General features: G+C 44.5%; 1 protein-coding gene across 1 annotated transcript; it reads left to right on the top strand.

Moving 5' to 3' along the window:
- Window positions 1-41,709: 41,709 nt before the first annotated feature.
- On the top strand, window positions 41,710-124,000 carry SLC4A8 (solute carrier family 4 member 8). The gene is made up of 25 exons (XM_068971422.1): window positions 41,710-41,735; window positions 51,353-51,432; window positions 63,145-63,291; window positions 64,126-64,261; window positions 65,664-65,824; window positions 68,332-68,520; window positions 70,028-70,119; window positions 71,095-71,252; window positions 72,314-72,401; window positions 73,321-73,467; window positions 74,291-74,391; window positions 80,783-80,957; window positions 81,557-81,690; window positions 82,781-83,026; window positions 88,889-88,994; window positions 89,602-89,763; window positions 96,684-96,797; window positions 99,533-99,694; window positions 100,594-100,845; window positions 103,529-103,597; window positions 104,836-105,009; window positions 107,292-107,429; window positions 108,913-109,004; window positions 110,872-110,967; window positions 123,823-124,000. The coding sequence occupies exons 3-25, from the start codon at window positions 63,174-63,176 to the stop codon at window positions 123,998-124,000; spliced, it is 3,288 nt and encodes a 1,095-aa protein (XP_068827523.1). The 5' UTR covers window positions 41,710-41,735; window positions 51,353-51,432; window positions 63,145-63,173.
- The last annotated feature ends 1,364 nt before the right edge of the window (window positions 124,001-125,364 follow it).

Below are 125,364 nucleotides of genomic sequence, written 5' to 3'. Positions count from 1 at the left end.
AACTAAGCTGTGGTAAACACATGAGCTGCTGCCTGTGGAGAAGCCCAGTGTTTGGAGTCACTTGGGTCCACTTGGGGCACATGTGGCCGTCATGATGTCAAGTGGGAACAGGGGTCACTCTGGGAAAGGGGGGAGATGTTCTCTTTTAAAACCTCAGATTCATGCACATAGCAAACAGACACTAAGTATCTGCTGTGCACAGGAAGCTGAAATTGTGCACCTACTGTAAACAGCAAGCATGAAGCAAGCACCTTTGTGTGTAGCAAGCACATTGAATTTCTGCCTGTATAGAGACACATACTGAATGCCTACCATATACATAGCAAGCATGTGCTGAGTGCCTACTGTATACAGCAAATATACCTAAGAACCTACTTCTCACAAATATGTTGAGTATCTACTGTATAGAGAAACATTTTAAGTGCCTGCTGTATATAAATATGTTGAGTGCTTTTTGCAAAAAAAAAAAAAGATTCAGCAGCAGCATCAAAAATCGAATAAGATTAAATCTTTTCGAGCATCTATTTTATATTAGGTATTGTCTGGGAGACAGAGGAGATTCGTTGATCCTGCCAGTATTGAGTCAATTCCTGCTTTATGCCAGGTACTCTGCCAGATCGTGGCCAGTCAGAAGGTGAGCAAGGTACACTGCAGGGAGGACCATGTGAAGCCCTGCTCTTGACAAAGGACTGTGTGCAATAGGGGCTGTTTCTCCCCCAAGTCTGGTGACCTCCCCGACCTTGCCAGCCACACTTCTGGTAATCATCTCCTATGCAGAAAGCCCAGCATTCAAGGAGAGTACAGTCAATTGGGGGAGTCAAATTTTAAGCCGAGAGGCACCCAGCCTGAGAGAGGCATCCTCAGGGTCAGAGGGAGAGAGGATGCAGTCAACTCACTGAGTTGGGGAGGGTGATGTTCGTTAAGTCCCTCTGGAGAGAAACTTGGGCTGAGCCCTAACCCACAAGTATGGAGTTGGCTGGTGACGTGAGCACATTTCAGGCAGAGGGAACAATACATAGAAAGCCCTAGATGCAGGAGACAGCATGATCCATCAGAGAACTCCAAAGAATTTGGTTTGGTGGGAGTATGAAGCCTGATGGGCATAGCAGGTGGTCTGGAGAGGTGGCTTGAAACCAAGTCATGAAAGCAAAGAGTTTGCCCTTGACCCGAGGCATGGGAAGCAGTAAAGATTAGTGGGAGCCCAACATTACAAGAAGAGTAGTGTGACAGCTGGTGGAGGGTGTCTAGGAGATGCACCTGACTGGCAGCTGGATGACCAGTTAAGAGGAACTAGGGGCGTCTGACCCAAAATAGCAGCAGTGCGGATGAGCAGGGAGGGTGTGGTGCTAGGGGAACTTCCTTGGGTGATGAGGCGGGACAGTTCATCCTAGCTGGGACACAGAGGGACACAGAGAGGTGTGAGACCACCTCTTTCCCTGCCAGATTTTAAAATCTAGTTGGAGTGCTACCAAGAACTGGTGGCACTGGGTTCAGGGAGCACCGGTCCCAGGAGGGAATAGGAGCAGGAAAAAAATCTATTTCTAAATACCCTTCTGCACTTTGAACCCTGACAACATTATTCAAAAAGTAATACAATTTGAACTGTGTAAGAGCACAGACAAGGAGAGTACCCCGCTGGCTTGAAGAAGGCTTCAAGGAAGAAATGGAGATTCAATGTAGAGGTGGTGTCCTGTCTAGGGGTTGCTAGGCTGGTTGATGCCTGAACTTGACATCTCATCAATTCTGCAACTGCCCCAGCTAAGCAAAGACTGAGCACCGTAGGATGGGGAAGTGTTTGCTACAACAGGGTTGAACCATCTGAATGTGGCATCTCCTCTGACACTTTGTCTGTCTACCTTCCACTCCAACAAGAAAGAGGGAGCACAATTAGAAACAAAGGCATGGTACAGGCGTAACCTGGGAGTTACTGTGCAGTCAGTTCCAGACCATGGCAAGAAAGGGGGTCACACAATATTTTGGTTTCCTAGAACATATAAAAGTTATGTTTATACCATACTGTAGTCTACTAAGTGTGCAATAGCATTATGTAAAAAAAAAAAAAAAAAGTACACACTTTAATGAAAAAATAACACTTCCAGGAACATTTCAGAGATAGATTTGCTGGATATAGGGTTGCCATAAACCTTCAATTTGTAAAAAATGCTGTATCTGTGAAACAAGACGAAGTAAAGCACAATAAAACGACATATGCCTACAAAATTTAGTTATCAGATGCTGCCAAGTGCTTAAGACTCACCTCCTCCAGGAAGGCCTCCCTGACTGACTCACTCAGAATCACCCAGGTCACTCCAACTCCCTCGTCTTGGCATCACAGTGTGATTCACCTTTGTTCCTTTGTTCCCTCCTAGAGAGAGACTTGGGGTTAACCTGAGCTCTTCCCAGGCATCTGCTCTCTCAATCCAGCCTGGCTGTCTAAGGCTTTCTCGCTGGTGCTTGCAGTTCCTCAAGGTACTAACCACATCCTGAAATGAAACAAGACACCTGTGATTAGGCTTGGCAGTAAGGGACTCTGGTTTGTTTGCTTGGCATGCAGGTGATGGGAAGGAGTCTCTTTGAAGGGACACAAAATCCAGTGTAAGTCAGAAGACTTTGGCTTTAAGGATTCCTGCTCTCTACGTAGGAGACGATTACCAGAAGTGTGTGGCTGGCAAGGTCGGGGAGGTCACCAGACTTGGGGGAGAAAGAGGCCCTGTTGCACACAGTCCTTTGTCAAGAGCAGGGCTTCACATGGTCCAGCTTCTGACTGGCCAAGAGGTCCACCGGCGAGTATGCCCAAGGCCCTCAACCACTCATGCCCTCCTGCTGCTGCTAAACTTTCATTCCCAGCTCTTTTTCCTCCAGCCACCCTTGGGATTGCAAAACATCAGACCATCTTGATTTTAGTACTGAGATGATACCAGAAATCCTCTTATTCTGGGAACATTTTCTAGACTGAACAAACTGGACCTGTTTTCCTGGCCTCACCAATCAGAATACAAATTGGTATACACTGGTATAAGGGAACTGAGGCTTCACCCAGTCCAATGTCTATCAAACTGTTGATTGCAACTCATTACAGGACTGTGAAATACATTTAAAGTGTTGCAAATCAGCATGGAAAAAAATTATTTAAAAGATCAGACTAGACTAGAGCAAAAAAAAAAAAAACAATTACATCACAGGTAATATGGGTAAGTATTGTTTTGTTAAAATTTCCTTTTGGTTATTACACATACATATATAGAGTGAGTGTACCAAAAGTCCTAGTACAAACTTATGCTTTAATAACTTTGGAAGTATAAATGCCACAGGCTTACAAAGAACATCATTTGAAAGTTTAAATTTCTTTCACCTCGTTTCTATGAATTTTGAATAAAAAGTTATTATTTTAATGTCTGTCTCCATCCATTGAAGATGATAAACATTTCCCGATACAAAATTAAAATGAAAAGTTGTTATTCAAAATTCACATAGGTGAAAGGAATCATATTTTCAAATGATGTTTTTTGTTAGTTTGTAGAATTCATACCTCTTAGGTGATTAAACTGTAAAATTTCCCTAAAGGTTAGGACTCAGCGCTTTCACTGCTGTGGCCAGGGTTCAGTCCCTGGTTGGAGAACTAAGATCCCACACAACAAAGCTTTCCTGAGACTTTTGAGATACCCTGTCACATATAAGAGGATACTAAGTTTTCTTGTAAAATGCCCCCCTTCCAACCTCTACCCATCCCCCCATCCCCTCCCCTCTCCTTCCACCACCTTCCCCAGGTCCAGTCAAAAAGCCAGTGATACAGTCTAATTCCTCCATTTTACATTCTAGTTTCCTCCAAGAAACCTTCCTAGGTCTCTTGCGGAATTTATATCTGTAGTTTCACCCCCTTGTGTGCGTGCTAAGTTGCTCCACAGGTCTGACTCTGTGCGACCCCATGGACTGCAGGCTCCTTTGCCCATGGAATTCTCCAGGCAAGAATACTGGAGTGAGGTGCCCGCGCCCTCCTCCAGGGGATCTTCCCGACCCAGGGATCGAACCGATTCTCTTGTGTCTCACATCTTATGAACCCATGTCTCTCAGGTCTCCTGCATTGGCAGGTGGGCTCTTTACCACTAGTGCCACCGGGGAAGCCCCTCACCCCCTTAGCAAACTGTTTATACTTCTACTTTGATCTTCTCAGTCTCTCCTCTCTCACACCTTTGTGAACTGGACCAGAGAGAGCAAGTTGTCTTCAGCTTTTTGTCTCTTGCAAAGTTCTAGCACAAAGTTTGCATGCAGCAGGTACTCCAAAAACTCTTGTTAAATGAGATGAGACCAATAGGGCTAACATGACCCATTCAAAGACACAAAGGTGAGCCCTGGCTTCACTGAATGATGTTTTGAATGCGTTTGTGCACGTGGGTTACACGACAGTCTGTTGCTACCCACAGGTGAGCCCCTTAGACTAGGTCCGTCTGAGCCCAGTACTCTTATTTGACAGCGAGGCCCGTTTGATTAGGTGACTTCTCTTGTGTCACAAGCTCATGGCTCCTGGGAGCAGGTGCCCATCTCTCAGCTCCCAGGCACTGGGGAGTTTGGGGGCTAGGTTTGGGTCTCCTGAACCTGGAGCAGCACTATTTTCCAGAAACTCCCTATTTCACTCATAGACACCGCGCTTCCAACCTCTACCCATCCCCCCATCTCCTCCCCTCTCCTCCCACCACCTTCCCCAGGCTTGCCCGCCTCCAGTTCTCACCTAGGACCACAAATGCTTTAAAGATGCCACGAAAGTAGCTTCCAGGTCAAGGTTTGGCTTTAACGAGAACCAGGGTCAGCTACCCGGAACAGGCCCTTGCTGGCCAGGTAGCCTATTTATAACAAAGTTTCTTTCTGTTTGTCTAGGGAGCTGCTCACCTCCTAGAGACGTGGCAGCCAGGAAGTTAGCAATGGCAACACCACCAACAGGGATGTTTGCTCAAGCTAGTCAGGCTGTCGCTCAATTACAGGTTTCTTGAAAAGTGATGACTGTCGCCACTCTCACCAGGAGCAGGCGAGAGACAGAGCTAACACCACGGTGGGGAGCGCACAGGTCCATTTCAAGCTACTGGTTGTGGGGAGGGGGCCAAGAGGCTGTTTGGGGCAAATGATTCTCCCTTTTTTCCTCCCGGGCAGCACTTTCTCAGTTATCAAAACCAACCCACTGCACTTCACTTCCTGTGTTCTCATGCTGTGAACAAAGTAGCAAATTATCTCCTCCAAACCCCTCCTTCCACTGCTGACCTTTTTGATTACAGATTGCTGATAGGTTTTCACTTTTCCCCATAATTACACCTTCAGAACACCTCAGCTTTCCCTTTCAACACTAGAGCTGCAGTATGTGGCTTTATTTTCCCAGAAAGACTCACTGAAAATTATTTCAGTAGCAAGTCTATCGAGTTTTCTCCTGGGCTGATCTAGGTTCATCTTTTGTTTGCATAACATTTTAAGCTTTAGTTGCCCAAACAGATTTTTCCGTTGAAAAAAACCCAATTGAACTTGACTCACGCTATGTACCTAGAATAGACTTGGCTCATAGCAGGTGCTCAGCAAATGTTTCTTGATCTAGTCCAAGTCTGTTAAGTTACTGAAAAATCAAAATAATGTGTGACCAAGCAGGAAGTTCACCAGCTCACAGGTTTTTGTCACTAAAGGATCTCCAGGTCCTGCCAGGTCGGGCAGGGATATGTAACCGTTTCAAATTGAGCCTTGAGAGTCTTCAGAACCTAGGGATGAAGAAGAACCTTAGGTGGGCATGGGCTGGGATTCCCTAATCATTTAGGAAACCTGGTGACAATTAGGTTGGGTTTGAGAGAAAGCCAGGGTCAGGGGCGGGAGAGAAAAAAAAAAACTTGAACTGAGTCTTATCATCCATCACCTGGCAGGGGGAGAGGGATGGATGGGGGTATTTACAGAAGGGGTATTCCTGAAGGTTTGCGCTCATCTTCAGATTGAAGGGCAGGTGATGGGTGAGGACAGAACTTTCCCTTCTCTCTTCAGTGTACAGCGGGCTCCCGGCTGTAGGACTTCTACCCAGGGCCACTGGATACTCGATATGCCACACCCTGAACTCAAGAGTCTGTGGCCTGCCCCCTAAGCTGGTCAGCCTTCCCAATTTCCCCATTGCGACCAGTAGCGTTGAAACCCTGGAAACTACTCTTGCCCCTACTCTACTCCCAGGCATGGAGTTTCTAAATGGGTTTCAACGTCAGGTTCACTCCATGCATGCTCCCGAGTCCTGCTGATTCATTCTCTGCCTCCTGGATCCTCCTCTTCCTCTGCCCTTTTAACACCATTCTCCGAGACTGTGCTCTTATGACCCAGCATCTGGAGGATCAGCAGAAGCTGCTTGCCCGCTTCCTCTGCCTCAGGCCTCTCTCTCCCTTTCACAATCTAGAAGGGCCATATTCATATTCCTTTCGCGCCATTTGACTGTAGCAGAAACATGGCCTTGGCAGTCTGCTTCCTGTTTGCTCCTCACGCTCATTGGCTACCTCTTCCTCTTCAAAGCATTTTCCTTATGCTCTTGCTAAGCAGATCAAATAGCCGACATCCACTGGATCATCGAAAAAGCAAGAGTTCCAGAAAAACACCTACTTCTGCTTTATTGACTACGCTGAAGCCTTTGACTGTGTGGATCACAACAAACTGTGGAAAATTCTTCAAGAGATGGGAATACCAGATCACCTGACCTGGCTCCTGAGAAATCTGTATGCAGGTCAAGAAGCAACAGTTAGAACCAAACATGGAACAGCAGACTGCTTCCAAATTGGGAAAGGAGTACATCAAGGTTGTATATTGTCACCCTGTTTATTTAACTTATATGCAGAGTACATCATGCAAAATGTATGGTTGGATGAAGCACAAGCTGGAATCAAGATTGCTGGTAGAAATAACCTCGATATGCAGATGACACCACCCTCATGGCAGAAATTGAAGAAGAACTAAAGAGCTTTTAGATGAAAATGAAAGAGGAGAGTGAAAAAGTTGGCTTAAAGCTCAACATTCAGAAAACTAAGATCATAGCACCTGGTCTCATCACTTCATGGCAAATAGATGGGGAAACAATGGAAACAGTGAGAAACTATTTCCTTGGGCTCCAAAATCACTGCAGATGGTGACTGCCGCCATGAAATCCAAAGACACTTGCTTCTTGGAAGAAAAGCCATTTTCAACCTAGACCGCATATTTAAAAGCAGAGACTACTTTGCCAACAAAGATCTGTCTAGTCAAAGCTATGGTTTTTTTCCCAGTAGTCATGTATGGATGTGAGAGTTGGACCATAAAGAAAGCTGAGCACCAAAGAATTGATGCTTTTGAACTGTGGTGTTGGAGAAGACTCTTGAGAGTCTCTTGGACAGCAAGGAGATCCAACCAGTCAATCCTAAAGGAAATCAGTCCTGAATACTCATTGGAAGGACTGATGCTATAGCTGAAATTCCAGTACTTTGGCCACCTGATGTGAAGAATTGACTCACTGGAAAAGACCCTGATGCTGGGAAAGATTGAAGGCAAGAGGAGAAGGGGACAACAGAGGATGAGATGGTTGGATGGCATCACCAACATGAGTTGAGTAAGCTCAACTCATGAGTTGAGTTTGAGTAAGCTCGGGAAGTTGGTGTTGGACAGGGAAGCCTGGTGTGCTGCAGTCCATGGGGTCGCAAAGAGTCGGACATGACTGAGTGACTGAACTGAACTGAAAGCAAATTATGTTTCTTTTCTCGAATTCTTACCTGAAACTCCCCTCCTCCAAGAAGCCTTCTCAGACTAAAGTGCATCTTACTGCCATGAGTATCAGGCATATTTTTTTCCAAGTTTCACGGCCCATGTTTCTTCACGCAGGACCCCCACTAGATTTTATAGAGGAGGGAGAACCAACAGGTCTAGACATTGGGCTGCCTAGGTTCCCTTTTCTTTCATCTTCTCAAATCTTTAAATCCTGGTCCCTAATCTTCTGCCTCGGAGAAGGCAATGGCACCCCACTCCAGTACTCTTGCCTGGAAAATTCCATGGGCAGAGGAGCCTGGTAGGCTGCAGTCGCGAAGAGTCGGACACGACTGAGCGACTTCACTTTCACTTTTCACTTTCATGCACTGGAGAAGGAAATGGCAACCCACTCCAGTGTTCTTGCCTGGAGAATCCCAGGGACGGGGGAGCCTGGTAGGCTGCCGTCTATGGGGTCACACAGAGTCGGACACGACTGAAGTGACTCAGCAGCAATCTTCTGCCTCTAGTGTGCTTTTCCCAACTAGTTCCCCTAACCTTCCTATCGCTGCAGTGTCCCTCCATCCTGAGGTATCTGGTTGTTAATTCCACGCCCTGATCTGTCTGTTCTTTGTTTTCTTCTATCCGCAGAGCTGAGGTTGAGGATAGAGTTTCTTCCTTTCTTCAAATCTCTACCCAGGGCTGAGGACCACGCTGCACAGAGAATAACCTGACCTCCCAGGGCTCTCAGGTGCCACAAAAGAGTCTTGTAACAGTCCTTCTTCTCCCCACACTGAGGCCATCCTTGTTCACTGGGCAAGCCTTATACACAGCACAATTACAGCTTTGAGCTTGACACAGAGACAGGCACTGCCCTGCACTTGACCTCTCATTTATTCAAACCCTCACTCTCATTCCCATCAAATGAGTAAGGGTATGTTGGGCTTTCCCAGAGAGGGGCAGAGGGCTGTACGATGAGCTGAGTTCGCCCAAATCTTTGGCACAGCCACTGGGTCCGCCCAGGACAGAGAAACCCACTTTGGACCTCAGCTTCACTTCTAAGGTTGGAGATGTCAGAACATGTCCATGAAGCCAGAGGAGGTTTAGGACAATACCAGAGCCTTTTTTAAATATCACTGCTTACCATACCAAAGCAAGACACACTTGTCTTTTTCCATTTTACATATAAGGAAACTGAAGCCCACGGAGGTTTAGTAACCTGACCAAGGACACACAGCTATGAAATGGCAGAGGCAGAATTTTCTCCTAAGCCCACATCTCTCCCAAGCCCACTGTCTTAACCATAGCACCATGCTGCCTTGCACTTGGCTGGTGCTTGGAGCTTTGACAAAGCATTTACATATACACCTTCTCATTTGTTCCCCACCCAGGGAGTGTTTATGTGATTTGGCCAAGGTCAGACAGCTAATTTAGTGACAGAGCTGAGCCAGCTCTCCGCCTCCATTATACCCACTGCCTTGGCCCTAGGGCTAGTTGTCCCTTTGATTCCTGATTTCTGTTCTAGGCAATGGCTATATGGGCTAAGCCCAAGGTCGTATCTCCTGTTCAGGTTTCTCCCAGCTGAATTTGGGGCTGAGATGTTTCAGATCTCAGACAGTTTTTGACATGCCTCAGGGCTTCCCTTTTCAGGCCTGAGTTCTTCCATGTGGGTAGGAGTCAGCGGTTCTGCTAACTATAGGCAGTGATTACCAAGGATGAGGGCTTTCCAGGCAGCCTGGTATTCTTCGTGGTTCCACCAGCTCTAGACTACCTGCCCATTGCCTGCTCTGCTAACTGCTCTGGTGCCCCTGAAAGTTGTTTTGTTACCTCTGGGTGCCTAAAGTGAATGGCGCTGTTAAGGAACAGGAGGTCAGGAAGTACCTGCAATGATACTGGCTTCTGCTGGATAACCTGAACTAAAGTAAATTTCAAACCCCTCACCTTAGCTTGCACTATTGATCACATGCATTTGCCTGTCTCATCCTTTTCACTCTTCCTGTAATGGGCAGAGACACAACTCATTCACCTAGAGAATGGGGCGTGGGCAGTGTACACATATCTCTGGCAAAATGAGCACAAGCCCCAGGTTCTTTGGTGTGTCCAGAGTTGTTAACCTCCTGCAGTGTCTGCAAACTGCATTTGCAGGTCTGGCAGTGCACTGAGAGTGCAGTGTTAGAACGCTCCTGTGAATGTTGCAATGGGGTGATTGACTAATAGAGGGGTCTGTTTTATGCTGTGCTGGCAAACTGACACCTCACCATCCCCATACATACAGACGAGCCCTATCCTAACCTCTGCAGAGGTCAGTGTCTGGGATGACAGGCTCTGGGGGCAAGTAACAAACTATTTCTCCTTTCAGTTGGCTTAGGGTTTGGAACAAGTGACAGGAAATCAGGAAGTCAGTGACAGTCACAGTCATGAACACCCATCAGACTCCCTCCCAACACTGCCGAGCACACAGTTCCTGCCCCTTAAAGGCCCAAGTCTCCACAGGGAGGATGTCTGAGACCCTGCCCTCACCAGGGAGGCTTCCCTCGCCGGCTCACCGCTTCTGCTTGGGAGCCGCGCCGCCCGGGCAGGAGGGAACCTCTCTGCAAGGTTTTCTGCAGCTGAGCACAGGGGCTGGCCCAGCGCGGGGCGATGGGGGCACAGAAGGGGTGCCAAGGCATGCGTGACGGGCAGAGGTTGCAGAGCCCCGGAGGCAGTGCAGCTCGCACCTCTCCCACCCCGCCCCTCCAGGACCGAGACCCCAGCTTTTCTTTCAACCTTTAAGGAAGGCGCGAAGGTGTAGGGAGTGCTACCGAGGGAGGGGCTAGAGGCCACCACGACACACGGCCCAGCGCGGCCCTGCCCCTTCGTGTCACTGTCGGGGGTGGCGAGGAAGAGGAGGAGGAGGAGGAAGAGATCGGCGGAGGGGGTAGGTGGATGGGGGACAAGGGCTTGGGAGAAGCGAGCTCGACCGGCAGGAAGTCCCAGGAAGCGGGAGGGCTCTGGGTTCTAAGTCCAGAGAAGGGTGGCGGGCTGCTTCTGCCGCTTACCTGTGGTGCCCGCGCGGAGCCGCAGCCGCGCGGCCGTGCAGCTCACCGGTTTCCCGACGGGACGTCCTGGAGGGCGGGGCCGAAGCGGGCCCTGCCCGGCCGCTGGGGCGCGTCCTCCCCGCCCCTCCGGGTCAGGTGCTGGGGGCTGAGCTCCCCAGCATTGCTCGGCGCCCCGGAACGCCGGCTTGCTGCGGGGACGCCCCGCGCCCATGCACCCCGCCCCCGCCGCCGCGGCTGGGAGCCCGGCTGCTCCGGCTTCTCCAGATCTCAGCAAGTTCCGGGGGCCAGTCTCCGCGGCCAGGCTCTCGGCGTCGATAAAGATTGGAGGGTCCTGGCCACCACAAAGACGACAGGCGGGAGTCGCCGGCGTGTGCTTGGAACCGCCGCGTGCGGCGCGCGGGATCAGTGGCCATGTGGCCGCAGCGCTCAGAGTCTGGAGGAAGAGGCTCGGGAGCAGAGAAACGCCTCCGGACAGAGAGGCACCCAGGGGCTCCGTCCCAGGTTTGCTTCTCATCGGGAGGAGTGGTCTTGACCAAATGATTGCTCCCCTTCATCCAACAATAAGAGCAGGGAATTTGCTGTGTGCCACGAACAATGCTAAGGTCTTCATGTGCCGGGTCTCAGGTAAACACTAGCCCCAGCAAATAACTACGATTATTGTCCGGAATATACACGGAAGGCTGCTGACCACGCTGCTGGAGAGTGCGGCTCAAAGTAGACCAGCGGCTTCAGCATCATCTGATAAACTGTTAGAAATGTAGATTGTCAGGTCCCACCTCCGACCTAAATAATACGAAACTTGGGGGATGGGGCCCAGTAATTTGTATCTTTATAAGCCCTCCAGGTAATTCTGGTGCATTCTCAACTTTGAGAATCACTGAGCGAGTAGTGTCAGAGCTGGAATTAAAATCCAAATAAGTAAATTCAGTCCCTAAACCCACGCTCTGACTCACTACCACCCCCACCCTCAGGCTGCTCACCAGGGTTCTGTGAGGTAATCTTTTGGGTCCTTGTCTCAGTAATAGAGAAGGACCACTCCAAATAGCCGATAATTTGGAAATGTTCTATGGCAGAAAATTCAACCACCAATTCTGTTTTTCTTTTGTCTTGATGTTTAAATGAATTTGTATTTCTAAGTTCCTAAGACCCGGGGCCGGGGGCAGGGGTGTGGGTGGGCAGATCTGAGCAAGAAGGCAGTTGTGACATGAACCTGGAAGAGCAGGGGAAGCCACTGGGGATTAACAGCTGGATGAGAGAAGTAACCTTGTTTTTTAATCTGGAACCCCACAGTAGAACCGAGCTATTCAGAAGGAGCTCACAGCTTCTCCAGTGACGGATTCTGAAGAGAGGAGGCCAGCGGAGCAGGAAGAAGACCTTGCCCCCCTGCCCTAGATCGGGAAGTGGGTGAAGGATGGATGTTCCTAAAGGAGTAGAAAAGGGAGGTATCCACTCAGTCTTGGCCTGCTCACCTGTCTCCTCCCCTAATACCAACCAAGTGGCTGAGTGATTCCCCTGCCCTCAATTCCCTTCTTTTCACATTAGAGACTCTGGGGTTTAAAGGGACTTCCCAGGTGTCTCAGTGGTGAAGAATCCATCATCTCAATGCAAGAGACGTGGGTTCGATCCCTGGGTCAGGAAGATCCCCTGGAGGAGGAAATGACAACCCACTCCAGTATTCTTGCTGGGATAATAACCCCATGGACAGAGGAGCCTGGCAGGCTACACTTCATGGGGTCACGAAGAGTCGGACATGACTGAGTATGCACACCCGCTGGGGTTTAAATTTCTAAAGAGACTTTATATAGCGTTTGCCTTGATCATCTGTTTCGTTTCCTTTACGGACCCTCAGGGTTCATTCTAACCTCACTGCTTCAGCTGCCACCACTGTCACTTGCCTGGTTCTGCAGCTACCTTTCTCAGAATAAGGACATTTCCTGTTGAAGACTGTGGGATGCTGCCCCTCATTTCTCTCTTTCTGGATGCTCGACACTCCTGTGCGGATCTGACCCTGTGGTCTTTGCTCCACTCTTCCTCTGACTCTGCTCTGTAACCCTCGGAGGTTGAGGCTTTTCCAGGACCCACCCTGACCTGAGGGTGATGGGCTGGACTGGACTCACCGCCCCAGTTCTTCCCCAGGACAGTCATGACCGCTAAACCCATCCCAGAGTCCCTGAGAGGGTGCTGCCCAGGGAAACCGCGTCGGTCTGTGCTGTGTGCTCCACATTCCAGAAGCAAATTTCTCTTCCAGTTTTACTTTAGCTGACTCTGATTTTAAACGTGACTCTGAGTCCTCAGAACAACGAGTTGCATAATTTGGAGGCATATGTAGTAGACCGGATGTGTGCCCCCACCCCTAATGTGTCATGCCCTGACTGAGCTGTTCTCTTCTCACAGGAAGGGGAGCCGCACAGGATGGTGATGCATGGCAGGCCACTTTAAAATAGTCTTCTGTAATTGCAAATGTTATAGAGCCACCTGGTTAAAAAAAAAATTCAAGCACTAGAGAAAAGTAGACAGTGAAAGAGTCATTTCCGTCACTCCTCTCCAGAAATCATCTCTGCCTGCTCATGACGGAAACGTCCCATCATTGAGCTCTTCTGCAAGACAGGCCTGGATTTCCCACGCCTCAACAAGCCCTGTGAATATCTTCTCTGTCTCTCTTTTTTCCCCCTCATATTCTTATTCTTTGGCCAATTTAGATTCTGTTTTGGGGTATTCTGAAGTTTCACTTTTCACAACAGTGTGCTTCAGGGGGTTCCCCCCAGCAAGGCAGGAAGCATGGTGTGGTGCACATTGACGGGAAGCCGGCAGACAGGAACAGCTCTGGAGGCTATTGACTTCAGCCTTGGCCCCTAGCTAGTCTCTTGCACACGTGGTCCCTGGCGAGGGAACGCCCACTTCTGGGTGGGGCAGAATGAGGGAGACTTGCTCACAAGGAGGATGTGCTGCCGCCATCTGGGAGGGAAAGACTGTGGAGAAGCTGTCAGGAAACTGCTCGGGAGGTCGGGAGGGAGGGCAGCCTGTACCCCTCCCCCACCCTCTGCAGGTGCCCCCATGGAAGGAACCCAAGAGTCCCTTGAACTTCTGTCTCCGTTTCTTATCTGTAAAGATTAATGGTGCCTTAGAGGTGGTTGTGCAGGTGGAGTAGATAACTGACATGAAAATGGGATAGTTTGATTCTTCTGTTTACATCCATTTATCTCTTTTCTCTTTCTATTTCACCTTCCTCTTTTTCATCTCATTCCCCTGGATCTCTTTCCCCTGGATCTGAAGAGAAACCATCAGCAATGGAGAAACAGACATAGAGAACAGACCTATGGGCATGGAAGGAAGAGAGGAGGGAGAAGGGGAGACGTATGGAGAGAGTAACAGAAGTTTACAATACTGTGTGTAAAATAGATGCTGCTGCTGCTGCTAAGTTGCTTCAGTCATGTCCTAAGGAAAGAGAGGGAAGGGGAGAGAGGTCAATAAAGTCTCTTGTTCCTTACTGGTCGGGGCACTCTGGCCAGTTGTCTGCATCAGGAGGAGACCAGGGACAAAAGGATCCCAGTTGCAGCCGCTAGGTCTGGTCCATTGGCAGGCAAGCTGGCCCCTGAGTACCCTGAGTGGTCAGGATGTCAGTCTCAGCGAAGAAGAATCCCACCAGAATCGCCATTTGTTGCAGGAAGGCGGACCCCTTTCCTCTTTCCTCTCCTTAACCCTTCCTATCCTTCCCTTTTTTTCTAGTCCCCTGGTCCTGGACGCAGGAATCTGGTCGAAGGGCCCTCAGCCTGAGCTGAGGATTGGAGACTGATCACCTCCTTTTGGCAGAGAACTCGAATTCTGGTTCTGGTCTGGTCTGATTTCTGATAGGGCCGAGTTCCAGTCCTCCCTTCTCTGCAGGCCCAGGGAAAAGTCCCATAATGCTTGGGCATCTGTAGGTGGCAGGAGACGTCTGTAAGGCCACCCCTTTTGCCCCCCTCTCCCGCCTCCTCCCCCTTCTTCTTTCAACCTGGCTTCCTTTCCTCCTTTGAAATCTTTGATGTTAGTACTTGGATCTGAAGTTCTGTATCTCTATAGGAGGTTTTCTGAGAGACTGTATTCTTGTATTTAAGGGCTTCCCTGGTGGTGCAGAGGTTAAAACTTCTGCCTTCAATGTGGGAGACCTGGGTTTGATCCCTGGGTTGGGAAGATCCCCTGGAGAAGGAAATGGCAACCCACTCCAGTATTCTTGCCTGGAGAATCCCGTGGACGGAGGAGCTTTGTGGGCTACAGTCCACGGGTCACAAAGAGTCGGACACGACTGAGTGACTTCACTTTCACTATTGTGTCCATCTTTGTCGGAAATGTTCCCTTGATGTCTCTAATTTTCTTGACGAGATCTCTAGTCTTTCCCATTCCTGTTTTCCTCTGTTTCTTTGCATTGTTCACTTAAGAAGCCTGTCTTATCTCTCCTTCCTGTTCTTTGGAACTCTGCATTCAAATAGGTTTATCATTTCCTTTCTTCTTTACCCTTTGCTTCTCTTGTTTTCTCAGCTATTTGTAAGCCCTCTTCAGACAACCATTTTGACTTCTTGCATTTCTTTTTCTTTGGCATGGTTTTGGTCACTGTCTCCTGTACAATGTTATGAACCTCCATCCATAGTTCCTCAGGCGCTCTGTCTATCAGATCTAATTCCTTAAATCTATTTGTCACTCCCACTGTATAATCTCAAGGGATTTGACTTAGGTCATATCTGAATGGTCTAGAGGTTTCCCCTACTTTCTTCAATTTCAGTCTGAATTTTGCAATAAGGAGCTCATCATTTGAACCACAGTCGGATCCCAGACTTGCTTTTGCTGACTGTATGGAGCTTCTCCATCTTCGGCTGCAAAGAATAGAATCAGTCTGATTTTCGTGTTGACCATCTGGTGATGTCCATGTGTAGAGTCATCTCTTGTGTTGTTGGAAGAGGGTTTTGCTATGACCAGTGCATTCTCTTGGTATATATAATGTAGTATTTAAAAAATCAAGGGACTTACCTGGTGGTGAAATGGCTAAGACTCAGTCCTCCCAATGCATGGGGCCTGGGTTTGATCCCAGGTCAGGGAACTAGATCCCACATGCTGCAGCTAAAGACTTCTTATTCCTCAACAGAGATGGAAGATCCCACGTGCTGCACCTGAGACCCAGTGCAGTCAAAATAAATAAATAAATAAAATTTTTTAAGTAAAAAAAGAATCAAGATTAATCAGAAAATATCTATGGTGAACAAAATAGGAACAATTTAAAATAAAGAGTAGTGCTTGGAGCCTGAGCCTGAGCGATGTTGGAGCCTGAGGTAAAAGAAAAAAAAAGTGCACACTCTATATCCATGGGGTTGTTTTTTCTTTCTATTAATTTTATTGGTTTTTCATTAGGCTTGTGAGATCTTAGTTCCCTGACCAGGGATCAAACCTGGGTCCTCAACAGTGAGAGCGCCGAGTCCTGACCACTGGGCTGCTACATAATTCCCTATCCACACTTGTGTGTATTTTAAAAGTGCTTATTAATGAAAAAATATTAAAAAGAATGAAAAGTATATTAAAACTCACAATATTATTTTATTTATACATTGTTATGATTTTACTTCAGTTCAGTTCAGTCGCTCAGTTGTGTCTGACTCTTTGCGACCCCATGGACTGCAGCACGCCAGGCTTCCCTGTCCATCACCAACTCCTGTGGCTTACTCAAACACGTGTCTGTTGAGTTGGGATGCTAATTTTACTTCAGCTTAAGCTAATTAAGATGTATTTAAGATCATCACTTGACCAAGAGAAATTATTAAACATGGCAGTCTCGACTGAAAATGAAACAAATGAAAAACTAGATTTGAAAAGTATATCTGAAGAGTGTGCTTGCATTAAAGCCAATTTCCTTTCTCCTCAGGCTCCAGTATGGCTCAGCATGGTGCTGCTCTGGGGTTTGGACAAAGAACCTGAAGAGAATAGAAGAGGGAACAAGAAAAAGGAGGAGGGTTAGAAGAGTGAGAGGGTGAGTAATGTTTATTTATTGTTTTTATAATTGCCAAATATCCTATTTATAAAAAGCACAGAAAATCACAAGAAAATAAACTACCCATAATTTGACACCTAGAGATAACCACTGTTATTCACTTGGTATAATATGTTCTATTTTTTTCTACGTAAATATAATCACACACATCAGTTCAGTTCAGTTCAGTCGCTCAGTCGTGTCTGACTCTTTGCTACCCCATGAACCACAGCACGCCAGGTCTCCCTGTCCATCACCAACTCCCAGAGTCCACCCAAACCCATGTCCATCGAGTCGGTGATGCCATCCAACCATCTCATCCTCTATCGTCCCTTTCTCCTCCTGCCTTCAATCTTTCCCAGCATCACAGTCTTTTCAAATGAGTCAGCTCTTTGCATCAGGTGGCCAAAGTATTGGAGTTTCAGCTTCAGCATCAGTCCTTCCAATGAGCACCCAGGACTGATCTCCTTTAGGATGGACTGGTTGGATCTCCTTGTAGTCCAAGGGACTCTCAAGAGTCTTCTCCAACACCACAGTTCAAAAACATCAGTTTTTTGGTGCTCAGCTTTCTTTATAGTCCAACTCTCACATCCATATATGACCACTGGAAAAACCATAGCTTTGACTAGATGGACCTTTGTTGGCAAAGTAATGTCTCTGCTTTTTAATATGCTGTCAGAACATGTTAAAGCTATGACTGGCCATAGCTTTTCTTCCAAGGAGCAAGCATCTTTTAATTTCATGGCTGCAGTCACCATCTGCAGTGATTTTGGAGCCCAAGAAAATAAAGTCTCTCACTGTTTCCATTGTTTCTTCATCTATTATTTACCCCTAAAGAAATAGAGGAGGTTCCTATCTTCTAAGACATTTGAAGAAACAGTAGATGTCATTAGAAAGGGTTGAAATCTATCAGATAGCGCTGGAATATTGTTTAATATTGTTTCATATAGAAAGTAAAGGAGAAGTGATAGAATAACTCAATGTATTTCTTAATGTTCTGATTTTTTTAATGTCCTCTTAGTGTCCTGAAGTTTTTGCCTCACTGCTTCTTAATTCACATGGAAACTTATTTATTTTCTGTAGGTAACATGCATATTACCTATTGGCACAACGATCAAAAGTTCACAAGTATAGTAAACTACTCCTATTCCTGGTTACCTAGTTTTCCTCCCAGGAGCAGACACTCTTACTGGTTTCTTTTGATTCTTTTTAGAAACGTAGCGTAGAGAAGGAGTCATCCTGATTTTAGCAAGTACCATAAATAGTAACTTTTTCATTATATTATCTGAAGAGGTTAAAGTTATTTTAAAAGCAATCAACTTATTGACCTATCTCTGTGGTTCTGATAGATTTCCAGTGGACTCTCTTGGGTTTTCTAAGTAGATAGAATATCAACAGCATAGGATTTTTGCAAAGTGAAAACAGTTTTGGAGTGAGACCTGGGATTGAATCTTGACTCTGTCTGATTGAATAAAAAAATTCAGTCGCTCAGTCATGTCCGACTCTTTGAGACCCCGTGAACCGCAGCACGCCAGGCCTCCCTGTCCATCAGCAACTCTCGGAGTAACCTTTAAAAAATGTTGGCACTCTGCAGCGGCAGCTCGTAAGTACAGAGTGGGCCTTCCCTCCAGGTGCGGTGGGCAGAGTGGGCAGAGGCCACACCCTGCCAAGTGCTGCTCCTCTGCCCTCTCCTGGGTTTGTTTTACCTGAATCTACAGATACATCCGGAGGGCTTTGATCTCAGGGATTTCTAAACACTCAGCCATCAGCAGAGACTGAAGGGGAAGCCCTAAACGAATACAATCATCTTTTCTTTCTCCCTGAATGGAATGTGTGTTATATTTGCTGAGAGCAGATTAAAATAGATTTTACTGTTTGAAATCATGGATTTATAGTTCTTTAAAGAGTTGCTGATTATCAGCAAAGTCTACAACCCCACCCCACCTGCAACATAACAGTGGGAAAAAAACAGTCCCGCACAGTGGGAATGTATAAATGTTTTCTCACACGTGGGACCTACTGCCAGACAGGAAGATGGTGGTATTTGGTGAGGAGTGCTACTAAGAAACGCCTGTAGCTAGTGAGGAAAAAACCAACATTCTTACTTACTCATAGAATTTTATCAGTTTGAAGGGATGCCCCAGAACATCTCTGATCCCTTGTTGTACTCCATGGAAAAGATGAATGGGGATGTAGATTATCTAGTTTATTTACATCACATAATTTTTTCAGCAGGACCTTCGAGGAGCCTGAATGCACTCCTTTATATCTGACACTACCAGCAAAAGACAGACCTGAGCATGTGCCTGGATTGAAGTGCATTCCTCCAGACTGCAGTAAGATGGGACAGCATTCTATTGTCCTAACAAGGGGTGAGCTCAAACTTTGAAAGGATATTGGCTCTGCTTATTAATTATCAGCTTTCCAGGTGACTTGGTGGTAAAGACTCTGCCTGCCAATGTAGGAGGCTCTGGAGAAGTAGTAAATTCTGGGTCGGGAAGATGCCCTCGAGGAGAAAATGGCAACTCACTCCAGTATTCTTGCCTGGGAAGTCCCATGGACTGAGGAGCCTGGCAGGCTCCATGGGTGGACATGACCGAGCAGATGATGATACACACACAGACGTTCATTATCAAGGCTTGAAATATCCTGGGTTCAGCTGTTACAGGAGGTTTATGGAAAACCGTTCCAGGCTTGCCGAACCACAGAGTGACTTAGCAGGTACAAACAAGGATGTCTCAAGTATAGAGGGAGGAGAAGCCCCACTGGAGCTCCCTAGACACACTTTTAGAACCCTGATGGGCTCTGTAAAGTGTTATCCTCCCCTGGCTTCAGTACCCTGAGGAGCCCACAGGTACTAAATTTGAAGGCTATAGTGATCAGGGTGTGGGACCTCCTGGCATTTTTCATCCCTTGGCCATTAGTTTAAGTTCAATATGGTGATTTCCTTGGCAGTGATGGACAAAGAAAGGTGTTTGCTGGGACCCTCCAAGACAGCTTTCATTCTTTTGAAAGAATAAGACACCCCCTCAAAAGCCTGAGAACAAAGCTCTCGGTGACAGGGTGGAGCAGAATTTGGACAACAGAACCTGGGCCACCACTGGCACTGTTAAACTAGAGCTTATATTGCTCACGGGGTCCTTCCCATCCTGGCATCTGTTATGTGAGACAGCTCAGTGGACTGTTCTGGAGCCAAGGGCATAGTATGGGGGGAACCAGTCCAAAGGGACCCATACCTCCTCTTAAGGGCATTCAGATTTTGCTTTGAGTGTATAAAAAGTAGAATTTTCTACAGAACCTGGAAAGCAACAGTGAAAACAATCCTACCTGGGGAATCAGAGAACGTCAGAGCCAATCTGATCCTCGTCTCATGGTTGAGAAATTCATGTCTGAATGGGAGCCTTAGCCTGCTGCCCCTCTGAGACCTCACAGAGGAGGAAAACCCTGGAGCTGGGGCTCATGCACTTCTTGTCTTTGGGACTGGAGAGTAGGAGCCCAGGGAATGTTCTGGACGCCTCATCCATTCTTCACATGGTTACCCCACAGCCAGATGCTATGAGGACGGCACGTTCTACCCTATGGCCTGGGAGGCCCTGATAGAACTCCCCATAATCAAAAAAGAGGCTTGGAGAGTAATGGCGGTCCCTCAGTTGGCTGCTGGTCTGTAATCATGGGCAAATTGTTCAACCTTGGTTTTCTCTCTCTCTCTTTTTTTTCTGGCCATGACATACTGCTTGTGGGATCTTAGTTCCCCAACCAGGGATCGAACCTGTGCCCCCTGCGGTGGAAGCACAGAGTCCTAAACACTGGACTGCCAGGGAAGTCCCTCAGTTTTCTCGTTTGGAAAAGAAGATATTGGAGTGGGTTGGTTGTGGAGTTTGATGAAATAAAGTATGTAAATCATTCATACTCAGCATATAATATTAATAAATGACTTTCCTGATGGGCTTCTTGGGTGGCGCTAGAGGTAAAGAACCTGCCTGCCAGTGCAGGAGACATAAGAAATGCAGGTTCCATCCCTGGGTCGGGAAACTCCCCTGGAGGAGGGCATGGCAACCCACTCCAGTATTCTTGCCTGGAGAATCCCATGGACAGGGGAGCCTGGAAGGCTACAGTCCATGGGGTCGCAAAGAGTCAGACATGGCGGAAGGGACTTAACACACACATACAAATGGCTTTAACTCCTCTGGAAGCTTTGCTGAGTCGTTTTCAGCCTTTGCGCGGGAGCCTCAACGCTAGTTGGTGGGCTTGGGTGACTGGTGTTTGGTCTGGGTTTCAAGGCTGGGCAAGAATGACTGCTTGGCTCCTGCTCAAATTTCTTTCATTTTGGTTTGGTCCCTGAGCAGCTGAAAGCAGTGCAAGGGATAGAAATGAGAAAAGGACACATTCAGGTGGCTGGTTGCTGCTCCCGTGTCTTCCTGTGTTAGTTCCCAGCATTTGGTGATGTTGGCAGCTGTGGGGAGAAGGAAGTGTGCTGGCAAGGAGGACTTCGGAATTGCAGGTTGACTGCCTTTAACTCCAGCTGCGTCACACCCAGAAACAATAAAACACTGCATAAGACAGTCATTCTATTACTCAAGCCAGGTGTCCTGGGTCTAAAGTCCAAGCCTTGAAATTCTCCCTGGATCAGCCTTGGGGCAGTCAGTCCATGAGCTGCAGCAGGTGTTAGTCGCTTCAATCGGGTCTGACTCTTTCTGACCCCATAGACTGTAGTCTGCCAAGGCTCCTCTATCCATGGGATTCTCCAGGCAAGGATACTGGAGTGGGTTGCCATTTCCTTTTCCAAGGGATCTTCCCAAACCAGGGATCGAACCTGGGTCTCCTGTATTGCAGGCAGATTCTTTACCGTCTGAGCACGCGGTTGTTAGCCTGTAAAGAGCCTGCTGAGTTGTGAGCAGGACCCCCTTCCTCCGGGTAGATGCAGACCTGTGTCAGGGCACGACTTGGCAAGCTAAGGTTGAGCAGGGCACAAGTCGCAAGGCCACCTGGGCAGCCATGGAGCTCCTGCCTCTGTCCAGAGCCTGTCTCAGTGATCGCTCGTAGAGGCAGGTGGAAGGACTTCACTGTGGGTGAAGCCAGACTCGGGCAAACTCTAAGAATCTCCCCCATAGCAGCTGTTGCTGGGCCTAAGAGTAGACCCAGATCTGACATTGGGAGCAGCATGGAGGAACCTGACGACCACCTTGGACTGGAGCTACCTGCTGAATGTGCACGTGTCAGTCTGTGAGGCTGACTCCTGACCAAATGCAGGGGAGACTGGGGAGCCTGACTGTGGACAGGGACAGATGATGATCACGACAGGGCCGGTCAAGCGGAAAGGACCAGCTTTCTTCTTTGTCTAGCATGTCCTCAGGGAACCACCTTTGATTCTTAGTCCCATGGAGTTCAGACGAGGCCCACCTCACTCCCCAGCACCAAGGGTGGACCAATGATGTGCTCATTTATGTATATGTATGTCATACCCATGTGCAGAGATCCTCTGGCCGCTGTCATTGGTTTAGGGTTCAGCACATTACCCAAGCCAGGCTACCCAGAGCCTTCCCTGATATATTTCCTGGAACCAGCAAAAAAGAGATGGGCTGCCCCAGGCCCACACTTCTCATCCCCCACCCTACATGATCACTGATGGAATCATTAGTTGGGAAGTTGATGTAAGTTCAGAGCAGCTAGTGGCCATTTTTGCTGTTACACGAGGATGGACAGGCAAACTGGGCATGAAGCCAACACTTGGAAAGCAGGCGGTGAAAATAAAGCACGGAGGAAACAATTTATTCCTAGATTTCTCCCTTCTTCCACGTTCTTGTTTCCCCCTTTTCTTCTCTGTTTTTCCTTTGCTTTCTTTCCCTCCATCCCTCTCTTCCTTCCTTCCTACTTTCCTTCCTTCTTGTTTTGGTTGAAAATTTTATTTAAAAAAATAATGTTATTTATTTCTTTTTGGCTGTGCTGAGTCTTGGCTGCTGCGCAGATGGATCTCTAGTTGTGGAGAGCTGAGGCTGCTCTCCAGCTGCACTGCCTGGGGCTCTCATTGCAGTGGCTTCTCTTGCTGTGGAGCTCGGGCCCTAGGGTGCTTGGGCTTCAGTGGTTGCAGCTTGTGAGCTCAGTAGTTGCGGCTCCCAGGCTCTAGAGCACAGGCTCAATAGTTGTGGCACACGGGCTTAGTTGCTCTGCTGGATGTGGGATCCTCCCGAATCAGGGACTGAATCCGTGTCTCCTGCATCAGCAGGTGGATTCTTTACTGCTGAGCCCCAAGGAAGCCCTGGTTGAAAATTCTTTGAGTGTGTTTTTGTTACTTGCAACCCAAAGAATCTGACCAGTAAGCCACACTGAATTAATTCACTGCCACAGGGGAACAGTAAAACGGCTGTGTGTGTTTGTTTAAACACAAGCCTGGCAGAGAGGAACTTCAAAGAACAACTTAGGAGATGACACTTTTGAGTCTCCAAAGAGCAGAGGAGCAAAGCTGAGTGGTAACTTGTAGGGTGATGGGGTGAGGGTGAGGGGGCATTTATTGGATTGTAAGGGATGGACCACTCTCTAGGCTTTATCTCGTGAGCTACCCTTTGAACCAGACAATTTCCCAGATAGGACTTGGAGATAGCTGGAAGACCAGGGAACTGGAAGGCTTCTGCTTTGGAGACCTCCCCGAGACTAGAGAGACAAGGGGCTGTTGCAGTCTGGCTTATCTCCCAGGCCCCCGGGGTATGGCATGCCTCAGGACCTGTTAGTGCTTAGTGAGTTGGAGAGGTCACCATTTCTCCACGTCATTACAAACTTAGGTCCAGGCCTGTTGAGGCTCTGTGGCCAACTGTGTCCCCCATGTTTGCTTTGGAGAAATTGTACCAAATTCCCTAGTGAGGTCTTCCCTGCTGAATATAAAGAGTGCCTCTGTAACCTTCCTTTGTGCAAATCTTTGGCCATTTTCCTAGGGTTACCTGCTCGAAGTGGAATTGCTGAGTCAGAGGCTATGAATATTATTAAGGTTTTTAATTCTTATTCCGGGAGGCACTATTATCCATTACTAGAAAGAGAGATGTAAAAGTCCCCACTCTTGTCGGCTAGGAGACAGCTAATGGTTAAGTAACTAGTGTAAGAGGTAACCTGTTTTTCAGAGAAACAGAGCCATATCATAATGTCTGTAATAAATTGAATTAGATCATAAAATGTGGTGTGAGTGCAGCAGATCACATAGCATTAAACAAATTGGACTGCCTGGTTCCCTGGAGATGCTCAGGTCAGAAAGCACCAGACAGATGTAATGGGGTTATCAGTGTGCTTCCCTGAGAGGAGGAAGCGGGGGCAGCAAAAGCTGAAGCTGCATTTACTGAAGGTGACTTCTGTGTGATTGGGGTTAGGACCATCGGAGGGCAAAGAACTAGCATTTCTCTTTCAGGGAGCTCTTTGTTTAATGAGAGCGATCACCAGCTACAAATCAAATTATCCCAGGAGGGAGATTTTGCCCTGGAATAAGCAGTAATGTTCTAACATTTGGTCCACAGTTGGGACGGTTAATGCACATGGAAGCTCCGTGGAAGCTGTAAAGCGTTGCTGGTGTGGGCTGGAGTGTTGGGCCCTAGGGAGTCAGAGATGAAAGACTCGGTCCTTATCTGTAAGGAGATCACAGTCCATTGAACAAATCTTCTAGAATGGGCTGTAGTGTAATAGAGCAATGTGTGGAGGAGGTCCAGGATGGCACAAAGGAGGGAGTGATTAACTTACCTGCTGGAGGAGAAGGTGAGGTGACCTGGTTTGCAAAGAATGAGTAGAGGATTGCCAAGTGGGCAAGTGGAGGGAGGCACAGGCAGAGGGAGGGGCATCTGTGTGACCGGGGTGGCCCCACCATTTGGACTGCAAATACGCCCCAGCTCGTCCCCAGAATTTAGTGCTCTAGATCCTGCCAGAGCAGATTCCTCTCTGCCCAGCATCCCTGTGGTCACTGGTGTTGATCCAGGCTCAGCAGCCAGTTTGTTGCAAAGGGGGCCAAAGTTAATGAGGAACCAGCCCAGGCCAGCCGGTCCTCAGGGCCAAATCAGAGGCATGAGGAAGGGTGCTGGAGCGATGTCTTGCCCTGAGAAGGCATCATCCTTGCCCTCCTGGGTGGACCAGTCAGAATTTCCTGTTTAAAATTCTTGGTTTTTCTACCGGGCCCCTTCCAGCTAGCACACAGCCTCCTGCCCTAGGAGTGTAGAGTGCAGATTCTAATCCTAGATGTGCTTCCTACAGCTGCTATGACAAAGTGCCATACACGGAGTGGCTTAAAACAGAAATTTATTGTCTTATGATTCTGGAGAAATCTGCAGGGCCATGCTCCCTCTAAAACCTGTAGGGGACCCTTCCTTGCCTCTTCTTAGCTTCTGGTGGCTTATCATCCTTCTTTGACATTCCCTGGACCAGAGACACATCACTCCAATCCTCCCTCCTCACATGGAGTTCTCCCTGTGTCCTTCTGTGTCTTTACACAGTTGTCACTTTATTTTTTTAAAGTCTTTAATAAATCTGTTACCATATCGCTTCTGTTTTATGTTTTGGTGTTTTGGCCACCAGGCATGTGGGAACTTAGCTCCTGGAGCAGGGATTGAACCCGCACCCACTGCAATGGAAGGCAAAGGCTTAACCCCTGGATTGTCAGGGGAGTCCTGGCTGTCACTCTATAAAGACACCGGTCACACTGGGTTAGGTGCCTGCTCTACTCCAGTGTGGGCTTCCCAGGTGATTCTCGTGGGAAGAACTTGCATGCTGATAGAGGAGACAGAAGAGATGTGGGTTCGATCCCTGGGTTGGGAAGATCCCCTGGAGGAGGGCATAGAAACCCACTCCAGTAGTCTTGCCTGGAGAAGTCCTTGGACAGAGGAGCCTGGCGGGTTACAGTCCGTAGGGTTGCATAGAGTCAGACACGACTGAAGCGACTTAGCCACGTGCGCATCTCCAGTAGCACTTTCCTGGTGGCTCAGTGGTAAAGAATCCGCCTCCCGTGCAGGAGACACAGGTTTGATCCCTGGGTCAGGAAGATCTCCTGGAGAAGGAAATGGCAACCCACCCCAGTATTCTTGCCTGGGAAATCTCATGGACAGTGGAGCCTGGTGGGCTAGAGTCTATGTGGTTGCAAAAGAGTTGGACATGACTTAGCCACCTCACAGCTACTCCAGTGTAACCTCATCTTAATCAATTACACCTGGAGTGACCATCTGTTTCCAAATGAAGTCACTTTCTGAAGTAATAGGGCTTAGGACTTCAACATAGCTTTTTTGTTGCTCTAGGGGTGGGGGGGCATAATTTAATCTGTAACAGCATCTCCTGGACACGTCGGAAAGCCTGCGGAGGGCAAGGAAGGCCTGCCAGCTCCCAGGGCACTGAAGTGCCTCCCACTCAGGGGTGATACTCCGGGAACACAGTGTTCACGTCTTTCTGCTTAAAGACCCAAGGCTGCTTGGGGTTGTGGCTGCAGGTGTGGGTTCCCGGAAGCTGGGGCTCTGCCACACCACAATGAGGCTGGGTCTGGAGAAGCTTGTAGAGTTGAGTCCCTGTCGAGGGAGCCACTTTGGGGCTAGTTCACAGCCATTCTTCAGGGAAGGAGTAATGTCCAGACGTTTTCCCTTCCAGAACAGGTTAAGATGTGAGGAACGGATGTAATTGTGACCCAGTCTTTTTTTCCTCCAGAATTTTCCTGGATATTTTTGTTTTCCCATTAAAGAAATAAACCTTGTTGGTAGTTTTATTATGATATCCTGAAACTTACAGATGAATAAAAAGGAGGATTAATAAAATTGAGTTTTCTCTGCAAGATGCAGACGTGCCTTTCCGTTTACCCCAGACTTCTTTCGTGCCAGTCAGTAGCAGTGTGCATGTCATTCTTGCATGTTACTTGTCTGCTGTTTTTTCATCTCTACTTATTACTGTAATGGGCATCTATTCTCTCTTTCTGTTACCTAATCAGCTGTGCTTAGTGTTATAGGAAAGCTATTGATTTTTGCATGGTAATCTTGTACCAAGACACATTTCTGGTGTCTTTTTTTTTTTAAAAGTAATCATTTATTTGGCTGTGCTGGGCCTCAGTTGTGAAGCCCAGGCTTAGTTGCTTCATGGCATGTGGGATCTTCCCAGACCAGGAATTGAACTGGTGTCCCTTGAACTGCAAGGCAGATTCTTAACCACTGGACTACCAGGGAAGCCCTTCATAGAATTCTAGATGATGGCGATTCTGACCAGTGTGAGCTGATACCTCATTGTAGCCTTGATTTGCATTTCTCCAATAATTAGCAATATTGAGCATCTTTTCATATACCTGTTGGCCTGTCTTCTTTGAAGAAAAGTCTGTTCATTTCCAAGGCAAACCATACAGTGTCACAGTCATCCTAGTCTATGCCCTGACCAGTAATGCTGAAGAAGCTGAAGTTGAACTGTTCTATGAAGAACTATAAGACCTTCTAGATACCCTTCTTAAATCCCAAAATAGAGGTCCTTTTCACTATAGGGGACTGGAATGCAAATGTAGGAAGTCAAGAGATACCTGGAGTAACAGGCAAATTTGGCCTTGGAGTACAAAATGAAGCAGGGCAAAGGCTAATGGAATTTTGCCAAGAGAATGCACTGGTCATAGCAAACACCCTCTTCCAACAATACAAGAGAAGACTCTACACATGGACATCATCAGATGGTCAATACCGAAATCAGATTGATTATATTCTTTGCAGCCAGAAGCTCTATACAGTCAGCAAAAACAAGACCGGGAGCTGATTGTGGCTCAGATTATGAACTCCTTATTGCCAAATTCAGACTGAACTTGAAGAAAGTAGAGGAAACCACTAGACCATTCAGTTATGACCTATATCAAATCCCTTAAGATTATACAGTGGAAGTGACAAATAGATTCAAGGGATTAGATCTGATAGAGTGCCTGAAGAACTATGGACGAAGGTTCGTGACGTTGTACAAGAGAGAGGGATCAAGACCATCCCCAAGAAAAAGAAATGCAAAAAGGCAAATGGTTGTCTGAGGAGGCCTTACAAATAGCTGAGAAAAGAAGAGAAGTTCAAGGCAAAGGAGAAAAGGAAAGATATACCCATTTGAATGCAGAGTTCCAAAACATAGCAAGGAGAGATAAGAGCCTCCTCAGTGATCAGTGCAAATAGAGGAAAACAACAGAATGGGAAAGACTAGAGATCTCTTCAAGAAAATTAGAGATACCAACAAAACATTTCATGCAAAGATGGGCACAATAAAGGGCAGAAGTGGTATGGACCTAACAGAAGCAGAAGATATTAAGAAGAGGTGGCAACAATACACAGAAGAACTATACAAAAAAGATCTTAATGACCCAGATAACCACGATGGTGTGATCACTCACCTAGAGCCAGATATCCTGGAATGTGAAGTCAAGTGGGCCTTAGGAAGCATCACTATGAACAAAGCTAGTGGAGGTGATGGAATTCTAACTGAACTATTTCAAACCCTAAAAGATGATGCTATGAAAGTGCTGCACTCAATATGCCAGCAAATTTGGAAAACTCAGCAGTGGCCACAGGACTGGAAAAAGTCAGTTTTCATTCCAATCCCAAAGAAAGGCAATGCCAAAGATTGCTCAAACTATTGCACACTTGCACTCATCTCACACGCTAGCAAAGTAATACTCAAAATTCTTCAAGCCAGGCTTCAACAGTATGTGAACCGTGAACTTCTAGATGTTCAAGCTAGATTTAGAAAAGGCAGAGAACAGAGATCTGAACCAGAAATCAAATTGCCAATATCCGTTGGATCATTAAAAAAGCAAGAGAGTTCCAGAAATAAGTCTATTTCTGTTTTATTGACTATGCCAAAGATTTTGACTGTGTGGATCACAGAAAACTGTGGAAAATTCTTCAAGAGATGGAAATACCAGGCCCTGTTACCTGCCTCCTGAGAAATCTGTAGGCAGGACAAGAAGCAACAGTTAGAACTGGACATGGAACAACAGACTGGGAAAGGAGTACATCAAGGCTATATATTGTCACCCTGCTTATTTAACCTACATGCAGAGTGTATCAGGCGAAATGCTAGGCTGGATGAAGCACAAGCTGGAATCAAGATTGCCAGGATAAATATCAATAACTTCTATATGCAGATGACACCACCCTTTTGGCAGATAATGAAGAAGAACTCAAGAGCCTCTTGATGAAAGTGAAAGAGGAGAGTGAAAAAGCTGGCTTAAAACTCAACATTCAGAAAACTAAGATTATGGCATCCAGTCCCATCACTTCATGGCAAATAGATGGGGAAACAATAGAAACAGTGACAGATTTTATTTTCTTGAGCTCCCAAATCACTGCAGATGGTGACTACAGCCGTGAAATTAAAAGACGTTTGCTCCTCGGAAGAAAAGCTATGTCCAACCTAGACAGCATGTTAAAAAGCAGAGACGTTACTTCGCCAACAAAGGTCCATCTAGTCAAAGCTATGGTTTTTCTAGTAATCATGTATGGATATGAGAGTTGGACTATAAAGAAAGCTGAGCACCAAAGAATTGATGCTTTTGAGCTATGGTGTTGGAGAAGACTCTTGAGAGTCCTTTGGATTGCAAAGAGATCCAACCAGTCTATCCTAAAGGAAATCAGTCCTGAATATTCATTGGAAAGGCTGATGCTGAAGCTGAAACTCCAATACTTGGGCCACTTCATGCGAAGAACTGACTCATTGGAAAAGACCCTGATGCTGGGAAAGAATGAAGGTGGCAGGAGAAGGGGACGACAGAGGATGAGATGGTTGGATGGCATCGGCAACTCCATGGATGGACATGAGTTTGAGGAAGCTTGGGGAGTTGGTGATGGACAGGGAAGCTTGGCATGCTGCAGTCCATGGGGTCGCAAAGAGTCGGACAGGACTGAGCGACTGAACTGTCTGTCTTCTACCCATTTATTTATTTATTTTTTTAATGTTGAGCTGTAAGAACTCTTCGTAATATTTTGGAAATCGATCCCTTGTTGGTCACATTGTTTGTAAATATTTTCTCCCATTCTGTAGGTTGTCTTTTCGTTTTGTTTATGGTTTTCTTCGTCATGCAAAAGCTTTTACATTTAATTAGGTCCTATTCATTTTTGCTTTGATTTTCATTACTCTAGGAGATCAAAAAAATATTGCTGTGGTTTATGTCAATGAGTGTTCTATGTTTTCCTCTAGGAGTTTAATAGTATCCAGTCTTACACTTAAGTCTTTTATCTATTTTGAGTTTATTTTTGTATATGGTGTTGGAATATAGGCCTTTTAAGTCCCTTCCAACAATTCTTAGAGGACAGGGGCAAGAAGTTCTAGAGAAATCTCAACAGATATATAAGTTGTGATCAAACTGTAATGACCCTTGTTCATTTTGCCTACCCCAAACAAAGCTGAGTGCTTCTATATCTGCTTCAGGGCTGAATTTTTTTCTCTGCTATTCATTGACTGCCCATCTCACAGTCCTAGCTGTTCTTGGTAGATCTAGCAAATACTCTTTCTTGTATTTTATAAGAAAGGACCAGAGAAACTCTACCTTCTTTAAAAAAGGAGGGTGGTCATTTCAATTTGGCAAAAGGTTAGAGGTGGAAAAAGATAAATTCCTGAGATACATTCAGATTCTATGTCTATTCCCTTTTGCCCCAGCCCAGAAGTCTGAATGGGTCTCCCACTTAAAAAAAAAAAAAATTAACTGCAAAATGAAAGGCCCCAAGTGGTGTTTTAGTGGGAGTAAGAGTGTCTTGGATTGAATTTATATCTGTGTCAGATAATGTGTTTCTAGAGATAAGCACTAATAGTTATTTTCAGAACTTCATGAGAGTTTGTTCAGTAAACTAATGAATGGGTATTACTGACAAGCTTTCCAAAGTAGAAATTATATGCAACTGTAATCGGATGGTAAAAGGTAATAGAGCAGAAGCCCTTGGTTTCTGCTATGGGGAGTTCATGTCGTTTCTAAAGGAGATTCACAATTTACTGTTCAGTTGAAGCCAATTCAATTTTATGCAGGAAAGGGCTGCATGGAATTGTATTTCTAGGAATCCACACAAACCATGAAAAGCATGAGTAGTTCTTTACTGAGCTCTGTCGTTAACTGGCTTGGGCAAGTCCCTGTTCCAGGCTTATTTCAGCTTTCTAGTCTGTGAAATATTCTGTGTATATTTACAGTCCCATTTGAGAGAAATGAGGTAACGTGATAAAAAACATTGAGTATATAGAATTATACAGATGTGAAGCACTGAATCTGCAGCAACCTTAAGGATATCCCAGGCCTACTGGTTAAAAGCGAAATAAGAACTTCTCTACAGGCTCAAGAGATCTTATCTCCAAGAAGATAAGACAGGGAGTAAAACCACTGTAAACACACTTGGTTTCTAAGCAGGGCGAGGTTTGGTTAGAAACGGATAAGGTAAATGCATTTAATGAATACAACTGTGTTCAAATCTGATAGCAAGGACTTGGCAAGTGGTCCTTGGTTAACACCTACTTCTGCTGAATTCCTGAATGACTTCCTATGTGGATCTGGAAGTCCCAAAGCTTCTTTCTTCAAAGCTTACTTTTCTGTTTTGTTCTAATCTGTTTCTGTTTCTAATCTAATCTGTTTCTGTTCTGTTCTATTCCCTCTATCCGTCCTTTCCTTCAGAGAAGGCAATGGCAACCGACTCCAGTACTCTTGCCTGGAAAATCCCATGGATGGAGGAGCCTGGTAGGCTGCAGTCCATGGGGTCACTAGAAGTCAGACACAACTGAGCGACTTCCCTTTCACTTTTCACTTTCATGCATTGGAGAAGGAAATGGCAACCCACTCCAGTGTTCTTGCCTGGAGAATCCCAGGGACGGGGGAGCCTGGTGGGCTGCTGTCTATGGGGCTGTACAGAGTCGGACACGACTGAAACGACTTAGCAGCAGCAGCAGCAGCAGTCCTTTCCTTCTGCCTTTGTCCAAATATCTCAGTTGTGATCCCAGAGAAAGGAGAAGGAGGTTTTTGCCAGTTTGAATGGGTTCTGTCTACCAGAGCCTTACTGAGTCTGGAGCAAGGTGTAAATGAGTACAGCACAGGCAATTCCTTTTCTTTCACCTATCATTTTGTTTCATATTTATTTATTTTTGGCGCTCGGGCTTTTGCCGCGAGTTGGGGCTATTCCGTAGTCGTGGTGCGCGGGCTTCTCATTTCGGCTAGGGTTTCAGCAGTTCGCCTGGGCTTGGTTGCCCTGAGGCGTGTGAGAGCTTCCTGAACCAGGGATTGAACCTGTGTCCCCTGCATTGGCAGGCAGATTCTTATCCATTGGACCACCAGGGGAGTCCTCTTTTTAGATATATAACGTGTATTTCATTTTAGCGGTTCGGCACCTTCCTGCTTAGTGTGGGCTTTCTCCAGTTACCGCTAGCAGGAGCTTCTCTGCGGTGGCGCTCAGGCGCCCCACTGCTGTGCCTTTTCCTGTTGTGGAGCACAGACTCCAAGCGCTCGGCCTTCAGTGGCTGTGGCACTCGGGCTCTAGAGCGCTGACTCAGTAGTTGTGGTGCCCGGGCTTAGCTGCCCCACGGCATGTGGAATCTTCCTGGACCAGGGATCAAACTTGCGTCCCCTGCGCTGGCAGGCGGATTCTTAGCCACGGTACCACCAAGGAAGTCCAGTCCTCTTTTTAAAAACCTTTTTGGCCATGCCGCACAGCTAGTGTGATCTTAGTTCTCCATCCAGGGATTGAACCCCAGGTCTGTGGTTGTAAACGTGCCAAGTCCTAACCACTGAACCCACCAGGGAATTCCCCGGTATAGGCGATTTCTATGGATGATGTTGATGATGACGAATGGAGGGAGAGTGATTTTCGCAGGCAAGACTCGGTTTGTGTAGCATTGTGTTGTTTTTCTGTGTGATGTGTCGTGTCCCAGGCTGGCAGCCTGCTGTGAGCAAAGAAAACTGTATTCTGTAGTCTCTCTAGATGTGCTGTGACTTGGCAAGAGCTGACTGCACATCACGCACCTGCGTGACCTTTCCAGCTTGACAAGAATAGTGTCTCTCTCCGGCTCCCCGCTCCCTTCACAGGAAATGCTCCCAGACGGCCGGCCGCACAACAAGCCCTAATTAAGTCTTTCCTCGAATCCCGACCTCTTTCCCTCCAACCTTTCCTTGGTTTTTGATGTATAATTAAGAGGAATGTGGAGAAACCAAATCAGGTATAAGATGCGGCTGGGATTGGGTGATACCTAATGGCAAGTAAAGACCAAAACCTCTGCCCTGGCAGCTCTTTTGACAGTTTAAACTGGGCAAGAAACATGGTATATAGATGGAGAAATTAAGATGCTTTTGATGGAAAAATTGGTTGCAATTACGTGAGGACATTTCCTCAGACCTTTTGAGTTACTTGTGTTTCGTGCCTTTTTGTCCCTGAATAAGAGAATCTCAATGTTTTCCAGACAATATTTAAAAATAATACAGGTAAGGTGCTTCATGCTTCCCTGGGCAGGCTGTGAACACATCCTTACAATGAGATGCAAAATTTGGCTCTCTGTCTACTTACTTGAAAAGAGAGTCCCACAGATTTTATCATGTCCCCAGAGGCTCAAGACCTAACCTCTCCCCACCAAAGTTTAAGAACACTAGTATTAGAGAAAGGAAGGATCTAGAGACAAAGATGGGAAAATAGCCACATTCGGAAGTCACAAAGGGAGGGTGGAGCCTCTAAAGTTAGGGAAGGACTGAAGTCCAGGCAGCCCCATGGGAGGCAGTGAGTGGTTAAGTGTGTATACTCTGTAATGAGCTACTTCTGGCTCAGACTCAGGGTCTCCATTTATAGACTGTGCTTGCTGTGTGAACTGGGGTAGCTCACATCTCTAAGCCTCAGTCTTCAGTGTTCTCATCTGTAAAATGATGGAGGAGATAGCACGTACCTCACAGAGTTGTTGCAAGCCTCTGTGCTTCCCTGTGAGCTGTGTGTGTGTGTGTGTGTATGTGTGTGTGGTCTCTGTCTCCACCCATATTTTCATTTTCCTGTCTATTTTATGTCTCCTCCTCCAAGAATTCTGTGCAGGCCTCAGAAGTGTCTGAGTTCTGTTTTGCTGGGTTCTCCGCGCCACCGCCCCCCACTCCCCCATAACCCCCACTTTCTTTAGAAGAATAATCAGTGTGAGGTGGTGTCCTTGGCTGAATATCTTCCTCCTTCCAGCTCCTTCCACACCTCTTTGCTGGCCAGGCTGAGAGCGGCATATTTGCTCCTTTCCAAGCTGTGTAGAGAGCTGAAGGTGCCGGCAGCCTAGTGCCTAGAGCCTGGAGCCAGCGAGCTCGCCTTCTTTGGGAAGGAGGACACAAGACAGGCCTGGGAGGGGAGAGCCTGTCTCTGCAGACAGACAGCTGCCTCAGGGCAGTCTTGCAGCCGCCTCTGCAGCCAATTCCTTTTGTAATTTGCACAACAGACCAGAAGATGGGGCTCTTGACCCTGGAGTCAAGAGCCAGAGGCTCTGACTTTTTCTACATTCGAACTGGAGTCAAATCAGACTTGCAGAGCTCCTAGCAGTAATCCTCTCCCTCCTGCTTCTTCTCTGTGCCCTGACAACTTGCGCCCACTCTCATGAAAGCACCACGGGAGCTGGCTCTTTAGGGAGTGGCAAATGGAGGGCACATCTGGTCACCATCCCTGGCCCCTCCAGAATTGCCATGTTGCCAGTCAGCCTAAATGACCCTCTGCCTCAGCTTCCCCCCTCTAACCTCCCTTGCCCCCAGTGACAGATTTCACCAGTGGTACCACTTACGTAGGACAGTGTCATATAGTGGCCAGGGACTCTAAGCTCAGACAGAACCATCCTTGACTCATCAAATGAGACTCTCCTCACCTCCTCAGAAAAGCCCTCCATGACCATCCCATCTACAGTGGCTCTCTCCACCCCCCTGGCCAATACTCTATCACATAACCTTGCAGTTTACTTCACTGCAGCTCTCATAATCTGTAATTGTGTTCATTTTTACTTGTTTGCTGTTTCTCCACTAGATTGCAAGGCTCAAGAGGTAATCATATCCCAGCCTATTATCTACTTAACCTTGAGAAAGTTGCTAAACTTCTCAGCCTCAATTTTCTTGCCAGTGAAATGGATAAACTATGAAGGGTTAGGAATATTAAATGACATAGTGCATTTACACCACTAAACCCAGGTCCTAGTGTGTGGACAAACTCTTTAAAATTTTCAACAGTATCATATTTTCTATCATAGGAGAAAAAAAAAAGTCTGAACTGATTAGCTGTTTCTCTTGGTCATTTTTTCTTTACCACAATTTTTATTTCCTACTGCTCTTCTCCATACCTTTCTGCTTTGGTCCAAATTGTGGCTATCCTGAATGGGTCTCATTCCCTAAGAACTAAGATGCTTGCTCTCCTTACTTTGGCTTGACTGTTTTTGGGTTTAACCGAAACCAATGTCCTCTGTGTCATGTTCCAAGTAAAAAAAAATTATTTTCTCTTGGAAATATTTATCATCTTTGTTATCTATATAACTTATATGGCTCTTGTTTTATGTTCTATTATCTTGTCATCATATTAACATTTTCTCTTCTAAATTTTTATAACCTTTGTTGTCTATAGTCCTCATATGGCTCTTGTTTTATATTCTGTTATCTTGCCATCATATTAACATATATCCTGTTCCCCTGATTAGACCATAAGCCCTCTGGAGATACATATTTTATTTTAGATTTTGCTGCATCTTCAGTGCCATTTGGGCTTGTACTTTGTGTTTAATATGTTTTTTGTTAGACTGAATTAAAAGTACATATAGTCACTTATATATTTATAAGTTATATTTATTTATATATATTTATATAACTTACATATTTATAATTATGTTCTATGTGCCCAGCATTCTTTGCAGCTTTGTACAGAAGGGTATAAGAAAAATAATTATTGCCTTCAAAAAGTGACAGTGTTAAAGTAAGCTAAAATTAACATTTAATTAAAGTACTTGACCATAGCATGGTAACTGCTATAAGGAAGGTATGAAGTGCTATGAAGACTCAAAGGGGAGTGATGACATCTCTTAGGGGTATTGAGGAGAGGAGAATAAAGTTTCTTGGAATAGGTGGCCTTTGAGGTTGACTTTGAAGTATGATTAAAGTTTTGATGGGGAAAAATGGGGGTGAATTACAGATTCAAGGGACGGAATTAGTGAAAAGGTCAACAGAGACTGGGGAAATGAACACTAAGACTCAGAAATGGGCCCAAGACCTTAAATTGAAGACTGGAAATATGGTTCTGCCTCAGGGACATGGAAGCACAAACTCGGTTCAAATTTCAGAGCCAGTGCAAGCAATGGTATGCAGAGGTTGAACATTTAATGTGCACCAGCCAGGCTACGCTCCCCAAGTGTAGTTTCTCCGGAGGCTGAGAATGATTTGCACCTGCTGTTTTTCTTTTAATAATGTGGACTCTCCTACCGTCTGATGTGATAGTGGACATAAAGTAAAAGACCCCTTTCCTCCTCTTGGGACAGAGGGTTGGTTGGATTATGGCCAGTCTCTCTTGTTTTAAACCCAAATCAAATTGAATGTGTTACTCATGGGTTTCTAACTTTGCCTTAAATCAGCAGTTATTCTTTTGTTAAATAATTTGCCCTAGATTATTTCTCAGAAAAGTTGGAAGCATTTTTGTGGAGTTGTTTCAACCATCTTCCTTAGCTCAACCTCCTGCTTTTCACTGCCAACCTGAGGCCCAGGGAGAAGACCTGTATTCGTAGTCAATCTGTGGAGGGGATTGGATTACTGCCTGCCTGCTTCTCTTTGATACTATTTAATCTGGCCACTAGCTCGAGGATTAACCAGTAATTTGAGAAGGCCCTTCCCTCTCATTCTGTTACTTCCTTCTGCAAGCTCAAGGGATGGTTCCCCAGAATTTAAAAATAATTATGACCAAGGAATAAAATCATGATAGGCAAACCTGACACTTTCTCAGTTTTCAAGGGTCAGGTGCATCCTCAAATAGAACCACGAGATCTTCAATTTCTAGCAAGCAGTTGGGAGGACCTTCAAGCCCAGAGGCCCTTGAAGGGAGGGAGGGGGTTTCCATGGCAACCGGGCCCGGGAGCGATTGGCTCCCCCGGCTCCCTCCTCCACCTCCTGGTAGCCCAGGGTACCGCCGGACAGCGTCCTCCCGTGCTCCGCGCACTGATTGGCCGTACAGGCCGCGCGCTGATTGGCTGCGGCGAAGCCTCGCGGGCCGGTGGCTATGGAGGCGGCGGCGGTTGATGGTTGACCGTTGGCACCGGGGTAGGGGTCGCCGCTCGGGCGATCTGCTCAAACCCGACCGGAGTGCGTGGCCTGCTGACGTTCGGCCTGGACCCCGCGGGCGAGACCTAGTTGGGCTCCGCCATGCCGGCCGGGAGTAACGATCCGGATGGCGTCCTCAGCTATCAGGTAGGGCCCCGCCTCCCGCCCCTCCCAGGGGCTCAGCCTCCTCATCCTCTGCCCACCCTCCTTTCTCTGCCCCCGAGCCGGGGCTTCGCAGGCCGCTCCCTGAGGGCGAGGGGAGGCCAGCCCGCGACACCAGGGGGCGCTCCGGGCGGTCGGGGATCGGGCCCGGGCTGCGAGAGGGTGACCTTGGGCCAAACCGGGAGCCGCATCCTTTGCGTGGCCAGCTGAGGAGCCCTGACAGCCCGCGGCCGGTGACCTCTGTTCTGCTCAGGTCCTCCTTGCTGGGAAAGAGGCTGGCTTCTGGCCTTGCCGCGTCCTGCTGGAACGTGGGAGAAAGGATAGCCAGCGACCTTGCTCTGGCGGGGCAGGTCTCCTCTTTGTGTTTTATTAATGGAGCTTTCTGGTTCCTTACTGGCTCAGAGGAAGAGCTGGAAAAGACTGGAGGCTCGGACCAAACGCTCAGCCTTGTTCGTGTGCATAAAACTCCCTTCATTCCGTGGCACAGACGGGCTGACAAGCTCTGGATAGCGAAGTGGACAGCGGCTGGAAAAGTGCCGAGGGGTCAGGAACAGGTGTTTACTTAAAGAAATGAAGAAACAGGTTTAAGAAACTGCTAACTGTTGGGGTGGCTAATGTAAGGTAAAGCATTGGGCTGGGTGTCAGACACTGTAGGCTCAAATCTGCATCTGCCTCACATGGGCTTTGTGACCCTGAGTAAGTCACTTGCCTCTTTGAATCACATTTCCCTATCTAGTAAAATAGGGATAAGAATACCTGCTTTGCTTACTTCACGGGGTGGTTTTGAGAACTAAATGAGCAGCTGTTTGGGAAGGGGCTTTGTGAAACCAGTATAGGAGAGAGAACTCATTGAATTCTCACTCCCCTCTTTCCTGTGCCCATCAGGTGACCGATATGCTTACTGCTCTGCAAAGAGATATTGAAGGGAGGTCAGATATGAAGTGGGGGGCTGTGAAGAGAATGATGGAACTACTCAGAAGGATGACAGGTCTTGAAACAAGGGCCACATTGATGTCAGGATGGTTTTTGTAAAGAGACAGAGAGAACTCTTTTCTGAGTTTGTAGCAAAATGGGTGTCACTGACTCACTCCTCTTCTGGCAGTAGTTTGCTACTAGATGACCCATAATTCCTTTTGCTTGCTCCATCAAAAAAGGAACAACATCTGCGATTTTGGGAAATCCTTCCATATCTAATTCTCCTAAGGTCTACGAAGAATATTCAGCTTATGTTTGTGATACAGTGATGGGCAAAAATAGGCAATATTCTTGCCCTGCTGGAGTTTCCCATTTAGTGTGTGTGTGTGTATAATCATTTTAATCAAACAGTCACACAAATAAATGTATTATTATAAACTGTGATGAGTGCTTAGAAAGAAAGATATGTGGTGCTGTGAATGTGTATCACAGTGGTTCCAGCTTTGGTCTCAGATCAGAGGTTTTGCTAAGGAAGAAAATTTGGGCAAAGATCTAAAGAATAAGTGTCAACTGAGGGAAGAAGGAGATCAAAGGGCTTTGGAGACAAAGAGAACAGCAGAGGGGGCCCAGCGGGTTCAAAGATCTGAAAGAAGGCCAGAGTGGCTGGAGCCACAGGGAGCAAAGAGGTGAATGGTGTGAGATGTACTCCAGGGTCATAGCATACAGAGAGAAGGAGAGAGAGGAGCCAGAGAGAGAATGAGAGCCAGTGAGATTATGATCAGATTCTCCTCCTGAAAGATTTTCTGGCTGCAGTGGGGAGAACAGGCTGGAACGAATGTGGGGAGACAGTGTCCTTAATATGCAGAATGTGTTCCAGTTGTATTGTCAGGATCATAATAACCCCCAGGCTTCTGTTGGTGCTCTGTGAAACTGATAATTCCTGAGTGCTTCTGGGGTAGGACAGAAAGTAATTATATCTTTTACATCTAGTTCATGAAACTCGGGGATGGTGGGGTGAGGAGAGAGAAAAAAACAGGATGGGAACAGCAAGACCTTGTAAAGGCTGAGTCAGGTGATGGGCAAATGGGTACTTGAGATAAGATACGGGGGGAAAAGAAATGAGGATAGAAAGAGGAAAGGAAATGGGGGTAATTTGGGGGAGACAAGTCAATCAATTGAAAATTACCAACAAAACCTCCTGTATGAAGGCTGTGTGAAGGGGAGATGGACCTTGCAAAGTGAGCTGGCTGTGTACTTGATGTAAACAGAGATTCCAGGCATCACATCTACATACCGTGTGCCTAGGCTGTCTCCTCTGGTTTGGACTACTGTGCTGACCCCTGACAGTTCCCTCTGCTTTCTCTCCTGCTTCTCCTTCTACAGTCCACTTGTCCTGTGGCAGCTAGAGAGAGCTTTTACAAACACATCATTTAAAGATGATGTCATATCCTAGCTTGAAACCCTTCAGTGGCTTCCCAGTGCAGTTTAGAATAAAATCCGAACATCTTATTATGGCCTCCCCAGTTTCATTATGACCAGGGCCTTGCCCACCCTCCCTGATAGCCTTTCCAACTCTCTCACCATGCACTCCTGCCTTGGCTCTCTTTCTGTTTCTCCAGCACAACCAGCTCCTCATTCTACAAGAGCTTTGTTCTTGTTGTTCCTGTGGATTTTCTTCTACCCAAGTCCTCTCGTGACTCAACTCAGATGTCACCTCCTCAGAGTAGCTGTCCTTGGCCTCCACTCACAGTTACTCTCTTTCATATGATCTGCTTTAGTTTTTATTCATTTATTTTTGTCACACCATGCAGCATATGGGATCTTAATTTCCTGACCAGGGATTGGAACCCATGACTGCTGCATTGGGAGTATGGAGTCTTAACCACTGGACCACCAGGGAAGCCCCTGATTCTGCTTTACTTTCTTAATAGCATATATGACTTACGTGATATGGTCTTGTTTATTATCTTTTTAAATAGAAGCATTATGATGGGATGGACTGGGCAGAAAATCTTTTTGTCTACACAGTGCCTGGAATAAAGTTGATGTTCTGAGTGAGTGAATGACTTTCCTGTATCCACAGCCAGTGTGCCTCTCCTTAAGGAGCTCATGGTCTTGTCAGTATTAGCCCAGAGTCTGAGATGACCATTGCTTTATCACGTTCCCTGTTTAAAAGTCTCCCATTTCTGCTATTGTGTCTTTGCTCATGTGTTCTAGCTGGAAAACATTCCCCCTCCTGTCTACCTAGAATATTCCGTTTTAATCTTTAAGGTCTGGCTCTGTACCAGTGGGCTTCCCATGTGGCTCAGTGGGCTTCTCAGGTGGCTCAGTGGGTAAGGAATCTGCCTGTAATGCAGGAGATGCAGAAGACTTGGGTTTGATCCCTGGGTCAGGAAGATCCTTGGGAGGAGGGCATGGCAACCCACTCCAGTATTCTTTCCTGGAGAATCCCATGGCCAGAGGACCCTGGTGGGCTACAGTCCATGGGGTCACAAAGAGTTGGCATGCCTGAGCACACATGAGCACTGTATCACTATCGGAATTTCACTTAGTCTTTTCTGCTCACAACACTCACGAAGTCATATTACTTCTTCCACCCCTTACTTGTGAACTCTACATGTTCATCTCTGCTGCTGACCTGCCAGCTCCTTTGTTTGCTGTTTCTGTAAGTTAACTTGCATGAATGTGTGACATGTGCCAGGTACTGTGCCTAGTGCTTTCCAGGCATTGCCTCAGTCTTTCAATGACCATAAGATTTACATGCCCTTCTTATCCTTATTTTCCAAATGAGGAAACCAAGAGGTTAAGTAACTTCTAATAAGTGGCAGAGCTGACCCTCTCCAAAGAATGTGCCCTTGGTCTACATGACCATAACTTGTGCCTCTGGCACCTAGACTGGTGCCTGGTTCAAAGTGAGCACTTTAACATGTTTGGGAATATATGTGTGGCAAGGAGTACAAAGGATATATTAGAGTGGGAAGAGCTGGGATGATGGGGGACAGCTAGGTGGCTGTTGGTGGAATTTAGAATGAGTTAACGAAGGCCCGCATTATTGAATTTTAATGAGATCTCCGAAGGTGGTGGGTTCTTAAAGGGCATGATAAGAGCTGAAGATCAGAAAGCTTGAGGGAGAACCTGTAGTTTGGGCTGGAACAAGGGACGTCTGTAGCTTCAAATTCTCCTGATCAGCATTTTCAGAATTGAGCAGAATTTCTGGAAGAGAAGGCTACGGAGGTTGAAACTGTCAGCACTTGAGCCAAGTGGTGCTGAGAACCTCAGGGAGGCTCAGAGAGGGCACAAATGGTAAAGGGAGGTGCAGGTGCATTAGGGCAATTACAAAGGCTTTTATGTGAATCAGACCAACTCAGACTGGGAAATCTGTAGAAATCTTCAGAATAACAAATCCTGGTGAATGGGTGATAATTGGGAAACTTGGCTGATGGGAAGAGAGGCACACTTCATGTTTAAAGTGGACCTGGAAAATCTCCTGGATGCTAGTGCCTGCTGGCCCTGGCCCACGTTGGTGCATGTCTACTGAGTGAATGCATGCATGTCTCTGTAGAAAGCTGGTGACTTCTGAGTGCCATGGTCAGTTCATGGGACACAGTCAGTATGTATTGAACAGAAGTATCCACCATAGCAGCTTCTCCTCTCACTGCCTTGCAGTGTACATACAGTCTGCACGCCTCCAGCCTCTCCCACCTCACACTAGGTGTTCCTTTCCTGTGTGGGAATTGAGGGACACATGAGCATTCTCTTTACCTGGTGCTATCAGCTCTACTGGGGAGCTTCAGTAGGAGAGGTGTGGGCTTTCCTGCCAAGCAGAGAATTGAGGTAGGCTGGGGATGCAATTCAGATTGCAAATTTACTTCCTTCTGAACTTGTAGATAATTGTCTTTGCTCAGGGTTTGCCTTGGCAGGGTGGACAGGGCTCTCAATTAAGCCTATCACAATGGTAATCAGAACACAGAAAAGCAACATGTTTATTCTAAATCTGCTGCTAGGTAACAGCAACAAATCCAAGATAATGGAGAGGTTGGTTGTTTCCCATAAAGTAGTAACAGGTTTACTCTGATCTTGCTAGTTAGGAAGCCATGATGTATGTATTAGTGTCTATCGCTGCCCTAACAAACCACACATTTATTGGCTTAAAACAACACAAACTGAGTATCTTACAGTTCTATACTTCAGATTTCCATCATGAGTCTCCCTGGGCTAAAATCAGTGTTGGCGGGGCTGTGTTTCTTTCTGAAGGCTCTGTGGGAGAATCTGTCCCTTTAACTTCAGCTCTGTGAGGCTGCCTGCATGCCTTAGCTCACAGTTCCCTCTCTCAGCAGCCAAAACCAGCAGCACAGCATCTCTCAGTCCCTGCTTTTGTCATCAAACTTCATTCTCTGGCTCAACTCTCCTACCTTCTTCTTCCATTTTTAGGGATCCTTGTGATTACATTGAACCCATGGATAATCCAGATAACGTCCTTATTTTAAGATCCACTGATTAGCGACCCTACTTCCATCTGCAACCTTAATTCCCTATTGCTGTATAAAGCAACGTATTCTTGGGTTCCAGGGATTAAGATGTGCAAATCTTTTGGGAGCCATTATTCTGCAAACTGCAATTTGCTTACTAGTAAATTGTACTGAAGAGGAGTGATTCCAAGTGGGGTTCAATAAAAAAGAAAAATCACTGAGAAACCAGAGTCACTTTGCAATTTTAGGCTCCTAGCAGCCTGCTGAAGAGTCAGACTAGGAAACTCGTGGCTGGTCAGGAGCTCATGGCCCCTGAGAGGAGGACCAGAACAGCTGCATACAACCTCGTGGAACCCCCTTTTCTTACTATCCATTGTCTTCATCCAGTGAGGAAGTCAGATTGAGGGCATTAGAGAGTTGAGGATCTCTGGGTCAGATTCAGTGATGGTGTCTACAAGGGGTCAGAATTCATGAGCTTCCTGGATAAAAAGGAAGTCAAGAGTGAAGAGATGGAGAACTATATTTGAACTCTGGTCAGTAAAGGCAGTGTGAAGTACAAGGATTTAAGAAGGTAACAATGTGACAATCTTGAGCTGTTTTCACTGTGGACATTAATCCATGATTAGGTGACCTGAACTCTCTAAAATGACCAGGTTCTTTGCTTTTGGCGGTGTTAGTGTATGATGTTAATATGTTATAGTATATAATGTTAATACAGAGAAACTTGAGTTGGAGTTCCTCCTGCCTCAGCCCTTGTGAGATCTTACTTAGCCTTGATTTATTTAGGACTGTTGTGAGGGTTGAGATGATATATGTAAAGCATAATGCTAGATATACAGTCAGTGTTCTGTAAATATTTGTTCCTAATATTAATTATAGAAACTCAGCTTACTGATAAGAAACCCTAAAAGTCGCTTCTGTGTTTAATTTAAAAATGGTTGTGTATCAGAACTCAATAAACACTTGACTCTTATTGTTGTTGGGTGGGTGGGGTAGGAGGCTGTTATCTGAAAAACATTAGATAAAAGAGGAAAGGGGTCTTTGGAGGTGAAAGGCTCTGAGGCTGACTGCAGGAGAGGAAGCAGAGCTGAGTTTGGCAGGACTGCCACCTCTCAGGACCAGAGTGGAGCCACAGGGAGGGGTCAGGGAGAGGGCTCAAGGTGGGCTCCACTGCCTGCTGCAGCCTTTGTGGTTGCTTCAAGGATCTGGGGCCATTATGTAAGACAGCCCCGCCTCTGCCTTTTAATTTGTCCATTAACTGTAAGTGAGAAGCTGGTCTGCTACTCGGCTGTAATTCATTCATTTTTCAAGGCTCATAACAGTGCTTTCTTTCTCACAACGTGCCTTGCAATTTCAGTGTTTTAGTGTGTATTTAACCCTCTTAGTTCTTTTTATCTTACTGAATCCTTCGGGTAGGCACCCACATCAGTTCACATTTATATTGTGAGTCATGGTCATGAGTCAGGAAGAGGTACAGAAACCGGGTTGTTTCTCCAGTTCACCCTTCTTTCCCTCCTGTCCTCCTTTCCTTTTTCTCCTAAACTTATACCATGTGGTTCTCATGATGCTAATATTTTCTGAGTCACAAGTACCCTTGAGAATCTGATGAAAGCTATGGAATCTCTCCTAAGAAAAATGCACACTCGCATATAATCCTCTGAAGCCCATTCATAGGAATCCTGGAAATTCATGGTTAAGAAATCCTCGCTACCATAAATAAGGACAGTATCAGAGGTCCATACTAATCGCATGGTGAAGAATCTGCAATAAGCACAGACAACTGAGACTTAATGTTCTTTTATTTTCATGTTTTATGATTTTAAGCAAAGCTTAATATGTTTGAAATTTATCCAACATTTTAAGGATATTCCAAAGTAGAGAGAATTGAAAAATGAATCATCGTGTATCCCATGACCTGGCTTCAACAATGAACAGACAGCCTGTCTTATTTCATCTATGTCTCTACCCAGTCTCCAAATCCCAGACACTGTATCATTTCATCAGTAAAAACTTAAGTATGTATTACTAAAGATTAAGGACCTTTTTCCTTTTTTTAATGACATGACCACCGTCAGAATATGGGCATACCTTGGAGATACTGCTGGTTCAATTCCAGACCACCACAATAAAGTGACTACTGTAAAGCAAGTAGCACAGATTTTCTGGTTTCTCAGCGCATATAAAAGCTATGTTTATCTTCTCCTGTAATCTATTAAGTGTGCAATAGCATTATATCTAAAAAATGTACATACCTTAATTAAAAAATACTTTATTGCTGATAAATGTTATCCATCATCTGAGCCTTTAGCAAGTCATAATGTTTTTGCTGGCAGAGAGTCTTGCCTTGATGTGGATGGCTGGTTATGGATCAGGGCAGTGGTTGCTGAAGGTTGGGATGACTTGCAGTTACTTAAAATAAGACAACAGTGAAGTTTGCCACATCCATTGATTCTTCCTTCCAGGAACAATTTCTCTGTAGCATGCAATGCAGTTTGATAGCATTTTACCCACAGTAGAACCTCTTTCAAAATTGGAGCCAGTCCCCTCAAGCCCTGCTACTGCTTTATCAACTAAGTTTATGTAATATTCTGAATTCTTTGTTATCATTTCAACAGCATCTTCCCAGATAAGGAGTTGCTTCTTATGAAGATCCCATCTAGTAGATTCCATCTCAAGAAGCCACTTTCTTTGCTAATTCAGAAGAAGCAACTCCTTATCTATTCAAGTTTCACTGTGTGGTTCTAGCAATCCAGTCCCATCTTCAGGCTCCACTTCTGATTCTAGTTTTCTTGCTATTTCCACCACATCCGCAGTTACTTCCTCCTCTGAAGTCTTGAACCCCTGAAGGCTTCATCCATGAGGGTTGGGATTAACTTCCTCCAAACTCCTGTTCATATTGATATTTTGACCTCTTCCCATGAATCATGAATGTTCTTAATGGCATTTAGGATGGTGACTCTGTTCCAGAAGATTTTCAATTTTCTTTGCCCGTACCCATCAGAGAAATCACTCTCCATAGGCACTACATACATTATGAAATGTATCCTTAAATAATATGACTTGAAAATTGAAATGACTCCTTGATCCATGGGCTACAGAATGGGTATTGTATTGTTAGCAGGCATGAAAGCAACATGTCATTGTACATCTTTGTTAGAGCTCTTGGGTGACCAAGGGCATTGTCAGTGAGCAGTAATATTTTGAAAAGAATCTTTTTCTGTGAGCAATAGATCTCAACAGTGCTTGGCTGATGGTGTTTGACAGTAGTTCTGTTTTCTTTAGTAAGACACAGAAGGTGCATGAACATTTATTCAGTGACATTAGACTGTGATTAACCAAGCTAAATTAAAGTAACAAGCAAGTTGATTTTCAACCTGAATTTTTCAGCTGACTGACCTGGCTCTATACAGTTTGCTTTTATAGTCTTAGAGTCAAGAAATCAACCACCCCTCCCTCCCCGCTTTCTCTAGATTCTGTGTTCTGTGCTGTGTCAGATGTCTGTGGACAGTATTAAGCATTATAATCAGCTGGCCCCTGTCCTCTGGATATTACAAAATGGTGGGGAAGCCAACATGAAAAATTATTCATGTATATGTATATAGGTATACACATGTGTGAGGTTTTATGAGGAAACATATGAGAAAGTTTGGAAAACTAACAAATATTCATTCATCAAAATATATTGGATACTGTAATTAAAAAGACACACGTACCCCAATGTTCATTGCCGCACTATTTACAATAGTTAGGACATGGAAGCCGCTTAGATGTCCATTGACAGATCAATAGATAAAGAAGTTGTGGTACATATATACAGTGGAATATTACTTAGCCGTAACCCACTTGAGTCAGTTCTAGTGGATAAACCTAAAGCCTGTTATACACAGTGAAGTAAGTCAGAAAGAGAAAGATGAATATTGTACAATTAACACATATTATGCAATCTAGAAAAATAGTACTGATGAGCCTATTTGCAGGGCAGGAATAGAGATGCATTCATGGAGAACAGACTTGTGAACACAGTGGGGGCAGGAGAGAGAGGGTGGGACGAATTGAGAGAGGAGCAATGAAACATATACATTACCGTATGTAAAATAGATGGCTAATGAGAAGTTGCTGTATAACACACGGAGCCCAACCTGGTACTTTATGACAACTTAGAGGGGTGGAATGGGGTGGGGAGGTGGGAGGGAGGTTCAAGAGAGAGGGGGGGTATGTATGCTTACAGCTGATTCATGCTGTAGGGCAGCAACCAGCACAACATTGTACAGCAAGTATCCTCCAATTAAAAATATATTTTAAAAATGTATTGGATACTTACCACATACTGGACATGGTACTAGGTGCTAGGTACATGGTGGTCAACAAAAGACACAGTACCTACCCTCTTGGAACTTACAGGAGTGCAGGCTACTTACAGTGGTAAACTACTGTGTTAGGCTCTGGGAGAATAAAAAGATGAAAATACATGGCTCCTGCTATCAGGAAATTCACAAATAATAAGTAAGTCTAAAATAAAGATGAGTTTTTTCCACCAAGAAGTTATTCTTCAGAAAGGACTTGACTTTTTATGAGCGCCTTTACCGCTTAGGTGGAAATGAAGCTGACATGCTCTGGAAAATTGACTCAAAGCATCTATGGTATTGAGGAAGACATTGATGTTAAAGATGTATTGAGGCTTGTGAATAACATTATTTTATAAAATGTGAGAAAAACAGTGTTTCTAAGTTAACTTATTTTACATATCTGTAATTGTTCAATTTTATTGGTAAATATTTCAGTATGAGTAATAAAAGAGTACTAAGATGCTTTAAAAAAATAACCATAGTGCCACCTAAAAAAGAAAATAACAATTTGCAAAAATAATTCTTTGCCACCCTGTGAACTGTATGGACTATAGTCTGCCTGGCTCCCCCATCCCTGGGATTCTCCAGGCAAGAATATTGGAGTGGGTTGCCATTTCCTTCTCCAGGAGATCTTCCCGACCCGGGATGGAACCCAGGTCTCTTGCTTTGTAGGCAGATTCTTTACCGTCTGAACCACCAGGGAAGTCCCAAAAGTAAATATTCTTTAAAAAATAAGCATAGTACCACCTAAAGAGAATATAACAATTTCTTTAATGTCATGAAAGAAAAACTTCCAGTTGTCTCAAATGTCATATCCTTAAAAATTATTTTGTCAATAACTAAAAAATTATTTTTGTTAGTTTGTTTAAATCAAGATTCAAATTAAGTCCACACTTTGTGATTGGTTTGTGGTCTCTTTTGACCTATTGGTTTTAGGTTCCTCTGTCTCTGTCTCTTTGTCTTCTTGCAATTTTTTTATTTTAAAAAAGATGGTGGGGAGAGGATTTATCCTATAGCTTTAGATTTTCCCACAGTCTGGATTTTGCTGATTATATTCCTGTGGTGTTGTTTTTCCATGGAACTGTGTTTCTTTGTATTTTCGGGAAATTGGTTTTTGGGCGTAGAGTCTTGATCAGATTCAGGGACAATTTATTTGGTAAGATTACCTCATGGGTGGTGATAAGGTCTCCCATTAGGAGGCATAGTGTCTGGTTGTTTCTCTTTTTGTGGTGTTAGTGGCCTTGAAAATCAATGCAGTCCATTAGGGATTGTAAAATGGCAATGTCCTAATGCTAACATTATTTTTTCATTTAGTCTTTTCTATAATAGGAAACTTCTCTCATCTACTCTATGGTATCACTGTAAGGTACAATTTATATAGGAAGGCCAGGATGAATTTTCACCAGTTTGCAAAATAATGAATTGGTTTGCTAGTATTGGGGCTTCCCTCATGGCTCAGCTGGTAAAGAATCTGCCTGCAATGCAGGAGACCTGGGTTCAGTCCCTAGGTTGGGAAGATCCCTTGGAGAAGGAAACAGCTATCCTCTCCAGTATTCTGACCTGGAGAATTCCATGGACTGCATAGTCCATGGGGTCTCAAAGAGTCGGACACAACTGAGCGAATTTCACTCACTAGTATTGCGCTTCCCTGGTGGTTCAGATGATAAAAGAGTCTGCCTGCAGTGCAGGAGACCCAGGTTGGATCCCTGGGTTGGGAAGATTCCCTGGAGGAGGGAACGGCAACCCATTCCATTATTCTTGCTTAGAGAGTCTCTTGGACAGAGAAGCCTGGCAGGCTACAGTCCCTGGTATTGCAAAGAGTCAGACACGAATGAGTGACTAACACTTTCACTTCATTTTTTCACTTGCTAGTATTATCCTCCAATGTTGACCAGTTAACTAATTTTTAAAGTGACATGGTGAACTCATGGATTCAAATATATTTGATATTTTCAATCTGTTATAGTTATCACCTTTACTGATGCTCAGATTGTCCTGTGTTAGTAAGGGCCCTCTCTAAGTTGGACCTGAGTCCTTTTGACATAAACCTAGTTGTCTTTGAGTGTCTTTTAGCAGAAAGTGATATTTTAAGATACCACAGTCTAGGTGCTAATGATACTTCTTGCTACCGACTGATAATTTTTTCTAGACATTTTGTCTGGACAGAGCTAGGAAATATAAATTTATAAATTGTAAAATTTTTAAAGTTATAAATATATCATATATATATTCTTGTTGATACTTCCAATTCAAATTCAGGACTATATAGTTTTTACTTAACTTCTGCCTTACAATTGTATCTCCTTTCACCCCTGCTGAGAACCCCAGGTCTCAGTCACACTGAGAGTGCCAGAGTAAGTTCATATAATTATTTACTGTATTTCACAGTACAGAACAGTCTCTGAAAAATAACACCAACCCTGTAACCAACAGTATGACAGCTAAAAAGCAGTTTCAGATCTTTCCAAATTCTTTTTGTGCTTAGGGTATATGTTACTAAGGATGTTCAGTCAGTTTATTATGTTTTAAATTTATTTGGAATAATTTCTTTTAGAGTAGTTATGCCATCAATTTGGCATTTATTTTCATTTTCTGGAAAAATTTTTTAAATAAATTAATTTTGTTTTAAAGTTTTCAATATAAGTCATCTTCGAAGAAGTTTAGTCTTTCTATCTTTATCATCTACCCCATTGCCTCCCTCCTCTGTAGGTAACTACTTAAAAATATCCCTTATGGCTTGTTCTTCCTTTATATGTTTTTAAGTATAAGCAGATATTTTTGTTCCAACACCCTTTCTTAGCTAAAAGTCAGCAAATTAAATAGTTTTCTCCACCTTTCTTTTTATTTTTTAAAACATAGGGGACATAGATGATAACTATAAAATAGTAAAATTGAACCTAAAGCTGGAACATTGAGCAGGATGGAAGGATGGTGAGGATTTGGTGTGCTGGAGAGTTGGGGAAGAGACTGTTAGATGACCAGACAGTGTGAGCAAAGGCGTGACGGTGGGAATGTGTGTGCTGTCCATGGGGTCAGAGAGCCTGGCTGGAGTTGCAGGTTTGGTAGAAGAAATTGATTGGCAGGGAAATTAGCTAAGATCTTTTTTGAAATAATTCCGGATCTGGTGAGGGTCTTGATAAGATGTAGATGCCATTACATTTATTCTTTTAAGAAAAATTTACTGAGCACCTCCTATGCAAAAAATCCATCAAGTGTTGGGGAAACCATGATGAGGAAGACAGATATGGTCCCTCCCTAAGGAGCAGAGAGATTTCATTTCTAAGGAGAAATACAGTGTACTTTGGGGGCATATAAATGGAGGGTAGTCAGGAGAGGCTTCTAAGGAAGCACTTTCAGGCTGAGATTGGGATGATGAATAAGTGTTAGCTGCTGGTGCTGGAGGCGGGCACAGCAGGGAGAGGGCGATAGTTCTGGGCTGAGGGAAGAATATGAGTGTGATTCCAGAACTGAAAACAATGTCCACTCTGACTGAAAGGGCAGGAGGGTGGGCGACAGAGAGGCTGAGAGTGGAGAGGGAACCTGAGAGAACCGCAAAGGAGTACTTGACAAGAAAAGGGAGCTGCTTCCTGGAAGGTATACGACGGGCACTCAACACATGGAATGGATGAATAAGTTTGAAATTTCAAACATGGGCTAAGAAATCATGGAGCCATGGAGCCATGGGTAGGAGTAAGTAAATGAGCACAGGATATCAGTCTGGAAGGAAGATTCATTGGGTTTTGGACACGTGGATCTTGAGGCATGGCATCCCAGTGGCTTGTCAAATACTGAGCCTCATAGCTTCAGTACACTGTTGAAATTGCAAGACTCAAGCATGGGAAACAAAAGGTAGAGTGCTCATCCTCGGGAATTATGGTTGGAGGAAGGAGATGAACCTTAGGATGGGGCAGAGGAGCAGGATGGAGTATTTCAAGGACAGAGTGGTAAATAGGCTTCATGCTGCAGAGAGGTCAAGGAGACCAACACTTTCTTTTTGGCCATGCCATGCAGCTTGTGGGATATTAGTTCCCCATCCAGAGATTGAACCTGAGTCCTTGGCAGTGAGAGTACAGAGTCCTAACCAGTGGACCACCAGGGAATCCCCTCAAAGAGACCAGCTTACACCAAATGAGGCAATGTGGTTGACACCACTTTCAAAATTCCAATACGTTGTCCAGACTTATGGGTAGAGTATGGAGGTGGGAAAGACATGGGATCCATAGTTACAAGACCTCGGCTCAATTCTACTTCTGCCTTTTACCATGTTTCTGACCTTGGGCAATAATTGCTTAAAGTTTTCTGAGACTCAGGCTGTTTATTTACGAAATGAGAAAGAATGGCTGCCATGTTTGCATCTCAGAGTTATTGTGAGGTTCAAATGGAAAATATCTGTAAACCATTGGGTTTTCCCCTTCCATGTTGCATAAAGGGTGAGGCAAACACACAGTACTTGAATGAAAGTTTGAATGAATGTATGAGTGTTACTGTGGCTACTAATTTATGTTTCAACAGAGACCAGATGAAGAAGCTGTGGTGGATCAGGGTGGGACCAGCACAATTCTCAACATCCACTATGAGAAGGAGGAGTTGGAAGGTAAGCCCTGCTGTTACGTGTGCCGAGGGAAATCAGTGAGAGGCAGCCTGTGCCGAGGAGCAGCTTTGCTCTCGGGAGACCTGGGCTGGAGTCCAGGTCTGGCTCACCAGCTGTGAGACCTTGGGGGAAAATCTCTTAATTTCCCTTAGCCTCAATTTCCTCATCTCTTAAACAAAAGTAGACATAATACTACCTGTCTTACTGTTAGAATCTAGTAGACAGCTAGTGAGACAGTGCTTTGAGTAAAGTCCAATGTAAGTATTAATAAATGACCTATTCCTTGAGAATGCGAAGCACTCAGATCAGCTTATCGATTCTTGATGATTGCTTAGAATCATTAAGCAAAAATTACAGATACAAACACAAATCTATACAAAAAAAATAAAATACAAATAGTTTTAAAAACTTAAACATAAAACTTTATTTTTATCCCATTTGCAGTGTTTGCTTTCCCCCTTAATACCCATTTCTATCTGGTGTTTTCATCTAAACAAGAAAAGGGAAAACACACACACACCTGTGGCATATTTGCTGAGGGCCCACAGCACAGAGCTGTATAAAAATCCACCGAAGTGGAAGGGAAGGAAGAGGCATTTTAATTGACCTGCTCTGTCCATCTGTCTCTCTGTCAAGGCTCTTCTCCCCTCCCCTCCCCCAACTCCCCACATGACCATCATGTGCTATCCTTCTGCTTTCCTTTTTCCCACAGAGCCTAGTGTCCTGATAATGCTGGTGATTCTCAGTTCAGTTCAGTTGCTCAGTTGTGTCCAACTGTTTGCGACCCCATGAGTCAAGGCATGCCAGTCCTCCCTGTCCTTCACCAACTCCCGGAGTTCACTCAGATTCATGTCCATCGAGTCAGTGATGCCATCCAGCCATCTCATCGTCTGTCATCCCCTTTTCCTCCTGCCCCCAATCCCTCCCTGCATCAGAGTCTTTTCCAATGAGTCAACTCTTCGCACTCAGTTTTATAAAAGAAAGGCTTGTGTCCACGATAACTTTAACACGAACCCACATTTGGCTCAAAAGCCTTTGTGAAATCTCTATAGCATCTCCTGCAACGTTGAAGGCTATGATACAGCAACTTTCTAATGACTGAGACAGCATGTGAAATGTTCTCTCTGTACTGCTTGTTCCCGTGCTGTTTTTTTTTTTTTTTCATCAAAGTTGTACAATCCCCAGAGAAAACTTGTCCTTTGGTTGGGAGAGTCAAAGCTGTAGAGGCTGACTCAGCCTCTGGGTCTGTTACCATGAGAATTTATGTGGGTGGCTCAGTGGAGGTCAGTGGTGTTTGGATGTATCAAGATCAAGCTTCCCAAGTTATTTTGACCAGATGGAAGAGGAGCCAGTGTGGCTTTCAGCAGTTGGAAGAAAGAGCAAGAAAGAAGGGTGTGGAGGTGGGAGGTGAACATTTGTTGAATACCCCTTGTGTGATAAGCATTTGATTAGGCACTTCTTTGTCTTTTTAATCTTCACAGCAATCAAGGCAGGTAGGTATCATCCCTATTTTACATGGTGGGGAAACTTCTCAGGGTCTAAGCAGTTAAGACTGGGATGGAATTCTGCTCTCTCTATTGTATCATACTACCTGCAGAGGAGGGCCTACCCAGAGTTAACCACCCGACCTCAAAATCTTGCTCCATCATGTGAACATTTTTATGCATTGCCCCACCCCTTCTTCCTTCTTGTTAATCCTGTTACCTCTCTATCCTCTCACTCTAGTTGGGAGTACTGTAACTTTTAGTTTAGTTGTCTGAGCCCACTAGACCTTTGCCCTCAGTCAGAAGTTAACCATTTATGAGCACTCTTCTCTACTTGGGAGTAGAATAATTAGCTTGGACCAACTCTCTTGGGTCCCAAGGACTGAGTTCCATCAGAGATCAGCTGAGTAGCTGGCAGTAGGAGCATCTTCTCAAGATGACATCGTCTAATTCCTTGCGCGGTCTCCACATTTTCCTGTGAAAGAAGGCCATGTGTGACGATGGCATTGCTGGGGGTAGTGTACAAGGAAACAGTCGTTTACACACAGCCCGTTTTGAAAACTAGAATCTTATTTATGTTGGCACTTAAGAAAAAAGCACCACAGCCAAATGGAGGACAAGTAGTGCCCACTCCTCAGGCCTGATACGGTTCTTGAGTAGCTCTGGAGAGGAGAAGAGGACGTTGTGATGTGCTTGTAGGACTGCCCATGCTGTGGGCTCCCAGGGCATCCCAGCTCAGCGAGGCTGTGCTCAGGCAGGTGCTGTCTCTAGAAGACATGGAGTGAAATCAGTTCCACTCTGATGGAAGACAAATAGACTGTTCTAATAGTATTCTCGTTCTCACGTGTGCCATGCTGCAAGGTTCTGTGGCTGCAGATAAATCTCTGGGTCTTCCTTCCCCTTTGTTCTACCCGCTTGACACCACCTGACATAAACCATGTTCAGAACTACTTCTGAGATGTAATCTCTGGACATTGTTAGAGACTTTTGTAAATGTGAGGGTTGTTTTCTTTTTTTTGCATAAATTAATCCATCAGCAGGAGCAGATGCACTAAACCATTACATTGTGTGTGTGCTCAGTTGTGTCCAGCTCTTCACAACCCTAGGGACTGTAGCCCCCCAGACTCCTCTGTCCATGGACTATTGCTGAAAAGAATACTGGAGTGGGTTGCCATTTCTTCCTCCAGGGGATCTTCCTGACCCAGGGATAGAACTCATGTCTCTTGTGTCTCCTGCATTGGCAGGCAGATTTTTTTTTTTTTTTTTTTACCACTGTGCCACCTGGGAAGCCTTTGCTTTATACACATATATGTATGTATGTATGTATATATATATATATATATATATATATGAGTCAAAAGCAAACATTAGGACAAATTTCCAAAGAGAAACTCAAAAAGAGCAATAGTGCATGATTTCTTCAGGGGACTCTCCCAGTCCCAGAGGAACACAGGGCAGTGGCTTTATTTAGAGGAATGGCTTTTTCCATCTTTTCTGGCAGATCATTATTCCTGATTAGCTACTAGACTAATGAATTCTAGAGTGAGTTTGGTACCTTCTAATAAGTTTTCAAAAGAGGTAAGAGCCATTTGGCCTTAGTTATAAGTTGAGGGGAGGGGAAAGGGGCGGCTTGCAAATGCTCCACATGTTATACTTTCCCTGCCATAATTGACTTTGACTCAACCTGAAGCCCAGGAAATGGGGCACCCATCAGTGTGTGCTAAGGCGTTCTGTGTTCTGTGTGCATGCTCCATGCTCTAGCGTGCTCAGAATGCATTCAGCTTCCGAAAGTCCAGACTCCGTCTGCAGGGTAGGCTCGCTCTGTGATTCCTATCATGCTCTGCAAGATTCAGTTCCAGATCACTAATGCTCTCTGTGTGTACATACTTATTTAAAAAGTAAACTCTACAATTACATCTCCTAGTAAGTTTTATTAAATGAATACTTGTATTCGCACACAGTCCCTAGAGAGTAGGTTTGACAATAACTGGAAGAAAGACTGGGAAAAAGGCAGAATTTGGGTGAGTAAGTGCGTAGATGAGGGGGATGAAGACTGTGTGGGTAGGGGAGCAGTTGAGAGGCCAGTGAAGTGACTACAGGATTAGTTTAGGTTTAGTAAAGTCCCTGGGCTGCTGAATCCCATTAGACGGACTGGATTTTGTTGGTGCTGCATTCGTTTCCCAGTGTCCATTTGTTTGTCATCTTTTCTGATTTCACTCAATATGTGAGTCCCTGTTTCTGAGTCTCCAGCCTAGAAACTGATGTCTGGTTTTCTGGTAGCCATTTGGTTGTTCTTAGCTCTGACCTCTGCTGGGTTTTGTTTTCTTTTTTGCCTGTCTCTCTGGTGTTTTCAAAAGCACGTGCTGTGGTTGGCTAATATTTATGGGAACTCATTGGATCAAAAATACTTCTTAGAGAAGGAAAAGTCTTCCTTAGTAACTCTTTGCAAAAGCCCCTTATATAGGAACTCTTCCTGGATTGAGCTTTCCATCCCTAGGTTGATTAGGACCTTCTCAATCATCTCATGCCCTGGTGGGTATTTCATCCACTCTAAGCACATTCACTTTGGTTGCATGTTCCTTTTGTGGCCCTTTTCAGATACTGTGTTTTGTTATATAAGGAATTCTGAAAGGAAGAAGGTCTGATCTGGGACTTTTTTTTTTTGCTTCTTTTTAAAATTTTTTAAATTATGAAAATATGATAACATTTATAGTAGACTTAGAAAATATAGAACAAGTTTACCTATAGTTCCACTATATATTATAATTATTTTTTTAGTAGATAAATTAAGATTTTTAGTTGGAGTTTCAATATCAAACTCTCAAAAGTTAATAGAATCAAGATACAGAGAAGCAGAAGGAGAGAGTAGACCTGAAAAGCACTGTGAACCAATCCAACGTAATTAAGATTTATACAATTTCCACACAACAGTAGGGTACAAATTCTATTCAAATTCCCATAGACTATAAACTAGGAGAGACTACTGGAACATATCCAGGGACATAAAACCAAGTGCAACAGTTTGATGGCATAAAGGTAATGAAATAATACGGAGTCTGTTCTCTTATCACTGTGGAAGTATGTTAGAGATGAATATCAAAAGACATTTGGAAATAGTGTCTTAACATGAGATACCAGGTCACTGCAGGTGTCTGCCCCCAACCAATGGTGATTCCTGCGCCCTGGCCAAAGTCAGGCCACAGGGAACTTTTGTCAGTGGAACTCGTGCCAATGGTATCTCAAGGAAAACGGATAAGTAGGAGCCATTGTTCACTCTCCAGCTTGTATGCTTTTACTAATTAATACCTGTGCCCTTATGGCAAGTTCTCTACTGTCAGTTGGAGAAGGGAAAACAACCACAAGCCTTGTTTACAGATGGTTTCAGTTGCTGTGCTGGTGTCACCATTCTTGGCAAGTGGAGATGTGCTATTCCTCTCATGTCAGAGAGGAACAGAGGAATTTGTAAATTACTTAGTATTTTTTTCAATAAAATGTTTATGTTGGAAAAGCAGAAAAAAAAATGGAAAATAACCCACATGTTTCCAAGTGCAGCGTGACTTTTACCAGACAGAGATCTTTGGCTAGTCACTGAAAGGCTCAATGCAGTTAGGAGACTGGAAAACATAGAGGGTGATCGCAGAGAGGAAAGCATTTGAAAGGGAAGCTAATATCAAAACGAGAAATTAACGTCAAAGATTCTCTTAAAATACCATGTATTTGGAAATTATTTGTCTATTTTTAAATGATGAGTGTATCGAAGGAGCCATAACAAGGAAATAGCAAATATTTGTAATAGAATAAAAATGAAAAGAGAATTTACCAGGATTTGTTGCATGCTGCTGAAGCTGCTCAATACAATCAAATATGATGTGGCGTCTTGAATAAGTTATGAAAACAAATAATGGACACTAGCATAAATTTTTTTGAAATTTGAACAAAATCTATACTTTAGTTAATAATACTGTATCACATGTTAATTTCCTATTTTTTAACAACATAGTATTTCTTTATATTCTCAGAATTGGATTAGCAGTTTCAAGCTTCATTCAAATTTTTTTAAAAAGATCACTAATACAGTAAATTTTCTAGACTTTTAGCAGTGATACTAGATGTCAAAATACTTGGAACTATATCAAAGTTTTGAGTGAATATAAGTTAAAAATCTAGCATTCTATTCATACTAAGTCAAACGAGTGGAATCAAAATGTCATAAATTTTTTTTTCTTTCTTTAATGTTTATATATTTGGCTGCACTGGGTCTTAGCTGCAGCATATGGGATCTAGTTCCCTGATCAGGGATCAAACCCAGGCCCCCTGCATTGGGAGTGCAGTCTTAGCCACTGATCCACCAGGGAAGTCCCTATAAATTTTTTAGCTAGGGAAAAATTCCCAAGTTTTCTAAAATATATATATATTATACATGCTATATATGTATATGTACAAAAGATTTTCTATTACATTTGACAAAGGCTTGAGAGAGAACATTAAAAAGAAGAGATGGAGAAATTGGAAAACAAACTAAATGAAGTGGGGACACTGAATGAATATGAAATAGAAAAAGTAAAACAATCTAGACAAAAATGAAAGATAATCATAATCCAGTGGTGGTTTTTTCTTCTTTTTAAAAATTAATTAATTTATTTTAATTGGAGGCTAATTACTTTACAATATTGTGGTGGTTTTTGCCATACATGGACATGAATCAGCCATGGGTGTACATGTTTCCCCCATCCTGAACCCCCCTCCACCTCCCTCCACATCCCATCCTTAGGGTGGTCCCAGTGCGCTGGCTTTGAGCGCCCTGTTTCATGCATTGAACTTGGACTGGTGATCTCTTTCACATATGGTAATGTACATGTTTCAATACTATTCTCTCAAATCATCCTACCCTCGCCTTCTCCCAGAGTCCAAAAGTCTGTTCTTCATATCTGTGTCTCTTGCTGTCTCACATATAGGGTCATCATTACCATCTTTGAAAATTCCATATATATGTGTTAGTATACTGTATTGGTATTTTTCTTTCTGGCTCACTTCAGTGTGTATAATAGGCTCCAGTTTCATCCACCTCATTAGAACTGATTCAGGTACATTCTTTTTAATAGCTGAGTAATATTCCATTGTGTATATGTACCACAGCTTTCTTATCCGTTCGTCTGCCGATGGACATCTAGATTGCTTCCATATCCTAGCTATTGTAAACAGTGCTGCGATGAACATTGGAGTCCGGTTGTTTTTAAACATGGCTGCTCATTAGAAACGCATCTGGAGCTTTGGAGAAAAAAAGCAATACCTGGGTATTTGTATTCTTCAAAAAATGCCAAGAGAATTCTGATATGCATCTGGATTTTAAAAAGTGATTGCAGGTTTTTCTTTTAAATGGTAGTATTAGTGATATAGAATTCTATTATTTTCTGTTGACTAGTCATGATAAAACAGTATAAGTGAATAATAGTTACATAATACATAATAGTAAAAGATGTTTATCAGTTTTTACAATAAATAGTCAGATAAAAGATATTCATCATTGTAAGTCATAATGGGAACATGATTAACCTAACAATATAAAATAATTGCATACGATTTGAGGGCTTAAGCAGTGTGATGTGGTAAGTGGAAGTGCATGCATGGACATGTTTTCATCCACCCAGCCAGTTTATGTCTTTTGGTTGGTGCATTTAATCCATTTACATTTAAGGTAATTATTAATGTGTGATCCTATTACCAATTTCTTAATTGTTTTGGGTTTATTTTCTGTAGGTCTTTTCTTTCTCTTGTGTTTCTTGCCTAGAGAAGTTCCTTTAGCGTATGTTGTAAAGCTGGTTTGGTGGTGCTGAATTCTCTTCACTTTGCTTGTCTGAAAAGCTCTTGATTTCTCCATCAAATCTGAATGAGAGTCTTGCTGGATAGAGTATTCTTGGTTGTTAATCACTTTAAATACATTGTGCCATTCCCTTCTGGCTTGTAGAGTTTCTGTTGAGAAATCAGCTGATAGCCTTATGAGAGTTCCCTTGTATGTTACTTGTCATTTTTCCCTTGTTGCTTTTAATATTTTATCTTTGTTTTAAATTTTTGTCAGTTTTATTACTATGTGTCTCAGGGACTCTTCTCGGCACTTCCTGGACTTGGTTGACTTTTTCTTTCCCATTCAGGGAAGTTTTCAGCTATTATCTCTTCAGATATTTTCTCCGGTCCTTTCTCCCTCTCTCTGCTCTTTCTGCATGCTAAGTTGCTCAGTTGTGTCCACCTCTTTGTGGCCTTATGGACTGTAGCCTGCCAGGCTCCTCTGTCCATGGGATTCTCCAGGCAAGAGTACTGGAGTGGGTTGCCCTGCCCTCCTTCCGGGGATCTTCCTGACCCAGGGACTGAACCCATGTCTCTTATGTCTCTTGCACTGGCAGGCATGTTCTTTACCACAGTACCACTGGGGAAGCCTGGGACCCCCATAATGTGGGACTTTTTTATTGGTTGGTTGATTGCTTTTTGGCTGTGCTGTGTGGGCTTTTCTCTGGTAGTGGCGACTAGGGGCTACTCTCTCGCAGCTGTGTGCAGGCTTCTCATTGCAGTGGCTTCTCTTGTTGCAGAGCATAGGCACAGGCTTCAGTAGTTGCAGTTCCTGGGCTCTTGAGCATGGGCTCAGTAGTTGAGGCACATGGATCTAGTTGCTCTGAGGCATGCGAGATCTTCCTGACCCAGGGATTAAAGCCATGTCCCCTGAATTGGTAGGCAGAATTTTTACCTCTGAGCCACCAGGGAGGCCCTACCCTGGGACTTAGAGGAGTTTGCAGATGAGTAGTGGGAGAAAAACTGATAAATACCTAACTTTAATGCAGTGCACAAAATAAGTGCATAAGGGGATGCTAGCCAAGGACTTTGGGGATTTACAGGAAGGAGGCAGCACATCTGATCGAAGGGATCAGCAAAAATACCAAGAAGGAAGGTGAATTTGCAGTGAGTCTTGAAGGAGTGAGCCAAGTCAGTGTCTGGAAAGCATTGGCACATTTTTGGAATAGCAGTTTGGTTTAGGTGGAGACCAGTGTGAGGTGAGGGTGGGAGCATCAGCTGAGGCCATGAGAAGGAGACAGGGTCAAAACCAGGCTGTTCTGTTGTTGGGGTAGATGCAGAAGGTATACATCTCTAGACTTTTTCCCCAAGAACATTTATTCAGTGTGGGCATGTGTGGGATTTCCATTTTGATTTCTCTTGAGCTGATCACTCGGTTCTTTTAGAGAGCTTTCCCTTTCTTTCCCTACTGAATGTATAATTTGTTCTAGAGAAAGAAAAGACTAGAAAGGAGGCTGGGCCCCCTGCGTGCTAGAGCATGAAGGGTCCTGATTGTAGGAGTGAGCCAGGATCAGGGCAGTGCTTCAGGAGGGCTTGTTTGTAGGACTGAATTGGTAGGGGAGACAGGAAGGAGGCCCCTGCTGTCCTCAAAATGGGAGGAGAAAAGACTTGATCTAATCTGTGGATGACCATAATCTGTGGGATGGAGCGCTGAGGGGCAAGGTGGAAATACAAGGTAACACTGAGGTTTCCAGCCTGGAAAGTTGAGAGAATGGTGATGCCATGGACAGAAAAATATAAGTCATGAGTATGAGCCTGATTTGAGATTGAGGACAGTGAGTTTGCTTTGGAACATGTTGACTTTCCAGAGATAAACATTTGGGGGTCATTTGTAGACAGAAACTTTGAAATCATGAAAGTAAATATCACTAAAAAGAGAGAAGAAAGGGGCAGAAACCTGGAGAACCTTCCTTTGATGGATTGTGGAAGGGTTGGAGAAGCAGCCAGAGGAGTGCAAGTGAGCCAGGGAAGGCAGTGGCCCAGGTGCTGGGGGGCCCAGACCACCAAGGGGAGGAAGTCCTTAGGGACTGAGATGATGGCTGCAGCCTGGTGGGCTCTCTAGGAAGTCTTTTGAATTGGATTGAGAGAGACATAATATGATAGACTTAGTGGTTTAGTGGACTTCAGTGTCCCTAATGAAGGCAATCAGTGGCGAGCAGCCACATGCAGAGGCTATGGAGATGGTGAGGAAAGGGAGCTAGAGCAATAGCTGTTCTTGAACGTGACCTGATGGAGGAACTTGGAAGAGTAGCACTTCACTGGGAACATCTCTTTTTTAAATTTATTTTTATTTTAAAACTTTATTTTTATTGAATGAAAGAATCTTTAAATTCTATAATACTTTACAGTTTTCAAAACTTTCCCACACATGGTTTCATATAATCCCATAATAACCGCTTTTCCCCCTACTCCTATACTGCTTCCCTCCCGCCACCCCCGCTGGTAACTACTAGTTTGTTCTTTATATCTGTGAGCCTGCTTCTTTTGTTGTTTTATTCACTAGTTTGTTGTATTTTTTAGACTCCACATAGAAGTATTGTGCAGTATTTGTCTTTCTCTGTCTGACTCATTTCACTTTGCATAATGCTTTCCAAGTTCATCCATGTTGCTGCAGATGGCAAAATGCCATTCTCTTTTATGGCTGAGTAGTATTCCGCTGTATGTATATACACCACGTCTTCTTTATCCATTCATCATATGATGGACACTTAGGTTGCTTCCATACCTTGGTAATTGTAAATAATGCTGCTATGAACGTTAGGACACATGTTTCTTTTCAAATGAATGTTTTGTGGGTTTTTTTTTTTTTTAATATATATACCCATTCCAGTACGCTTGCCTGGAAAATCTCATGGATGGAGGAGCCTGGTAGGCTTCAGTCCATGGGGTTGCAAGGAGTCGGACACGACTGAGCGACTTCACTTTCACTTTTCACTTTCATGCACTGGAGAAGGAAATGGCAACCCACTCCAGTGTTCTTTCCTGGAGAATCCCAGGGACGGGGGAGCCTGGTGGGCTGCCATCTATGGGGTTGCACAGAGTCGGACACGACTGAAGTGACTTAGCATAGCATAGCATAGCATCCAGGAGTAGAATTGTTGGATCATATGGTGGCAGGAACATTTCTTCATTAGGTAAGAGAGACTTGAGAAGCCCAGGGAAGGGGTGGATGGAAAGGAGACACTGAGGATAACTGATAGAGTGAGACCAAGCAGGATGGGAGGTGATACTCATTAGCTTGTAAAGAGGGGGACCTGGGGGAGGAAAGTGAGCCAGGCTGAGAAGGTGGGAGTTCACAGGACAGAACCTGTCTTTTCAGTACCGCATGAAGTGAGGTCACCTGCTCAGAGGGAGGAAGTGTGGGGAAGCTTGTGGATGTGAAGACAGCGACAAAAGCTCCTGTGGTGGAGATGTGCAGAGGCAGCCTGAGATCAAGAGTTAAGCAGCAGAAACTGGGCAGAAACGGGGCAAGGTCACAGCTCTGTGTGTCAGGTGTGTAGCATCCTTAGAGTTGCTGATTCTGGGCCCCAGGCTGGGCAGGAAGGCCAGGGCAATCAGGTGGAGGTAAGACAGGCCTGGAAGTCAGGAACAAAACAAAATAAGGTTTATGGATGGGATGAGAGAGTAGAAAAGGGGAACTGGAAAGGACTGCTATGGGATCACTTGTTATCTTGTATTCTTGTAAAATATGTAATATCTCTCCTTTATGCTCCCAGCCTTATACCCCTTATAATTTGTAACTAGCCTCTCACTGCTATTCTAGATGGTGTATTCTACAGTGCAGAAAAAATAAAATGGAAACTGATCCTAGAATGTACTGGCTGCTAAAATTGATTCCAGGCATTGTGTTAAGCATTTTACATACATTATCTTATTTACTGTTCACAAAAATTTTCTGAGTTTAAAGAATAAGCTACAATATTCCTTGTGAAAGATAGTCACAGAGAGATTAGATAATTTGTTCAGGGTCACATGGCAAGTGAATGGTGAAATCAAGTTTTGGACCCAGGCAGGTTGACTTGAGCACTTAACCACTTTCCCAAATGGCCTCTGTGCCAAGACTTGCTGTAGGTGTCCTGGTGTGACCATATCATGTTTTATCAATTGCTCAAATTGTCTTGTAGTGGCAACTACTAGCTTTTGTTTTTGCCCCTATAGTTTGCAAATCATGTTCACGCGCGTAATTTTCTTTGATCTTCACAACCCTGCTGTGAAGTTTGCAGCCACAAACAGGATGGAGATCTTCAACTTGCCCATCTCTACAGATTCAGTCCTGGAGGTCTTTGAAGTTTTGTCATTACAGAGTTGTGACTTTTTCTTCTTCCTCTTAAATACACTAGCCTCCTTTTCTTAAAGGAGTTCTCGCTTCAGACCTTCTGCTTCTTTTCAGGCCATAGGACCCTGTACGTGGGGGTCCGGATGCCACTGGGCCGGCAGAGCCATCGGCACCACCGAACGCACGGTCAGAAGCACCGGAGAAGAACGCGGGGCAAGGGAGCCAGCCAGGGGGAGGAAGGCGCAGAGGCCCTGGCCCACGGTAACACCTCAGGAGGGCAGGCGGGTGGGCGTCCACAGCTGGGAGTCCCCCTGAGACTGAGGGCATGTGGGGTGGACATCCAGCAGATAGTAGTTTTCATTCTCTAGGCTTTCCAGCTTGCTTCAAAGAAGAAGAAATGCCTCTGAGAATCAAAAGTATCTACCTGAAAACTTCACTGTTCAGGCCCCCCAAATCAGTACCACAGAAGGTGAAATAATTTGCTGGAGAATTAGCTATTCCTTTTGATCAAATTAATCAGATTTCTAGTTTCTTATGGGTTTTCTTCAAGTGGTCTTACTTAATTTTTTTCTTTTCATGAAACTGCTTCCAAAGAATGAAAGTGGAAGTTGCTGAGTCATGTCCGACTGTTTGCAACCCCATGGACTATACAGTCCATGGAATTGTCCAGGCCAGAATACTGGAGTGGGTAGCCTTTCCCTTCTGCAGGGGATCTTCCCAACCCGGAGATCGAACCCAGGTCTCCTGCACTGCAGGCGGATTCTTTACCAGCTAAGCCACCAGGGAAGCCCGAGAAAACTGGAGTGGGTAGCCTATCCCTTCTCCAGTGGATCTTCTCAACTCAGAAATTGAACGAAGGTCTCCTGTATTGCAGGCGGATTCTTTACCAACTAGCTGTCAGGGAAACTCCAAAGAACAGTTTTGTTTTGTTTTTTTTAATTCTGGGAGTAAAGAAATCTTTTTGATCTGAATTCAGGATTGTCTTTATATGTTTCACAAGCTGGAAGCCCCCCAGGTGCACTGAGTGTGGCAGGATGCTATTTCTGTCCCAAGTGGAGGTTGGGAGCAGACCTTTCTCTGTGGCTGCTTTTCCAGACACACCATCTCAGCGTGTTCAGTTCATTCTTGGCACTGAGGAGGATGAAGAACATGTGCCTCATGACCTCTTCACGGAGCTGGATGAGATCTGTCTGAAAGAGGGAGAAGACGCTGAGTGGAAGGAGACAGCCAGGTGAGGCCCTGAGTTTGCTGGGGCAGGCAAATGTGTACCTTTCCATGAGTGACAGGTCTGCCTGCCTTTTATTTCTTCACGGGAGACGTGATGACTGACATGGGCACTGATGTTCTAGGCTCTTGCATGGGAAGTCTTGATGTTGGCCTCTTTGTCATGTCGGGGGTAACTAACACCTGTTCCAGTTGACCTTGAACTGGGGATTGGTGACAGAAACGTGGAACAGGGGATCCTCTCTCATTTGTTCCTGGGCTCTTAATATTGTGTGTCTGACTTGGAAGATGCCTGAGGGGGCCACCTTGGCCTAGACCTAGCCCAGCAGACATAGCCTTTTTCTATGGGTGACCCATAGCATCATTTTTTAAAAAAAATTCTTTAATTTATTTGACTTTGCCAGGTCTTAGTTGCACCATGGGAGCTTTTAGTTGCAGCACATAGGAACTAGTTCCCCAAACAGGGATCAAACCCAGGTCACCTTCATTAGGAGCATGAAGTCTTAGCCTCTGGACCATCAGGGAAATCCCAATCATTTGAGGTTTAATTCACTGGAGATTCCCTAATTTTTGAGACATCCTATGGGACAATCCAACTTCGTAGAGACCTCTGGGATAATATCCAGCCTGACGGTAGGCTTCCCTTGATTAGAGAGTGAGTACGCTTGTCTAAGGCTCAAACCCAAGAATAACTCTCAGATGAACCAAGCCCATGTCTCGGATTCCTCTAGTAACTGACAAGTGAGCCTTCTGGGTGATACAAAGCCAGCATGCCTGAGCCTCAGGGAAGAAAATGAGGTGGATAACCAGCAAAGCATGGCTCAAGGTCTCATTGAAACAGCTCTTCCTGGATACCTGCTGTATCCATAGATGTGTTCAATGAGTAGAGAGGATTAAACAAACCAGTTAACCTCATACCAAGCAAGAAGGCAATTAGCCTTAACATCCTGTCTTTGCAAACTTCTGAAGGTCACACAGACTTCTTAACAAAGAAAAATATGATCATTTTATTAATGTGATTTGTCAGTGTATCCAAATGATATAGATTAGATCTGTTTTTTTAGTTGCACAAGTAATGCATGCTCACTATACAAAATGAGAAAATAAGGATAAGCAAAAAGAAAATAAAAATTAATACCCCAGGGATAATGAATATAACATTTGGTGTCTTATATATGTGTGTGTTGTATTTTAAGATTTTCCTTTAATAAAAATGGAATCAAGCTATACTCAATTTTGTAGTGGTTTGTAACCTGCTTATTTCACTTGCCATTGCATGCTGAACATATAGATTAGATTACAAGGTTCAGTGTGATTATTCAGGTACCTTTCTTTGTGATCTACATTAAAAACCCTCTCCTGAAAATTCTTTATTTTCTGTTTTTGGCATCTCTTTGTCATGCTTTCAGGTGGCTGAAGTTTGAAGAAGATGTTGAGGATGGGGGAGAACGATGGAGCAAGCCTTATGTGGCAACCCTTTCACTGCACAGCCTCTTTGAGTTAAGAAGCTGTCTTATTAATGGGACGGTCCTTCTGGATATGCGTGCAAATAGCATAGAAGAAATCTCAGGTAACGTTAGGGGAGAGAAAGCAGAGGATCGTTTGTGGTGTGGTATGGAGGAAAGAAAGAAGAAAGTGGCTGTTTGTTCTTGGGCAAGTCACTTACCTTCCTGACCTCAGCACCTTCAGCTCTAGGATGGATTTCTTCCCTGCCTATTCCACAGGCTTGTTCTGGGATGCAAATGACATGGAGTGTGGTTTTCCATTTGCCTGTTTGTTTAGCAAACATTATTTTCTATCTATGCTTGATTATGTACTAGGCACAGGATACAATACAGTTTCTGCCCTCAAGGAGCTCACCTTCTAGTGGGAAAATGTGTGTGGGTGTTATTCTCTCAGTCGTGTCCAACTCTGCAACCCCGTGGACTGCAGCCTGCCAGGCTCCTGTGTACATGCAATTCTCCAGGCAAGAATACTGGAGTGGGCTCCCATTTCCTTCTCCAGGGGATCTTCCCAACCCAGGGACTGAACCCACGTCTCCTGGTTCGCAGGCAGATTCTTTACCGTCTGAATCATCAGGGAAGCCCCAGTGAGGAAAATAACCATAGGGCAATTAAAATAAGTGCAACAACCAAGCTCTGGTTTGGTAATAAGTATGACTGGGAGCTCTGCAGAGAAAAGTGGGTTCGAGTGAAAGAAAGATTTTTTTCAATATGGCAACTAGGAAAAACATGTATGAAATTGAGCCAAAGGACTCCCCACTTCTTCAGCATGATGTGAAGGGGAGATATCTGATGGAGTTTCCTAGTACAGGAAGTGTAAGGTATTGTGTTTGGGGAATGGAGTTTGAGAAACACCTGGGTGCACATGAGGCTTTTCCTTGGCTTGGCTCTGTTTGGTTGGACAGATTTTTAAGTTTCTTCCAGCTTTTCTTCATTACAAGTATCCAAGTAATTCTGCCTGTCTGGGATCACATGGGGACCTGGGGAGAGGTCTTACTGATGGGATCTTGTGTTAGCTCCTTAGTTACATCTGTGAAGACTCCCTTTACAAATGAGATCGTACTCATGGGTTCTGGGGAGTTAGTATATAGTACACAGCATCTTTAGAAGGGGCGCCATTCAACCCACAACAAAAGAAGAGAGGAGTTGAGTTCATCAGTGTCAGATGCTGCAGAGAGGTGGATGAAGTAAGAACTGGAAGCATCCACCAGATTTAGCAGCTGGAAGGTTGTTGATGATTTTATCAAAAGCAGTTTCATTGAGGCAGCCATATTGCAGCAGGTGAGAAATGTTTCTTTTGAGAGGAAAGAGAGGGCGAGTACATGTGCGAGAAAGGGAAGGCAACAGATAAAGGGAGACCTGGGAGGGATGTTCTTCTTCTGTTTTTTCTTCCCCAAGATGAAGTATCCTGAAGCATGTTTATATTGTGAGACACGGAACCAATCAATCTAAAAGTTAAAGAGAGAAAAGCTTGGATCTTTGGCTTGAGTATTTGAAATAGATTTTCTTTTATTTATTGCTTCTAACACTTGGATAGTCATGGATGGAGCTGGAGTTGAGAACAGGTTGAAGTTTGGGAGAGGTGGTGGCAGGGGGCTGGATATGTAGGGTTTAAGTAAAACGGCTATGGTTCTTCACATTAGGGACCTGAGGTATTCATGTTAGTGATAAGGGTAGGTAAATGGTCTCACTTGTAGTGAATCAGCACTTTATATATCTTATTAATTTTTCACAACAGGCTTCTAAGGATCATACTTGCTTCATGTTACAGATGAGGAAACTGAGGTACAGAGAGGTTTATCAAACAAAGTGGTAGAAGTGGGTGGGAGAGGTGTGGACGTTTAGCTCCGGAACACATGCTGTTAACTTCTGTGCCAGCTGCCTTGCAGTAGCGGGTGTTGGGATTTTTTCCCCCTCAGTTCTGCTGGACTTGGCAGGTCAAGATTGATGCTTGGTATTAATTGTCTGCAGGGCTTAATCAAAAACAAATTAATTATTTTTATGGATTCTACCTTCAAACAGTCATGTGGCCTTCTACAGTTATAGTTTCTCTTGACAATCACAGCAATGTTAAAATCTCAGAGGAAGAGAACCTAGGGGAACTTTGGCAAATGATAGAACAGAATGGCAATCATGTGGACATTTGAGTCAGACAGTCTGGGATTTGAATCCCATCTCTGCAACTCACCAGATGTGAGATCATGGGGATTTTGTAATTTGGGGGCCTCAGTTTCCTGATCTGTAAAAATTGTTATAATACCACCTACTTTTCAGAGGTTTTATAAGGATCAGATTAGATCATTATGTAATAAGTTCAGAATGTAGTTCCTGGCACATGTTAAGTGCTCAATAGTTTCCATTTATAAAAGTAATGATTTGTTACATGAATAATGTGTAATGTGTCACAGCTGCTATCAGCAGTTAGCTCTTTCAGGCACTGATACAGAGACTGTAACCTCAGTGATCCTGGTAGAACTGCTTCCCCCTACTCTGTGTCCCTTACCTCACCTGACCTTGCCTTCTTTGGAATCATTGACCATCAGTTTGAGTGTTCATGTTAGCACCTGCCTTCCAGACCTGATCCTGGACCAGCAGGAGCTGTTCAGTGACCTGAATGACAGCATGAGGGTTAAAGTCCGGGAAGCCCTTCTCAAAAAACATCATCATCAGAATGAAAAGAAGAGAAACAACCTCATCCCCATTGTTCGCTCCTTTGCTGAGGTTGGCAAGAAGCAGTCTGACCCACATTCAATGGATAAACATGGTAAGATTATTAGGAGTAACTGCTTTTTTTTAGATTAATAAGACATTTAGGCACTAGTTGGAGATGCTGAGTTACTAGAGGGTAGGAACAGCATTTCTCTAATATGCTTTCATGCTCACTTTGACACAGTCCTTTTTGAGGGTCGGCAAGATGGGTGGCTGGGACTGGCGACCATCATCTCTTGTGGCACTAAGGATGTATGGCACAGATACATTTCAGTGGACCTCAGGGGAAAGGTTTGTGCCCCAGAATGGCCTCAGAACTGATGCGACTTGGGGAGTGTAGGAAAAGATCAAATTAGCCAAGATGGCCTGGTCAGGCTCTCCCACCCCATGCCCTCTCATTCTCGCCCCATGTTTTATAATAATGATTCTATATCAGCTGAGATCACTTATAGCACTGCAGATGCACGTTCCGAGATACCTGCTTGCCTGCAGCCTACTTTTGTTCTGTAACCATATATAAGCTTCACTTGGCATGCCAGAGAGAGGGAGAGTTGGCTGTGCTGCTGGGGGGCTACGTTATGGCTGCATTATGGTGGTGAGGCTGCGTTCAGGCTGTGTCTGCTGGGTCAACCATGAGAGGAGAGAATATAGCATGTCCATTGCTATGGCTGCTGTGCCATTCAGGAGAGAAGAAATGTGTTTGCAGTTCCTATGACTCCGTGAGTTTTCTTCCAGTTTCCCTGCTCGCACCTTGCCTACCCTGGGCTCAATGAAGAGTGTACACAGTGAGATACAGCAAGATAGCTGGTGGAGTCAGCAGGATCAGTGAGACAGGGACATATCCACACTGGGGATAATTTGGCTCCAGCGAAGGTCAACTGGAGCTTTTTAGAAGTAAACAAATGTCTTAGATTAGGGAGGCAAAATTCAGTAGTGTAGACTCTTGAGTCAGATTTCCAGGCTTGAGATTCTGGCTTCACCTCTTGCAAAGATCTTGGACAACCTCCCAAATCTCTTTAAGCACACTTTGTAGAGTAACGATAATGATAAGATCTACTCCATCAGTCTGTTGTGAGGCTTCAATAAGTTAATCTGCGTAAAGCCCTGAGCCAGGTGTGTGGTGGGTTGTAAACATCTGATGAATTTCAGCTGCTGAATGCTTTCTGTTTCTGTGGCCAGGCTGGGGGTCTCCTTGTCCCCACATTTACCAAAACACAATGTATAGGAGATATGCCTGGGGACCCATGTATTTGAAAAGTTCTCCATAGGAATTTATGGTGTGCACTCCTGGTTGAGGATTACCGCCTTTAATAAAGCAAGAAAAAAACATCACAAATGGTGCAGGAAGAGGGCTCAGGGATAGTAAGATCTCTGTGCCCCCTTTACTGCTAGCTGGTAGGTAAGGAGACAGGTATGTGTGGGTCCTCACTTCCTAGTCACCTGAACCTCTTCTCTCTGTGGGCTTTGCAGCTGAGAGCCATGACCAGCTGACAATGGATGAGGTGCGTCAAAGAGGGAAAGGGCAAGACTCAAGAGAATTCTGTTTGATTTTCTCCAAATAGGTCAAACTGTGTCTCCTCAGTCCATTCCAACCACAAGTCTTGAAGTAAAGAATGGAGTGAATTGTGAACACAGTCCAGTGGATTTAAGCAAGGTGAGCAGAGATGTGGAAGTTGGCTCACAGGCCTAAGCATATCTCTTGTGGAGCCCAGAGTCCTGTTGCTGGAAGCTGGGTAAGCTTTGGCATTTCAGTATCCTTTCTCCAGGACCAGAGCCCCTTCTGCAGAAAAGGAGGCCCATCTGCTCATGTCTTCCTCCTTCTCTGTCCCAGAGAGGGCTGACTCAGTTTTTCCCCCAGATTCGACCTGCTGAAACCCACTAGCCACTGATAAACCACCCTGATGCACACCTCCTGCTGTTTCAGAATTATTTTCTGATACCTGCTCTCTAGGAGCACCTTCTTACCTCCAAGGTTTTATTTTTCAATTATTCTTGTTTATTTACCTCCAAGGGTTTTGTGAAAACAATATTTTTGCTACTATCTCACAACTACTTTGTGGTTAAACTCTTCTTGGTGACTGTGACTTCGGTGTCTGAGGCCTCTCCCACAGTATCCGGGTCCCCCTGAATCTCTTGGCTCAATCCTTGATCTCCCAGCTGCCAGCCTTTTCTTGCTCTGGTCTTTCCCTGACACTGTCTTTCCAAAACGCAGATAGTATTATGTCACTTCTCAGCTCATGAGGCCCTCCGAAACCTCAGGCAAAGCATTCAGGTATTTAAAAATGGAAACTATTTGACCTGGAGTTTCAAAAACATTTACTTTGAGGGTGCATGGTGTAATGGAATTCAAATAAGAACCCTAGATTTAAATTCTCTCTTTTAGAAGCTCTGTTGTCATGGGCAAGTCAACTTCATCTCTCTGGGTCTTGGTGGCTTCATTTTTTTAAATAAAGAATGAGTCTGATTGGCCAATCTTATCCACCATAGAGAGTTATTATAAGGATTAAGTGAAGTAGTGTGAGAAAAATATGTTAAATCATAAAATGATGCATGAATGTAAGTTGTGAGGAGGGTGATGGACGTGTGAGGTGATGGCTCCCACACTGTCGGGGTGCTTTTAAATTTTCAGGTGGACCTTCATTTTATGAAGAAAATTCCCACTGGGGCGGAGGCCTCGAATGTCCTGGTTGGAGAGGTGGACTCTCTGGACCGCCCCATTGTCGCCTTTGTGAGGCTATCTCCGGCTGTCCTTCTCTCAGGCCTGACAGAAGTGCCCATCCCAACAAGGTAAAGATGAGGACCACAAAGCACAGTCTAATGCACAGGTTTATATGAGCTCTAGTGGAAGAAACCCGGAGACGGCAATGGCACCCCACTCCAGCGTTCTTGCCTGGAGAGTCCCATGGACGGGGAAGCCTGGTGGGCTGCCATCTATGGGGTCGGTCGCACAGAGTTGGACATGACTGAAGCGATTTAGCAGCAGCAGCAGCAGTGGAAGAAACCAGCTAATGCCAAAATGTAGGATTAATTAATTTGGGGATTGCTGTTTAAAATTCAGCAATGATCTCAGAAAACTGGGGTATATTTGATTAACCTCTGTGCAGAAGAATTGTAAGACTTTAAAGGCTGTGACTGTGCAGTTTCTATGACGTGGGAAATTGAGACTCAAAGAGCATTCCGAAGACATAGCAAGGACCACTTACTTGGGATAGGGAGACTGTCTTGATCTCCCCGTTCTGCAGAGCTTTATCCCAAGGAGACATCTCTAAGTAAAGGTATTGATATCTCTTTCCATAGTTCTGGCAGGACTTGTATGGTGTGCAAATATGTCCATATTTGTTCCAAAGCCTATTCATGCATTGTGAAGGTGGTGATTCAGGTGATTCAGAGTCCCATTAATTATGGAATATTCAGATGTCCGGGACACAATTTAGACTCCTCTGCAGGGCTTGATCATTTCAACTGCCTTCTCCTTCTCCTCTCCCCATCATTTTCTTATTAGAGCAGTGAATGAGATTCAGGTACTCTTGAATTTGCACTACAATGCCATGTTTTGAAAAAACATCCTTTCTAGAGCAAGGAATTGTGTCTATGGAAACCCTGAGAATTATAACCACATTATTGAATGGAGTCGTACAGATAGCTTCTAATGACTACAGTAGAGCTATTAGGTCAAGGCTACTCAGATTGCTCCAACATTAGTTCGCTTCCTTTTTTTGAAGTTACTATGATAAATTCTGTTTGATAGAAAAGAGAAATGTTATGTTGTTTAGAGAAGAAATTTCCTTGTATTTCCTTGTATAATTTCCTTTTGCTCACATAATTTCATCCTTTCTGTGTGTTGCCAGGTTCTTGTTTATCTTGCTGGGTCCAGTAGGGAAAGCTCAGCAGTATCATGAGATTGGCAGATCCATGGCCACCATCATGACAGATGAGGTATGCACACCACTTCTACTTTTCATGTGTTCCTCTCATGAATATTTATTGAGTGTTTACTCTGTGCCAGGCATTGTGCTAGTTGTTGGGGGTAAAACAATTATTGCTGGGAAGCAATGCAGGTCATGTTTTTGAGGACCAAGTCCTCTTGGATTTTTCTTCCTCTGTCATCTCTCCTTTTTGGAATAATCAAGGATGCAGAGAAATCTTTTTCTGGGAAAACTATTGCCAAGTAGGATACCAAGTAGGAAAGATATTAAGGCTGACTTAACTATCTAGGGAAGATAGTTAATGAAGTGTATCCAAGATATTTACATAAAGAAACCTCACTCCCATTTCACGTAAATGAGACCAGTTGTCAGGGGGATGCTCTTGGGCATTGTCATGTGAATGTACTAGGGTTACTAGCCATTTCGGCTGCCCCTGCTGCATCCCTGGTGAGGACTGTGCTGCTCAGGTAAGCTGCAAAGTAGGGCCTTGAAAAGGCATATGTCTAAGAGGCAAAGGGAGATGGGGCTGTGTTTTATCCGCCGTCTTTGGTTGGAAGGCATATTTCATGGAGGACCTTTATTAGTAATTCCATCCAGTTTTTCTACCCATCATGATCAGGAAAATTTCTTACGCATCTTGGCTTTTGTTCCATTCTTTGAGGAGATAACAGAATTACAAAACTTTAGAGTCATGTCTTATCTCTTTCTACACTAATAGACATATATTTAGTTTTTTTTTGACTCATCTTTAGATTCATTTTTAAAACTCTTTTATCCCTGTACTTCTTTAAGTGCTAAACTTATCTACATTTCAGAGCCCCTAGACAAAGATAAAAACCAAGAGGTTTTATCCATCTTTTACCATATCCATTGGTTATTGTTTAAGTCAAGTGACTTTCAGCTTTCCTGAGGATTTTTTCTTCTCTTAGATTTTTCATGATGTGGCTTATAAGGCAAAAGAGCGAGATGACCTCCTGGCAGGGATTGATGAGTTCCTAGACCAGGTGACGGTGCTTCCTCCAGGGGAGTGGGACCCCTCCATTCGAATTGAGCCACCCAAAAATGTCCCTTCCCAGGTAATGTATGCACATGAGCCAGTGGTGGCCTAGTGTCACTTACTGAGAGCCCACCATGGACACAGCAAAGACCATGTTGGTGTATGCTAAATAAACCGAGATGTGGTTCTGTTGCAGGGTGCCTAGAATGTCAGAAGAGTAATACAATATGAGTATGCAGTAACATCGATTGGCCAGGATTACCCTGGGATGAATTTTAAGCCAACTTTTGGAGGATTGGTGTGAAATGGCAGAGAGGAGAGGAAGGGGCATTTCTTGGGAGTCTATTAAGAATGAAGCCATTAAATGAAAAGAGTTCGGTGCATAGAGAGTGCTTGAGAGGTTAAAGATGGAAAAAAATTTCTACTGTACACTGGTCCCTGGGCCAGGTGCTTTACTTATGTTAATTAAATCTCTCAGCAACATCGCCAAGTAGGTGTTGTTATTCTTTATTTAACAAATGAGGAATAAAAATAGTATCTTCAAGGTTTTAAGGTAATGATTACACATAGACAGATTTGCAACTTGAACTTAGGTCATATCTGATGCCAAAGCCTTCACGTTTCTGTTTCTGGACAAGACAAGAGTCAGGTACCAGTGGAGAGGAAGAGAAATTATTTGTTGTTTTTTGTATTTTTCAGGAAAGTCAATAAACTGTCCCAAATCAGTAAATGCATCTGAAAGCTATAAGAAACACTTGGGTATTTGGGGGGCTGCTTTTGGATTCTCTCATGCTACCCTGATCCCCGCCATCTCCCACGCTTCCACCCCCCCTACCTCCGCCATAGCAGGAAAGACAGAATAGGTGGTTGACTTTGCTAATTGTGTGGTCCTCTGTTAAAAGGAGAAAAGGAAAATGCCTGGAGTTCCAAATGGAAACATTTGCCACATAGAACCGGAGCCACATGGGGGCCACAGCGGCCCAGAGCTTCAGCGCACCGGACGGTAAGTTCTGGAATATTTCACAGCTAATACTGCTTACTGGACAGAAGCTGTATAAAGAAGTGAGTCATCTTTGCTTTCAGCCTTCTTCTCTATAGTATCTTTATTGGCTGGGAATGACTTTTCAAATGGGACCACTGACAATTAAATATTACAATTCTATCAAATACTGTATCACTCATTCAAGTTTCTCAAACCACCTACCATGTTCTGTCTCACCTCCTATCTTTCCCACACATTGTTCTACCCGATTTGAACATTCCTCCGCCTCTTCATTTCCAGGCTAACTGCTTCTTGTCCTTTGATTCAGCTTAGGTGTCCCTTTGGAGAGTCTTCTAAGACACTCTTTAGAGGAGGTTAGGTTATTCGTGCTGTGTGGTATCACAGCTTAGAGCCCTGTCCCCTGCCCAGCTACTACCCTTAGCCCAGTCCCCTGTTATAGCCCTGGTCATGTTTTATTATTATTTCTTGATTTGATGTCTTTCCTGCCAGAAGGGTTTGTTCCCTAAAGGCGGGGACCCCATTATATTCCTAACACCCAGTTCAGTGCCCTGCATAGAGTGGGTACACAATTATTATCTAACGAATGACTATTAGAATGATGACTGTTCTTTAGCACGAGTGGACACGGCATGGATAAATATTAAATGGTTATTTTAAGTTAAGACATGGATAAATATTAAATGGTTATTTTAAGTTAAGAAACCCCTTGGGGTACGGAAATAAGTACTATTTTAGGTGTGTCTGAGAATTGGCAACTTACTCTTCTGGGCCCAGATTTTAAGGACAGATGTCCAATGAGGAGGTTCTCTGGTAGATGAGGAAAGAGGGTCCCCAAGCTGGGATGTTTTATATTCCAGGTAGGAAGGTAGTAAAAGAGAATGAGATTTGCTGTTGGAGTGGCATCCAGAGGTGTCCCCCACGTTGTGGGAGAAGGTTGGGATTATGGTTCTGGCATTGTAAGTTGTGCTTGTGTCTAAGAGGGTCTGCTGGGCAGAGACTCTCAGCACAGGACTCAGATGACGGAAAGGAGCTTTAATGTCTACTCCAGTGCTTTCGCCTATTTTTTTCTTCCTTCCTTAAAGTTGCTTTCCTTATTTCTTTATCTTCAGTACTCCATCCAACGGAAACCCAACATTTGTTTGTTTTTTTGAATTGCAGAGAGTGTTAATTTTTCCACTCTCGAAAACTCAGGGACAGACAGGAGAGGAAACTGAGAAGCCGACAGAATAGCATTTAACTAGCAGTGTTGATAGGGAGAATTCATTCTGCCTGGTGGAATGTATTCAAGGGTGGAAGGATAACTGGGCTCTGGGAGGGATTACTGGAGGAAAGGAGGAGCGCTTTGATGGAAGGGGTCACTGAAAAGAGGGATCAAGTTCCAGAAGTAAAGTTCGTATTTTCTTTAAAGTTGGAAGAGGTCTGAGTTGTGGCGGAGGAGTCCTGGTATTGAGAAGCATTTCAAAGGATACATTTGTCTTTAGAATAGTTTCCAGAATTGAGACTATCTTAAAGGAGGTGGTGCTTTTTTAAGGGGAAGAGTCTTGGGTATGGATTTGATAGAATTTCAAAGCTGTGATTTATCCTTTTGAATACAAAGGGTGTTCACAACTCAGGACTGAGAGTTTGAAAGTAGTAGAAATGAGGCCAACAACTTTCCTTCAAACACATGATCTTTGCAGAGATGAGAGCTCAGCTTTCTTTTGGTTTCAAAAAGAGAATAAACTAGGGTCTCATGCTTTTTAGAGGAGGGTCACCTACAATCAATTCCACATGGGCGTTTGGGAGCCCATTACATTGGATCTATATCTAGACCTGATACAGAATCTGGGAAATGGTGCCTGACATCCCCAAAGTAAAACCCATATAGCCAGGACCATCACACACGTAATCACCAGCCCCCAGTACCTTTACTCACAAGTTCAAATGGGGTTGAGGATATTCTTCGTAATGCCGAGTGAGGAACTGCTGGAATTGACAGAGCTGGAAGCAAGGGTCATCTAGACTCAGAGCCTCACTCTATTTGATGGGCCTCTTCCTGAGCTCCAGAAGTTTCCCTCAGAGCCCTTAGGGAAAGACCTCAAGACACGCGACTTTCTTCTTGTAGCTTTTTCAGCTCGTATTGGGGATCACAGTTCACAGTTCATGCCAACTCTGGCTCCTTTCCCAGTCTCAAAGTATGTAGGGGGGAATATGAACCTTCCTCTGGAGATGGACACCCTAGAGGTTTCTGGGCCTTCCTGGACTTCACAGACTAAAACTATATTAAGCTGGACTCTGTATTATTTGTACCTTTAGCTGTGTTTCTTTGAGGTGGTGCCCAACCTGGGGATGCCATCCTAGTTAGATGGAGAGGTCCTTAAGATATGGTAGTATAGGCTCTAAGAAGGTAGGAGAGAAGGCAGAGTTAAGAACAGTCTGAGTTGTGTGTGATCTGACCTCCCAAGCCAGGGCTGAGACAGTGCCTTGGGCCTCCCTGATGTTGACGATAGGTCATGACTCTGAGGCATTCCCATGTAGAGTGAAGAGCAAAGTCTGACTAGAGTTCCTAGGCCAGAAGCTTCACAGCACAGAGGATGCTCTGCTGAGGGGTTTTCCCAAGTAGATTGGTGTACCTCATTGGAGAAGCCACTTTGAGGAAGGGTTGATGAAGAAAAGAATTGGGAGTTACTATCTTGATGATCCCAGCCCCACTTGAAATAGGTTTCTTTCCAGGCACAGCAGACAATTGGATGACTGGCCTGTCTCTAAAACCTGGCTGGCCTGTCCCTAAAACCCTCCCCAGAGGTCTTCCTAATTAGTGCTCTAGAGCCTAGTGGCCCTCCTCACAGGTAAGTCCTTTCTGGCTTCAAGCGTAAATTTGTGGCCCTGTGTGCCTCCTGCTGCCCCAAACTTGAACATCAAGGATAGTATTGAAAGGGAAAGGAAGTCTCAAATATGTGGAGGAAAGCATCCATGTCTGATTATTGTCTGTGCCAGATAACTTGATTAGGGTCTGTATGAGTGGGAAATGAGACAGATTCCAAATCAGGATTTGAAATCATTTTGTTAATTTATGTTATACCATCAATAGGAGCCTCAGATCTTTTCTCTCCCCTTTCAATCACTGCTAGGCAGACAGATGTCCTTCCTTTCTATGGCTTCTTATAAATCCATTTCACATAAATCTTTTGCCTGTTACTCATAGACACTCCTCCTGAATAATGAGCCTCATGCATCCAGGAGGACCAATCATGGCAGCATCGTAGGGTGAGGCTCACTGCTGCAGAAGGTTATTCTCCCAGAATAATACCCCTCAGAGGAAGGTCATTGGTGTTTGGGAGGTAATGCTATGTTGGCTAAGGACCTGGAAAATCTTGTTGCCCCGAATTAATTCTGGCTGCTCATAAGGTCCTTGAGGGGCTATCTCCTCAGAGGGGAAAGCAAGACCAAGTGACATTTTATTACAAACTGTAAACTGGGTCCCAAACCCTGAGGTGGAACTCCCATGCTCTAGGTTAGACCCTGTAGATAGCTCCTTACCTCAGCGAGGCCTGCCAGACAGGCTAAAACCAAAGCAGGTCACAAGGCTGACTTTGCCTCTCTCCTCTAGACCCAGGCCCAGACTGTGATGTTACTGCTGTAGGTTGAGGAAGAGTAAGTTCCAACTGTGCCCTGCAAACCAGAAGAGCAAGTGGATCAGATAAAAGAGTGTGTGCCCTGTGTCCATCTGCATACGCATTTGACCTGGCTAGATGAAAGAGGGAGCTTTTATTTTGCTTTAAATTGGAGTGTAAGTGCTTTACAATGTTGCGTTAGTTTCTGTTATACAACAACTATGAATCAGCTACATGTATACGTGTATTCCCTCCCTCTTGAGTCTCCCCCAACCCCGACTACCGTTCTACCCTTCTAGGTCATCACAGGGCACCAAACTAAGCTCCCTGTGCCATACAGGAGCTTCCCACTAGCTGTCTGTTTTACACACGGTAATATGTATATGTCAAAACTACTCTCTCAGTTCATCCCACGGAGAGTGAGCTTTTGAATGGAGGAGGAGAGCTGGCTCGGCCTTCTCCTCAGGCATACATACAGATCCCAGGCCTCGTAGGACACCTCTAGGCCCCTGAGCACAGAGAAAGAAAGAACTAGCTAAGCCTCCTTTCATGAGAGAGTAGATTGGTGTGTTTTAGTTTTCAGTATAGAACATTTCAAACATAAACAAGAAGAGAGGAAACTGTAATGAACCCCCATGTGCCCGTCAATAGTTACCAACATTTTGCCAATCTTGTTTCATCTGTTTCTTCACTACTTGTTTTATTTTTATGTTTTCTAGATTATTTTAAGCCAAATCACCAGTTACATGTCATTTCACCTGTAACTACTTGAGCAGGTATCTCTGTTCGATAAGGACATTTTAAAAAACAGCTATCATTCCGTTATGAAATCTAATAAAATTAACAACAGTTGTTTACATTGTCTCATGCTTAGTCCATATTCACCTTTCTGTGATTGTCTTGGCAACATCCTTTTAAAGTCGGTTGACACAGGATCCAGTGGAGGTTTGCATTGCATTAGTATGTTCCCGTTCTATAACAGGCCTCCTCCTCTTTTTTTTTTTTCTGTGCCATTCATGTGTAGAAGTAGGTAATTTGCCCTGTAGAATGCTGAATGACTCTCTTCAATGACTCCACTCTTTAAAAATTGCCCCTGTCTGGACATACTCCTCCTTCTTGGTGAAGGACATCTCACTCTTGATTTTTCTCGTCCTTGGGAAGTGGAGAGGGATCTTGAAGTCCTGCCACCAAGTTCTGTTGATTCTGCCTCCTAATTGGCACCCGATTCTCTTTCCAACCCACAGCCTTCAGCCTTACCCCATGTTCCATTCATGACACTCTCACTGGAGTGATCCTTTCAGAATGCCTGCTTACTTATGCTGCTTCCCTGTTTAAAGTCCTTCACTGCTTGACACACTGTTGGGATAAATTCCTGATTCTTTTTTATAAGGTCCTCTGTGACTTAGCTTGTCCAACATCTCTAGCCTTGTCTATTGATATTACCCCTCACATTGCCTTATCCAGTCATAACTCTTTCAGCACCTTGAACAGGCCAAGCGCTCTCGCCTCTAGGCGCCATCCACTCCAGCCCCTCTGCCTCATCTGGTACTCCTGGTCCATTCTCGAGTCCCAGCTGAAATGCCCTCCTTGTTCTTTGCAGCCATGGCACCCTCACAACGCTGTCTGTCCCCTGTGCCAGACTGTTCACCCTAGAGAGAAAGGGCTGTGTTTGCCTTGCTACTGTTGCATCTCTAACACCTGGCACAGTGCTTGGCATGAAGTATCTGTTACTACTTGGCAACTGCATGAATGATTATGCTGATTTCTTGAGTAAGGTGGGTAGTTCAGAGTAAGAATATACATGTCAGTTCAGTTCAGTTCAGTCGCTCAGTTGTGTCCGACTCTCTGTGACCCTATGAACTGCAGCGTGCCAGGCCTCCCTTACCATCACCAACTCCCGGACTTCACTCAGACTCACGTCCATCAAGTCGGTGATGCCATCCAGCTATCTCATCCTCTGTCGTCCCCTTCTCCTCCTGCCCCCAATCCCTCCCAGCATCAGAGTCTTTTCCAATGAGTCAACTCTTCGCATGAGGTGGCCAAAGTACTGGAGTTTCAGCTTCAACATCAGTCCTTCCAAAGAAATCCCAGGACTGATCTTTAGAATGGACTGGTTGGATCTGCTTGCAGTCCAAGGGACCCTCAAGAGTCTTCTCCAACACCACAGTTCAAAAGCATCTGTTCTTCGGCACTCAGCTTTCTTCACAGTCCAACTCTCACATCCATACATGACTACTGGAAAAACTGTAGCCTTGACTAGATGGACCTTTGTTGGCAAAGTAATGTCTCTGCTTTTGAATATGCTATCTAGGTTGGTCATAACTTTCCTTCCAAGGAGTAAGCGTCTTTTAATTTCATGGCTGCAGTCACCATCGGCAGTGATTTTGGATAGGGGCTTTTCATCTAGAAAACAGATAATAAAACTAACAGATTTAATACCATGATAGTTTTGTTCATTGCTTCCTAACAGCTCAGAATTTGAAGTTTGAACCTAATACTTCACTTCATGTTAAATTTTGGGAACTTTTTATTGAATGGGTGTTATGCATAGCAAATTAATTATTTTTATGCTTGGGATAATCATTCAAATTCATGCCTTTGATTGTAAATAGAATCCATGTTGGAACATGGCCAGAATCCATGCTGGCCCCAGAGAGATCTCTTGTGCTTGGGGTCAAACTGAAGCCAATTTTTAACCTCCATACAGAGCACATTGGAAGTGCTTTCGAATGTGCTCTGTTGACTTGCTTTAGTGGGAGAGGGACTGCATTAGACACCTGTCTGCCGTGTTTCTGCAGGCTTTTTGGGGGCTTGGTGCTGGACATCAAGCGGAAGGCCCCCTGGTACTGGAGTGACTACCGGGATGCCCTCAGCTTACAGTGCTTGGCCTCCTTTCTGTTCCTGTACTGTGCCTGCATGTCGCCTGTCATCACCTTTGGGGGATTGCTTGGAGAAGCCACCGAGGGGCGCATAGTAAGAACTTTTGCCACTTCTAATGGTCCCAAATGAGAGTAAAAATATTATGACGGCAACCAAGTCTACTGGGAGGAAAATTCCCTGGGTGTGGACTGAAGAGATTGGTTTCTTCCTGCTGAATTACATAGTCGTCTGACTTCACGCCAATGAGCCACACCGCTCTCCCTTTAGAACAGACCCTTTTCTGCCTGCATATCAGTTTAGGTAGCCGACTGCCCTGTTGTATTCCCCATTGCTCCAGGGATAGAAAATTATATATTGATGTCATCTGAAAATAAGATTTAAGGTGACTCTGTATGACAACCCATAATGTGAATGGTATCATTGTGCTTTCTGTGTATATTTATAAATAATGAATTGAGTTGTGCATAGTAGACTTGTTAAGGAGTCATATGTAGATAGATTTGGGGACCTAAATTATTGAAGCAGTATCCATTTACAAGAGGATTAGACTATGTACATATCACTCTTGCTGAGACAAAATACAAACAAGTGGCTTGTCAGGTGCATTGGAGAGCTAAGTTAAGAATGTATATAATCCTGTGTCACTCATTTCAGATGGGCTGTGGACTCTGATGATTTTTTTCCCTCTGTAGAGTGCGATTGAATCCTTGTTTGGAGCCTCCATGACTGGGATCGCCTATTCCTTGTTTGCCGGCCAGGCTCTTACCATCCTGGGAAGTACTGGGCCAGTGCTTGTGTTTGAAAAGATTTTGTTCAAATTCTGCAAGTAAGATATTTGGTTTTCTGAAAACCCTATCTGGATGTGTTAGTTTGCTATTTAGGTTTGAATGTTAGGGTCCTACTAGAGTGTCAGCAGGCAAAAGCGTCCTGTGGTCTGTCACCCTGCCCCCAGGTAGGACCATACCTAAAATAGCAGATCTCCTGGCCCTGAGAGCTTTATTAATGTCCCTCAACTTTTGACTTTTTTGACTTTGTATCTTTAAAAGCACTTTCCCTAGCTAATCCAAACTCCTAATGAAAGTTTCCTAATGAAAACTCAATTTCCATTTCCAGTCAATTTTTCTTGTAAAGAAATTAATTTTTTAATTGTGTGGATTTTTAAAAATTTTAAATTGGAGTGTAGCTGAATTTCAATATTGTGTTAGTTTCAGTTGTAAGCAAAGTGATTCAGTTATGCATATACCTATATTCATTCTTTTTCAGGTTCTTTTCTTATATAGGTTATCATGGAATATTGAGTAGAGTGCCCTGTGCTATATAGTAGGCCCTTGTTGGTTATCTGTTATATGTATATATAGTAATGTGTGTATGTGCATCCCAAACTCCTGATTTATTTCTCCCTCTTCATGATTCCCCTTAGGTAGCCATAAGTTTGTTTTTGATATCTCTAAGTCTGTTCCAGTCAATTTTTAATTTGAGTTAATACTCCCCCTTTATATTCTGATTGTTGGTGGGGAGTCAGCAACGCCCTCATTTTCCTGTAAACCTTTCTTTCATTGTGTATTAGAAGTAGGAGCACGTGGAGCAAGGACCAGCTCTTCCTCCTCAACTGTTGGGAGAGGATCTTAACCACATCGGGCAGGAATGGCAGAAGTGGGCAGTGGACAGTTTGCTCCTCCTCCACTGTCCCTGTCCTTGCTGTGGGAAATACTACCTGTAAAGCAAATCTTTGTCGCAATGGTCCCAAGACAGCCTTCAGGAGTAAAGTGCAGTCAGAATCAGGGACAGATTAGCTTGCAGTACTGGAACTGACAGTAGCAGCTGAATTAACCACATTTCTGCCCCTTGCCTGTAATGCAGCGGGTCAGAATGCAGCGCCATTCACTGACTTTTGATGAACTTTGGTCTTGTTTCAGAGACTACGCTCTTTCATACCTCTCCCTGCGAGCTTGTATTGGACTGTGGACTGCCTTCCTGTGTATTGTCCTTGTGGCAACTGATGCCAGTTCCCTCGTCTGCTACATTACTCGCTTCACTGAAGAAGCATTTGCCTCCCTGATTTGCATTATTTTCATCTATGAGGCAATAGAAAAGCTGATTCACCTGGCAGAGACCTACCCCATCCACATGCACAGCCAGCTGGACCACCTTAGCCTGTATTAGTGAGTATGCTTCTGCTTCTTTTATTTTTAAAAAACTAAAGTGAAGGGCCTGAGTATAATGGCTGAGGTAGCATGCCATGCGGGACTTGTAGCTTCTGTTAAGGAAGTGTGTTGGCCCTCTGGGAAACAGAGCTTGGACATGAATGTGGAGACCTGGGGGTCTGCCAGAGGAGAACAGTCAAAAGTGATGATGGGGGAACTTCCCTGGTGGACCATTGGTAAAAACTCCACCTTCCAAAGCGCAGGGTGTGGGTTCAATCCCTGGCCAGGGAGCTAAGATCCCACATGCCTCACAGCCAAAAATCCAAAACATAAAAGAGAAGAATATTGTAATAAATTCAACAAAGATTTTAAAAATTGCCCACATAAAATTTTTTTAAGACAATGATGGGGAAGATAGATTAAGAGTAAGAATCAGAGAGGACTTGAGAAATGCTTTCCAGAGTATGTCTTTTGGGTCCAGGCACTGAGACAGAAATAGACTGCAAGTGTAGCAAGGAGAATTTAAGTTAGTTGTTGGGAAGAACTTCTTTTTGCAAAAACTTGTGAGGCTTTGGACCATATCACATTCTCTGTGAGTATATATAGGCTACTCTTAGGAATCATTAGGTAGAAAATATTAATAATTCCTTATAGATCCATAGGTCTCTTACTCTGTATCCAAAAGGTCTAGAAATCTACTTTGTTGTTCAGTTGCCAAATTGTGTCCAACTCTTTGCAGCACCATGGACTGCAGCATGCCAGGCTCCCATGTCCTTCACTATCTCCCAGAATTTGCTCAAATTCATGTCCACTGAGGCAGTGACACTACCTAACAGTCTCATCCTCTGTTGCACCTTCTCCTCCTGCCTTCAGTCTTTCCAAACATCAGGGTCTTTTCCAATGAGTCAGCTCTTCGCATCAGATGGCCAAAATATTGGAGCTTCAGTATCAGCGCCAGTCCTTCTAATGAATATTCAGGACTGATTTCCTTTAGGATTGACTGGTTTCATCTCCTTACTGTCCAAGGGACTCTTAAGAGTCTTCTCCAGCACCACAATTTAAAGCATCAATTCTTCAGTGCTCAGTCTTCTTTAAGGTCCAACTCTCATGTCTGTACATGACTACTGGAAAAACCATAACTTTGACTATACGGACCTTTGTCAGCAAAATGGTGTCTTTGCTTTTCAATATACTGTCTAGGTTTGTTATAGCTTTCCTCCAAGGAGCAAGCATTTTTTAATTTCATGGCTGCAGTCACCATCTGCAGTGATCTTGGAGCCCAAGAAAATAAAATCTGTCACTGCTTCCACTTTTTCCCTATTTGCCATGAAATGGTGGGGCTGGATCTTCATTTTTGAATGTTGAGTTTAAAGCCAGCTTTTCCACGTTCATCAAGAAGCTCTTTAGTTCCTCTTCACCTTTTGCCATTAGAGTGGTATCATATGCATATATGAAGTTGTTAATATTTCTCCTGGCAGTCTTGATTCCAGCTTATGATTCATCCAGCCCAGCATTTCGCATGATGTACTCTGCATAGAAGTTAAATAAACAGGGTCACATATAGCTTTGATGTACTCCTTTCCCAACTGGGAACCAGTTCATTGTTCCATAATAAGGTTCTAACTGTTGCTTCTTGACTCGCAGTTTACTTGAGTATTCCCTTGATATCTCCAGTTTTCTTGAAGAGATCTCTAGTCTTTCCACTGTATTATTTTCCTCTCTTTTTTTGTATTGCTTAAGAAGGCTTCTTATCTCTCCTTGCTATTCTCTGGAATTCTGCATTCAGTTGGATATATCGTTCCTTTCTCCCTTGCTTTTTCCTTCTCTTCTTTCCTCAGCTATTTGTAAAGCCTCCTCACACAACCGCTTTGCCTTCTTGCATTCCTCTTTAGGATGGTTTTGGTCACTGCCTCCTGTACAGTGTTAAAAACCTCTGTCCTTGGTTCTTCAGGCACTCTGTCTACCAGATCTAATCCCTTGAATCTATTTATCACCTCCACTGTATAATCATAAGGGATTTGATTCAGATCATACCTGAATGGCCTAGTATTTTTCCCTACTTTATTCAATATAAGACTGAATTTTACAATAAGAAACTAATGATCTGAGCCACATTCAGCTCCAGGTCTTGTTTTTACTGACTGTATAGAGCTTCTCCATCTTATGCTGCAAGGAATATAATCATTCTGATTTCAGTATTGACCATCTGGTGATGTCCGTGTGTTGAGTCACCTCTATGTTGTTGGAAAGAGGGTGTTTACTATGTCCAGTGTGTTCTCTTGACATAGCTCTGTTAGCCTTTGCCCTGTTTCATTTTGTACTCCAAGGCCAAACTTGCCTGTAACTCCAGGTATCTCTTGACTTTCTCCTTTTGTATTCCAATCCCCTATGATGAAAAGGACACTCCAGTATTCTTGCCACAAGAACCCCATGAGCAGTATGAAAAGGCAAAAAGATATGACACTGGAAAATGAGCCCCCCCAGGTCAGAAGGTGTCCAATATGCTACTGGAGAAGAGTAGATGGAATTTGCTAATAACTCCAGATAGAATGATGCAGCTGGGCCAAAGCAAAAACAACACTCAGTTGTGGATATGTCTGATGGTGAAAGTAAAGTCTGATGCTATAAAGAACAATATTGTATAGGGACCCAGAACATTAGGTCCATGAATCAAGGCAAATTGGATGTGTGGTTAAGCAGGAGATGGCAAGAGTGAACATCGCTATCTTAGAATCAGTGAGCTAAAATGGACAGGAATGAGTAAATTAATTCAGATGACCATTATATCTACTACTCTGGGTGAGAATCCCTTAGAAGAAATGGAGTAGCCCTCATAGTCAGTGAAAGAGTATGAAATGCAATACTTGGGTGCAAGCTCAAAAATGACCGAATGACCTTGGTTCATTTCCAGGGCAGGCCATTCAGCATCATAGTGATCCAAGCCTATGCACCAAACAATAATGCTGAAGGAAAAGTTGAGTGATTCTCTGAAGACCTACATGACTTTCTAGAATGAACACACACACACACAAAATCTACTTACTTACCTAGATTTCAACTTTTTTTTCACTTATTCAATATAGTTTGGCTAAGTTGAAAAAAAGACAGTTTCACTGTGTCTTTATCCTTCTAGGAGAGTCTGGTCCTGTAAACATTTCTTCTTGGGAATCGTGTTCTCTGAATTATGACTAAAGAGAATTCTCCCTATCCTTTAGCTTTGTACATCAAGTTCCCTCCGTTCTGGTTGTACCATTCTGATGTGGAAGGTCTGGTTGTGAAGTGAACAATATCAGTCTGAAACTGCCTGAGCAGAAGGCACACTGTGTGGAGATGCCTGCCAGCCAGCCTCAATACACTTTTCTAGATTCTAGCTATCCCTTATTCACACTTTAAAAATAACTCCTTAAATATGTATTAGAATTTAAAAATTATTTTATTATGAAGTAATCACCGTCAGGGAATATAATCTTTGAAACCTAGTGGATTTCTGATTGGTGTTGGAGGAAGGTTCATTCTTTGAACTTTTTTAATCATTCATTTATTCATTTAACAAATATTCACTGAGCACCTACTATGTGCCCAGCACTGTTTAGAGCCTGGAAACATAGCAGTGAACATGACAGGCAAAAGTTCTACCCTCATGAATTTATGTCCAAGTGGGAGAAGACAGACAAAGTGACCAGCTCTGGACTGTGTAGGCTTTGGCCTTGGATACTGAAATTCCTTGTTAACAAAGCTCAAGACAGTATTTTCTTTAAAAACTAATTTTGTTTCTTTTCGGCTGTCTGGGTCTTCGTTGCCGCTTGGGCTTTCTCCAGTTGCAGAGGCCTGGGGTCACTCGGGATGTGGTGTGCAGGCTTCCCATTGTGGCGGCTTCCCTGGTGGAGCAGAGGCTCTGGTCCGAGCGGGTGTCAGTAGTTGCAGCACACAGGCTTGGTAGTGGTTCCTGGGCTCTAGAGCACAGGGTTGATGGTTGTGGTGCACAGGCTTAGTGGCACCTTGGCGTGTGGGATCTTCCTGGATGAGGGACTGAACCGGTGTCTCCTACATTGGCAGGCAATTCTTTACCACTGAGTCACCAGGGAAGCGCCAAGATGGTATTTTTTTTAACATTTCAGTTGCATTCCACTGTTGATTCATATTGCAGGCAGATTCTTTACATCTGAACCACCAGGGAAGCCCTTTATAAAGCTGCTACTGCTAAGTCACTTCAGTCGTGTCCAACTCTGTGCTGCCCCATAGACAGCAGCCCACCAGGCTACCCTGTTCCTGGGATTCTCCAGGCAAGAACACTGGAGTGGGTTGCCATTTCCTTCTCCAATGCATGAAAGTGAAAAGTGAAAGTAAAGTCGCTCAGTCGTGTCCGACCTGCAGCCTTCCAGGCTCCTCCGTCCATGAGATTTTCCAGGCAAGAGTACTGGAGTGGGTTGCCATTGCCTTCTCCATTTGTAAAGCTAGAACTCCCCAATTCTTTAAGTGATTTTATGGTAATAGGTGTGTAACTGATTTTTTAAATAGAGTTAATTTTTTGAGAGCAAATTTTAGGATAACAGCAGAACTGAACACAAAGTACAGACAGTTCTCGTATACCTCCTGGCCCCCACCGTGCAGTCTCCCCCACTCTCAGCATCCATCACCAGAGTGACATGTTTGTTGCAGTCTATGACACATCATGATCACCCATAATCCGGAGTTTACATTAGGGTTCACTCTTGGAATCGTATATTCTGTGGGTTTCGACACACGTATAGTGACATATCTGCCGTTACAGCATCCTACTGAATAGTTTCTCTGCCCTAAGAACCCTCTGTGCCCTGCCTGTTCATCCCGCCCCCTCACCCCAACCTCTGGCAACCACTGATCTTCTGACTCCATAGTTTTGCCTTTCCTGCTGTGTCATATAGTTGTAATCATACAGCACGTAGGCTTTTCGGACTGGCTTTATTCACTTCATACTATGCGCTTAAATGTCTTCTTTGTCTTCTTGTGGCTTGGTGGCTCATTTCATTTTAGCACTGAATAACAGTCGATTGTCTGGAGGTACTACCGTACATACATTCACCCTCTGAGGAACATTTCTGTTGTTTCCAAGTTTGGAACTGATCTTTTTAATACGTAAATAGAGTACTTTATGGCTTTCTCTGTCTCTGTTTTGTTGATTTCCTTCTATTGTTATTACCTATTGAGATCTTTTTGAATTTGAATCCTGTCACGCTACATCCTTAGAAGGCATGCTTGGCAGAATCAGAGGTGAAACCAAGTTGCTGGGAACGGCCAAGTTAGTTGAGTATACTGGAAGCCAGTACAGGCGTGAAGCATGCTGGGACTGAGAAGCAACATGGTGGCCAGTGGGACAGGTCTGGTCTGCTCTGGTTTGGATGCAAGATGAGGCCAGGGAGCCAGAGAATGACCAGGAGAGTGGATATTACCAGGGAGAATGTTGTGGTTTCCATCATGATTCCAGGAGGCTCTGATTTTAAAGCAAGAATGTGATAGGGGTTTAAGGTACAAAATATTTAGGCTTGGGGAGGCTATTGGGAGCTGAATGGGGTATCTGGTCCTCCTTGCTATATAGAATGAATTTTGTAGGAAGAGCCCAAGAGATAGAAACTAAGCAAGGGAATTACCACATCAGATGCCTAAATTGTCAGCACAATATCTGAAGACCCACATGCTGATATGAGCCCAATTTTAGTAATGACTGACTGAAAAATCAGGGTATAGTTGAGTCTCAATGAATAGGACCAACCTCAAGGATCTGAAGTGGGCAAAGGAGAAATAGCATGGGCTTTGGCAATGTCTTTGGCCCTGTCATGGCTCAGAACATTTACTTGAATACTTGGCTACTTCTCTCAGGAATGTTTCTTCTTTTCCCCTCAGCTGCAGGTGTATCCTCCCAGAGAATCCAAACAATCACACTTTACAGTACTGGAAGGATCACAACATCGTGACAACAGAAGTCCACTGGGCCAACCTGACTGTTAGTGTAAGTCTGGGCGCTGCCAGGCAGCTCAGCCTTCTGCCCACTGGGCTTACGGGGTCCTTCTAGGTAGAAGTGGGGAGCCCTTCAGTAAACTCTGGCATTGATAGAAATAAAGCTTTTTGGTTTTGTTTTTTTAGAACACAATTCTTAACTGACTTTCCTTTCCCTTCAGAATTCTCTTGTACACAAAGGGAAAGGAAGAAGACCTCGTACCTCTTTCCCACACATGTCCTGCCCAGTGACCCTACACTGAGGATGTGTGGGAATGAAATCAGGGAGGATCAGGGGACAGATCCAGGTTTTGTGGGGGCTGGAAGAACATTCAAGTTTGGAAGTCCTCTGTAATAAAAACAGTGCAATAGCTGGGGCCATCCCAGAACCTCGTGTTTGCTCAGGACAGTTCTGATTTCATTTACAAAAGTGTCTTAGTTAGGACCATAAGCAGTCACCCAAAATGCAAACAAGAGCCCACAGCTGCACAGAGGGCAGGTGGAGGCTACAGGCAGCCTGCATGTCCCAGCAACCCTGGGATGACAGTGGCAGTCAGGAGACAGCCGCTGTTTCCTCCCTCGTGCCTGCCTTTCATCAGCCAGATTGTCTGTTCCTCCAGGAGTGCCAGGAGATGCACGGAGAGTTCGCAGGCTCCGCCTGCGGCCACCACGGACCCTATACTCCTGACGTGCTCTTTTGGTCCTGCATTCTCTTCTTCACCACCTTCATCCTTTCCAGCACCTTGAAGACGTTCAAGACGAGTCGCTATTTCCCGACCAGAGTAGGTAGCACACTCTTGCATTTCTTTTGTGTTAGACTTCAAATCTCACAGAATCCGTTCTCAGCCTCCATGCTGCTTGTGAGTACACTGACAGGTGCAGAGCTCCAAAAGACCTGATTCTGGAGGCCGTGGCCTTCTCTTCTTCCTGTGTCCAACAGCCTCTTTCATAGATGTGTGGTGTAGGCTGAGGGGTTAATACCTAAGAATTTTTGATTGAAAAGTGTCCGGTGAGTTTAAGGGGGTCGTCGTGTTCAATTACATCTCATTTCCAGAATGCTGGGGTATGTTGCAAGCAGTAGCTGGAACTGGCACCTGAAGACAGTACATTGGGATGATTGCCTGGGATGTGTAGGGGACCCCAGAGTCTCCTCTTGGGGATGACGAGTAATAGCTTGTGGAATCACTGGGCACATTGACTGCAGCAGCCAAAATGCTCCTGACTTGGTTTGCATGATGGTTTGAAGCCTCAACTGCCTCTGCCTGATGCAGACGGCATTGTTGTTTCATGACTGGTTTGGGCGGGGTGGAATTAGAGGCCAGGCATAGAGGGACTAAAGATATCTTTGCTTTGAGGAGGAGCTAAGATCAGGAGGAAATGGTGGTTTTTCTGTGTGTGAGGCTTTTATCAGTCAGATATGCAAAGCAGGATGTGTGAATGAGTGGGGGTATCAGTTGATGAGACATTTTCTGTGTATACATTCAAGACAACAACACATTCTTAGATGACAGTCAGTCTACACAGTGGTTAAGGGAAGCTGCATGGAGGGCAGGTGGAGGCTGCAGTTCTAAATAAGTTGTTGTTTCTAAATAAGTTGTCTAAATAAATAATTTCTAAATAAGTTGTTGTTTCCGGTCTGGACATAAAATGAACAGGTGGCAGTTGTGTACTGACTACTTGCTACTTAAGCCTGGCTTAAGTGAAATAGGGGATGCAAAAGAAGCTTAAAATGTTGTCTCTGTAACAGATACACACACTACTACATATAAAATAGACAAACAAGGACCTGCTGTATAGCACAGGGAACTCTACTCAGTGTCTTGTAATTAACGTATAATGGAAAAGAACCTGAAGAATAATATATATATGAAATTGAATCACTTTTTTGTACACCTGAAACACTGTAAATCAAGTATACTTCAATTAAAAAATGATAAACTGTAAAACATGTGAATTATATCTCAGTAAAGTTACTAGAGATCTCTTCAAGAAAATTAGAGATACCAAGGGAACATTTCATGCAAAGATGGGCTCGATAAAGGACAGAAATGGTATGGACCTAACAGAAGCAGAAGATGTTAAGAAGAGGTGGCAAGAATACACGGAAGAACTGTACAAAAAAGATCTTCACAACCCAGATAATCATGATGATGCAATCACTAATCTAGAGCCAGACATCTTGGAATGTGAAGTCAAGTGGGACTTAGAAAGCATCACTACGAACAAAGCTAGTGGAGGTGATGGAATTACAGTTGAGCTGTTTCAAATCCTGAAAGATGATGCTGTGAAAGTGCTGCACTCAATATGCCAGCAAATTTGGAAAACTCAGCAGGGGCCACAGGACTGGAAAAGGTCAGTTTTCATTGCAATCCCAAAGAAAGTCAGTGCCAAAGAATGCTCAAACTACTGCACAATTGCACTCATCTCACATGCTAGTAAAGTAATGCTCAAAATTCTCCAAGCCAGGCTTCAGCAATACGTGAACCGTGAACTCCCTGATGTTCAAGCTGGTTTTAGAAAAGGCAGAGGAACCAGAGATCAAATTGCCAACATCCGCTGGATCATGAAGCAAGAGAGTTCCAGAAAAACATCTATTTCTGCTTTATTGACTATGCCAAAGCCTTTGACTGTGTGGATCACAATAAACTGTGGAAAATTCTGAGAGAGATGGGAATACCAGACCACCTGACCTGCGTCTTGAGAAATCTGTATGCAGGTCTGGAAGCAACAGTTAGAACTGGACATGGAACAACAGACTGGTTCCAAATAGGAAAAGGAGTACGTCAAGGCTGTATATTGTCACCCTGCTTATTTAAGTTCTATGCAGAGTACATCATGAAAAATGCTGGACTGGAAGAAGCACAAGCTGGAATCAAGATTGCTGGGAGAAATATCAATAACCTCAGATATGCAGATGACCCCACCCTTATGGCAGAAAGTGAAGAGGAACTAAAAAGCCTCTTGATGAAAGTGAAAGAGGAGAGCGAAAAAGTTGGCTTAAAGCTCAACATTCAGAAAACGAAGATCATGGCATCCGGTCCCATCACTTCATGGGAAATAGATGGGGAAACAGTGGAAACAGTGTCAGACTTTATTTTTTTGGGCTCCAAAATCACTGCAGATGGTGATTGCAGCCATGAAATTAAAAGACGCTTACTCCTTGGAAGGAAAGTTATGACCAACCTAGATAGTATATTCAAAAGCAGAGACATTACTTTGCCGACTAAGGTCCATCTAGTCAAGGCTATGGTTTTTCCTGTGGTCACATATGGATGTGAGAGTTGGCCTGTGAAGAAAGCTGAGCGCCAAAGAATTGATGCTTTTGAACTGTGGTGTTGGAGAAGACTCTTGAGAGTCTCTTGGACTGCAAGGAGATCCAACCAGTCCATTCTAAGGACTGGGATTTCTTTGGAAGGAATGATGCTAAAGCTGAAGCTCCAGTACTTTTGCCACCTCATGCGAAGAGTGGACTCATTGGAAAAGACTCTGATGCTGGGAGGGATTGGGGGCAGGAGGAGAAGGGGACGACAGAGGATGAGATGGCTGGATGGCATCACGGACTCTATGGACGTGAGTCTGAGTGAACTCTGGGAGATGGTGATGAACAGGGAGGCCTGGCGTGCTGTGATTCATGGGGTCGCAGAGAGTCAGACACGACTGAGCGACTAAACTGAACTGAACTGAAAGTTACTATATAATTTAAAAATAGACATGTCTGTGTCTCCTTTGCTGCTCTGCAAGTAGGATCATCAGTACCACCTTTCTGGAGTCCATAGGTATGCATTAATATATGATATTTCTCTTTCTCTTTCCGATTTCACTCTGTAATAAGCTCTAGGTTCATCCACCTTTTTAGAATGGACTCAAATGCATTCCTGTTTATAGCTGAGTAATATTCTATTGTGTATATATACAACAACTTCCTTATATACTCATCTGTTGATGGACGTCTAGGTTGCTTCCATGTCCTGCCTACTGTAAATCGTCCTGCAATGAACACTGGGGTACATGTGTCTTTTTCAATTATTGTTTCCTCAGGGTATATGCCCGGGATTGCTGGGTCATCAGCTAAACTCAGTCGCTCAGTAGTGTCAGACTCTTCGCCACCCCATAGACTGCAGCATGACAGGCTTCCCTGTTCATCAACTCCTGATGGACACAAACTCATGTCCATCAAGTCCATGATGCCATCCAACCATCTCATCCTCTGTCGTCCTCTTCTCCTCCTGCCTTCAATCTTTCCCAGCATCAGAGTCTTTTCCAATGAGTCAGTTCTTCACATCAGGTGGCCAATGTATTGGAATTTCAGCTTCAGCATCAGTCCTTCCAGTGAATATTCAGGACTGATTTTACTTTAGGATGGACTGGTTGGATCTCCTTGCTGTCCCAGGGACTCTCAAAGAGTCTTCTCCAACACCACAGTTCAAGAGTCCAGCTCTTTCTTTATAGTCCAGCTCTCACATCCATACATGACTACTAGAAAAACCATAGCTTTGACTAGAAGGACCTTTGTTGGCAAAGTAATATCTCTGCTTTTTAATATGCTCTCTAGGTTGGTCATAGCTTTTTCTGCCAAGGAACAAGCATCTTTTAATTTTATGGCTGCAGTCACTATCTGCAGTGATTTCGGAGCCCCCCAAAATAAAGTTTCTCACTGTTTCCGTTGTTGCCCCATCTATTTGCAACTGGATGCCATGATCTTTGTTTTTTGAATGTTGAATTTTAAGCCAGCTTTTTCACTTTCCTCTTTCACTTTCATCAGGCTCTTTAGTTCTTCTTCACTTTCTGCCATAATGGTGGTGTCATATGCATATCTGAGGTTACTGATACTTCCCCCGGCAATCTTGATTCCAGCTTATGCTTCTTCAAGCCCGGCATTTTGCATGATGTACTCTGCATAGAACTTAAATAAGCAGGGTGACAATATACAGCCTTGATGTACTCCTTTCCCAGTTTGGAACCAGTCTGTTGTTCCATGTTTGGTTCTAACTGTTGCTTCTTGACCTGCATACAGATTTCTCAGGAGGCAGGTCAGTGGACTGGTAATCCCATCTCTTGAAGAGTTTTCCACAGTTTGTTGTGAGCTACACAGTCAAAAGCTTTGGCATAATCAATAAAGCAGAAGTAGGTGTTTTTCTGGAACTCTCTTGCTTTTTCAATGATCCAACAGATGTTGGCAATTTGATCTCTGGTTCCTCTGCCTTTTCTAAAACCAGCTTGAACATCTGGAAGTTCATGGTTCATGTGCTGTTGAAGCCTGGGTTGGAGAATTTTGAGCATTACTTTGCTAGCGTGTGAGATGAGTGCAAGTGTGCAGTAGTTTGAGCATTCTTTGGCATTGCCTTTCTTTGGGATTGGGATGAAAACTCACTTTTTCAGTCCTGCAGCCACTGCTGAGTTTTTCAAATTTACTGGCATATTGAGTGCAACACTTTAACAGCATCATCATTTAGGATTTAAAATAGCTCAGCTGGAATTCCATCACCTCCACTAGCTTTGTTCGTAGTGATGCTTCCTAAGGCCCACTTGATTTTACATTCCAGGATGTCTGGCTCTAGGTGAGTGATCACACCATCACGGTTATCTGGGTCATTAAGATCTCTTTTGTATAGTTCTTCTGTGTATTGTTGCCACCTCTTCTTAATATTGTCTGCTTCTGTTAAGTCCATAACATTTCTGTCCTTTATTGTGTCCATCTTTGCATGAAATATTCCCTTGGTATCTCTTAATTTTCTTGAGATCTCTAGTCTTTCTCATTCTATTATTTTCCTCTAGTTTTTTGCATTGTTCACTTAGGAAGGCTTTCTTATTTCTCCTTGCTATTCTTTGGAACTCTGCATTCAAATGGGTATATCTTTCCTTTTCTCCTTTAGCTTCTCATATGGTAGTTTTATTCCTACTTGCAGGGTGGCAAAGGCAACACAGACATGAAGAACAGACTTTTGAACATAGTGGTGAAGGAGAAGGTGGGATGATGTGAGAGAATAGCCTTGAAACATACACATTGCCGTATGTAAAATAGATAGTAGAAGTTTGCTGAGTGATGCAGGGAACTCAAAGCCGGTGCTCTGTGACAGCCTAAAGGAGTGGGATGGGGAGGGAGGTGGGATAGGAGTTTGAGAGGGAGGGGACATATGTGTACCTATGGCTGATTTGTGTTGATGTATGGCAGAAACCTTCCAATGCTGTGAAGTAATTATCCTCTAATGTGTGTGTGTGTGTGTGTGTGTGTGTGTGTATGTATATATATATATATATATATATAGAGAGAGAGAGAGAGAGAGAGAGAGAGTGTCCCTGTCATCAATAGGAAGGGAAAACCCATGAAACAACCAGGCCCATAGGAGATAGCAGTCGTTAGATGGATGCCATCCTGGGATATAAGTGCCACAGGAGTTCAGAGAAGAGAAGGACCCTGGGCCCCAGGATGGGCTTCTTGGTAGGGCAGCTACATGTTCAGAGAATTTATGTGACGTTCAGAGGAGAACTAAAAAAACCAGGGAAGGGGAGCTAGAAACCTCACGTTTCAAAAGAAAGCAAAGCCAGGTTAAGGTATCAGTGATGTTACATGTGGCCATGTATATCTGGCCAGATGTTATATCTGGCTCAGTCTTGTTGGAAGCTCAGATTAAGGTGGGCATACAGTGGGCACTAGACACTGAGGGGGACTGTGTTTTATTCAAGCTACAAAACTATAAAATCGGGTAGTCAGTCCTCTTAGGGGCAACATGGTGCTGAGGGGCTTTGGAGAAAAGAAACGTAGGAAAGGCGCACAGGAAGTGCTAGGGTGGCGGGTGGTGACCGTGAGAGACGATTAAGTGGGAGCTGTGATACTTGAGTGGCCGTAAAGGAGGAGCTGCCCATGGAGGCACCTGGAGGAAAAGCCGCTGAGGCAAAGGGATGAGCAAGTGCAAAGGCCCTCAGGTGGGAGAGTCTGGCGTGAGTAAGAAACAGCAAGGAGGGCTGTGTGGCTGGGACAGGCAGAGTGAGCTGGGGAGCATTAGGACCTGGGTCAGAGTAGTAATGATATCAGATGTGTGTGGGCCCCGCTGGCCAAGGAGGTCTCTGGGCTTTTTAGTTCCGTGAAATGAAGAGGCATTTCAGGGTTTTGGTAGAAGGGTGACATGATCTGACTTGTGTTTTGAATGCTCATTCCAGCAGGTTTACCTAAGGACAGAGGCAGGGTTAGGAGTCTGCTGCAGCTACAGAGACAAGAGCTGCTGGTGCCTCTGATCTGGTTGGGAGCTATGGGGTGGTGAGAAGGGGTCAGACTGTGGGCATGAGCTAAAAGCAGAGCCAACAGTACTTGCGTATGGATTTGATGCTGGGGCTGAGAGCAAAGAGGAGTTGGTGCTGCTGCGAGGTCTGGGTACAGCTGGATCTTGTTGGTCCCAGGAAATCTTATCCCAGGTTCTCAGAGATAGTCCCTAAATGCTGGGCCCAGATTCTCTAAACAGAACTCAGAGTTTGGAGTGGGTCCCAGGAGAATTTGTCAGAGGATTCATTCTCCCTTATGATACCCACACTTTGGTGGTATTAATTTGGGCATGTTAACATAGTTCTGTTGTTTAAATATGCTTATATTAATTGACCAATAAAATTAAATCATTCTTCTGAGCATGTTTAAGCATTTTACAATACCTGAGTCTTTTCTATTGGGTTTAATCCACTGTAACACATCTCCGATCCTTTTTCCTGCCAGGTCCGCTCCATGGTGAGTGACTTTGCCGTTTTCCTCACTATCTTCACAATGGTGATTATTGATTTTTTGATTGGAGTCCCATCACCCAAGCTTCAGGTTCCCAGTGTGTTCAAGGTAAACAGATCTTAGGGTACTTGGTGCCATTATGTAGTTCATAGAATCTGATCCCGAGTTATTTCAGGGGCCTCTCCTTATCCTAATCATGTGTTTTGTGGTCCTCTAAATCTGAGTCGTGCTGCTCACACCATACCATGCAGAAAAGCAAACTCTTCAGGCTTGACTGAGTTCAAATCAGAAAAGTCAGAAAACCTAATGTTGTTTAATGAATGAAAAGCCTTATTTATTTTCTTAATGCCATTTATTGTCTTTAAAATGTGAAGATTTATAACAATGAAATGTGGGAACTTGCCTGGTGGTCCAGTGGCTAGAACTCCATACTCCCAATTCAGGGGGCTGGGTTCGATCCCTGGTCAGGGAACTAGATCCCACATGGCTCAACCAAGAGTTTCCATGCCACAGCTATTAATAAGATCCAGTGCAGCCAAATAAATAATTTAAAAAATAAAACAATGGAATATTTATAGTTATATAAACATATACCAAAGACTGTGGGAATGTGGGTCTCTGGAACAAGTTCTGGTTCACAGCACTTCATTGAGCATCAGCTGTCTTAGGAAGTCAGGAAGGGTGAAAAGGCTCTTTGTAGGCCTCAGTCCTGGTCCTCAAGTATCTTGCCCCACGAGGAGGTGAGGCGGTGGAGGAGCTTCACCCTCCTTCTAGGGCTCCCACCAGAGTAATCGTGACCTCTCTTCAACCCTAATTCATTGCTTGTATATCTGTCTATAATCAATACTGTTGATCCAAAAATCTATACAAAAAGTAAAACAGATGATCTAAACATGGGGACTCGAATCTGTTTCAGTTTGGTGGTACCTACTGAGGAAACAGAAGATAGAACAGCTGAGCTCAGTTCCACAGATCCCCACAGGGTGGAGAGAAGAGGAAACCTGGGTGTCCTGGGGGAGTGGAGAGGAGCCAGGAGAGGAGGGAGTGGGCGGAGAGGCTGGGGAGTAGCAGGAAGCCGGGAACGCAGGCCCGCGGTAACTTGTAAACACCTGGCATAGTCAGCCTTCGTCTTCCCTTTCTCTCTCCCTGAAGCAGGCCTGGTTAAAAATATCTTTTTCTGTATTGCTTGAAAAAAATTTATTTCGTTTTGTTAAATTCAACTGAAATTCCACCCAGTTAGAAATTGATGGATTAAAAAAATCCTCTTTAAAAGTATATGCCTCCTAGAATATATATCATACTCACCCTGTGTGAATGAGTGCAATCAGCTTTTTCTCTAATAGCTGGCTGAGGCTGACAACGCAGGAGGAATGGATTTTGTGTAAAAATAAGTAATCTCGGAGCATTAAGCCGTTCTTGGAAAGGTTTCCTGATGGGTAGGCTTCAGATAGTCAGAAGGCACTGCATTTCTGGGACATGTGGGAAGAAGGCCTCTGGAAGATGGGAGAGACGTCAGAGAAGATGGGGGAATGTCAAAGGCAGTGCTGCTCATTGGCACGCCTCCCTTTCAGGAAGCAGAGAGAACATTTTCTTCTTTCTTCTCTTCCCTATTACACCACATGACCCCCAGTGACCAAGACCCAGTCTGAAGGCTAGTACTATTATTGATGGGTTAATGTCAGTTAGGGATTAATAAGTTTTTGTGTTGACCTAGCAATTTAACAATCATTTAGAACATTATTACTAAGGAAACACAGATTCTATAAACTTTCAGAACCTAACCTATTAATAATTTGGAACTTGGTGACATTATTGAAGAGTCTTTGAATCCTAGAATGATAACCAATGTGGAACCAAATACTTTGGATTAAAGTATTTGCTTTGTTCATTAGTTTGGGGCCAGTTTGTATCCCTGGCCTTTTATCTTCCATCCCTACTTGCCAATCAAAGTGAACTTTTCTTCCCCAGAGTACCCTGGCATTTATTTTTTTTTTAGATTTAGAAGAGTTTAGTTAGAAGAGTTGGACACGACTGAGCGACTTCCCTTTCAATTTTCACTTTCATGCATTGGAGAAGGAAATGGCAACCCACTCCAGTGTTCTTGCCTGGAGAATCCCAGGGACGGGGGAGCCTGGTGGGCTGCCGTCTATGGGGTCGCACAGAGTCGGACACGACTGAAGTGACTTAGCAGTAGCAGCAACAGTTAGTTTGTAAGATTTATGAACAGTGGTCTTACAGGGTCACTGAAGAGGATCCCAGATCATGCAAGTCCCCAGATTCAGTGTTTTGGGCTCCTCTCTCAGGTCCCTAGGGCCTGGACCTTGTTTCATTGCTGATGGGAGGCGGGTCTTGGACCAGGCCCCTGAGATTCCACGTAACTGACTCTGTTGCCTTAATTTGTGCTGTAAACATACATGATATGGCTTCTGGTGGGGAGAGTAGTGAGGAGGATAATCAAAGTTACTTATATTGTCTTTCAAAGTTATAAATTATTCTTTAAACAACAGATTTTGTTATTAGTTAATATCTTTTATCTGGGTCGATGCAGAGATAAAGTCACTTTTTCTGTACACAGGAGTTTGGAGAGCCAGGGAAGGAAGTGAAGGATTAGTGAATATTCCATAAGAAATTGACAATTGAGGACTGACTCTTTCAAAGGGGATTTGAAACAAGGTCATAGATTTTCTAAGGAATTGCTCTATTTCATGCCTTTTTTTTTTTTTGAGAATTTTCATTCAAGAATAAAAAGAAATGTGGTTGTTGTGATTCAGTTTGATCTGTTTTGCCCTAATGACTACAGTTAACTTAAAATACAAAAATAAAACCTTGCTTTTTCCCTTTAGCCAACAAGGGATGACCGAGGGTGGATTATTAGTCCCATTGGCCCCAATCCCTGGTGGACTGTGATTGCCGCAGTTATCCCAGCACTGCTCTGCACTATCTTAATATTCATGGACCAGCAGATCACAGCCGTCATCATTAACAGGAAGGAACACAAACTCAAGGTAAGAAAAATTTCTGACCTAGAATAATGGCATAATAATAATGGCAACCTATTACATCTTTAAAAAATTTTAGGGAAAACCCATTTAGACCAGGAACTGTAGAACCTGGGTGAAAGCAGTTATGGAAGGAGCTCATAGAGAGTTTCCAGGGGTTTCTGACTCCTTCATTAATGACAGAGATTGGTTTGGAGATGAAACTAGAGTAGAGCATGTTTGTACAATGTGAAGGAAGCTTGGAATCTATTACTCTCCTCTCAGACCTATAGGGGAGGTTGGTGGGCAGAGTTCTTGGTGGTCCCTATATGGTCACATCCTCTGGTCCAGGATTATCTTCCTGAGGTTCAGGTTAGGGCTTGGACCACTGTTTCCTGGAGACAACTGTTCTCCCATTGGTGTCCATTAATGAGGTTTCCATCCTGAACTTTGCGCCCAAGAATCCTAGGAGGTAGGGTTGGTGCCAATACATTGATTAGTGAGAGGCTTCATGACTTGTCTCTATTCCTTCATTCCCTAGTGTAGGCAACATCCATATTTGGCAAGTAATGGGGAATGTTTATAGGAACCTTTTTATCGCCAACTCCTGTAGGGTCGAGCCTCTAGAATGGTCAAGATGTGTCTTTGGCTACTCTGCCGAGAAAGGATGAATCTTTGAATATGTGATACTCAGGGTGAGATCTGGGGACACTTGGATAAAAACTGGATATTGGCATGTGTAGGACACGCTAAGGTTTCTCTTTCTTCTCTGTTCCCTCCAAACCAGGAGGGGCTGCAAGACTCTTCTGGAATCCCTGGACCCCTTCCTTATCCTTCCTGCTTTGGGCCTGAGACTCTTAGCTCACTGTCCTATGTCCCACTACAGCCAGCCCACTGATGGTGATGGAGACTCTGTTTCCCCACAGAAAGGATGTGGCTACCACCTGGACCTGCTGATGGTGGCCATCATGCTGGGTGTCTGCTCCATCATGGGCCTGCCCTGGTTTGTGGCTGCAACTGTCCTATCCATCACACACGTGAATAGCCTCAAACTGGAATCTGAGTGCTCTGCCCCTGGAGAACAGCCCAAATTCTTGGGCATCCGAGAACAGAGAGTGACAGGCCTTATGATCTTTGTGCTGATGGGCTGCTCAGTCTTCATGACAGCTGTATTAAAGGTACAACCATTCATTCGCTCACTAGGTAAATATTAAGTGCCTGATGTGTGCTGGGAATGCAGTGGTATGATAAATAGAAACACATACAAATACCTGCCCTGAGGAGTTTATTCTGAGGGGAGCAAGACAGATAAGATGTAGTTAAGGAAGTTAGTTAAGAAAATAAACAGGGTAGTTACAGAATGTAATATGTGATCAAAGGAAATATACAGTGTTGTATGGTTTTATAGAGAATTAAAGGGATGTGTTTTGTTAGTGTGGTCAGAGGAGGCCTCTCTAAGGAAATGGTGTTTAAGATGAGATGGAGCCAGCCCTGCCATGAGTGGTGGGAGAGGACATGGGGGAAAGGAGAAAAGCAGTCTAGACAAGTCCTGAAGTGGGGAGTAATGGTACATGTTCTAGGAGCTACCAGGGCTGTGTGGCTCAGGGATGTAAAGCAGAAGCACTGCGAGATGAGATTGAAGAGGGCAAGGGCAAAGCATGTAGGGCTTGTTAACGCTGGTAAAGGTGACCTTCAAAGGGTTTTAACAGTAGAGGGACATTATCCATTTAGTCTTTTTTAAAAAGGTCTCTCTGGCTTATATCTAGAGAATAAGTATTTAAGTTTGCGGAAAAATAGAGGTAGAGAGACTGGTGAGTCTATTACAGATGAGAGAGGATGGTGGTTGGATAAGGAAGCTGGTAGTAAGGAATGCATAAAAGGCATAACTTCTGTCTGTCCTGGAGGAGGTCAGGTCTTGCTGGTTGATTGGATATGGAATGGGAGAATAGAAGCATAAAAATGACTGCTAGGTTTTTGGCTTGACCATCTGGGTGCATAGTGATGGCATTTAAGGCGGAGAAGACTGTATGAAGGAGGAAGTGATTTTGTAAGGGATGGGCTGTGATCAGATTTGAGTGAGATGTCTGGTAGGCATCTGAGTGGAGAGGCTAGGGGGGGTTACTAAACTAAAAATATAAATGTTGGGAGTCAGCAACACATAGGTGGTAGTGAAAGCCAGGGGCATAGATGAGCTCACTCAGGGGAAGGGTAGCTATAAAAAAGGAGGAGTGGAGAGAAGAGCAGAGTCCATGGAGGTCCAGTATTTAGAAGGTGGGTAGAGGAGGAGACAGCAACCGAGACTCAGAGGGGCTGCCAGAGCGGGAGGGGGAGAACCGGGAGCGTATGATGTCAGGGAATTCAAGCGAGGGCAATGATTGATTGGAAACTGTCTGGAAAAATGAGGACCAAGCCAAGATCATTGGGTTTAGTAACGTGGAAGCCTAATGAGACTTGCCAAGAGTAGATTCATTGGAACAATACAGTAGAAGCCTAGGGATGGGGACCTGAAGCGTGTATAGGTGATGAGGAAGTAAAGAGAGTGTGGGCAGACAACTCTATCAAGAAGTTTTTTCTGTTGAAGTAGAAGAGCGAAATGGGCAGTACTGGTATGAGACATGGGGTGAAAATAGGATTTTTGGAAAGATAGAAGCTACTTTGAACATGAGGAAAAAATGTTTTTGTGGGTGAAAGGCCTGCCTGTGGGAAAAACAGGATAAAAAAGAAAGTTCAAGCCCCAGCCATTGTGGAGCACTTACTTATCTCCCTTGCCTCCTTCTCCCACTTTTTAGTGACTCGTCAACCACTTCAGCCTGCAATGCAGATGCTGCTTAAGGGTGCAAATTGGCAGAGGTGGGACAGGATTCTGAACCCTCCTCCTGCCCCCTTACCTTCCACTTGATCTTGCCCCTTCTCCTCATGCCCCACGCCCCCACCTCTGATCTGGGTGCCATCTGGAGGAGCCCAAAGGTGTCTGCTCTTTGGAACGTAACCATGAGTCATTGTGGTGGGCATTGCCTGGCGCTCCTAGAACAGTCTCAGGAGGATTCTCTTAGGAAATCATTCAGTAGTTCTTCTAACAAGATTAGCACCAAACTGATATGTCTACTCACTCTAGAGCCAGAACAATGTAAAATCCAATGGGAATTTTCTAGTTCAAAGGAGAATTATGTTTAGAAATGTTCTTTAGCCCCAGCATAAAAGCAAGTTGAGTGTAGTCTTTGCAGTGACATTTTCCTTGCCTTGATTCCATGGGCCTCATTACCTCACAAAGCTGCTCTGAAAATTACCTAGATTGGTATAATGTGGGAAGTGTGCGTGTGTATTCAAGTGTAATAGAATCATGTTGCCATTTCTCCCTAAATTATTCTTTATCTGACAAGATACCTCCCTACCCCTGCCCTCAAGTCTCTGATTAATAAAAAGCAAATGCTTTTAGCCTATATTAAAATACACCAAATCCCTGAGGAGATGATTATGTGATTACAAAAGATTTAAAAGATTTCAGTTCTGTAAAAGAGATGGGTGAGTGTGTGTGTGTGCATGTGTCTGTGTGTGCATGCCTGCCCATTTCCCTGGAGGAGGAAGAACCAGATGGGGAGAAGATGTGAGGCCTATGATTTAACCAGGACCAGATTACACTTACATGTAATCATTTCATTTCAGAACAAAATGATTTGTATCATTGTCAGCTTCTGTTTTCGCTTCTGCTTCTTAATCATGTAAAAACAGCAGAAACGAATGCAGCATTTCTGCAGTGATTTTGTGAGTTTGCTTCCCTTCTTGGAGGTTTGGCAGTTTATATAATCTTGAGTGTGCTATGATACCACATTGAATTTCTGGTCTCTGCCCTTTCATCTTCAGTTTATCCCGATGCCGGTCCTGTATGGAGTCTTCCTCTACATGGGAGTGTCTTCCCTGCAAGGAATTCAGGTACTATGGGGTTCAGCCAGGCAGCGTCTTCCCTCTGTGAGCTCACCTTCCTGACCAGGGAGAGCAGCTTCCCTAGGGAACCAGAAGCCAGTTCTTGAGGAACTATTTCCTAGTCTTGCTGCTTAAGCTCTTTTAGACATTCCCTTGGACACTGGACAAAATACAGTCGTGTTGGCATGAGGGCACAGAGACTTCCAGGGTGGCCTGACTCAGCGCCCTGGTTCCAGTCCTTCGTCAGTTTTATTCGGCAGTTATCAGACATGTGTTAAACACTAGGTATTTTGTCAGATGCTAGTAAACTTAGATCTGGAAGGTTGGTCAGAAGCCAGACGGGCTTCTACACATCCATATGTGCACGTCAAGTTGCTTCAGTCGTGCCCTGCTCTTTGCGACCCTGTGGACTGTAGCCTTCCAGGCTCCTCTGTCCATGGGATTTTCCAGACAAGAATACTGGAGTGAGTTGCCATGGATGCCACTAGTTTTGGTGCCAGGCTAAAATGTGTGTGGGGGGAGGTGTAACTAGGGGTACATTGGTGAAGAGATTGGGAAGTCAAGGGAACCGCCCCAGGTAAGCAGGTATTACTTCTTGTCACACATTGTCTTTCCCCTTCTATCAACTCATTCCTCTGAGTCCTTTGAATTGAGAAAATCAGGAGCTAACTTGTGTTAGCTGATTTTATCATAGATAAAATGATAATTTAGCTACTTCTTCTATTGGTGGCTGGTTCCTCTTTGTCCTTTTGGAATGTCCAGTAATCACTTAAACACTGAGTTCTTTGGGCAGGTTATTTAATCTCTCAGAGTCTCTGTTTTCCTTTTTATAATATAAGGATATTTTCTATATCCAGAATGTTGTGAGGTTTCATTTTATCTTTTTACTTTAAATAGTTCGTGAAAAGCTCCAAACTCCTCCAAGAACAAATAGGTTTGGGCTTTTAAGCAGAAGAACGCCATTGGCCTATTTTGTTCTCAGTACTCCCCAAGAAAGAGCTCTCTCAGGAGCTACAGTATGGATAGAAGAAAGTTGAACTGAAAATGAGAAGAGAGAGGTTTAAATGTGATGCAGTCCCTTACCAACCTTGGCCAAATGACCTGTTCTCTTTGAGACTCAGTTTCTACTTCTGTCAGGTAGAAATGGTATTAGCTACCTTTCAGAGCCTATGGTATACCAGACATGAATGGGCCCAACAAGCCCCAGGAAAACCACTGGAAGATAAGTGCTGATCCCCCTTTTCCAGTTCTTTGATCGCCTGAAGCTCTTTGGGATGCCCGCGAAGCACCAGCCGGACTTCATCTACCTCCGGCACGTGCCGCTGCGCAAGGTGCACCTTTTCACCCTCATCCAGCTGACCTGCCTCGTGCTGCTCTGGGCCATCAAGGCGTCTCCAGCTGCCATTGTCTTTCCCATGATGGTGAGTGTTAAAAGGTATTGTTCTTTATTTTTAAAAATAGTGATAAAATAGACTTAATGTAAGGCTTAGCATCTTCACTATGGTAACTGTACAATTCAGTGGCATTAAGTACATTCACCTTGTTGTTCAGCCATCACCACCACTCTTTCTCCAGAACCTCCTTCATCTTGCAAAACTTGAAATTCTGTACCTGTGAACCAATAACTCCCCTCAGTCCCTGGCAACCACCATTCTAATTTCTGTCTCTATGAATTTGACTCCTCTCAGGACCTCATGTGAGTGGAATCACAGTATTTGTCCTTTTGTGACTGGCTTGCTTCACTTAGCATGTCTTCAAGGTTGGTCCATGTTGCGTCAGGGTGGGTGTTTTGGAGAACATCCATCCTAATGGGTGTGAGTTCGTATCTCGTTGTGGTTTTGATTTGGTTTTAATGTCTGCAGTGATACGTTATGTTGAGCATCTTTTCACGTGTTTATTGGCCATTGGTGTATCTTCTTTGGAGAAGTGTCTGTTCAAGTCCTCTGCCCATTTTGAGATAAGGTGGTTTGTTTTTGTGTTGTTGAGTTTCAGGAGTGCCTTCTGTATTCTGGATATTAGTCCTTCATTGATGGTGAGTTCCTGCTTGTTTGGCTGGTCTTCACAGACCAAGCATGTGGGGGACCTTGGGGTGTGGATGCATGTGTGTAGTAGTTTGCCATGTTTTCTTTCAAGACTATCCATCTGCCTTTCTGCCTCTCTGTATTTCTATTTATTAATATTTCTCTGTCTTTCATGAATCTGATATGGAGAGAGGACTCTTCATGTTTGTGATAATTTGCATATTATCTGAAAGCAGTATCGTTCCAGTTTAGAATTCATTGCAATCAGAAGTGTCTATAGTGATGAAAATGCACTGTTTCAAGTCACTGGGAGAGAGGAAGAGGTGTCTAGTACTGATAAGTGACTGGGACACCCCTGCCTCCTTTCAAACTGAAGCAAGGGCTTTGGAAAGGAGACCAGGAAAGCTGAACTGTGTGGTGCAACAGGTGACAATCTGTTTCCTAAAACCAGGGTGATGATGGAATACCTGCCACCCGACCACCTCACTGTTTCATCTTGTCCCCTTGATGCCTTCCTCTCTCTGGCTTACTCTATGTCATGAGAATGCTGAGCATTCAGTGGGCTGTTTGAAAGTTATCCAAAGGATGCGCCTCTGGAGGGAAAAGGCAATGAGGGTAATATCGAGTATTCATTTACATACTTTTGAAGTCTGTCTTACTGGAAGAATATTCAAGGATGAGGAAACTTTGGGGTTCTTTTCCCCTAATCTCCTAGATATATATCTTCCTGATGGGATTCTCAGTTTTGTCAGAATACATGTAGGGTTCTGCATTGGGGTGCTGTGTTCAGGGCTTGAGTGTTTGGTTAAAGAAATAGCAAATTCCCAGCAAATCCTGGAAGGGATACTTTCAATTTTGGATTTATTGTGAAAATAGTTGTTGAAATTAAGGGGAAATGAATGCAGTTAGCCAGATTTACCCCGTTTCTGATCCAGTCACTGGATTTAGCTGGTGAATAGCAGTCAGTCCACACAGGGCATTCTGGGTTGTTATTGGTTCTCCTTTGGCTGAAATGGCCCTTATGGGGAGAAAGTGGAGAAGTATTTGAGAACTCTGGTCATTTCTATTGAGTTAATTAGCTGTCATATTTTAGGCAAGTTACCTTCTCTCCCTGGGCCTCAGTTTCCTCATTTATAAAATGAGTGTCAAACCTCGTCAGAGGCCAGAGGCAGAAACCACTCGAGATCCATGCAGCGGACATAAAGCAAGGCTTTGCGAGGAAATGTACAGCCAGAGGGCCAGAGGAAATCCACATGGCCCTTCAGGGTGCCCTGACCCTGTGGTGGCCCTGCTCAGGTTGGGTATAACTGGCCCCACCAAAACCATTTCCTAGAGAGGCTTGCCACCCCTGTCCTGCCCTCTAGCCCTTCCTACTGGCCTCGAGGCAGGAGAAGACAGCTCTTAGGGCAATCTGACGATAAGAGTTTCTCTTTTCAGTGAAGAAATTAAATTAGTTCAAGTAGGGAATTAATAAGTTTAGAGTTGTTATGATGATAGTTAAATAAAATATTGTGCATAAAACACGTAGTATCTGGTACAGAGAGCCTCAATAATAGGCAACTATGATGATTGTCGAGTTTGATTCTGCCTGACATGTCTTAGTCTGCTGTGAACATAAGACGTGGTTTTTTACTCCAGAAGGGAACACGCGCCTTTAATTCATTTTCTTTATATTTCTTCAGGTTTTGGCCTTGGTCTTTGTCAGGAAAGTCATGGATCTCTGTTTCTCTAAGCGGGAGCTGAGCTGGTTGGATGATCTTATGCCTGAGAGCAAAAAGAAGAAGCTGGATGATGCCAAGAAGAAGGCCAAGGAGGAAGAGGTCATAGTTCTTGCACCAGCTGCACGCTTTGGGGCAGCCTCAAATTACAGAACATAGGAAGGGCCACATGAAAGTCAGCAGCATGTCTGGAATCCCAAGGGTTATATTTAGGATCGGGGAAGATTACTCTGAAGATATTCTCAGCTGATGTCTGTCCTTCATCTTCAAATTTGATAACCAGTTGTTTTTTCCTCTGTTTGTCTACAGCCTACTTACCAGGTTTACACTTAGAATATGGATGTGAATCTGCTTTTATTATCAGATTGAATAGTTTATGTTTTCCCAAAGGTCTAATTTGATAATTATTCAAAATCTATTATTTTCTGAGAGTGTTTGTTACATACTTAATTGCAGATGTGTTGTGGTTCATAGAGATGACTTGTATAGGACTTTCTGTCCTTTCTCACTTTCCTGAGCACTTGGCTTCTGCCATCCACACAATGGACCTTCTGTCAGTGGCTTATAATATGTGCAAAGAATGGGTGTGCAGCAAAATGAAGATACCAGTCCAAGGATGAGCCTGAAAGAGTTTCCACATCCAGTTAGTGCCTGAAGTAGGCACTTTGAAATTCATTTTAGAGGAATTTTTCCCCAAAATCTTGAATTTTGAAAATCTTGTGTAATTTTTTCGAGATGTAATTGACCCATAATATGTTGTAAGTTTAAGGTATACAGTGCAATGATCCTATATAAGGATAAGCCAAAAATTCAATCCCTGGGTCAGGAAGATCCTCTGGAGAAGGAAGTGGTAACCCACTCCAATATTCTTGCATGAGAAATCCCATGGACAGAGGAGCCTGGTGGGCTACAGGCTATGGGGTCGCAAAAGAATCAGACACAACTTAGTGACAAAACAACAACAACAAGCCTAAAGTAGGATAGTCCAAAAGTCCACAGGCTAACTAACACATAGGGTATATTTTTGTGGGGGATTTCACATTGGTTGCAGAGGAAAGGAAGACTAGAGTGAGCAGTGTCCTCCACATCACCAATATTTCTGTAGGGCTTGCCAGTATGGAAATTAGGAGTGATCTGAGATAAAAATCTCCAGACTGGAGTCTGGTGGCATCACAGAACGCTAAGGGGTAGGGCTGTGATAGGTCAATGAGATGAGTAAGTTATGGGGTTATAGTATCCAGCCTTGTGACTGTAGTTAACAGTATTGTTTTTCAGTCGCTAAATCATTTGCAATGCCATCAACTGTAACCTGTCGGGCTCCTCTTTCCAGTAAATCGGTAGTTGTATCTAAAGGTTTACTCATATATTCAGGTTCTTTTTTTTTTTTAAGTACTGTTCAGTAGGTACAGATATTGGATTGTCACTCATTTTATGGTGAGTCAAAACTATGAAAGAACATAGCTACACTCTCTTATAATAAATGTGAGAGAAAATTAGGTAGAAATTATAGGGATTGAAAAATGGGCTGGTGTAGACTACTGGTTTCACTTGATCCAAGATAAAATAGTGTCTCCTTTTCTTGCAGGAAGCTGAGAAAATGTTGGAAATTGGGGGAGACAAGTTCCCCTTAGAGAGCAGGAAGTTACTAAGTAGTCCTGGAAAGAACAACAGTTTCAGGTAAAGCTCCCAAACACAGAGGAGTTGACTTCTTTCGGTGGTTCTGTAAACATTCTGGCTTTGTGGCGGGGGTTGGGGCATGAATGCAGCTGCTGGTATAAAAAGCTAGACATTCAGCCTCTCAGTTGCAACCTATGAAAACACACTTCCTTTCATGGTTTCCTGAGGGCCTGCCATGCGTCAGGCACTGTGCCAGTTATGGGAGTCATGGGAGGACCCTGCTTCCAGAGTTCATGCTCTCCTCAAACCAGGACTCTTTCTGCCTATCTCTGCCACCTTCCAAAGGTGAATAGGGTACAGGCTATGCTTGTCCTCCTAGAGGGCGTGAAGTTCCCGTGCTTAGGCAAGTCTTGAGGCGATGGGCAGGGACATCCCCTTCCAGCTTGGCTCACGGCAGCTGCAGTCCTAGAAGCCAAGGGGAAACTGAACTGGGATTCCTCCAGTTCCTTACTTCTGCCGGTGATCTTAGCCTTTTGGTCTGTTCAACCTATCTGTGGCCTGCTCACCACAAATCACAGGATGCTAAATTGGTCCATTTGTGCTTTCATTCCTGGCATTTTGTTTCCACTTTGAGAGAGGAATACACAGCTGAAAGAAGCCCAGAGGTAGAGAGGGAACAGAAAAGGGAGAGAGAGGGGATCTGGGCCATCTAGATGCTGGATAATTTACTGCCGACTTATTGAATTGATTGTGGTTTATACTGAGGGAGAGAAGAGGAAAAGCTTTTCTTTGGCCTTTTATTCATTTATTTATGACAACTGAAAGTAATATATATTTAAGGTATGCAACATTATATGTAATACGTAAATATATAGTAAAAGAATTACTTTAATCAAATTGACAGTATAGTCATCACTTCCTATATGTACCGTTTCTTTTTTGTGGGTGGAGAGAACATCTGAGATCTACTTTCTTAGCAAATTTCAAGTATACAATACATTCTTATTACTAACTGTAGTCACCATGCTCTATATTAAGTCTTCAGAACTTACTCATCTTTTAATGGGAAGTTTGTACCCTTTGATCAATATCTCCCCTTGTCCCCCACCCCTCAGCCTCTGGTAACCACCGTTCTACTCTGTTACTATGAGTATTCAACTTAAAAAAGACACTGACCACAAAGAAATGGAATCTTTGGTCCTTAATAAACTTTCTGGGAGTTGCCTGCCATTCAAGGAGCCAGAGACTTTGTATTCTCTGTGGTATAGTGGGAGCCATGTTCCTTTCCTAGCAGGTGTTGCCTCCTCTCTTGGCCTTTTAGAAGGAAACAGTCTGGCATGAGGAAAGCTTCAGAGTATTGGGGGGATGGGGGTTTCTAGGAGACCAAGGACAGGATTCAAGGTCTTGAGTTTCCACTTATGCACGTTTGACCTTGGATGGTCTCTTAACCCTACAAGCTTTGGTTTCTGCACATTCAGAGTGAGGATGTTAATCATCTCTGATGCTATAATCATTAAGATACCACATTGTAACAGACCTGTGTAAACTACAAATGGAAAAGATCTGGCCATGTAAATGAGAAAAGGAACAAAGAGTGCTTAGCCCCATGCCTGGCACGCAGTGAGCGCTCAGTCAGTTGTAGCCCCTGATGCTGCCACCAGCATTGCCAGAGGGGCCTGTCAGAGGCGAGCAGAACTGTGCAGGCAGGGCTGGCCACTGGCCAGCACCCCAGCCCAGCCCTCAGCTCTGACTCACGGGCCACCTTGCCTTTCGAATTCCCACCATCTGGTTCCTCGTGCTGTGAGAGCTGTGAGGCGAGCCCCCTCAGACTTCATCTTTTCCCTTCCGGTGGGTGGTGGGCGTCACAGACCGAGGTATATGACTGATTTGTATGGCTGACACTGACTGTCCTGAGCATTGATTTCAGATGTGACCCCTCCGAGATTAATATATCTGATGAAATGCCTAAAACCACGGTCTGGAAAGCTCTCAGTATAAATTCTGGAAACACAAAGGAAAAGAGGTAAAGAGAACTATAATTGCTGATTTTTATTTATTTCTGGCTTTTAAAAATAGAAATTGTGTTGAAAGTAAACTGTATTTTAGGTGTAAAATTGAATTTATCTGTTAAATAGCACATCTAGGACTGCCGCTAACCTCACAGAATTGTTATAAGCCTAAGAGAAGCAAAAATGTTTTCCAGCTATTTGAGCAGATATATTGTTTTGAGCTGCCCATTTACACAAGCCCAAAGTTAGGATAGAATTATTTTGGAATGTAAATTTGCTTTATTGTTTCATTCCCTTTATCCTCTTTCTATTTCCCATTTCAAAATCGGTAGAGCATCTCTCTGGTGATTGTAGCCATACAAACTGGAAAATCCTTACAATATTGGATAGTGTTGATAATATTGATACAAAGTAACCTATTTAACTTGTTCCATAATGAGAATTATTGTCTCATAAAGATTTTGAAATATTGAATTGTAACTGTTTTCTTATTTTGAAAACCAAATTCTGAATATCGTTTGTCAGTAGCATAGGTCAATCTTAATCTGGTTCATGAAGAAAGGGGAAAGACTTGAGGCATTTTTGCCTACATTGAGGTAGGCTGTGTACTCAAATTACGTAAATAATTTGGTCCAAACACCAAGTCATCAGATAATTGAAGGTGAAATCTTAGGTCTTACTAAAGGCAGTTTTTCTAGCTTAAAAAAAAAAAAATCAGTAGGCTAGGTTAGGAGACTTGGCCTAGCTATTAATGTCATGTGTAACCTGGCAGACCACTGTTTCTGGCAGTTGGTTTATTCAGCCATGAAATGGGGGTAAATAACTGTCTCATTCATAAGGCTGCTCTGGAAAGTCACAGCCACTAGTGGGTGGTAGTGGTGGGTTATTTCTTCATCGAATGGGTTAAAATAAATCTGTGCTGAATGTGAGTAAAATATAGAATCTTGTTTCCTTCAGAGGAAAATCCAGGCAGCTGTTGAAAGTATAACGCATATGATTATTTTTAGTTGAGAACTAGTCTACTTGTAAATGAACTTAAAATATAGCCAGATCCAAATTGTGGTGACATCTTCAAAGTATTGTGTTAAAAGCAGGAATGAATCATGTGTTCCCTTTTTGTCTAATTGTAACACTTTTGTTCAGTCTCTTCAACTAAATGTCTTTGCTGGGCTGGAGGCTGTGGGCCGTGAGGTGCCACAGGGAAGCTCTGGTTACAGAGAAGATGGCGGGGGTCTCAGAGATGAAGCGAGCCCCAGCCTGGCCCTGTCCTTGGTCCTGGCCAAGCCATGCGAGATTCAGTTATTGGTGGTGTGCGTCAGAGGGCATCGCCGGGCCTGAGCATGGAAACCGAAGACCACCTCCTGCTGGTACTTCTCTTCTTCCTTCTCTTTCTCTTCAGAACTGCCACCATTGAAGACCCAGCTTCCCACTTGCCAAACATTTCCTCTTCAGGTGGCTGGCCTGCTGAGCCATCTATATCCATTCTGCCACTGAGGATTTTCCTCAGGGAGGTCCCTCTTGCTCAAGGACAGGGTGGGGGAGCGGGAGGAGAGCAGAGAGCAAAGGGAAGCCTCTCCGGTTGCATAGTGACTACAGGCTCCTGGGCAGCCCTGGGCCTTGGTTTGGTTGCCTCCTCTGGGGGATGCTGGTCAGACCCAGAGGCTGCCAGAAGGTCTGCTCCTAGGAGGGTCAGCACCCTGAGCATTGGCAGTGCCAACCACAACAGCCAGAAGAGGCCTCTGACCTGGTGCGTCTTCCTCGCTCCCTAGCAGCAGCCTGCATAACTCAGCGAGAACCTTGAATGATGGAAGGGCCGAGAGGGACACACACAGTGGACTTGCTTATCTCAGATGGGAAAAGGCTCAGGGGAAAATGATGAGTGAGGATGAGCAGCTTCGCTTGGTTTCATAGATAGAGTAAGAGAATGAGCTTTAGTGGCTACAGAAGGAATTAGTTTAGACATCAGGAAGGACTTCCCAGCCTGAAGATTTGTCATACTGTCTGCTTTCTGGATATCTGGCGAAAGTTTGATCATAGTTGTTTGTAAGTATAAAAAGAGATAAGGGTTTTTTTATTGGGCATGTTGAGGAAACATCCATGTCTTGCTGCTGTCTCTTGAGGACATATTTTGATTCCATTCCTGGAGAGATCCAAGTGCTTACATAATGTCTCCTTAGCTGCCTTAGTCGCAAACCATCATCAACTCAATGGACCAAACCACTTTGATCATCCTGGATTTTCTTTTGTTGACGCGTTTTGACTTTCAGATGTAAAAAGCCACAACGAGGAAATGAACTGTAAGTGGTGAAATTAATTCTGGTATTCAGTTTAAGACTATATTTCTACTTTTTGTCTCCTCTTCTCTGTTGCAGTGAGGGTTTGGGCTCCATTGTGTATAGACTTTCCCTTCCTTTGTGCACAGAATGTGACTAACAAGCATGTTGGTGCCCAGGGGATCTGATCAGTTTCCATCCTGGAGAATATTTGTACAGAGGGACGGCCCCTCAGTGTGCTCTCTTTCATAGGTGAAGAGTTGCTACATAATCTTATTGAAGTTTACATTCCTTCGACTCCAAAAATATGTTGATGCTCTTCTAGTCTTACTCTAGGGACTTTGATATTGAAGGAATCCTGCATTTTCCTATCTCCCTATCTCTTAGAGCCACAATTATTTTTAATACACAGATGATTTTCAAAATATTTGACAACTGGTACAGGATAGATACCAACCACTCAGAAAGGATGCCTGCTATAAACAAGCAGTATGTATGGCCATACCAGTGCCGACTGGCTGAACATCACCCTGCTTTCAAATATTAAAGTGATATCCCTTTGAATTATGGGTATTGTTCCTGCTTGTCTAATTTCTATTCACAAGGCTGTTTCAGGGACAGCCTCAGCTTCCTTTCCTATGGTGCAGACAGGATCAGGCATGCTTCTTTGAACTCTATGGGCATTAAAATCTTTGAGAGCCAAAGCTTCACATTTTATCATTTTAGGATAAATGTAATCATTGTACCTGTTTACCTACCTGGTTTAGAAAAATCATAAGGCAACCCATCACTGGGAAAAGCTTTCTTGCTGCCTTTCCCTGTCCCTCTCTGGCTGCTTCCTTGAACTTGCCTCCTTTCTTCTCTGTTCCCTGAGAACATCCCTCCTCTCTTCCCCCATCTTGCCCCTCCCATCTTTTCCTGCCACCTCTGTATAGGGAAGGTGGTGACTGCTTCCTGTTCCCTTGGCCTCAGCGTGGCTACAGGGAATTTAGCAGGGAAGTCTCCACCATGCAGGAGAACTGGGTGACAGTGTCGCTCCAAACATCTGTTTCTGCACACACTGATGTCTCATGACGCCCTGTCGTGTGGGCTCCCTACTTTGGGAGGCTGTGCCAGTCTTTTGGGGCAGTGAAGTTTTCCTCAAACAGCAGCTAGCTCCATTTGTGCTGCATCTCAGTGGCAGGAACCACTCCATACTCTTCCTCTCTCATCTTTCCCAAATCCCACCCGGCACTCAGCCCCAGTCCTGGCTGCTTCCCAGCTCAGGTCTGTGGCTGGTGACTATGGGTGGCAGAGTCAAGTTGGGACAGTGTTTAGGATAGGAAACTGAGAGTGATAGTGAAACAGAGGCCTCGTGTGTATATGTGTGTGTATGTGTGTGCATGTGTGCTTACCGATAAATAAGAGTACATCCAGGAGATTTCATTGCTGCTACTGCACAGCCTCGTGCATCTAAGTTGTGGGGACATCAAGAGAATATGGTCCTTCCCCCATCTAGGACTTCCCTCTCTAGCCTGATAGAATTGCCTGAGGGCAAATGCAGTAGCTTAGTCTTAGAAAAAGGTGTTTAAGCTCAATATTAAGGAAACACTGATTTAGGGGTAGAAAGCAAGGCAGGTAGTTAGGTAATTCCCATGCCCAGGCTTGCTTGGGCCAGAGAAATAATCCACCTCTTCTCTGACGAGGGGAAATTTCAGGAGTAGTTTGAGTGTTGACAGTCAGTGTCCTGATAGGCTGGTATTGTAGAGTAGGAAGGGATGGAGGCCAGGGATTAAGAAAGTGATGGTGAGTGGAATCTTTGTTCTAAGCAGAAAAAGTGGCAGCTAGTGGCATTACTAAGTGGGTGGGTTACTTCCTAATTTATGACTTAAGGAAGGGTTGGTCTAGGGAGAAGGTGAAGGTCAGCAGAAATGTGTTGTGAAATTGCCCAAAATGTTGCTTACATAAAATGCAGGCTAATTCTTTGTAGCTGTTTATGATTTCAAACTTCTGATGATGGGACTATCAGGAGAGCTGGTCTTTACTGCACTCAGCTCCTGTCCCCTCTCCTTGTTCATATATTAAATTTGCCTTTGGGGTAGAGAGCTAGAGAACCATTCATTTCCAAAACAGATTATAAATAGTTGCTCTTTCTATTTGTCTGGGATAGGACTGGCTTTTAAATTAGTCATAGATATTTGATCAAAATCTGGTAAGCTAAGTCTTAGGTTTGGTTAACATCTTAGGTTGACATCTGTGACCTTTAAGAGGTCTCTGCTTTGGGGAATCTGGTTTTTGGTCATCCAAAAAGGACATTTCCCTGTTTGACTTTATTTTCTACCTATTCTGTATTCTAGACTTTCCTTCTAATTAAGGAATCAGTAATTCTCCCTGCAACTTCTCTGATGATTTCAACGTCCATGTTCAACATGTCCAGGTTTTCCTGATGCATAGGAGAAGGCTTGAGCCAAGAGCCCATGGCTTTCATTCTAACTATCATTAGACGTATTCTCCAGTATGTTCTTTCTACTACTTTGTTAGCTTCTCTAAATGTCTGCCTTTGCAGGAGAGTTAGCACCTCCTCTGAGGACTTTTAAGCACTCTTTGCTAGTTCGTTACTGCATTTTCCTTAGACTTCTCAGGTTCCCAAGCCACATCCTGGCAGGACAGTCGACATGCATCAGATATTCTCAGCCTTCTTGACTGTCTCTTGGTCGTAGCTGCCAGACCTTCTAAGGTAGAATTTGTTCCTGCCGGTCCTAACTGGCCAAGTGAGACATCATCTCAGTTCCGCCCCTTTTTGCTGACCTAGCTTTTTCAAGCTCTCTTACCCTCCTTTCTGCCTTTTCCTCAGTCTTTCAAGTTCTTCTTGGAGGGAAGGAGTTTTCGGTCTGAGGTCCTAACAGCCCCCGCCAGTAGGGGCTGGGAAGAAAGGGGGGGAGGTTGGATAGTTCTGGGGCTGCTTCAAAAAGGAACTTGATGGTTATTTGCCTTATTTAGGATGAGGGACTATGAATTCTCAAGCCCTCAGGCTCATCCATATTTCAGTGTAAATAGAGAAAGACATTCCAAAACCAAATAGAAGAGATTTTTCTACCAAACCTACTCTTTATCATTCTTGGTGCCCCTGGGGTCTTCTATTAATTATAGAGAATGGGGTAGTTGACTCAATTCACATTTCTTTAGTTTCTTTATTGGAAGGAGGCTGACTTTCACAACCAAAGAGGTGTGAAGTAACTCTGTCGAAAGAGGGAAGGAGTGTCACATGAATCTTTTCAATAGGAAACATCAGAAAGTGGAGCAATTCAACTACAGGCATAATTCTTTTAGGAGATTCTGTGCTCAAAGGGAATGGAATGGTTTCTGATCCTTCTGAAAAGAAAAGGAATAGCATTTGCTGAAACCTAACTCACTTTCAGCATTGGAGAATATAGAATTTTTCTTCTAGCTGATGGCACTAATATTTCTGAGCGGGAGAGAGAGCCCACCCACGGCCCTTTCCCAAACCCAGCAGGAACAGCAGAGCTCGGGTTCTTTTAGCAGGTTTGCAGTCGATTTCAACTTGCAGGTTTTCCACACGTGCAATAAACTGGATGTGCAATTACTCCTTTTGCAAAAGAGGCCAAAATCCTTCTCCCCACACCTCTCCTCCATATTCACTCCTCCAAGATGATAAGCCTCCCTCTTGTTTATCTGTGTCTGTCTGTCCGACTGCTTAGATACAGCTGCCCTCCCAAGCACATGGTGTCAGGTGGAGAGCACAGCGACCTTCCCACGGAAGGGGATGGCTTGAGGTGCTGGTACATTTCCCTCGTTTTCTATGTTCTTCTTTCTAGTAGGTCTCCTGTAGAGATAGAGATATTTTTGTTTTAGAGATTCCAAAGTATATATTTTTAGTGTAAGAAATGTACCCTCTCCACACTCCATGGTGTAAATAGAACCAAGAACACGTGTCATTGTGATAATCCCCTAGCGATCTGCGGTAGCAACAGGACCCCTGTCCCTCACCGCCTAGTCTCACGGTCTGTGTCTGTGAACCGAGGGGGTGATGGTGACACCTCTGCCTGCCCAGACCTTCCTATGCTCAATGGGTGAAAAATAAAGTCTGTGTAACTGTTAATACCTATGGTGTTTTTTGAGCTCGAAACGCGGGATCTGAGCCAAGGTAACCACCTTCCAGACTTGGGAAGAAGAGTTATGAAGATGTGGGGGTGGGCCTGAAGAGGGGCCTATACACTTTCCTGCGTGCAGATCCTGAGGATCCCTGGCTGGAGCCATGGAAGAGGCTAGACTGCCCTTTCTTCGGGGACCACTTAGACTTATTTTTGGGTCAGGGGACAGGATAGCATGAAAAGAAAGCCCACCTTGGAGCTACAGCTAGGCTGATGAGACCAGTTACTAATATTTAAGGACTTGCCACTGTCTAGAAATCCAGATTTTAAAGATCTACAGTCATTCGAGATAGTTTTGGTTTTAGGGGGCGTGAGGCTCCATTTCTGTTCCTCTCAAATCCAGTCATTGGAGGGATGGAGGAAAGCGGAAGAAGGAAGGATTGGAGTAAGAGTAAAGAGGTGAGTGAGGGAGGTAGAAGGGAAGGGCAAGGGGAGAGCCAGTCAGCCAGCCTTGTGGAATGTGACTAGAAGGGCATCAGCTGGAAGCCTCCTGAAACCAGCCCTCTGTGGCTCTGCCAGGAAGGAGAACCAAGACAAATGGGTGTGGGACACAGGACAAGCCAGGGTTAAGTCACAGGGGGTGTATGGGAAGGTTCCTGTGCAGGAACTGAAGCCAGTTTTCACCCATCAAGTTACACATGAAAAGTGCTCAAGATGGTACCTGGCACACAATAAACACAGAGTAAGTAACAAGAAACCTGGAGGAAGGTGGCTCCTGGGTTGGTTAATGGCAGCAGTCGCATCAGGGCTCTGGTCAGATTTTCTGCAGTTCTCTGGGTTTTCCCCCTCCTAGTCACAGGATAGCTCCAGAAGCTCTGGTCGTCACATCAGGCAGCACAACTCTTCAGTACAACAGAGGGTGAGGGGGCTTTCTCCAGCTTCTCTCTCTCTCTCTTTTAAAGGAGAAAACCTCTCCCAGAAGCCCCCTGTCCCCAACATGTCATTGGTCAGAATTGAGTCATATACTCATCTCTAAGATGGGAGAAGGGGATGGGATTATCTTGTTTGGCTTGGACAAATTGTCTTCATTCTCCAGGGTTGGGCCCATCTTCCTTGACCATATTGCTGCTCTGTTACTTGTACAAACTTCTGTTAGCAAGGAATAAGTCAGGAGCTGTAAGTGACCGAATATCCAAAAGAATCTGCCAAAGGACCCAGGGGAACCTGAACTACGGGGCCTCCAGCAGAGCAGGAGCCGGGCTGCGAAAACAGGAGACTCCAGAGGCTGGGGAGCCTCCCGGCAGGTTAGAGGTGCTCCACCTGCCTCTTCCTGAGGACATTTTTAATCTACTAATGCCTGGCCCCCACTCCACACTGATTACACAGACTCCCTGGGAATAAGCACAGACGCTGGTGTTTGTTAGATTCTCTCCAGATGATACTTATGTGCAGGAAGATCAAACGTCAACTGCTTTCACGCTTCACCTTCGTCTTGGCCTGACTCAGCTCGTCTGTGCCTGCTTCACTTCCAACCAGCTTATTCTCACCCTCCACTGTATGTTTTCCTACCTTACAGCTTTTCTGCAATGTCATTGTCTCTCTGCCCAACCTGTCACAGCCTTAACCACCTCCAGATTCTTTCAGCTTCAATCCCCATGGCTCACAGCATTCACTGTCTCTGTATTTCTAGAGTCAGATTCCCAAGGTTGAGAATGTGATTGGGCCCAACTCATTATTTCTTAGCCATGTTGTAGGTCCCTGACCAGCCTATGAGTCAGGGGCCTTTGGGTTTGGGACCTCTCAGGGCCAACTGGGGAAGAATGAAGGTCAAGCGGTACCAGATAACGGCAGTTGAGGGATGTTCCTTCAGCAGAGGCTATGACTTGTTAGTTTCCCTTAGAAGGAGATAGAGCAATTGACATGGCCAGTTATCTTAGTGATGTCCAAGGCTGATCCAAGGGTTACAGACCAGGTTACAAGTTCACCCCTTTTACCTCTTGGTTGTGTGAGAAGACTCTACACATGAACATCACCAGATGGTCGACACTGAAATCAGATTGATTATATTCTTTACAGCCAAAGATGGAGAAGCGGTATACAGTCAGCAAAAACAAGACCAGGAGCTGACTGTGGCTCGGAAAAGGAAAGATATACCCATTTGAATGTAGAGTTCCAGAGAACAGCAAGGAGAGATAAGAAAGCCTTCCTCAGCAATCAATGCAAAGAAATACAGGAAAACAATAGAATGGGAAAGACTAGAGATCTCTTCAAGAAAATTAGAGATACCAAGGGAACATTTCATGCAAAGATGGGCTCGATAAAGGAAAGAAATGGTAGGAACCTAAGAGAAGCAGAAGATATTAAGAAGAGGTGGCAAGAATACACGGAAGAACAGTATAAAAAAGATCTTCACCACCCAGATAACCACAATGGTGTGATCACTCACCTAGAGCCAGACAACCTGAAATGTGAAATCAAGTGGGACTTAGGGAGCATCACTACAAACAAAGCTAGTGGCGGTGATGGAATTCCAGTGAAGCTATTTCAAATCCTGAAAGATAACTCTGTGAAAGTGCTGCACTCAATATGCCAGCAAATATGGAAAACTCAGCAGTGGCCTGGAAAAGGTCTGGAAAAGGTCAGTTTTCATCCCAATCCCAAAGAAAGGGAATGCCAAAGAATGCTCAAATTACTGCACAATTGCACTCATCTCATACACTAGTAAAGTAATGCTTAAAATTCTCCAAGCCAGGCGTCAGCAATACATGAACCTTGAAGTTCCAGATGTTCAAGCTGGTTTTAGAAAAGGCAGAGGAACCAGAAATCAAATAGCCACCATCCGCTGGATCATCAAAAAAAGTAAGAGAGTTCCAGAAAAACATCTATTTCTGCTTTATTGACTATGCCAAAGACTTTGACTGTGTGGATCACAATAAACTGTGGAAAATTCTGAGAGAGATGGGCATACCAGATCACCTGACCTGCCTCCTGAGAAACCTGTATGCAGATCAGGAAGCAACAGTTAGAAATGGACATGGAACAACAGACTGATTCCAAACAGGAAAAGGAGTATGTCCAGGCTGTATATTGTCACCCTGCTTATTTAACTTATATGCAGAGTACATCATGAGAAACACTGGGCTGGAAGAAGCACAAGCTGGAATCAAGATTGCCGGGAGAAATATCAATAACTTCAGATATGCAGACACCCCCCCTTATGGCAGAAAGTGAAGAAGAACTAAAGAGCCTCTTGATGAAAGTGAAAGAGGAGAGTGAAAAACTTGGCTTAAAGCTCAACATTCAGAAAACGAAGATCATGGCATCTGGTCCCATCACTTCATGGCAGATAGATGGGGAAACAGTGGAAACAGTGGCTGACTTTAGTTTTGGGGGCTCCAAAATCACTGCAGATGGTGCTTGCAGCCATGAAATTAAAAGACGCTTGCTCCTTGGAAGGAAAGTTATGACCAACCTAGACAGCATATTAAAGAGCAGAGACATTACTTTGCCAACAAAGGTCCGTCTAGTCAAGGCTATGATTTTTCCAGTAGTCATGTATGGATGTGAGAGTTGGACTGTGAAGAAAGCTGAGCGCCGAAGAATTGATGCTTTTGAATTGTGGTGTTGGAGAAGACTTGAGAGTCCTTTGGACTGCAAGGAGATCCAACCAGTCCATTCTGAAGGAGATCAGTCCTGGGTGTTCATTGGAAGGACTTATGTTGAAGGTGAAACTCCAATACTTTGGCCACGTGATGCAAAGAGCTGACTCCTTTGAAAAGACCCTGATGCTGGGAAAGATTGAGGACAGGAGGAGTAGGGGAAAACAGAGGATGAGATGGTTGGATGGCATCATCGACTCGATGGACATGGTTTTGGGTGGACTCCGGGAGTTGGAGATGGACAGGGAGGCCTGGCGTGCTGCAGTTCATGGGATCACAAAGAGTCGGACACGACTGAGTGACTGAACTAACTGACTGACTGTGTTTAATTGCTGGGACTCACAGGTACAAGCTTGTAAGAAAAATGTGCAAGAATTACATTGCTCTCTCCTTCAACCATTGCCCCAAAGGTCCCTAGCAGAGCTCACCCACCATGATCTCACCTGTTTGGTTGATGTCAGTGCTCACAAGTGGAAGGAATCACCAAGCTTCCCTGTCAGGAGACTAAGTGGGTATGATTGAGGCTGTGAGCAACTGGCAAGTAAATGAGAAGGAAACCAGGAACAAACCCGCCAGGCTTCAAGTTCCAGCTCTGCCTCATACCTGTGTGACCTGGGGCAGCTTGCTTCATCCGTGCCTCAGTGTCTTCCCTGCAAAATGGGAGTGATAATACCACCTTCTTTATAGGTGTATGGGAGAGACTAATTAAGCCATCTCTGCTTTCCCTTGGTGCCTCCGCCAGGAGCAGGCCTGCCCCTCTCCTGCCCTCCTGGTTCTCGGCCTTGCAGCTGTGTGGTAGAGTGGACACCCTAGGGTCAAGGGGAGGGGGTCATGTTCATTGTAATCTTTGTCTATGTGGTTTATAGGTACTGAATCAGCCCCTTGCTGGGGCTTCTGGGCCTTGGTCATGCTCTCCAGCTCAGCTTCCATTTGGGGTTGTGGGGTGCTAGCTCAGCATAAGACCGTCAGTTCCTTGTTCAGCCATTGATCTTTGGGGGTGTAGTCCCTAGGTCCCAAGGGTAGAGGAAGGGTGAATGGAGAATTCCCAATCCCCAAAACGATAATGGTCATTTCTCTATTCTTACCATAGTCCCCAAAGCCCCTCCCCACTCTCAGAAATTACTAAATGAATTATCACCTGATTTCCTTAAGAAACACAGTGGGTAAAGAAAAGATGCTCATGCCTTGACTGCTCTAAAGAGTGGTAAGTTTTCTACCAATTTTGGGCTGTGTGATTCTAGCTCTAATTTTGAGTCAGAAGGGCCTCCGTGGCCTCTTTTAACAGTTCTATCTTCACTATCATCACCATCAAAGGCCTTCCTTGGGCCCCTCATAACCTACCTTGCAGGGCTGAAGCCCTCACTGGGGAATCTCTGGCAACAGTAGCCAACATCTGGTATGTGTTTGTAACATACCTGGCTAAGCACATCAGGTGTACATTATCTGACCCTCACGAGTCGCGGAATGGATACTTGATGCTCCTCCAGATGAAAACTGAAGCTCACAAAGGTTACTGTTTAAGTACACAGCTGATACAGCAGAGACTTGAGTGAGCTTATGTTTGTGTGTTTGGAATCTGTGCCCTCAGCTTCCCCACTCTCTAGTGGCTTCATAAGTTTCCTAACTATGGGGTCATATTTGGATGTATACAGAAACGGAAAAGGGCAGACTGAAAAGTCATTATAGAAATGTATAACTAGAGAATGTATGAGTTATATGACTTGTAAACAGCAGGCAAAGTTGAGAAAACAAACACAAATTCAGTGGTCCAGAAAGAGTGCCTACAATATGGCAGGTTTTTTAAACAATTAGAAAACAAAAAGAAACATACTGAAAGCTAAGGAAAGTGGTCACTTCTGAGCAGTCCTGGAAATGTTTTCTTGAGGAGTTTTCGGATGCATTGTTAAGATGTGAAGAACTCAAGTACAGACCCAAGACTGGGGGGACCTGGTAAACCATGGTTGGCGACCAGATTGTTACATCATAATCCACTGCATGCTCCTGCCTAACTGGCTCGGGGGAGCTGTGGCTTCATCCCACCTGACAGCGGTCAGACCCCACAGAGACTCTTGTGTCCTCTTCAGAGCCTGCTGGAAAAACTGAGAAGGAGGAACGTGTGAAGAGGGTGGAAGAGGACTCAGGGAGTCTCGGCAGCAGGGCTGATCTCATCTTTGCCCTCAAAACTCAGGTGTTTAGTGCCTACCTAGGAAGGGGGTGGGGGAATAAGACTTCTCAGAGGACCTTCAGTGGGACTCATATCAAAAATAAGATCACATATGAGACACATAGTGGTGAGGACTGTGGGTTTCTCTGGGGTGTGGAGGGGATCCTGTCAGAGCCTCAGTCAGGGAGGCCTCCAAAGATGATACAGGAGAGAAAGAAGGAGATGAGAAAAGATAGTATATAGATCAGGCCCCAGAGGCAAGAGTGCTAATGGAATGTTCTGATGACAGTGAATTTGACTGGTTTGCTTGCAGCTGGCTTCCCTGGTGGCTCAGTGGTAAAGAATCCTCCTGCCAATGCAGGAGATGAGGGTTCAGTCCCTGTGATGGGAAGATCCCCTGGAGAGGAGATGGCAGCCCACTCGAGTATTCTTGCATGGGAAATCCCATGGACAGAGGAACCTGGAGGTTTACAGTCCGCGGGATCACAAAAGATCACACAACTAGCAACTAAACAACAACAAGGGGTTTTGTGTCAGAAAGCAATTGTCCAGACTTGGAGACAGAGGAAAGGAGACCTTGAATGCCAGATTGAGGAGGACTTTCCTGTAGGTTCCAGGCCACTGTCACAGGGGAAATGTATGCTTGTTGATGTTTTGGAAAAATTCATCTTGTGGCCCTGAGGAAGAAGACTCGGAAGAGGAGAAAGGAGGTGGGTGGACCAGCACGAGGTGGTGAGGCTCTGGGGAAGGAAGGGGAAGCACCGGTGGAGAGAAAGGCAGATGAGGGAGACGAAGGCAAAGAGCAGCTGGATGTGGGGGATCCGAGCAGAGTGGACATCACTCTGATGTCACACACCTGAGCAAAAGTCCATCGCGTAGAATAAAGCCCCTCCTCGCTTGACAGAGCTCCAGAGGACACACCCCAGACCAGCTTCTCTTCTAAGGAGACAGGTTTAGGTTCAAGGTTAGAACTTGGAGCCAAAGTTGACCAGGAACAGAATCAACTGCCTCAGGAGCCAGGGTGTGCCCAGCTCACAGAGGTACAGGGTGGACGCTGCTGGGAACCTGAAGGTGTGAGGATGGACGGGCGGGCCCTTGACTCCTTGGCAGAGATGGGGCACTGCAGACAGACTGCATGGCCCGGGAGGAGGTGAGAGATGGGAGGGTGGTGATGAAGGAGTGGGTGGGGACCAGATGTCTGAGTCGAGTGGAGGGAGCAAATGGTACAGGGAAGACAGGCTGTGGGATGCAGTCGTCTGCTTCTGAGGCCGAGCAGGAGGGTGAGGGCCTCTGCACTTCGAATCCCCACCACCCTGGGGCGGGGCCTTTGGTTATGCAGGTCCCAGAGCATGTGGGTCTAGGTTAAAACATTAGAGTTCCGTAAAAAAACATAAGAGTGTTTTCTCGCTTGCCTCCTGCCTGTCAGCTGCTATTATAGGACCTCCAGGTCCTCTCAATACCCCTCAGAGCTAACTCATGTCTGTTCACAAATGTGGTGACCTCAATGACAACCTCCACGTCCAATGCTGAATGAGACTCTACTGCCATTGCCACCTCCGTTGTCACCCCTGCAGACACACTTAGTGCCAATCCACTCTGCACTGGGCCAACACCCTCATGCATTGATGGCATTGCTCACTGGGGCCCTGAGGCAGCATCACCGAGCTCCTCCTGATCCAGAGATGAAGAGCCTTTTCTCCCAGCATGGAGGCACTCTCCCCTCTCCCAGTGGCTACCCAAAGCTAAGTTGCCTTGGTTCCTCCAGTGGCCAAAGGAAGAGCATCCATTACAAGATGGGATGGCAGTTGCCTGGAAGGTTCCACGAAGAGGGAGACTGAATAAGTTAACCCCTATTAACACCCTACCCCGGTCCAATCAGCCCTGTCCAAGGTTAAAGTCACGTGGGCAGCAGAGCTCATGAGTAGCAGTTGCTCCTAGAAGGCAGTATGGGTAGGCATTGCTCATGCAGCATCTCTAATATAAAAAGTTTCCATGCTTTAAGGGCTCAGAATGTGTCAAACGCTGAGCCGAGTACTTTGAAATACATAGTTCATTTAACTCTCACAACAATCCTTTGAGGTATGCATTGCTACTTCTTTTTTATGGATGTGGGAACTGAGGTTAAGAGGTGTACAGCCAGTAGATGGCAGAGCTACGATTCCAACCCAGATCTTCCTGAGGCCAAAGCACATCTATGCTCAAAACCATAGCACTGTTCATTGTT

Source organism: Capricornis sumatraensis, chromosome 4 (genome assembly GCF_032405125.1).
Source record: "Capricornis sumatraensis isolate serow.1 chromosome 4, serow.2, whole genome shotgun sequence".
Lineage (NCBI taxonomy): Eukaryota > Metazoa > Chordata > Mammalia > Artiodactyla > Bovidae > Capricornis > Capricornis sumatraensis.
This window is presented reverse-complemented; position numbering and strand designations above follow the sequence as displayed.

What these genes read in the sequence shown, in the direction of transcription:
- SLC4A8 (XM_068971422.1), top strand. Translation starts at nt 63,174, where the DNA reads ATGCCACTGGGCCGGCAGAGCCATCGGCACCACCGAACGCACGGTCAG. An exon ending in TAGCATAGAAGAAATCTCAG is followed by an intron (nt 65,825 to 68,331) that starts GTAACGTTAGGG and finishes CCTGCCTTCCAG; the next exon opens with ACCTGATCCTGGACCAGCAG. An exon ending in GGGCCAACCTGACTGTTAGT is followed by an intron (nt 88,995 to 89,601) that starts GTAAGTCTGGGC and finishes CTGTTCCTCCAG; the next exon opens with GAGTGCCAGGAGATGCACGG.